Raw genomic sequence first — 125,371 nt, forward strand, 5'->3', positions numbered from 1 at the left:
TAGTCATTAATGACACTCGGTATCAAACTTTTAACATAAACTATTAACTAGAAATTCAATTATAAAACAGCAAGTGTATCATACAAATATTTAAAATCATTCAAATGTGTGTCATACATCATTATCATAATTCCAATATCAGTCATAATTCAAACTGCATTTGTACCCATAATATAATAAGTTATATATGAAACAGCAATTACATCACTGTCATTATTCCAATGTTATGCCATACCAACATAGTATCTTGGCATAATTTGTTGGTTACAATCTTAATATAACCAAAAGGCATACAAATAAAAGTAAAATTGGTCATTTCCATAATAAATGTGAATGTTGTGCAAGAAACTGCAAAACACATACAACACATACAAAAATACACAAAAAATATAGGTATATGTTGATACTAAATACAAACATTAAACTATTTACAAGTTGTCTATCTTAATTAGCAATATAAATGTAGGATTTTGATTGTTATAACAATCATAAAACACAGCAATTGACTTTACATTTACCAGAGTCATATTTTTCTTGCTGGTGGAAACAAATTAATTTAACCATTTTAAAAGAGTTTATAATCAATTATCGAACTTATGTGACACTTTTTACTCTCATGCATAAATATTCATTATCTATATACTAATAGCCAATGTGTTATTTTGTACAGGTTAATTGGTCTGGTTAATTTTCACATACCATACTTATTAAAGAACTAAGATCTCAGCTTGACCCTCTTGGTAATGTCTTGGCAATTGGTCATACTAAACGGCTTTCCTAGAACTAACCAAGAATCAAGGAATAAGTCATTGCTTTATATTGCAGAAGATATTAAAATCAGGCAGAATTAACAATATATGTCAGTATAAAAGACAATTGCTAGAAATGATTTTTTTACAAATTGCTGTGTCAATCAAAAATATATACAGGAACATTCAAACTGCAATCAAAACGGAAATACAAGAAGCACGAGTCATCTTTTGAAAATACAATTATACAAAAATAATTTTAATTAAGATATCAAATATTTACAAATGACTTCTCTCTATCTCATGTGTGTTCATCAATTACTTGTATATACATTTTCCCTTTGAATTGCATTCAAACAATCAAATCAATCCCTAAAAACTTAGAATTGCTATGGGAAATATTCAGATAAAAATTCTAAGACAAAATAGCTTATACACAACATCTCTGAACTGTATGTTATGTCACGCACTTGGCATCATTACAAAAACTTATTCCATACAGGCACATGTTTATGTGTTATAATAATAATTATGTCAAATATAAACATATGAAAGATATCCGAAATCTAGATGAAGCTCATTATACCAATTATGTGAAGTAAAACCACACTGTGTCAATCTAATGAAGCAAAAAATACACCATACCAACCATGAGAAAACACACTATACAGAACAAATGGAATCAAGAATAAAAGCGCACTACATCAATCATACAAGGAAACACATTTATATGGATAATACTAATTATTTGGAGGTAAAGGCTTAAAGATTAGTTAATCATATGTTGAAAAAGCAGGATTTGTAAAAAACAAAATAAAACATAATTTATAATAGGTTTGTTCAATGTACAATGTATATACAAATGTAAAATATCAAGCATAAGATCAAATAACATTAACTGATGAATAACTTCCTTTTTACAGAGACATTAACACATAGTAAGTGTAATAAAATGAGACAATCAAATCCTGCGATAAATATGTAGCAATATTCTAACATATTCTTGTCAAACTTACAGCAATAGAAAAAAACGTGATATCAATGGATCATATAAACAAATTATGTACAAGGAAAAACACAAATTATGTACAAGTAAAAACACAAATGATGTACAAAGAAAAACACGGACAGATTAACCGGAGTTTAATTAAAACAAATCACAATGCATTATAATACACTGAAATAGGTGAATTCATCAATTTTTCAAAGATGTTTTTGTAATGACCAAATTAGAACAATTGTCAATTGTAATACACATGATGAATTAAAACTGACATAAATCCTTAATAGTTTTTTCTGCTTATCAATCATTTTCGCTCTCAGGGTGTTTTTTTTTTCAAAACAGAATTATTTTTTCAAAACTTTCAAATCAGAAGGTAAGAAAATATTCAAGTAATTGTTGGTCCCGATATTGACCCTGAATTGAGACCCGTTTAAGCAAACTAAACTAGGAAAATGATGATTAATTATTGGACAAATGAATTATTTACACAATGTTAACTAAATGTATCACTTGCTAGGAATAATAATACATTCATGCAATGACATAAGTTAAATAAATGAAAGATACCCAATTTTTGGGTACAGCTGACACTATTCGAATCACATGGATCAAAAATCCTATATAAATCATACAGGGAAAGAATGCAATCTACAAATCATTTAAAAATTAAGTGCTAATCATGAGATGAGGAAAAAAGGCAGATATTTGGTAAAAACAAAACAGAAACATATTTTATAAAAAGATTGTACAAAGAATATATACAGTACTAGATAAAATACTAATGAGGAGGGTATGACTTGATGAACAGTTTCAGACCTATATTTACAGTTCTATTTAGGATAACAAAGACTGATAAATTGATAGGGTCAAATCTTGTTGGACATAAAATATGTACATCATAAAATATATGTACAAACAACATTTCTTGCTAATATTCATATGAATTCATATCCTACTAAACAGCACTAAAACAACTGAGTACATGTACAAATAACAGGTATATGCAAGAACAAACAGAAGGCTTGTCCAATCAATAAGTTGGTTAACTTGATAAGCTAATTACCATTCATTCATGTTTTAAAAATGATCTGATATGAACAATATGAACAAAAATATACATATGATACATTGTTCAAAAGAAAAGAAACATCATCTATAAAATCGAAATCTGATTTTGTTTTAACATGTTATTTCCCTAGTAATTCATTATTGTTAGCAATGCTTCTTAAATCATTGAAACGTAACAACTTCAACCGTAATTCAAACAAGTCTATGGAATAAAGTCAAAGAAAACTTTAACAGGATTACAAAACAATTGAACGAAAAATATGAATGATAAAATGAATTAGGATCACAATATATGGATTGATTTCTAAAACAAAATGTCAAATCTTTAAAAATGCTTATCAAATTAAATTTTGTTCCTAATATTGATCCTTAGCAATATCAGAATAAGGACAAATTAACACTGTACAAATGAAATATTTTCAAAATACATTCTTGGAATACATATTACATATTTAGTAATGCTAATGGTGAATCAAATAGCAAAAGTAGTTTAGCTAGATTTTTTTACAATACAAACAATAAAATCCAAAAATAATTCATAATTTTAGTTTTTCTCTTCAGCAAAAAAGATGGTTACAAAATATTTCTCTCAAGGCACAATTTATGCTTAAGAATAATTACAATATTAATGAACTGTCAACTCATCATTCATTATCCCTTACACTCTTCTATTTATGGTGGTATTGCAGTGCATATCAAATGTATGGCAACAATACCTTTTGAAATTTAAAACTCAAACATATCATCTTTTGTTAAAAATCACATTTGATTACAAAAATATTCCCAAACACATTACATATAAATATTCTATTACAAAGTATTTCCCAAACACATTACATATAGATATTTTATTTACAAAGTATTTCCCAAACACATTACATATAGATATTTTATTTACAAAGTATTTCCCAAACACATTACATATAGATATTTTATTTACAAAATGTTTCCAAAACACATTACATATAAATATTTTATCAACAAAGTATTTTCAAAACACATGTTACCAATCTGTTCTGGAAATGTTAACTATATTATGAAGATACTAAACACATGACACTATATTTAATGGCAGTTAAGTCTACAAAGTATTTATCAAGCACATGGCACAATTATGTATAAATGTTCCTGTTACAAAGTATTTTCAAAACACAACACATAAATATTTTATTTACAAAGCATTCCCAAACACACAGCATCAATCTGTATAAGTGTTTATTTTACAAAATATTTCATAAACATATGACACATTTGTCTAAACTGTTTCCATGGCACGCCTCTAGAAAGTTCAACTGCAATCTGATGGTGGAAAAGAAATAACCCAGTTTAACAGAAAGTGCATAATGTTTACATAGAAAAGACAGTAATTCTCGTAATTTTAGGGTCAATGCAATGGAATAGTTTTAACATTCCTAAATCTTAAAGATCATAGTGCTACCTAAGAGTTCCTCAGATCATAGAACTATACTCTTTAGTCAAAGGACCGACTTGAAAATTAATTTGTTTGTGCTAATGTTTTAACATTTTTTGGTAATATCTTTTCAGGTCCACAACACTGATTTTCCTGGAGAGTTTCCTGGATAACAAAACCAGTAATTATCAATGTCTCTGCAAGTGACCTACCATTAATGTTACATGATTTCTAAATATGCGATGAGAAACAACTGACCATTAGACACAATGTTTGACATCAATTGTCACAAAGATAGAATAAGCAAACCGTGAAACCCTGATCAATTACTTAATTAAATACTCTCCCTATTGAGCGAAACCTGGTATAGGTTAAAATCTCTCATTGCTTCAAAATCAAGTTTGAATAAATAAATAGTCATTTACACCAACAATTTTTATTCTTTCATGAATAAATGTGTCTTTTAAACACCTAAAGTTAACGAAAGTCATCCAAACCTTTAAATAAAACTAGAACTGCCACTGTCATAGTGTGAATACCCCCATACCACTTTGTCAGAATCAACAGTGGTCATTTAAAGCTCAAGGACAACCTCCCAGCCAAATCTGAGGGTAGAAAGCCAGTGCATTGCTAAATTATGCATTCTACATGTTTTTGTGGCAAAGATCAAAATCACCTTTACCTTTGACCTCAAAACTGACATTGCCACTACATGACTTGAATACCCCCATTCATGCAGCTTTGCCTGTTTTATGATGAATATATGAGAACATAATTATATGCTCTAAATGTGAAAATGTCAAAATCAATTACACTTTAGACAGGCATTCTTAAGCATTTGAGCAGACAAACTTATTGTAGTAAAAGCCCTGTGACATTGACCTTTGACACAGTCACCTAAAATCAATAAGGGTCATCTACTAGTCATAACCCACCACAATACTAAATTTCAACACTGCTAACCAAAGCATTCTTAAGCAATTGAGCGGACAAGCTTTTGAACTAAAGGCCCCTGTGACATTGACATTTGACCCAGCAAACTCAAGATAAATAGGGGTCATGATCAACCTTCATGCCAAATATGAAGACTGTGGGTCAAAGGAGTCTTAGGATATTTTTTAGTCAAGGCCCCTGTAACCATGACCTTTGATCCAGTGACCTCAAAATCAATATGGGAATATAAAGATTGTGGGTCAAAGGATCCTTAAGTTATTTGGCGGACCAGCTTTTTAGTCAAGGTCAGACCTAGTGACTTCAAAATCAAAGGGGTCATCTTCCAGTCATAACCAACCTCAATGACAAATATGAAGACTGCTGACCAAAACACTGTTACGCAATTCAGCAGACAAGTCTTTTGAGCTTAAGGCACTTGTGACCTTGACATTTGACCCAGTGATTTCAAAATCAATGGGGACCTTTACTAATTAGGACTAACCTCCGTGGCAAGTATGAAGACTGTGGGTCAAAGGAATCTTAAGTTATTGGGCGGACAAGCTTTATATAGTCAATCCTCTCTGACCTTGACCTTTAACCCAGTGAACTCAAAATCAATAGGTGTCATCTACTAATCATGACTAACAACTATGCCAAATATAAAGACTATGGGTCAAAGAAATCTTAAGTTATTGGGCAGGCAAGCTTTTTTCAGTCAAGACCCCGGTGACCTTAACCTTGAACCCAGTGACCATAAAGTCAATAGGAGTCATCTACTAATCATGACTAATTTTCATGCCAAATATGAAGACAGTTGGTCAAACGAATTTTAAGTTATTGGGCGGACAAGCTTTTTTTCAGTTAAGGCCCCTGCGACCTTGACCTTTGACCCAGTGACCTTAAAATCAGTAATGTCATCTACTCATCATGAGTAACCATCATGCGAAATATTAACACTGTGGGTCAAAGGAATCTTAAGTTATTGGGCGGGCAACCTTTTTTCAGTCGAGGCCCCTGTGACCTTGACCTTTTACCAAGTGACCTCAAAATCAATAGGGGTCGTCTACTTATCATGACTAACTTTCATGCCAAATATGAAGACTGTGGGTCAAAGTTATTTGGCGGACAAGGAAAAACTGACTGACGGCCGAACAAACAAGCTGATTCCAATATACCCCCTGATAAATTTGTTGTGCGGCGGAATAAATATAATAAAATATAGTACGCAACTTTTTAATCCTGTAAAGATTTTTATTGTTCGCTACATGTCTTTTCACACATTACTTCAGTCAGCTTTATCGACTCAGGAGTCCTATTAAATGGGGAAACAAATGTTCAATATAGTGACTTAATAATCGACTATTTTGATGTCTTTCTTAAACCTCAAAAAATGCTGCTTCGTTACAAATAACAGTAAGAATTGCTTAACTTTGGCATACCTTTAAGAAATTTGGCATTTATTTAAGATTTCCTCAATTTTTTCACAGCTTTCTTTTGACGAGTCACCTTGGCTACATTTTCTTTAGATTTTCCTTTCCACGAAGCGATAACACGGTCCATCCGCACCTCCCCTTGCTTTTGTGCCTACATAATTGTCATCAACAAAAATAAGATACATTTCAAAATTTTCTTTTTAACTACAGATGAGGCAGCAAAAGCTTGTACACTGAAATTTATTATAAGTTATAAAAACTTATAACAACAACTCATTATAGACATATATTGCTTCTTATTTATATGGTATAAGTAAATTTTATATGAAAATTTTCAAGGAGTAAGATGATAAAATTCCAAGTTCAAAAGTAAAATCTCTTTGTACTAGATTTAATCATCAATAATAATCTCATTAAATAACAACTGTTAGTCAAGCCAAGCACCAATGATTATCCACCATTACCCAGCTATACCCGGAAGTGAGTAGTCTTTGCCACCAGTATAGAGCCAGACCATTCTACAAAATTATGCAGTCTGGCCAAGGTCCATACTGTTGGTAAATTAAAAATTTTCAAGTCTTTAAAAAATTCAATGCACTGTTCCAAATTTAAAGCAAGGCAAGTCTATTACACAAATTCAGCAGGTTAAGGGTTAAATAAATTATGTATTGATCCCTAACAAATATATTTATCGTTTTATTACATCTCCAAAACAAGAGGTGTAAGCAGTAAAACCAAATCAATTTTTCAACTCACTTATAGTGCCGATCATAGTGTAACATTCAATATATTAAGTGCGTCGTTAGCCTATCTTTGTATAAACCAAATGAGTCAAATAAAAATGGACATACACATTATATTTTAGCCATTGTGGAAATGATTCATACTTGGACAAAACAATAAGTGTGACTAGACATACCTATTAAAATTAAAAAAGAAAATGAGAATTTAAGCAAATTCAATAATTTAATATTGACGGTCTTGATGGTCAAGGTCATTTTAACATCAGGGTCAGTTCAACCATTTAGAAATTATTGTCCAAATTAATATTTTGTCAAAGTATGAAGTCAATTTATCAATTACTAAGTTACAGTCAGATACTGCGGTGGCTAGAATGTTATAGCCACTTATAGCTACAAGAGCGACCAGTGATCACGTGTCGCCTCATGACGCCTATTGCATGTTGCAGCTACTGTGTAGCAGAAGACATAAAACTAAAGAACAGGTCAAAACGCGTCTTTTATCCAAGGACCATAACTCAGCCAAAATCATTCTATCGGAAACCCGTGTAATATGTGCAAATACTTGAGCTACCGGTCAGTCCTGTAAAGTTCTACTGAAATTGCTTTCGTAGTATAAGAGGAGTAATCCGGACAATTTTTAAGTTGAAATCATTCAAGGGCCATAACTCTGAGAAGAGGGTCATGATGGTCCTGAATCGCTCAGAACAAATGTTTTTCAGTGTTAAAAATTATTTTTCAAATGAATTAGTCTAAAGTCAGGCAAGTACAGCCTAACTTCAACTTTATCCTCCAGATATAAGTTTCCCGACAACGATTTTCAGGTTATTTTTCTTCATAATAAAAATGAAACCTTTTATAAATGACCCAACTGCATTTTTGCTGTTCATCTGGAAAGTAAAGCATGTCAATTTACGCTACTAGAGTTCTTTTAATTGTCTGCTCTCAGGGGCCAATCAAATTAATTTGAGCAAACTTGATCATCCATCCATCAATAAATACAGTGAATGTTTTAAGGTTTTATTATTTTGTTAGCTTAAACCAATCGATTATTTTGAGAAAGTTTGATAAAACACAACCTAAAAATATTACAAACAAAGATTGATGACCGTCCATCAATTAGTTATATAGAAGAAGGTTGTTTAAGGTTTTCTATTTGTTACTTTGACAGCCCTTCAAAGGGGCCAATCAAATAAATCTGATAAAAGACTACCTTAGAATGCCACAGACAGGGTTTGATGATCATCCATCAATTTCTTCAGTAGAAAAAGATGTTTTAAGTTTCTAATGCCACCGCAACTGCAATGCAGTGGCATATAGCGATTCACCTTTTTATGTGTGTGTGAGTGCGTGCGTGTGTGCGTGTGTGTGCGTGTGTGTGTGTGTGTGCATATGAGTGTAGAACCTAAGAGGAATGATAAGAAATTTTCTTTCTTGTAATGATTTGCAAGGCCTAGACCTCGTTCAAGGTAGTTCAAATTATAGCTCTGGGGTAAAAATTGGTCCTGTTCAAGGGGTAATATGTTTTTGTTACATGTATTAATGTACAGTCCGACCCCGGTTATTCGACAACCCTTTATTCGAATACCCGGCATTATCCGAAGTAGATCGCCGGTCCCGTTTTTATCTCTATATAAAACAATATAAATACGAGCGTATTATTCGAAATGCATTATCCGAATACCTCCTATTTTTCGAAGTAAAATTTCGGTCCCGATTATACAATTACGAAAGAATTTCACACCTATTATTCGAAGCCAGCCTAATTATTATTCGAAGCCAGACTAATTGACGCAGATCCACTCGCTGACCAGTCGACTTGTGAAAAATATCCACAGTCATGCGTGTAATTAGACAATCATGATATAAACTCTTCGTGTGTTCTTTAATCAACTTTAATTAACGAAAATGAAAAGCTATGCACCGGGTCCGATTTTGTTTAAGATGACAGCAATAATTTTTATACATTCTGTTTACATGCATGTGAATTTGTCAAAACATCCAAAAAATTTTTTTCAGTAATTGTAACGGTACATGAGAGCCTGAATTTATCCTAATCGAAAATACCAGTTTAGCTGTAAATACCGTAGTGACGAAACGGCCATTATAAAGGCTTTGCGCGAAACGAAACGATTCATAATCTAGAATAAAATGCAAGTATTTATGTCTTTAATGTCAATACAATAATCTATACGCATCTTTTCTTTAATATCTATTTTTCTCAATTGATTACAGGAAGCAAGTGTGTTGTAAACGGTAGTTTTGCGGTGATTGGTCAAAGTGGAGTAGTTTTCGTCTATCACAATATTCCGATTTCGATTATTCGAACCCATCGATTATTCGAAGTAAATATTCAGTCCCAGGCACTTCGAATAAACGGGGTTAGACTGTATATAGTAAAGATTTTAAAAATGTATTTCTTAAAAAAAACAAGAGCTAGAGCTTAGATATTTAGCATGAAACATTGTCTAGTGATTTTCTATTAAGAATATTCAAATCATAGCGTTGGGGTTAAACATGGCCCTTCCTGGCCCTTTGATTTTCTAAAAATCACAGTTAGATAGTGAAAGGTAAACACTTCATATTAGAATGTCTTTCAATCATATGTACAATCATGTTATGCATTTTTTCTAATTCAAAAGCTGATTCAAAAGCTCGAAATAGCTTTTCAGAAATACTTGTGTTAGGTTTTAGGTCATGACATTTCAGCAAATTCGATGACAAAGACTACCTAAAAATGCCGCAGACAAAGTTTTGTGATCATCCATCAATAAGTTCAGTAGAAGAAGATGATGTTTCAAGTTCTTCTTGTATTTTAGCTTAAGTGGTACCTATAAGGAGCCAAACAAAATAATATGTGCAAATAAACGACTCCTTGAGGAAGAATGATATAGACAAAGTTTGGTGATCATCCATCAATAAAGTTAGTAGAAAAAGTTGTTTAAAGGGTTCTACTTATTTAAGCTTTAGTGCCCCTGAAAGAGGCCAATCAAATTGATCTGAGCAAATTTGATAGAAAACTACCTAAAAATGCTACAAACAAAGTTTTGTGAACATCCATAAATAAGTGAAAGATTATGTTTCAAGTTTTTTCTCTATTTTTAGCTTTAGTGGCTCCTAAAAGTGGCCAATCAAATTTATATAAGCAAATTCGATAACAGACCACCTAAGTATGCTTCAAACAACGTTTGGTGATCATCCATCAATTAGTTCAGTAGAAGATAATGTTTAAAAGCTATTCTATTTTTTTCCTTTAGCGGCCTCTAAAAATGGCCAATCAGATTAATTTGAGCAAATTTGATTTAAGACAACCTCAAAATTCAAAATGTTTAAATGCTTTTCTATTTTTAGCTTTTGGGGCCAATCAAAGTTATGTGAGCAAATTTTATAAAAGTCTACCTAAGAATACTACAGACAAATGTAAGTGATCATCAATCAAAAAGTTTAATCGAAGATGTTTAAAGGTTTTTCTATTTTTAGCTTTAGCGGCCCCTAAAAGGACAAATCAAATTCAAATGAGCAAATTTGATAAAAGTCTACCTACAAAATTTGGTGGTCATGTATCAAGTAGTTCAGTAAAAGATGTTTAAAGGTTTTTTTTCTATATTAAGCTTTAGCAGCCCCTAAAAGGGGCCAATCAAATTATTATGAACAATTTGATTAAATGCCACCTACGAATGCTAGAGACAAAGTTTAGTGGTCATCTTTCAATTAGATCAGTAGAAGATGTTTTAAGGTTTCACTTTTTTTAGCCCAAGCAGCCCCAAAAAAGAGCAAATCAAATTTATATGAGCAAATGGATATACGATAACCTAAGAATTCAAAATGTTTAAATGTTCTTCTTTTTTTTAGCTTTAGGGGCCAATTATAAGTTATGTGAGCGAATTTGATAATAGTCTACCTAAGAATGCTACAGACAAAGTTTGGTGATCATCAGCCAATGAGTTCCGAAACAGTAGTTGTTTTAAGTTTCTTTTTTCTATTTTTAGCTTTAGCAGCCCCCGGAAGCGGCCAATCAAATTGATGTGAAAACATTTAATTAAAGACTACCTAAAAATGCCACAAAGTTCGGTGACCATCCATCAGTAAGTTCAGTAGAAGAAGACGTTTCAAGGTGTTTCTATTTTATTTTTAGGAGCCCCTTAAAGGAGCCAATCAAATAAATTTGAGCAACTTGATAAACGACTACATAAGAGGGCTACAGGCAAAGTGTAGTGATCATCCATCAATTAGTTCAGTAGAAGAAAATGTTTCAAGGTTTCCTTTTTATTTAATTGATATGAACAAATTTGATAAAAGACTATCTAATAGTTCTACGGACAAAGTTCGGTGATTATTCATCATAGAGTTCAGTAGAAGAAGACGTTTCAAGGGTTTTCTATTTTAAGCTTTAGGACCTCCTAAAAAGGGGCCAATCAGATAAATATGAGCAAATTTGATTAAAGACTACCTAAGAATGCTGCAGCCAAAGTTGGTGATCATCAATCAATAAGTTCAGTAGAAGAAAATGATGTTTCAAGTTCTTCTTGTATTTTAGCTTAAGTGGTACCTATAAGGAGCCAAACAAAATAATATGTGCAAATAAACGACTCCTTGAGGAAGAATGATATAGACAAAGTTTGGTGATCATCCATCAATAAAGTTAGTAGAAAAAGTTGTTTAAAGGGTTCTACTTATTTAAGCTTTAGTGCCCCTGAAAGAGGCCAATCAAATTGATCTGAATAAATTTGATAGAAATCTACCTAAAAATGCTACAGACAAAGTTTTGTGAACATCCATAAATAAGATCATGTTTCTAGTTTTTACTCTATTTTTAGCTTGAGTGGCCCCTAAAAGTGGCCAATCAAATTTATATGAGCAAATTCGATAAAAGACCACCTCCAAGTATGCTTCAAACAACGTTTGATGATCATCCATCAATAAGTTCAGTGGAAGATAATGTTTAAAAGCGTTTCTATTTTTTTTTTCTTTAGCGGCCTCTTAAAAATGGCCAATTAAATAAATTTGAGCAAATTTGATTTAAGACATCCTCACAATTCAAAATGTTTAAATGCTTTTCTATATTTTAAGTGATCATTAATTAATTAGTTCAGTAGAAGATGTTTAATTTTTTTTATATTTTTAGCTTTAGCAGCCCTTAAAAGGACAAATAAAATTCAAATGAGCAAATTTGATGAAAGTCTACCTAAGAATGCTACAAAATTTGGTGGTCATGTATCAATTAGTTCAGTAAAAGATGTTTAAAGGTTTTTTTCTATATAAAGCTTTAGCAGCCCCTAAAAGGGGCCAATCAAATTAATATGAGCAATTTTGATAAAATGCCACCCACAAATGCTAGAGACAAAGTTGAGTGATCATCTTTCAATTCGTTCAGCAGATGAGGTTTTAAGGTTTCACTATTTTTAGCTTAAGCAGCCCCAAAAAGGAGCAAATCAAACTTATATGGGCAAGTGGATATAATTAAGATTACCTAAGAATTCAAAATGTTTAAATGTTTTTCCTTCTTTTTAGCTTTAGGGCCAATCATAAGTTATGTGAGCAAATTTGATAATAGTCTACCTTAGAATGTTACAGACAAAGTTTGGTGATCATCAGCCAATGAGTTCCAAAGCAGTAGTTGTTTTAAGTTTCTTTTTTTCTATTTTTAGCATTAGCAGCCCCCTAAGCGGCAAAATCAAATTGATGTGAAAAAAATTAATTAAAGACTACCTAAAATTGCCACAACGTTCGGTGATCATCCAATCGAAGTTCAGTAGAAGAATACGTTTCAAGGTGTTTCTATTTTATTTTAGGAGCCCCTAAAAGGAGCCAATCAAATAAATTTGAGCAAACTTGATAAAAGACTATATAAGAGGGCTTCAGGCAAAGTGTAGTGGTCATTTATCAATTAGTTCAGTAAAAGAAAATATTTCAAGGTTTTCTTTTTATTTAGCATTAGTGGCTAATCAAATTAGCAATGAGCAAATTTGATAAAAGACTACCTCAGAGTTCTACAGACAAAATTCGGTGATAATTCATCATTAAGTTCAGTAGAAAAAGACGTTTCAAGGGTTTTCTATTTTTAGCTTTAGGACCCCCTAAAAGGTGCCAATCAAATAAATATGAGCAAATCTGATAAAAGACTACCTAAGAATGCTACAGCCAAAGTTGGTGATCATCAATCAATTAGTTCAGTAGAAGAAATTGTTTAAAAGTTGTTCTGGATTTTAGCTCTTTTGACGCCTAAAAGAGGCCAATTGAAATTATATGAGCATATTATAGTATGGCTGTCACAATAATACTACAGACCAAATGTGAAGTAAATCTGACCAGCAGTTTCAGAGAAGATAAATGTTGACGCATAACGACGGAAGACGAACGCTTGCTGCTACGGTTATGGTGAGCTAAAAAAACATTGAACCAGAAAATGCCTATGATATACACAAATAGATTTGGTTTTCATCATTCCTGTAAAGTGAAATTGCACCAAGAGGTTCTGAGGAGAAGTCCAGAAAAACTTCTGTATAGCTGGTTATACAAAAAACACCTTTTTTATTTATATCCTGGGCAAATATTATTCAGGCAAGACAACCATTGTAATGTGCGAAGATCTTCAGCTACTAATCAAACCTGTAAAGTTTCATTGAAATTGTATAAGTGATATAGAAGATGTAGTCCTAACAAACTTAAACAATTTTTTCATTCAAGGGTCATAATTCAGCCATATATTATTCAACCGGAAAACACGTGTAACATGCGCAATAACTTGAGCTACTGATGAGTCATTTTAAGTTTCATTGAGATTGCTTTATAGGTATAAGAGTAGTCCGGACAGAATCATTAAAGGGCCAAAACTCTGACAAAAATCATTGAACCGGAAAATGCCGACGATTCATATCTAAACTTAAGCTCGGATGAAATTGCAGCAGTGGTTTCTGAGGAGTAGTCCGGACAAGTTTTGTGACGAACAGACGGACGGGTTAATGTGCTTTTTCTTTGATCTTTATGTGGCACTTTTCCACATAAACCAGTAAAATTACTACATAAACCAGTCCGTTTTTTTGGATTTTCTTCTTTTTTAACTAAGATTATAAACGAAATAAAGATTATAGATCATTTGATGTTTGCCCAGACAGACAGACTGACTGACGGCGGATAAGTGATCCCTATATCTACAATGTACAAAGTAGTGGCGACACAAAATCAGCAGAAAAAAAAAAAATAAGCAAAATTTAGACATTTGAACTTGAAGGTCAAGGGCATTTATGACTGAAAGTCAAGGTAAGTCTGGTCTCAAGTATGAAGACGGTACATCAAGAATTTCAAAAGTTATGATAAATGTTAATGGTTGTGGACGGAATCGACAACAACATGACTGTTACAATGCCTCTATTTTTTATCTATTTTAAAAAGAATATTTACAGGCCAGATATGTCTGAACCATCTAAGTGGAATCCCTTTATGCATTTAACTTATCTTATAAATATTTATCAATCTTTTATGGTGATACCTCCATATATATATATCGAATAAATGTATTAACGACAAGTATAATGTTATAGTTACAAAGGGGGTTAACTAAAAAAACTATCTTTAAAAAGTTCAAAGAAATCTTAATCCCGCCTTACCTTAAAAATTCTATTTTAACTATAAAGTGTCATGTAAGTAGCTCCTTTACCTAACATTCCCAATGACCGAACATATCCGGTATGCCTTCTTGTAGTGTCAAGAAATGAAACAGCTTGTTCCATCAAGAATATAAAGCAGCAAACAATTAAGTTTCTTGTAAATCAAAAGAACGTTCAGGAAATGTTTTACCAGATTATCAACAGATGATACCTGTTTAATAATATTGTTTTATTAAGGCGAGAAAAGAAATGATAACTAAACCAGAACTTACCTCAATGCTTTCACTTAATGTGGACACCGCTGCTACAATGTGACATACAAGCAAAGTAGGCGGTATGACGTCCTTCACATCTTCCTCGTTGCCATCTATTATCAGTTTCTCATTTTGGAATATATGTGAGGGCCAAAATGATTTCTGACTTAGGTACTGTAAAACCTGTTGTTCAGAGTCTATTTCCCCCATGAAAACGCATCTGTAAACAAATCTTTTCAGTACTTTAAGTACTATCTCCGATTTTCGGATGCTTGTCTCTGGCATTTTACTGAAATGTTCATTCATGTCGGCATCCAATTCAGTCTCGACTAAACTCCCAATGATGCGATTTACACTTAACTCTTCAAGTAATTCATGCAAAGAAATAATATGACATAGTTTCACTCCACTATCTGGAGTTGGTAGGTATTGTGTTGGAAACTGCTGACCTACAATATTGGCTCTCTCGTGTGCAAAGTCTATCAAAGATTTCTTAGGATCATATTTTGACTGTTTTAGTAAAGTCAAAACCATATCCAAGTAATTGATAAGCTCAACAGACATATTTGCCATATCGTGATTAGATTTCACAAATGCTTCCTCTAAATCAACTGGAAGTGCTTCCTGTGGAATAGAGTGACATACCTCTTCAAGAAGAGCAACAAAATTTTTATATAGTTCATCTGTGAACACAATTCTAGGGAGCTCTTCAAGAGTGACATATGCCTTTCCAGAAAGCAAGTCAACACATAATTCCTTTTCAATATTTTCAAAATCGTAAAAGATTTGTTTTCCTAATCCATATGCTAATCCACTGTTTGATTCTTGAGCTAAACTTTCATCCAAATCAAAGGTTTTTTCTATCAAGTGCACGCTTTTTAATTCTGTAACTGGGACGGCTTTACAACAAGCAGTATCATCATCTCGAAGTAAAAACTGAAGGTTGTTACAAGCAAATGAATGTGTCAGTGCCATATCAATAAGACCATTTTGAATGTTAACAAGGTAGGACAAAACTTTATAAATATCACAGGTGGTATCCAGTACTAAGCACTCAGCCATCCTTGTTTTAATAGAAACTGACATTGTCGTTTGAAATCCTTCAGTGTCTTTTAATAGATCTTTTAAAGCGTTCCATGAGTTTTTAAATTTTTCAAATATTTGCTTACTCATTTTCTGCTTCTTAAGGTCAGAAATTTTTGAGTGAAATTCTCCCACAGTCAGTTTCAAACATTCTGTACGTTTGAATACGTAACTGATATTTACAACAGTTACCACATGCCACTGAACTATATTGTATATATGTTTGGGCAGATTAAACTCATCTTCTTTTCTAAGAAACATTATCAAGAAGGGAAACTTATCTCTAGTAAAACAAAGCTGAGTTTGAAAATCTTCTCTAGAAGGTTTTACTGGCTTTCTAAACAGTGTTGAAAACTCTTCGTACCTTTCTGTTTGTTCTGTATTTTCAAAATCGTTAGCCTCTCGCATAGCACTTTCTACACACTGTTTTGGCAAATTATAAAGGTTGTTACATTGATAAAGAGTATGCTGTATAGTTACTGCACGCTTATCAAGAATTTCTGATACTAAATCATCAAATTTGCTCTCCCATTTTATTTTCTGCGATTCTGATAATGTTGAATATTTTTCTTCAAAAATGAGTTGCTTTCCTTTATGCAAGAGTGAATGCATTAAAATTCCAACATCATGGTCATCCATATTCAAAAATATTTTCAGCTCTTCCCAGTTGTTAAGTATATTGCTTTCTAGTTGGTGACAGACATCAATTTCTGGGCACTGGTTCCCCAACACACCTTCTATTTCTGAATGTTTTGATATTTCCAGAGCAATCGAGCCTAACAAACATCCATTTACAAGAAACTGCAAAGTACATAGGGCGACATCTGATAATGTCCTCATTTGAAAACTGAAAGTTGAACACATGGCTGTTTGATGAATAGGATTTAATGTCAACTGTTTACTTGAAATCTGTACATTGTCTATCACAGGTTCATTGCCACAAACTGGGCAAGCATAAGAAGTACCCGAAGAACTCTTGAAAAATAAACGCCTGTTACACTTACAAAGTGCAAATTTTCCATTATCTTGAAAATAAATGTTTTTTCGTTGGCCGATTAATTGAACACTCTCCGAGAACATGTAACCTTTTACTTCTTTAGGATTAAGTAGACATAAGCCTAATAATGAAGAACCGTCATTAGAATCATTGCAAAAAGCAAGCAAGCGTGCAAAAGTAGACACTAGTATAGAGTTGATCATGCATTGCTGAAATTTAGACTCTTCTCCATGCATGAAAAATTTACATACAAAATCTCGTTTGCCAACTAAACATTCCACCAAATTATATTGTTCTGGGGGTAATTTAAGAAGCTTGGTTTCTTCCATCAGAAGTGCTGCATGCATCCTGTCTTTGTCATCAAGAGATTTTCTTTGTCTAGACATGTACCACTTTTTCATTGTAAGTGTATAAAGAAGCAATAAACCAGACACTGGTTGTTTTAAAGCAATTTGAATGAGCTTTGACATACTCTTTTTAAAAGCTTCAGTTGATTGTTCTTTTGCCACGAACCCTTCACCTTCATGTAACAATTTATCGTCAATTTCTATTGCTAGCGGATTGTTTTCTAACGAATTTGACAAATAGTCATCTGACCAATTTATTTTTTCAAGAAATGACCAATTATCTGATAGGCTTCTACAATAGTTCCTTACATTGTAAATTGAGGAATCTTTGCCAATCACTGTCAAAAAATACTCTAGCATTGGCTTGTCTATATTACTGTCGTTTAAGCCACATAGTACTGCATTAAAGGCAGTAAGCAAATTCTTTATTATTTCTGGTTGATCTGAGCTAGAAATTTCCGCCTCTGTTATAAGTGAAATTGCTGCCTTTGAGTATGCAACTGCAGAAATAAAAGCTAAACCAATATTGTTCTCTTGCAATATTTGCCCAGCAAGTATTAATTTATCTTCTGTATTTGAAATACTTTCGTCCTGCTCATATGTATCTTGTATGAGATCAATAATTAGGAGGACAAATGGGCTTGCTATTCGATCTTGTTCGTTCAAAACATGTAAACATCTGTCAAGTGTATTCAAGAAAAGACTAGATTCTAAAAGAGCATCCCTGTTTTCAGCACTTGTAGCGAGATCCATGAATATATTTTCATTTTCATTTTCATCTAATTCATTTTGAATTAAATATTTTACAGGTGTCTTTAGTAGATGCATATCACCTTCTGGTAAAACACCCTCTTCTATAGCTGTAAACAGATATATGAATGCCTTAGTTTCTGTGTTATTTGACAAGCATCTCATCAAAAACTGACAGATGACCCTCTGAATCGGTGCTGCCGATTCAGTTTCTTTTAAATATTTAAAAAGATTCAGCAAATTGCTAAATACCGATTCTGAGTCAACACTTCCGCAAACCAAGCTCTCACCAATACCATGTAATGGTTCAAGTCCCAAATTGTAAGGCAGGACAATATCAGTGACAATATCATTACATAGCCTCAACGAATGTAGAGCTTCTGAATCAGTTGACACTTCAGCGGTCACAATCAAAATATTTTTAACAGTCAATTGCCAATTCTTTATTCCAGAAAACTCACTCATACATTCTTTTGTTGGAAGAAGCCTTGTACACACAAATGAAACAAAGCCCTGGATGTTGTCAGTCGACAAACAGTTCGCTTGTGCTTGGTCGCTATCCAGATTGGACTGCTCTGTTTCATAAGATGTATTAGAGTCATCTTGAAATAATTCATCATTTTCATTTTCCTTCATATCATCTACTTTGGTTACAGCTACATTTGTGTATTCTTTCGGGTTCTCTTCAGGATGTTCCAAATCAAGTGATGGCTTAAATAGTTTATCTTGACCAATTCTTCCATACAGAACATGATCCTCAGCACATATATTGCTTCCATCTAAGTCAATATTGACACATTCATCAGAAATTTCACCTTTCGCTATTGTATGATGATCAGTATCAAATTGAACATTTGAATCTTCGACAGTTTTTTCATGTGTATGTAATTCATTTATTAAAGCTGTGTTTATTTCTTCTGTCTCAAAATTTTCGAACAAAAATTCAGACTTTTCAGATGAATCATGTTTATTATCTTTACTTAAAAGATGATTCTGAAACTGGACAAAGATATTTGAGCCACCTTTAAAGACGTTTGAACATAATTCAAACAGTTGTATTATTGAATCAAACAAATTTACATGAGACCAACCTAAACAATGAATATTTGTTAGCAGGTGTACATTGTCAAGAACATTTATGTCACCTCTCTGTTCTAAAGTCCATCTCATATATTCAATTCTGCTTTCTTTTTCAAGGACATTTGAAAATGTATATGAATATAAATTACAGAAATCTGTAATATAATCTTTCATTAAAGGTGCTGTTATTCGTTCAGCTTCAAATATGTCCGATATCTTTTTCAAAATGAAACTTTCCTGCTGCAAACAAATTTCATGTAAGATTTCATCTGGAAGATGATCTTCGACTTCTAGTTCACACTTCAACTTTGAACGTTTAACCTCATCTGCAAACAAACTTTTGGTTTCCTCAATACTCTCGAAAATAATACGACTGAACGGCAATCTCAATTCAAGATCTGGTGTTTCACATTGGTAACATTCAGGTCCGCTTGCATCTTTAATTTGTTTGTCTTCAATAGAGTACGAAAATAGTTTTTCATTATCTTTACTTGCGCACCATAAGTTTCTTCTTTCTGTTGTTAGTGAATCTTCAATGAAAAAGCTATCAATAGCTCCTACTTGTTCCAATTTGAAAATAATCTTTGCCAAAGGATTTTTGATAATTCTTCTAATGTGTCGCTCCAGTGCATCTACAAAGAAAGAAGACGTGTTCAACGATTTCGTATCACAAGCCACTGTTACATACCAGTCTTCGTTTAACTGGCCCTTATACCAGTTTTGAACATATGACCAGATTAATTCACTGATAATTTCAAGGAAAGTCGGACACGAATTCATTTTCTCAATTATATGATTGATACTTTTCGCATTTCGACCGTGATTTCCATACTTTATCCTTGTAAATGCCCAAAATAGTTCTTCTTGTATCACATCTGTCATTGGAAGCATGACTGCTATCGTCTCAAGTAATGTCCTTGAGCATAAGGCCGGGAGCGTAATTCGTGGGCACTCCAAGCTTTCTAGAAGAAGCAATTTCCAACCTGACAAGTAATTTATCTGTGATACTAAGCAGGATGATTCTCCATTGAAATACGATACATCCCTACTTCCTAAATGAATAATGAGATAAACAAATTTCATTGCTGGTCCTTTCGACGATTCAATATACTCTGACCTATATTTCTCTATCAGGGACTTTGTCAACATAACGTGTTTGTCATCTTCCTGAGCACTGCAATGGATTAATAATAGTTGCTTGTCACTCTGCCAAAATTGTTGCAGCTTGATAGAAAGTTGCTTTTCTGATTTAAATGCTCCTAATTTCTCTCTTTGAAAGTTCCAATTTGCCAGTTCATCCGTAATATTCGTATGTATATTACTGTTGGTAAATACTACAGTCATATTGCTGTTACTGTCTGTGTTTTTCTGAAAATGTATTAAATTCCCGATACCTTTATGCAAAGGCAGATGAAAATAATCGGATCGAATTTGTAAACTCGACTTTTGTATATGAAAATCATCAACTACTGGCAATCGCACAATAACTTCTGGTCTTATTATCCATAGTAATTCTTCCTTGCATTTTTCTATAAAAGTGAGATTGAACTCTTCGTCCCTTCGTTTCATATACAAAACGAGAGAAGAAATAAGTTCTTCACTGTAAAATGGCATTGCACTGTATTTTGTGAATGGTGTCCCTTCTATTTGTGAAATTTGTTCCATCCAGCGATCTAACTCTTCAACAACTTTTATTTCCTGAGAATGCATTACATCTGCAAAAGAAAGAACTTGTTTTTCAAATCTATTCAAGAATGGTGGATCTGAATAATTCACTTTATTTTCATCAATTAACACAATGCAGCCGAACGATTCAGCAACATGACAAAACGGATTGCTGTAGGGACCAAGAGCAACTCTACAATTGTTTTTCTTCCCGATCCTAGTGTAGTTTTGATTAAGCATGTCATACAGACTTCCATAAATGTTTTCAAGATCTTTTAGTACTAACACAATCCCTTGCTCCATACAAAGAATAATCCTGCTTAGAATTCTATAACTGTATTCATCTGTAAGATCCTCTTCAAACTGGCTTCCAAAGATAATTTCTCTTCCTTCTCTCCCCGATTGCTTAAGGTTATGTTCCAAGATACCTAGGACAGAATCACCTTTAGTCACTATCATTAGGTGTCTAGCCATTGTATCAACAATGTTACTGTTTATCAATTCAACAGAAAGGAAGCTTACTGGACCAGAATTCTGAATACACTCTTTGAAATGGTCTAACAAAGCATTGCGACCAGACTTGAGACCACCAAAATTTCTTAAAAGGCCCTCCATAATAACTTCAGATTTATTATGTAGGGGTTTACCTTTAGATGTGTTTGCTAACTTTCTTGCAATGAACTTAACAAGTGAGTAAAAATCCCGTAATCCATGGAAATTACTGAATTGAAGTTTATTTGTATAGTTAATGTATGCCTTGGCAACAAGCAACAATTCATCTTTTATATCAAGTTGTGAAAATGAGGTTTTCGTCGATGTTAAAGACAGGCCTTCATGAACTTGCGTACTTTCTACAAATGAAGTACTTATTGACATTGATGTTTCAAATAATTCTTCCGCATCCATATCAGGTCGGGACAAATGCACAGCTCTGTTCATTTTAGAAGCATCTAATGCCCAATTGGAAATACCAACAACCGCAATGTCTGGTCTACTTCTTCCTTCTGGCTCGAGTAGATTGTGCAATACTTTCAAAGGATTAAATCTTGAAACTTCTGCAAGACCGATTTCATCTAAGATCACAACTGACAGGACAGAGTCTTTGCTATTTGACTTTTGATAGTTTTGAGCTTTCTCGAATACTTTGATGATTCCATCTGAAGTTGAGGATTCTGACCCCTGGAACGATACACAATACAGCTGAGGCAATGTTTTGAAAAACTTGTCTTTTGAATCTTTTCCTCTCAGGTTACTTCTTATTATTTGCATTGCTAATGACTTGCTACATCCTGGTTTACCTACAACAAATACCGGTATCTTATTAAGAATACAAACGAGGATCACAAAAATATTCTCCTGCAAAGCAGTATTTTTCGCAGTTCCAGGTGGAATAACCATTCGGTCAATAATGTTTCTTTGCTCCGTTTTGATAACATCATGTATATCTTTCTCTTTTAAAATAAGGCTAAAACTACTCCTTTTAAAACCTTCAAGCAGCTTTTCTCGATATTTTTTTCTGTCAGCTTTTTGTAAGAATCTACTATGGTAGCAGTGCGCCAGAGCCAAAATTATAGCGTTAATTTCTAAGTCGGTTTGTCGAGTGGTTGTGTTTTCCTTCTGTTTTAAGATATTGATAAACCAAGGAACAAGAGTCTTACATCTTTCAACATCTCGCAAACTTACAACGCATGTTGATTTTTCTTTATCACGAACAAATGTTTGTGAAATTGACAATAAATCACTTAATAAGCTATGTTCCGGTGATTCAGTTTTAAATACACCGTCAACCATTCTTTTTATGTATTTCATTTCATCTTGTTCACTTAGGCTCCCAAAGTCCCAAACATAGTCAACTGTCATTTCTGGTAAAGGAAGAACCCTATACACAAGTTTTGACAAATCATCAGTTTTAACCTTCCCTGCTAGGCCAGCTGTTTGTATTGCGTCTACTGACCTTAGTCTATACGGATTACAAGCACCCATTATCACCAAATTTGGAGCTAAACTCTGTCCACTACATTTATGATGACATATGATGTCACATATTAAGCCAATGTTTTCCGATGTATTTATTTCATCTAAAAACAACCATCTTTGCTGGTCCAGTGATTCTAGACATTCTGCATTCTCTTGTCTTACAATGTGTAATATTTCTGATGAGAACACACCAGCATGAATATTCATAACTTTAAAAGGTACATCACAGATATTAGCTAAGTACCTAATAAGTGATGTTTTCCCACAGCCTGTTTCTCCCATAATAACAACAGGTACATGTGATTGAATTCTCATCATTATCAATACCATCTTTAAAAGATTGTCTGGAGTCAGTGCATAATCTTTCGAGAAATGTTGCAACTGATTTTTATCGAGTGGTAAAGGTTTTTTTCGCGCAACTTTCTGAAGCATACTTTGAAGCTCAGTCTGGCCCATAGAGCTAAAATCTGGAAGACTCTTTTTCATTTGACTTTCGAATAGTTTTTGTACATGTGCCGGAACATTTTCTTTTTTTCGATACATTGGAGATAATGTATGTATGTTTTGAGAGTGAAAAACATAGATAAGATGATTACTTTCCTCCCATCGAATCATACTGTCGACCCGATGCAGTACTTTACTGACTAGATCACTACTCTTTGGTTCTTTACAATACGAATCACCGGTTGATAATGTTGAACTTTGGGTTGATCTACAGGCGTTAACTGATCTTGCTGCGAATTCAAGAGAAACATCTATCATTGCTTTCACCAAATTACTTCTGATCATTGGAACAGTAAGTTTTCCAACCATTTCGGAAAGATGTGCTACTTTAAAAAATGCACTACATGACATTTTTTTCAACTGGTCAGATAACACATTGAGGAAAGTGTGAACAATAGAGAACGACAAGTCTGAGGAGACATTGATATGTTTTCCAAGCAAGCATCTACATGTGAAGTCAGATAATGGTTGTAAATGGTTTTTTTTAGAAAAACACAACTCTTCACTGTCAAGTACACCTTTGTCTAGAGCCTGAAGGTAATGACAAACTACTTGTACAGGACTGTTCATTTCTTTACTACAAACAAAGTCTGAAAAATTATTCCAAAGCAAATGTTCCCTTTTGAAAGCTGTTACAGTTGTCAGGTTTGTTCTTAATGAATCATTTATTGTATTTCCAATTTCTACACAGATATGGTTAGTTGGCATATAAAAAGCAAGCTTTCCGTAAGCAACATAATTCAAAATGATAAGTTCAAACAAAAATGTGTCCAACTCAGATGGATCATCAACCACTCCAATATCAAAATGCAGAGTATGGAAGCTATGAACCTTAACTTCTAACAAATTTGCTACAAGCAGGCTTTTCTTTGCTTGACCACTAACTTGAACAGTAACAGTACTTCGAGAATGTGAAACTGATCTATTTAATATTCTGGAAGTTTTACCAAGGCCTGGAACTTCGGATGTATATGTCAAGACGTTTGAGTGGCTAGTGTGAAAAATATTTTCTATTTCCTGGTTAGAAACAGGCTGTATTGTGGCTACCCTGTTGTTCAATTTATCAACAAATGGGTGGTTTTTTGAACCGCGGCAAACGATTGTTAAAAGAAATTCTGTGCACGTATCTTGTAAATTTTGGAGTTCGTCTACGAGAGTAAATTGGACTTTATTTTGCAACAGTTCAACGTTTGCTATGCAATATAGCGGCAATAAACCATAAAACTTGTATGCCCACTTACATCTTTGTAACAAGAGATCTATTTCATTCCATGTTGTTTCTCTTGTACAAAATAAAAGCTGGCTTGGTTCAGGCATACAATGTGTTGTATTCCTATATAGAGCTAGTACAGTCCTGATGACAAAGTCACTATTTTCTCCAAGCTGAGCAACAAGTATCTTCCCTTTACATACACATTCTGTTAATTTAGCTGTAGTTTGCTTATTGCCAAAGCTCTCCATATTTCTCGAGTAGATTTCCATGCCTTCGTAAATTTCATGAAGAGAGCGACCCAATTCGTCAAGTACTAATGTTTCGTTTTTCAAGCACAGCTCTGACCTATATGTATCAATCAGCAATTTTGCAGACAAACATGGATGAATAAACTTCATAATTGCCTCCACTACATTTTGTCGGGCACCACTTTCTAGAAATTCAGATATAACCCGAACCTGACATCCTTGTATGAAATTCATCAAATAATATTTGTTTCTTGTTTCATATATGCAGCTCATCCAATCTTGCAATTCTTTTTTCAGTCTATCTTTCGTTTCTGTAAGCTCATTTGGCTGCAACACAAGTTTTAACACTGTATATTTGATATGGCCAGAAGAATATAGATCAAATAAGATATCTCGTATCTCTAAGCATATATTTACATACTCTATGAAAAGTTTGAACTCTTCTTGATTTACGTTGCTTTCTAAACTTTCTCGTTCAGAGTTGAGTAACAGGAGTGCTCGACTACGGATATCTGACAATGTATTTTCATTCTTTGTAAAACTGTTTTTATTGTCTTTATATGACACCTCAAAGCTCACGTGATCACCGTCTTGCCTCAGTTTGAAAACAAATCTGCCTTTAGTTACAATACTTTTGATTATTTCTTTTGTCTGTTGCCCTCTATTTGCTACATTATTGTAAAGTGATTTCAAATTGTGAATATTTAGACTACAATCAATTATTTTATCAGGAATACTTCTTGCATTTTTCCCAAATTGCTTTGTCTGTTTCTTTAAAGTTTTGAATATCCAACGGCTACCATTTTCATGTAGCTGTTTTTCTTGTATAAGTAAAGGTAAAAGGAATCTTTTTACTTCAATCAGTGCAGAGACGGTTGACTCTTGAACGTGTGATTCAGATATATCTTCTACAGCATCAATCAAATTTCTGACGTCTTCAACAGCAATCTCTTTCAAAAATTCTAACAGAACTGATGACTTTCCTATTTCAGCCATTATGCACACTGTTTCATCATCTAAAGTATCTGCCAATGAAAATATTGTATCTAATGCAATTTGAACGTCTTGCAAGGTAAAATCGGAAATCTCTTGATGAATAAGGTCATTGAATGACTTCAAAGCTATATTTAGCTCATTGTCATTAGAAATATCACACTCAAATGCCTTCAGTACTGCCATCATTGTTTTTGCTTTCTCAATCACTTCATTTTTTCTCCAAATCTGTGTTAGAGTTGTCTTCACTGTGCGTTTGATACTGCGATTAATGTACGTTTCCACTGTTTTAATTTCGTCGGGAACATTTGCATTTTCAAACATTTCTTGTACAGACTGCATTGATACGGAAATGTTTGTTTCAAGATTTTCCCAGCTGTTGATATATAGTTGGATTCCATCTTTTTCTATAATTTTTAAGAAATCAGCTGTCTGTTGTATCGTTGTTAAGTTCTCAACATCATCTTCCTCAGATAAATTGTCAAACAGAAACCGAATAGAAAGAAGTCCATGCAATTTGGATCCGCATTGTAGAGATTCTTCAAACTTTTCAAAAATAACCCGTCTGCTTACATTCCATAGTACATCAGACTTAATTATTGGCTGCACTTTCAAACATATGTCTGGCAGTTTACGAAGTTCACCCCACAACCACTTCATCGACTGACATTCCCTCAAGGATAAAGTACCCCTTTCTATCCTTTCTTTCACAACATCTACTTCTTTCTTTACTAATGTCAGATCTACTTTCTCTTCGTCATTCATTCTAATGTTAACTTCTTGAAGAACTTCTTGTACAATATTAACAGTATCGTGTACATTTTTAACAACAGCTTTGAATTCATTTTCAATATCGTCTATCTTACTCTTCTCAATTCTTCCCATTCCCAGCTGTAGTATTCTTTTTGTTTTTCTGTCCGAAATATTCATTTTTTTCAAGAAACAAATATTAACCTCTTTACTTTGAAGCAACTGAGCTACTGTTTTAAAACAGGATATAACAGAAATGAAAGTGGTATTTTTCTTAACATCCTGTATACGGGAACCTTCTCCTCCTGCAATAAGCTCCCAAAATGAGGCATGGGGTATTTGAGCTAAAAACCTTTCAAATATATCTTCCTGCACAAATTTCTTGAAAAACAAGTCCACAATAGTGCAAACAATATCACATGTTGTCCTGTACAATGAAATGAAGAAAAAAACACACACGCATTAAAAAAATGTGTCTGATAGCAATTGTTGTTTCAACATTTTTTAGTGTAAATTAATCGTGTTTATAACTACTGAATGTTAATAAACTTAAGTAATTGGCTGTTATTTTTATTTAATTAAATGAATATACTATAAATCCACAGCAACTGCAAGGTGCATAAGTACACATGCTGACCAAATCTTGCAAACTTTCAGGCCTACAGGTCAAATAACTTTTGAGCTATGCTTCAGAAAGTTGTAAATTGCAAATAAATACTAAGTCAATGGCAATAACTCTTACAAAAACTGGAAACAAATCGCAATGCAAAGCCCTCGGTGCACAAAAATACTGGATAAATCCACAAGTGAAACCCCAGTTGCACAACTACACATGCTGACCAACATTTCTTAAAGTTTCATGACTCTGGGTTAAATATTTTCTTTTAGCTAAGCATGACACGAATAGAAAATTGTAATTTTTTTAGTAAGTCAAGAGAAATAACTCTGACAACACAGAATACATTCACAAGCATAACATCAAATGCTGATCAACATTCCTGAAAAGTTTCATGACCCTAGGGTCAAATACTTTTGGGGCTATAAGTGACAAAAGTTGAAAATTGCAAATTTTCACTTAATCAAGGGCAATCACTCTGACAAAACAGAGTAAATCCAAAAGCGACACAACATTTGCATACTTTCACATTCATGTAAATTTAATTAGTCTTGGTGAAATATTTTTGAGTTATGTGCAACACAAGTTGAAAATTGCAATATTAACTAAGTCAAGGGCATTTACGCTTACAAAACAAAATACACACAAGCCATTCAAAAGAGAAACCCCAGATGCACAACTTCACATGCTGAGCGACATTCCTGTTTCAGGACTTTAGGTCAATTACTTTGTTAGGTACGTGCCACACAAGTTAAAAATTGCCAATTTCCAAAGGCAATAACTCTACAAACACTGAATAAATCCACACGCATATACCTAAGTGCACAACTACACATGCTGACTAACATTTCCGTAAAGTTTAAATACTCTAGATCAAATACTTTTTGAGCTACTTGCGATACAACATGAGAACAGACAGACGGAATGCGACAATGTTAATTTAAATGCGCCCTATAAATGGTGAACAAAAAATAAAGTATCAAAACAAGAAATAAACAATCAAATCTTACTTTGTATTCACTCGCAAAGTGCCATGTGTACAGAAGTGATACAAAACTTCACTTGGGTCAAATCCTCTTTTCTTCAACTGATCTTGAACATGCTCTTTGTATAAATTTGAGGCAGTTGGTTCACCTTCACATAACTTTGTTATTTTGTCTACATGTTGCAGCATTCCTCTCAAGTCATACCGCCCAAGGATATCAGTTGTAACAGACATAAGAGCCTTTTTTACATCTTCTCTTTCAGATACAACTCTTAACTTCAACATGTTGCACAATTTTTGGAATGCCATTGGTATCTCACCCTCGTCCGTTAATTTCGTCATTTTGATTTCATTCACCAGACACCTTTTATAAGCATCAAATTCTAAGTAAATGTATGCATCATTCAGATATTTATTTTGACTGAATGAGACAAACAATTTTCGGACATCTGTCAATTTTGCGTCTGACCACGATTTCAAAAGAAGCAGCTGAGTATCTAAGTCCTGAAAGCATCCAGAATACTGAAGAAAGTCTTCAACATCTTTCTGAAGAAAACTTATATTCAAAAAATGTGATGAGAAACAAGTGATGACACTGTCTTCTAGAGTCCTTCGAATGTGGGACTCACTTGTAGTGAGTCCGTATTTACCTAATACAGTTGCTTTTTTCAGCAGGGTTGTTATGTCCTTTTCTCTCACACTTTTGTTGGAAAATGCTAAAATCTGTGATTTTAAACAAGCAGTTACTGCAGTAAAGATGTATTCCTTAACTTCAGCATATGCTTCATAATCAGATAAATGTAACTGATAAACATGGTCAAAGATGTCCAAGGCAATATCTAGAGGGAGATGTTGAAATAAACATTGAACAATTCCCAATGCAGATTCACTTCGTGTTTCAATATACTTCCTGTAAAATGATATACAGATATCAAATGCATCGGTCTTGCAGTGCTTTTCGTCAATGAAAATATTTTCCTTTTTAGATATACAATCCTGCAAAGCTGATAGCATTGATTTTTCTGGAAGAAATATTGATGCACGTCTTAAAAACATGACAGCAGAGAAGTTGGCTTTGTAGCCTATTTTGAAAAGATGTTTGCTCAGCGATGGCATGTACTCAACACATGATACAGGATAGTCACTCAGTCTCTTCTGTAACAAGGCACCAAGAATTTCGTGTGCTAATGTAGAATCAAGCACATTATACAGGACATCAAAGATGTTCCTACATAAAAACCCAGCAACAAATGCAAATCGAACAAGAAACTTTGGTGAACAATCTCTTCTGCTTTTCAATAAATTCTTTAAGACGTCTTTTATTGTTTGATTACTCAAGTAATTGATTTTCCTGCATATTTCTTCTATTTGCATGATTAAGTCACTTTCACTGTCCCTATCACCAACGTAAGTAGTAATATCCAGTAAATGTGCTTGGAGACTTTTTTCTCCCCGCAGCATATCTCTGTGCATAGAACTTTCTCCAAGAAGAAAACATTCAGATTTTACTTCTCTTGTTTGTTTAAAGAAATACAAAGTGTAGTCCTTAAACATGATCTCATACCAGTACAAAGATGACGGTTTAGTAAGTAAAGGCATATTTATAGTTACCTCATACATGCAATTTCCTCGATAAAACAGTTCTGTATTTAACTCCATCAAGGATTGGCTTCTTATTTGAACGTATAAGACATTCGACTCTGCAGGTACATCCACAATAAATGTCATTCTAACATGTGAGTCCTGAAATACACAATCAAACATTGTTATCTATATCAGATACATACATTGTCCTTTTGCTATGAATGATGTCAACATTCTATAAGGTTACTTTGACGTACGCAAATATTAAAAAGTATTTTAGGAGGTCTGCCTGCCTACCTTATTAGGGAGATAATTGTAATCCAGGAGATGCTCTGGTGAGGCAAAACTTCTCCCTGACAAATGATCTGGAACACTGAGGCATTTGTCTCTCACCAGTGATCAAGAAATCAAATGTGATTGGTAGTCAGAGAATGAGGTAATTAACGGTTAGTTATAAAGGACAGCAAGTTATGTGGACACACTACTGAGATATTACAACAAGAGCCCCGACCTAGCAGGAGTAACGCTCGACTTTACCTTATTTCGAAAGTCAAACACATCAGAGGAAGAATATCATTTAGAGTAATCCTGCAAAACATGTTTTTTGCAAAAAAAATATTCAAATTTCATGTTTGATTTTAACGGTCAAGATCAAAGTTATTGAATAAATCGTCATGTCAGTTTTGTCATTCATGCTGCTTTGTCAAAGAATGAATAAAGACCATGAATGAATAAGATATGACAATTTAACCCATTTCCGCATAAGCTTTTTGTAAAAAAAATGGCAAGTCTCCTGTTACAAGTTCAAATTGCTATGAAACTATAAAAAATGCTTAAAAAGTAATTAAACTTGGCATATATGTTTGGCCCATAGCCTGTGCAACGGCATGCTCAATCTTTAAATTTCATGTTACCATAACGATAAGGGGACATCTCAAAATTGCCGAAAATTTTTAATCAAAACTGCTGCAACAACTTCTCAATGGATTGAGATATAGTCAAAGGGTTTTCAATGTTGGTAACAGGTTACCGTAAGATTGATCTAAGGCCATTTTATCCTCTCACAAGTCCAAAATTCCCTTGGCGATCAGGGGGCGGCAGCCCAAACCCCTTCAAATCCCTAAATAGAAGAAAAAGAGGGCATATCCCCCCTCTCACACACCCATGATATATATTTTTAAGAAACAACAATTTTCAAACAAAAACAAGTGTTTGTGGCCTAAAAAGGACAGTCTTTACTACTTGATGCCTCGCTCGAACTCGGATGGCCGGTACAAATTTGTTCCAGAGATTGGTAGTAAGAGTTTGGACAATTTAAGTTAATTTCAGTGAGGTTTAGAGGAAAAGTCAATAAAAGGTCAAGGACATGTCGGAATAATTTCAACAAGTCAGTTTTGTCATATGTGTTCTTTTGTAAAGTATGAACCAAATCTATAAATAACAACAGACAATTTAATCAAATTTAAATAATTGGACCGTCACGGTCAATGTCTAATAAATGTTAAGGTCATAACAGAATAATTCAACACCTTGCTTTTGCAATATACTAATATGTTCTTTTGTCCAAACACGAATAAAATCTGTAAATAAATTACAAGTTACAATTTAAGCTATTTTAAATAATTTGATCTTGACGGACAATGTCATACGTGAATGATTCAACATACAGATTTTGTCATACAGGCTCTTTTGTCCTATCATAAATCAATTCCATAAATATAAAAGTTGAGGTCAAATGTAGTGTCAAGGTCAAATTAAAATCAAGGTGAAATTCTATTAAATATTCTTTTATGTCTTGCCCAACGGATTTTTTGGCACAAGAATAAAGACAATACATTCATCTATAATTACAAAGTTACAGCCATTTCATCCTATATATTATCGCATTAATAAGAAGACCCAGCTATCAGCAGCCAGTGGTCATAACGTGACATTAGCAGCTATGGTCAAGACGTATAACTGAAGTTCTTAAAATAAAGTAAAGCCTGTCGTATTTTTCATAAGTTTTTATTGTAATTTTAGTGTAATTATTTAGGATTTATAAGTGTTTCATCTGCGGATATTTTAATTAAGCAGTTAAGAAAAGTGTTTGCTTTATTCGTATTTTTCTTTAAGTTAATATTTATAGTATATTGGTCTATAATTGAAGTTCTGTTAAACAATTAGTAAATATTTTGATAGTGTTAAGTAGCAGAAACAAGAGGGCCATGATGGCACTGAAATCGCTCACCTGAATATAGGCCCCCGGGGCGGGGCCAATTTTTACCCAGGGGCTTTTATTTGAACAAACTTGGTAGACACCCATTTGAGGATATTTCATGATAAATATCTAAGCTCTAGCTGTAAGAAGACTTTTTAAGTTTTTACTATACACATATAGGGAAAAACAATGATCCCTCTCCATCAGGGCGAGGACAATTTTATCCCGAGGTCTTTTAAAATTTATTTGAATAAACTTGGTAGTCACTCACTAAAAGATAGTTCATGATTAAAATCTAAACTCTAGCTCTTTGGGTTTTTATAAGAAGATTTTTTTAAGTTTTAACTATATACATATAGCGTAAACAATGACAATTTTATTTTTCACTTTGTGACAGGTGAGCTAAAAACAACAAACCATTGAATGTTGCAGGAAAGTGTGAGATACAAAATAATATATTACATTATTATATTCATATATTAAATATAAATTGTTCTAGAACAGAATATTATTATTCATCATATTAAAATGTTCATACTGAAGCATTCAGAACTTTTTAAATTTTATTTCAAGCACTATATTATAAGATTATCCATGTGGTACATTTCTATTGTTTACATCAATATTTGAGATATTGTTTGTGCCCATTGTAGACATATTCGCTTTAAAATGGTTTATCTTTTCTTTCAAATACAAAAACTTGTATATGTCTGAACATAAAAGACAATATTTACATTTGTAGTTATACATGATATAACAACAAAATTTATCAGCCAATTTACCTGAACACCAAGGCCAAAATACGACATTTGTTCATGATATGCATGACAACACAGACAAGACAAGAAACAAGTGTTCGTAATTACGCTTATCCAGTCCATTAAAGCAAATGAAATGTATTAATTTTACCTCTAAAACAAGCTATATAGGTTTCGGTCAAATTGAGATTGATCTTTTTGAAGACACTGTCCTTAAGGTTTGTCAGAATAATCAGTAGATAGTTTTTGTATTTACTGATCGCAAGATCAGTGAATACATAGCTAACATCCACGGTCTAACACAAAATTTCCTAACAGACCTAACAACGCAAAGTAGTTCTCACTCAAAACTGCTTAAAAACCAGCAATTTAAAAGACAGAATAATTTTTAATGTAGGCAATTTAGGAATTTCAATGCATTGAAAGTTCAGATTAGTCAATAGAAATATGAGGTTACAATCACAAATTTCGCGGATGAATATCATTTTAATCAATGAAAATGCTATTTTTAGCTATGTCGATTACTGAATACTCCAGGGCGTAGTACACAAATAAATCTGACTGTCGAGTAGTGGAATATATACATGTCGGACTGTTTTGGCGAGAAGATTTTCGCTAAGTTATTTGTATCAGTGTTAAACAGGTTTATCGTGAACAAAATACCTCGAAATTGATAAGGATTACAAACACGAAATGGAAATTCTCAATTTAGAATTACAATGTATTTGTTTTTATTCAGGCTACATATTACGTATTACTTCACCGTTTTGCAGGGGTATCGCGCTCGTATCGCGCTCGTTTAGGGTGTGAGAGGCCCTTGATTCAAAACCTAGTCGAGGCAACTTTTTTTTAAGTGTCTTTTTTAAGGAAATAGCCACGATATGCAAGGATAAAGTGTGGCTGTCATAAAAAAATGATTTTTGATGCAACTCTAGTCATGCAAAATTCCATATGTACCAATCTCAAACTGTTATAGAAAAAAAATCTTAACGCAGTCGCTGCGTAAGATGAATTATAGTATATAAAAATAAACTTATATAGGAAAATACATACAGATAGTCAGTATGATTTAGATTCCAAAGATCAGAAAATACCACAGAGCTTGCAGCCCTTTGATTTTTACAACGAGTCAGCGATACACTGACGTGTATCAGATTTCAATGTACAGTTTCATTTATAAATCTGTTGCTGGGAGTATAAAATATATTTACATGTAAAGGTCAAATCGTTAAGCTAGCAAATATGCGAGGTTTTGAGACATTTTACTTCAGTTTAGGAGAGACACGCTGATAGTGTGTAGCGTTTATTTTTTTATTTTATTTTTTTTTTTTTGTTGAGAAGAGAATTTGTTGTTTTGAAGGGAGTTTTGTTGATTTGTTGAAGTTGGTTGAATGTTATTGTGGTGATCTTAATTGATCAGGGTTTATTGGTTGTAATTAGTTGTTTTGGTTGTTGAGTTATATCTGTTGTGAAGATATAATTGGTTGATATTGGTTGAATGTTTGTCTGGTCAAGATTATATCAGTTGATGCTTTGTTTTGAGAATATATGTAAATATTGGGTGCTTTAGTTTAAATAGTTTTCTGGTTCTGGTTCTCAAACTGTTATAGAAAAAAATCTTAACGCAGTCGCTGCGTAAGATGAATTATAGTATATAAAAATAAACTTATATAGGAAAATACATACAGATAGTCAGTATGATTTAGATTCCAAAGATCAGAAAATACCACAGAGCTTGCAGCCCTTTGATTTTTACAACGAGTCAGCGATACACTGACGTGTATCAGATTTCAATGTACAGTTTCATTTATAAATCTGTTGCTGGGAGTATAAAATATATTTACATGTAAAGGTCAAATCGTTTAAGCTAGCAAATATGCGAGGTTTTGAGAGATTTTACATCGGTTTAGGAGAGACACGCTGATAGTGTATAGCGTTTATTATGTTTTGTTGAGAAGAGAATTTGTTGTTTTGAAGCGAGTTTTGTTGATTTGTTGAAGTTGGTTGAATGTTATTTTGGTGATCTTAATTGATCAGGGTTTATTGGTTGTAATTAGTTGTTTTGGTTGTTGAGTTATATCTGTTTGTGAAGATATAATTGGTTGATATTGATTGAATGTTTGTCTGGTCAAGATTATATCAGTTGATGCTTTGTTTTGAGAATATATGTAAATATTGGGTGCTTTAGTTTAAATAGTTTTCTGGTGCTGATTCGATTGTGTGAAGCTAATATTGTTGGATGAATGTTTGTGGTTTATACTGTATCTGATAGAGTTGTAAAAATATTCATTTTTGTGTTCTTCATTTTGTGGTGATTTTATTGTTTTGTTTGGTCATAAGTTGTTTAGAGCTTGGGCTCGCCAGGTGTCTAGTTTTGTTTCGTTTAATAGACATATACGTGAGAAGATATTTCGTATAAGTGGTTGATAAATGACGTGTGTTTGTTTTGGGTGTAAATAATGATCAGAGCTCTTTGTTTTGGGTGTAAATAATAATCAGGGTTTATTGTTTGAATATATATAAGGATTTGGGATAAAAAAATAAAATACCTAAAAAAAAATAGTGTTAACTAAACAATAACATGCTAGTTTTTTCCAACTGAGAATATTTCAATTTTATGTCAGGCGGTGCCGCCCAGCCCCCATATCCTGGAAATAAGTTCCAGTATTTATAACTTAATCTTTCCGTAGATTAAATAACATCAAGGAAGACATTTCTCCTAACAAGGTAGATGAGCTTATGTATGAAGACTATCCATTCAAAAATAAAAGGTAGTAAGAAAACGCCAAATATAATAAAAACCAGAAGGGTTTTTGTCACAAAAACATGTCTCCGTAACAATGTATGGTCAGTCATGTGAAGTTTCATTGAATACCCCCAGTAGCTCCACCTGTGAAAGACAGACAGTATTTTCTGTTTATAGCTCTGACGGCCATTTTGTGCAGCAAGGCCGAACTTGCTGGTAATGGGCACAACAAGGGATAGTACTGATCAATCCTGTATAGTTTGGTTGAAATCCCACCAGTAGTTTGATCTGTGATTGCCAGACAAGATCTTTCTAATTTTAACTCTGGTGGAAATATTATGCAGCAAAACGGTACAAGCCGGTGATGTGCACAGCTAAAGATGGTACTGATCACTCCTGTAAAGTTTTGTTGAATTCCCACTAGCAGTTTGACCTGTGCAGACCGGCAAATTTTTCTTTATTTTTAGCTCTGGTGGCCATTTTTGCAGCCAAACAGAACGTGTGGGTATTGTTAACAACTGCAGATGGTACTTATCAATCCTATAAAGTTTGGTTGAAATTCCATCAGTAATTTTACAGGAGAAGGCCGGACAAGATTTTATATTTTTAGCTCTAGTAGCCATTTTGTGCAGCAGGGAGCGGAACGTGCTGGTGATGTGCACAACTCATGATGATACTGATCCCTCCTGTAAAGTTTGGTTGAAATCCCACCAGTAGTTTAACCTAAGAATGCCGGAAAAGATTTTTCTATTTTTAGCTCTGGCGGCCATTTTGTGCAGCGAAGCGGAACATGCCGGCAATGTGCACAACTTATGATCACTCCTGTGGAGTTTAGTTAAAATCCCACCAGTTGATTGACCAGTGAAGGTCAGACAAAATTTTCTATTTTAAGCTCTGGTGGCCATTTTGTGCAGCGAAGTGGAACATGCTGGCGATCTGCACAACTAGGGATGGTACTGATCACTCCTGTAAAGTTTATTTGAAATCCCATCAGTAGTTTGACCTTTGAAGGTTGGACTAGAATATTCTTTTTTGAGCTTTAGCGTCCATTTTCTTCAGCGAAGCGGAACGTGCCGGTGATGTGCACAACTAAAGATGGTAATGATCACTCCTGTAAAGTTTGGTAGAAATCCCACCAGTAGTTTGACCTGTGAAGGCCGGACAAGATTTTTTCTTTATTTAGCTCTGGTGGCCATTTGTGCAGCGAAGCGGAACGTGCCGGTGATGTGCACAACTGTTCCTGTAAAGTTTGGTTGAAATCTTACCTGTAGTTTGGCCTGTGAAAGGCGGACAAGCTTAATGCTGACGGATAGACAACTGGACGGACAGACGACAGACGGCGAAGGCAAAAACAATATGTCTCCAATAGCTTTATATTAAAAATTAAACGTATTGATAAATTTGACCTAGAAGGTCATAGTCATTGATGAGTAACGATCAAAATCTTTTTTTTTTTCAACTTAAGGGTCTTGCCCAGACGATTGTTGTGCCCGAGTAAAAAGATAATTCAAACAAAGTTATTATCAACTAGAAGGGATGTTTGTGACAAAAACGTATGTCTCCAAAAACAAATTATGGTACTAATCACTCCTGTGAATTTAGGTGAAAATCCAGCCAGCATTATGACATTTGAATGCCGGACAAGATTTTTATATTGATTGCTCTGACAGCCAATTTGTTCAGCAAAGTAAAACATGCAAAACTAGAGAATGTACAGTTTGAACAGTTAAAAGACCCACAAGATTTTTCTAATTTTAGCTCGGGTCGCCATTTTGTGAAGCGAACAGGAACGTGCCAGCCATATGCACAACTAGGAATGGTACTGATCACTCCTATGAAGTTTCATTGAAATCTCACCAGCATTTTGGGCTGTGAAAGACGGACAAGGTTTTTGCCATTTATAGCTCTGGTGGCTCTTTTGTGCTGCAACGCAGAACTTGTTGGCAATTGCACAACTAAGGTACAATGTTTATCGATTTATAGCACTTGGGTCCACTTTGCTGCTAAGCAGAATGCACATATAGGAATGGTAGCTGGACATGATTTATCGAATTATAGCTCTGATGGCTATTTTGTGCAGCAAAGTACGGATGGTACTGATCACTTGTGTGAAGTTTCATTGAAATCCTACCAGAACATTTTTAGAGAGAGAGAGAGAGAGAGAGAGATTTGTCGGACAAGGTTTTTCGCTTTATAGCTCTGGCTGCCAATTTGTGCAGCAAAGCCTAACTTGTGGGCGATATCAACAACTAAGGATGGTACTGATCACTCCTGTGAAGTTTCATTGAAATCCCGCCAGCAGCAGAACCCGTGAAAGCCGCACAAGATTTTTCTATTTGTATCTCTGGTGGTCATTTTGTGCAGTGATTGTTTAATTGTTTGTTTGTTTGTTTCATTTTACGCCTTTTCCCAACAGTATTTGAGTCATATAGGCGGGTAGTTTCCTAACCATCGTTCCTGGAGAGTTACAACAGTACTAGATTACCTTCCTCCGCGCTAAACTACCAAAGCATCTCCCGGGGATCAAACCCACGCCAGAGAGGTAACTGGATTAGAAGTCATCGACTCTAGCCCCTCGACCACGGAGGCGGTTTTGTGCAGTGAAGCAGAACGTGCCAGACATATGCACACATAGGAATGGTACTGGTCAATCCTGTGTAGTTTCATGAAATCCCATTTGAAAATCAACCTCTGAACGCCGGACAAGATTTTTCTACTATATCTCTTGTGGCCATATTGTGTGGTGAACCGGAACGTGCCGGCGATATGTACAACTAGAGATGGCACTGATACCTTCTGTCAAGTTTCAATGAAATCCCGCCAGCAATTGAACCTGAGAAAGCCGGGTATTTGTTTCTATTTATAGCTCTGGAGCCTATTTTGTGCAGCGGATTTTAACGTGCCGAGGATATACGGGATAGTACTGATTATTTCTGAGCAATTTTGCCATTTTCTGCAGTGCAGCAGATCATGCCGTTGTCGCGTAATAATCAAACAGTCGTAATACATGTATTACCTCGGTTTAAACATGTTTTTTTAACTTGCCTGTAAGTTTGTTTACAAACAAAGCGTTTTGAAAATTGGTATAAATCTTCAGCATAGAACAATTATTTCAATGCATTTATTTGAATATTCTGACACTATTTATTTTCTTCAGAATATTAGCGTAAAAATGAGCTAAATCGCCAAATTTTGTATCTTTGTAGGGCATTCTGAAAAAACCTGCCAGGTTATAAAAGTTATAAATTCATGAAAATAAATGCTTTTAAAACTTGTCAGGGGTGTAAAAACTTTGTTTCTTGTCTATTGTTTTATTTCTAAATGGGCTAGAATTTATCTTCAGCTGTAGTTGAAAACTAGGTCAAATTACCCAAAAGGGTACTACAAATTTAAAACTTGTCATTAATAACCATACCTATATATTCTTAAGAATAAAGGTCTAGTAAATTGTCCTATATCAAAATATTCACAATTCAATGATTGTTTTTAATCGACAAACGCCAAAAATATAAATAACACGATTTAAAGCGAATTGTATCCTTCGGCCGGTTTTCAAAATGGTGGACAAATCCTGTAAAAATGTGTTCTATGTACTTTCTTTTAACTGATTATAAGTACATATGCGTCATTAGATTGCATTTACTTTGATATCAAAATGTTTCAAAACCTATTCTCAACTCATCAAATCATTTAGACAACTAGAAATGTGTCATCATGCCACGGATGCCCCCGCATGCAGCCAAAATTTCAGATGGTGCATTAATTATTTTTTTCATTTTAAGTTCAAAGCCCTTAAAACTTTAAAATGTTAACACAAACCATTTTCATACAATGTTCAAGACACTGAAATTATTCAGTCTTAACCTTTTTAAAATAACATATTTCATATTTGTAGCCAAAATAATGGCTAAAAGTATGAGTGCTGAAACTGAAAGTTCAAAATTTTTCAAACATTCAGGAAAGATAAGTTTGTCTAAAATCATTGAACCACAACCAAATTCATACTTAAACTGCTTATTCCTAAGATGTATCTATATTACTTTCAAAGTGAAAGGGACATAACTCTGCAAAAAAAATCATCAAACCCTGACCAAATTTCAACTTGACCTGCCCATTCCTTTGACATATCCATATGTCAAATTTAAGTTGAATATGTAACACTGTTGGGTAGATAATGAACAGAAACTGTAAATTTCATATTATTTTCCAAGTGAAAGGGGCATAACTCTGCCAAAAATCATTGAACCATGACCAAATTCCAACTTGGCCTGGGCATTCCAAAAACATATCCATATGTCAAATTTGAGTTGAATGTGTTGTACTGTTGGGGAGATAATAAACGGAAACTGAAAATTTCATATTATTTTCAAAGTAAAAGGGGCATAACTCTGCCAAAAATCATCGAACCATGACCAAATTCGAACTTGACCTGTATTTTGTCATGACATATCCATATGTCAAGTTTGAGTTGAATGTGTTGTACCGTTGGGGAGATAATGAACGTAAACTGAAAATTCACATTATTTTCAAAGTAAAAGGGGCATAACTCTGCCAAAAATCATCGAACCATGACCAAATTCGAACTTGGCCTGTATTTTCTAATGACATATCCATATGTCAAGTTTGAGTTGAATGTGTTGTACCGTTGGGGAGATAATGAACGGAAACTGAAAATTTCATATTATTTTCAAAGTAAAAGGGGCATAACTCTGCCAAAAATCATCGAACCATGACCAAATTCGAACTTGACATGTATTTTGTCATGGCATATCCATATGTCAAGTTTGAGTTGAATGTGTTGTACCGTTGGGGAGATAATGAACGGAAACTGAAATTTCATATTATTTTCAAAGTAAAAGGGGCATAACTCTGTCAAAAATCATCGAACCATGACCAAATTCGAACTTGACCTGTAGTTTGACATGACATATTCAGATGATAAATTTAAGTTGAATGTGTGCAACCGTTCTTAAGATAATGAACGGAAACTGATGATGACGGAATGACAGAATGACGGAAGGACGGAAGGATGGAAGGACGGAAGGACGGAATGACGGAACAGGGTAACACTATATGCCCCGGCCATTACATGGCGGGGGCATAAAAATTACCATTCAAATGAACAATAGAACTCTACAGCTTTACTGCATTTAAGTGAGCTGCCATTTGCCAATTGAGGATCACAAAATAATGGTGTCTAATTTGTGCCATTTCGTTATTTTGTTTGGTTGTGGTTGTTACAAGTAGCAAAACCCCGACAACACAAAAAGATGAAATGAGGGAGGGGGAGACAATTTTTCCATGTGTCAAAGGTGAGAAAAATGTGCAGCCTGACCGGAACTCGAACCAGGGACCCTCGGAATACCGTACCGCAGCTCTACCGCCTGAGCTATCCGGCCGCTTACACATCAACTCCACTAAATAATGAACAGTTCTGAACCGTGACAATGAAACAATATTTTTGTTGCCCCATATTTAGCGTACAAACGCGTAAAATATGGCGTATAATCATACTGTCACATGTGCGTGACCCACCAATGCCACTCTCTATTTTTTCATTCATTTTGTTTTGTTGTAGGCAAGGGGATATACATGAAATAACGGCAGAAAGGATTGACATTAAAGTGAAGAAAGCAAATAAACAAAAACAAAAATTTTGCAGCCTGATCGAGACTTGAACCTAGGACCCTAAAATACCATACTGTGGCTTTACCGCCTGAGCTATGCGGCCTCTTACACATAGCGCGAGATACTTTCCTGCAATATTTAAATTCATCCTCAAATCTCTCAGGTTACAAAGCATAATGAATTTAACTCTGAGCTATATTCAGTTACAGTCCCAAGTTGGGCGCCAAATGTCACAGGGTGAGAAGAATGTGCAGCCTGACCAGGACTCGAAGCTAGGACCCTCGGAATACCATACCAAAGCTCTCAACGACTGGGTTATCCAGGGGCTTACACATCTTCTCCCCTGACCCGTGACACAATAAATATAATATTACATCAAGGACTTACCTTTTTTGAAAACAAGTTAAATACCAAATAAACGGTAAAGGGAAAAGATCTTGTATATTATAGTGTCACCACTACTGAAAGGGCCAGTCATTTCTGACTTATGAGACACCTTTTGCTTGCATACCAATTGTACCTTCCAACTCCTACCACTATGCACCATGGCGTATAGATATCGGTAACCATTCGTTTTAACTACCTAGCAGCTCAAGAAGCAGCTATTTTGGAACGAGTCCAACGATAAGCATTCATACTTTACTTATGCTCCCCGTGGGACTCGAACCTTCAACCTCACGAACTAAAGGCAGACACCTTAACCACTAAGCTGATGGTACCAAATACATGTACACACTAAAATATGTACTATACCCTTTGTTAAAATTTAACAGACCCCTCTGATGAAAATCCTTGATCTACATCATTCTGTAAACATTTAATTTCAATAATTCAATTGTTGTTTTCTATATATACAGGAACATATGGTGTTATCATTGTCACTCCACTTATATCTCTCATACAAGTTAATCAAAGTGTATGATTATATGCAAAAAAAAATAAAAATGTTTAATGTATATAAAAACTTTATAATATATTATACTAGTATTTATAATTATCACAAGATTATCTTAAGTCCTACCAACTGGTAATTTTGTGATCCAAGGATCATGAGATAGCTAAGATCCCATCTTCACAATGATAAAGTTGGTCAACAATCTTACAGATGGGACCAAAGCCCCATGTGTTCAGGACTGCTAGGATCAGGGTTGCATCTGAAACTAGGCAAACTAGGCAACTACTGTATATTAAAGTTCCCATTCATGCTTTATCTCACTCTTACACTTTATCTAGGTCATTTTGTTTTAAAATAATGATATAAGTGCCAAATAATGTGTTCATATACCAAAATATTTTTCCAGGAAGTTGTGACTGTTATAAATGAAATATATTAAACGAAACTCAAATGTTTGAAAAATCAAAGTCATTAAAATAAATAATGTCTTATGAAAAAACTCTAGAATTAAAAAAACATTCTAAACAGTTGTCTCTTAACATATTTTTTGCTGATGTTTTGAAATTTACAAAGTTATGTTTAAATCTGAAATGATAAATTTAAATTTAAATAAATAAATTTATTCATACATCTGTCGGTTTTATTTTCTGACTTTAAGTCCCATGAATGGACCAGTTTATATTTTGAATCATTTAGCCATGGGCAAGCATAATGTCTCTGAGTGATGAATCGTTGTACTCAAGATTTGTACTCAACCTTTTTTTTTATCAACAAACCAAGTTAGATATTAATACACTGTCAATGGATTAAAATTAAATATGACTCTCATCACCTACAGGTACATTTGATTTAATTTCAACTTAATATTTAGATTGGTGTTGAACATCATCAGCTAAATTTTTATGCATCATGGCTTTGATTTGGCATGAATAGTTTTTTATTTTCCCCTAAAACAACAAACATTAATTCATTGAGTCCTGAAGATGTTTATAATGAAATCTTAACTGATAACCCAGGTTTAAATGAATAAATATAAAATTCAAAGCCGCAACAACTGGAAAAAACAAATTTAACAGGTAAATAAAGCCAGTCTAAAAATAATATTTCTATGCATATTCATAATTCCTGGACCTCCATTTATTTGATGAACTTCTTAAACTGGTAAATTGTCCATCTAAGTGAGAATTTTCAATTTATAAATATAAAAGATATATTTTTATGCCCCCGCCATGTAATGGCAACCATTCCGTCCTTCCGTCATTCCATCCTTCCGTCATTCTGTCATTCCGTCATCATTAGTTTCCGTTCATTATCTTAGTAATGGTTGCACAAATTCAACTCAAATTTGACATATGGATATGTCATGATCAAATACAGGTCAAGTTCGAATTTGGTCATGGTTCGATGATTTTTGGCAGAGTTATGCCCCTTTCACTTTGAAAATAATATGAAATTTTCAGTTTCCGTTCATTATCTCCCCAAGGGTACAACACATTCAACTCAAACTTGACATATGGACATGTCAAAGGAATGCGCAGGTCAAGTTTAAATTTGGTCATGGTTCAATGATTTTTAGCAGAGTTATGCACCTTTCACTTTGAAAATAATATGAAATTTTCAGTTTCTGTTTATTATCTCCCCACCGGTACAACACATTTAACTCAAATTTGACATATGGATATGTTTTTGTAATGTCCAGGCCAAGTTCGAATTTGGTCATGTTCAATGATTTTTGGCAGAGTAAAGCCCCTTTCACTTTGAAAATAATATGAAATTTACAGTTTCTGTTCATTATCTACCCAACAGTGTTACATATTCAACTCAAATTTGACATATGGATATGTCAAAGGAATGGGCAGGTCAAGTTGGAATTTGGTCATGGATCGATGACTTTTTGGCAGAATTATGTCCCTTTCACTTTGAAAATAATATAGATACGTCTTAAGAATAAGCAGTTTAAGTTTGAATTTGGTCGTGGTTCAATGATTTTGGACAAACTTATCTTTCTTGAATGTTGGCAAAATTTTGAACTTTCAGTTTCAGCACTCATACATTTGTGGAAAAGTATGTAGCCATTATTTTGGCTACAAATATGAAATATGCTATTTTCAAAGATTTAGACTGAATAATTTCAGTGCCTTGAACATTGTATGGAAATGGTTTGTGTTAACATTGAAAAGTTTTAAGGGCTTTGAACTTAAAATGAAACTAGAAATGTGTCATCATGCCACGGATGCCCCCGCATGCAGCCAAAATTTCAGATGTTGCATTAATTATTTTTTTCATTTTAAGTTCAAAGCCCTTAAAACTTTAAAATGTTAACACAAACCATTTTCATACAATGTTCAAGACACTGAAATTATTCAGTCTTAACCTTTTTAAAATAACATATTTCATATTTGTAGCCAAAATAATGGCTAAAAGTATGAGTGCTGAAACTGAAAGTACAAAATTTTTCCAACATTCAGGAAAGATAAGTTTGTCTAAAATCATTGAACCACAACCAAATTCATACTTAAACTGCTTATTCCTAAGATGTATCTATATTATTTTCAAAGTGAAAGGGACACAACTCTGCAAAAAAAATCATCAAACCCTGACCAAATTTCAACTTGACCTGCCCATTCCTTTGACATATCCATATGTCAAATTTAAGTTGAATATGTTACACTGTTGGGTAGATAATGAACAGAAACTGTAAATTTCATATTATTTTCAAAGTGAAAGGGGCATAACTCTGCCAAAAATCATTGAACCATGACCAAATTCCAACTTGGCCTGGGCATTCCAAAAACATATCCATATGTCAAATTTGAGTTGAATGTGTTATACTGTTGGGGAGATAATGAACGGAAACTGAAAATTTCACATTATTTTCAAAGTAAAAGGGGCATAACTCTGCCAAAAATCATCGAACCATGACCAAATTCGAACTTGGCCTGTATTTTCTAATGACATATCCATATGTCAAGTTTGAGTTGAATGTGTTGTACCGTTGGGGAGATAATAAACGGAAACTGAAAATTTCATATTATTTTCAAAGTGAAAGGGGCATAACTCTGCCAAAAATCATCGAACCATGACCAAATTCGAACTTGACCTGTATTTTGTCATGACATATCCATATGTCAAGTTTGAGTTGAATGTGTTGTACCGTTGGGGAGATAATGAACGGAAACTGAAAATTCACATTATTTTCAATGTAAAAGGGGCATAACTCTGCCAAAAATCATCGAACCATGACCAAATTCGAACTTGGCCTGTATTTTCTAATGACATATCCATATGTCAAGTTTGAGTTGAATGTGTTGTACCGTTGGGGAGATAATGAACGGAAACTGAAAATTTCATATTATTTTCAAAGTAAAAGGGGCATAACTCTGCCAAAAAATCATCGAACCATGACCAAATTCGAACTTGACCTGTATTTTGTCATGACATATCCATATGTCAAGTTTGAGTTGAATGTGTTGTACCGTTGGGGAGATAATGAACGGAAACTGAAATTTCATATTATTTTCAAAGTAAAAGGGGCATAACTCTGTCAAAAATCATCGAACCATGACCAAATTCGAACTTGACCTGTATTTTGTCATGACATATTCATATGTCAAATTTGAGTTGAATGTGTGCATCCGTTCTTAAGATAATGAACGGAAACTGATGATGACGGAATGACGGAAGGACGGAAGGACGGAAGGATGGAAGGACGGAAGGACGGAAGGACGGAATGACGGAACAGGGTAACACTATATGCCCCGGCCATTACATGGCGGGGGCATAAAAATAATTTGTGCAAACAAATTTGGAAATAAATATTATAACATCTGAAATTTTGGCTGCATGCGGGGTCATCCGTGGCATGATGACACATTTCTAGTTATGTTTATATACATAATCACTGAGACAGACAGATAAGAACAAACAAATTAGTAAACATTAGTTACATCCCTTAAAATGAAGAAAAAACTGAAACCCAAAAGAAATTGCCATGAACAGCAAACTTAAGATCATTTGACTTATTTTGGCAGTGATTTAGAAGTAAGTCATGAAAAATACAATTTCTCCATGAGTTGAACTTCCTTTAATTTTCTAGCTTCCATTTTCTCTATTATTTGGCTATGTATCATATTTTCGTTTAATATAATTATCTATAAAATTGTGTCATGTTGACAAGTTATATTGTATCGTAGTATATTGTTGTGTTGTGTAGCATTAAGCCCCATTTACACTGTCCCGGTAATGGCCACGGTATCGATACGGTGTCTGCAGCCGGTGAACTGGGTTGTGCCGTGGTGTTTTTCTGAAAACTCAAATTGCGTTCCCGACAGAGCCCATGTGTTTTCCCGGTTCAGTACCCAATAAAGCACAGGATGTTTATATAAACAGTTAGTGCCGATACTAACCCGGTGTATTTCCGGTTGATCCCGGTGGTGACCCGACTGGACATGGTTTTAACAAGGTCCATGTGGACCATAACCGATTTAACCACAGTAACACTACATGTAGTACCGGTACTGTCCGAGTTTCGCCTAGGTAATGTGCCAATGATTACCGGTTCAACTTTATGAGAACTGCTTGACCTACAATGCTTACAATGCATACAGAGGTTGAGGTACCTTTTGAAATGGCACATATCTTTTGAAATGCCACCCACATATAGCATATATAATGGTCGAACCAGCCGAACAGTGAGAAAAGCTCACCTCCGTAGAAAAAGCAGAGACTGGTCCCTCCTCTTCTCCTCTTCTCACAGATGAGCTGTAAGAGGCCATAACTGACTGAATTAAATCCAACGAATTTTTAACAAAATGATTCAAAGTAGCACTTCAAGTGTATATATACCTGTTCTTTATATTGCCTGTAATCGGTATTGGGTCGTGATGCCACCGTCTATCACCGTTGCATAACCGGGACTTGCCTTCAATACCAGGGTCTAACCGAAGCATTGCTGCCAATAACCGCAATGTACCCTGACTCTACCGTAGCTCTGCCTGTTTTTTCTGTGCTGACAACGTCTCATCACCGCGGCTTTGGATTAACCCGCAACCCCGTTTACTACAGTTTGTCATGGTATGAATGTGGTGTAAATACGGGGTTCCCCGGCAATTCCCTGTGCCAAGCCAATAGAACACGGTTCTTAGCTTCCCTCCTGGGTGAGTGCCTGTGGGCCCCGATTGTATTTAACATTTTAATACAACTGTGGTGTCCCGGTTCACCACGGGTTGTCCCAGTAGTTCACGGGATCGCTACAGCCCTATGCCGGTAAACCACGGTTGGTCCCTGTGGACTTAACCATGGCGAACAAGGACACCAAACCAAGACTGTGTAAATAGGGCTTTAGAAACGTCATGTTTGTTACCAAATTAAATATTTTGAATCCTGAATCTATAAACAGTAATGTTGAAATATCTGAAATCTGAATAAAAGGTTTTGTTTGTTATTATAAAATTCTCAAGTACTTATTGAATTCCAGCCAGAAGTTGCAGAGAAGTAGCGAAGAAACAATTATTGCTTTATATGCATACTGCATCACTAGTCAAGTGCCATAACTCTGACTGACTTAAAGTGTCTGGCCAGAACAAGGCGATGATATGTGCATCTCCTCTTGGTATTGAAGGTTCCATAAAGTTTGCTCTTTATGCATACTGTATAATTAATCCAGGGCCATAACTCTGAGTTAAAGTTTCTGACCGAAACAAGGCGACAATATGCGCATCTCCCTATTGATATTGATGATTCCCATAAAGATTTGTTGAATTCCAGTCAGTAGTTGCAGAGAAGTACCGCACGAACGATTATTGTTCTATATGCATACTTCATTAACTAATCAAGGGCCATAACTCTAACTTAAAGTTTCTGATCAGAAAAAGGATGACGATATGCGTATCTTCTCTTGGTATTGAAGGTTCCTATAAAGTTTTGTTGAATTCCAGCCAGAAGTTGCAGAGAAGTAGCGCACAAACGATTTTTATTCTATATGCATACTGCATAATTAATCAAGGGCCATAAATTTGAGTTTAAGTGTCTGACCGGAACAAGGGCGACGATATGCGCATCTCCTCTTGGGATTGCAGGGACCCATACAGTTTCGTTGAATTCCAGCCAGTAGTTGCATAGGAGTAGCGCAGAAAAGATTTTTGCTCTATATGCATACTGCATAACTAATCAAGGGCCATTACTCTGAGTTATAGGGTCTTACCGAAACAAGGCGACGATATGCGCATCTCCTCTTGGGATTGCAGGTCCCTATACAGTTTCGTTGAATTCCAGCCAGTAGTTGCAGAGAAGTAGCGCAGAAAAGGTTTTTGCTCTATATGCATATTGCATAACTAATCAATGGCCATAACTCTGAGTTTAAGTGTCTGACCGGGACGAGGCAACGATATGCGCATCTCCTCTTGGTATTGAAGGTTCCCATAAAGTTTTTTTGAATTCAAGCCAGTAGTTGCTATTTATGTATATTGCATGACTAACCAAGGGCCATTACTCTGTTTTAAAGGGTCTGACTTGAACAAGCTGAAGATATGCGCATCTCTTCTTGATATTGATGATTCCTATAAAGTTTCGTTGAATTCCAACAAGTAGTTGCAGAGAACTTGTCCGGAAACAAAATTCGGACGGACGGATGGACGGACGGACGGACAACGCCAAAACAATATCACCCTCCAGATTCATCGGCGGGGGAATATTAATTCATATTTTTATTTGCAGTAGAGGTGCCAAAAAGAACTTGAAATTTTCTTCTCTGAATCGACAAAGGCTAGATTTTAGATATTTGTCATGAAACATTGTGTAGCGAAACTATACCAAGACTGTTCAATTTATAGCCCTAGAGTCAAAATTGAACTCATCCCTGGGGTCATATACATATATATATATAAATATATATATATATGTTTTTGTTATATATATATAGTAAATTTAAAAAAATTCTTGTCTGAAGGTCTAAGGCTTAGATACTTGGTATATAATATCATCAGTAGATCCTCTGCCATAGTTGTTCAAATGTTGGCACTAGTGAAGTGGCCCCTGAGGGTGTCATAGGTTTTCCTCATATGTATATATAGTGAAATCTTGAAAAATCTTTTCCTCCGAATATGCAACGGCTAGACGTTAGATATCTGGCATGAAACCTACACTTGCGTAGTAGACCTCGACCAAGATTCTTCAAATTATAGCCCTTGGGTCATTATTGGCTCTGCCAGGAGGTCTTATGTTTTCCTTATGTATATAGTACAAACAACTTTAAATGAAATCATAAAATTCTATAAGATATACAAGTGTAATCATCTTGTGTTACTTTGACATCAAATGACATAAAAAAAATACATTATGTTATTTAAACTCCTTCATTTGCAATACGGTTCTTAATACATTATGAAAATCATTTATTAAAGGACCCCTGACATAATATTAAATTAAATCTTAAAGTCAAGTTTCTCTAGGTCTTACCCTTGATTTTCAATCATTTTAATTATATTGCAATATATTGTAATATGTCTGTAACTATTGCAATATATAGCAATATTTAGCAATATAATTTTTATTTGCAATACCCGCTAACTGGATACTTCTTAAATCAACTTTTTTTCCCATTTTTCTTTTTTTTACAAAATAGCAAAGAAGACGGCAAATTTTTCTTAACCCTTTCCCTCCTGAGCATATTGTGAAAAATGGCCATTTTTACTGAAAAGCCTCCTGTTACAAGTTCAAACTGCTATGAAACTATGAAAAATGCTTCAATACTAATCAAACTTGACACAAATGTTGAGTGGACCATTGCCTTTGTAACGACATGCTCAGTCTTAAATTTCCTGTTACCATGGCAACAAGGGGACATCTCAAAATTGCCAAAAATCACTATTTTGCCTCGATTTTTTCCATCAAAATTTATTCCAAAGTGCTGCAACTTCTCAAGGGATTTTGATAGAGTCAAAGGCTTTTGAGCGGTGGTTACACGTTACCTTATGATCGACCTGGGGTCATTTTTAGCCTGTCACAAGTCCAAAATTTTTTGGCGATGAGGGGGACTCAGCCCCCCCCCCCTCAAACAGAAGGGGGCACAACCCCCTTCTGGCAACCCCCTGATGTATCTTTTGGATGGCGGGCGGCGCCAAAAAAATGCTCACTTTTTTAACAACATTTCTCAAACGAAAACATGTGTTTGGGGCCCAAATAGGACATTTTTTTCGTTATTTCAGGCCTTAAAAAATTGGGGGATCGAAAGTGCGTTGTTTCGCGTATATATGAATTAAAGAGTTAAAAAAAATGTTGATACACCTTGCAATCACCCAAATTATAGTTCTTCCATGTTAACATGTAGTCTTTCACCTAATTTTGGTGAAAAATTGTTGTTTTGTTACATTTATAATTTTTTTAGTTAACAAAAAATGATGAAAAACTTTAGAATCACACAAATTCTAGTTTTTCCATGTTAACATGTGGTCTTTCACCTAATTTTGGTGAAAAATTGTTGTTTTGTAATATTTTTTTTTTTTACTTTACACTTTCCCTCATGAGCATATTGTGAAAAATGGCCGTTTTTACTGAAAAGCCTCCTATTACAAGTTCAAACTGCTATGAAACTATGAAAAATGCTTCAATACTAATCAAACTTGGCACAAATGTTGACTGGACCATTGCCTTTGTAACGACATGCTCCGTCTTAAATTACCTGTTACCATGCCAACAAGGGGACATCTCAATATTGCCAAAATCACAATTTTGCCTCGATTTTTAGCTCGACTATTCGATAAGAATAAGTACGGCTATTGAAGTCACCCTAGCGTCGGCGTCGACGTCAGTGTCGGCGTCTGCGTCGGCGTAACCACTTATGTTAAAGTTTTTGTAATAGTTCAAATATTTTCTAAGTCCATTGACATATGGCTTTGAAACTTTGCACACTTGTTCACCATCATGACCCCAACCTGTAAACAGGAGGTTACTCTATCAAGCATTTTGACAGAATTATGCCCCTTTTTCGACTTAGAATTTATGTTAAAGTTTTTGTAATACCTTAAATATTTTCATTGACATATGGCTTTGAAACTTTGCACACTTGTTCACCATCATTACCCCAACTGTAAACAGGAGGAGGTAACTGTATCAAGCATTTTTTTTACTATCAACCACTAAGAATAGTCGAGCGTTGCTGTCCTACCGACAGCTCTTGTTTCCATCAAAATTTATTCCAAAGTGCTGCAACTTCTCAAGGGATTGAGATAGAGTCAAAGGCTTTTGAGCGTTGGTTACACGTTACCTTACGATCGACCTGGGGTCATTTTTAGCCTGTCACAAGTCCAAAATTTTCTTGGCGATGAGGGGAACTCAGCCCCCCTTCAAACCCCTCAAACAGAAGAGGGAACATCCCCCTTCTGGCAACTCGCTGATGTATCTTCTGGATGGGGGCGGCGCCGAAAAAATGCTCACTTTTTCAACAACATTTCTCAAACGAAAACATGTGTTTGGGGCCCAAATAGGACATTTTTTCACTATTTCAGGCCTAAAAAAAGGGAGGTGTCGAAAGTGCGTTGTTTCGCGTATATATGAGGTAAAGGGTTAAACAGCATCTTCAGTCTGCAAATAAGCAAGTTTTTATTTCAATTATCTGGCAATACAATTTAACAACAAAAAAAGTTTTTAAAGAATTTATTTTTACCCAAAAAATATGTAATTTGCTTTTGGTCATATATTGAACCGCAGAGGTGGTATCACAGATGAATTGGTTAGCAATTACAAAGTAAGTATTTGTTATATATCATTATACAAAAGAAAGAAAAAATAATGAAATAGAACTGTCATGGATGAGAAATATCAAAAAAGATTTGACATAGAGTCATGAAACTTTACAGGAATGTTTATCTGCATGTGTAGTTGTGCACCTGGGTATTTTCGTCTGGAATTTAATAGTATTTATAGAGTTAATGCCCTTGACTGAGTAAAATTTTGCAATTTTCAACTTCTGTCGCATGTAACTCAAAAAAGATTTGACATAGAGTCCCGAAACTTTACAGGAATGTTGATCAGCATGTGTTGTTGTGCACCTGGGTATTTCCGTTTGGATTTATTTAATATTTTTAGAGTTATTGCTCTTGACTTAGAATTTTTTTGCAATTTTCAACTTGTGTCGCATGTAACTCAAAAAAGATTTGACAAAGAGCCATTAAACCTTAAACGGGAAGGTTGCTCAGCATAATTATGTAGTTGTGCACCTGGGGTTTCGCTTGTGGATTTATCCAGTATTTGTAGAGTTATTTCCCTTGACTTAGTAATGTTATTATGTTGTTATTTGTTCCTTGTGCTTGAGTTAGAATCAACCATTTTTACAGGAATAATGATCAACATCACTAAATTACAGGAATAATGATTCACATCACTGTGAAGCTATGCACCTGGGACTTTGCATGTGGATTTTTTAAGTTTTGTTAGAGTTATTGACCTTGACTTACAGTAGTACAAATTTGCAATTTTCAACTTGATCATGCATAGCTCAAACAGTAATTCACTTGTAGGCCTGAAATTTTACAAGAATGTTTGTCAACATGTGTATTTATGCACCTTGGAGTTTGCTTGTGGATTTATTCAGTATTTGTAAAGTTCTTGCCCTTAACTTAGTAAAAAATTTTTAGTTTTCAAAAAATATTTGACCTAGAGTCATAAGATTGACAGAACAGACAGAGTTCTTGAATTTAAAACCGTTTTTGCAATACAATTAATTCGGCAGGTATTTGTTTAGAATGTGCGGTGATTGTAATTGTTCCATTCAGTTGTTAATTATACCTTTATTATTTATATAATTGTTTGAAATATACATTGTGAGTTTGATAAAGGGCCCGATCACGCTTTGTCATATGTTGATACATTTTTGTCAGATGAATAACCTTATTGTGTTTTTAACACATATATTATTTCATTAAAACATTTGCGATTTCTTACTTAACTTAAACAAAACAGAAATGAGAAAAATTAATCTCAGTGCTGAACAGTCCAACTTATTCATGTAAGATGCTGTATGAAAACGTGTTTCAATTGATAGAAGAAAGTTTGCCTAAAAGGAACTAATTTTCTCGCAATTTAATATTTGGGAATACTTTCAATTCACAAATATCGCAAATAATTCCCGTTGCAAAATTTATCTTTTATACAATATATATTTTAAAGTATACTATATACAATGTTAACTTCAAAGCTGTACATAAAAAACAAGAAAGTAAGTCAGTAGTCATTATCTAAGTCATTTGATATCAACTTGTGCACATGGTCAAAATGTCATAGCAGTATATAAAAAAACAAAAGATGGTCACTTCACCATAGTAAAGGTAAGCTAAATTCAACTTTGCACATGGCCTTAATTTCATGGCAGTTTATCAAAGGACAAGATAGTTTGTCACTTTGTCAAAATCTAGCTCAGCGGATATCAAAGTTCAATTTTACATATAAAACTGTGACATGCTCTAAATATAATAGCTGTATATCAAAGGATAAAAAGTAGGTCACTTGTCAAAATCAAGGTCAGCCAATATAAAAATTCAATTTTACATCTTAAACTGTGCACATGGTCCGTTTGGTTACAATGGCAACCAGACTTTTGCATGGAATCAAATTCGTTTAACAACGTTGAAAGCCCTTCACCCAAAGAACAATCCTGTCAAGCTTGATTGAAATTGGACAAGTGGTTTTTCACAAGAAGATTTTTTAAGTTCACAATATAATCTATAACATGCACACTCACACACACGCGCACTCACGCATACACCGCGCACACGCACACGCACACACACACACAAAGATAAGTAAATCGCTATATTCTATCGCATTGCAGATTGCAGTGGCATAAACATCACAAAGTTATAGCTGACAGCAAAATTATCAAAATTCAACAAAATGTAAACATTTGACCTTAAATGTCTTGGTCATTTATCAATTATGGTCAAGTTAAGAATGATCTACTTGGGCTGTTGTGGTGAAGTATGAAGACAAAAACCCCTAAAACCTAAAAGGTTCTGGTCAACGCTTACTTTTGTGGGAAGACGACGGGATCACCGTCATGACAGTCACGATAACTCAATCTTTTTCTTCGAAAAAAGATTGAGCTTAAAATGGAAATTTCTTCAAATACATGTTTAAAAACCATATCAACAAAAAAGGAATGATTGTTTTCAAGTTTGGTTGCAAAGTGTGTTCAAATCTAAAATCTAACTTTTAGAGTATTACCTGTTCACTTTTTCCTTGCAAATTATTTCAAAAAAAATTGAAACTTTGTGGTAATGCAGTAAAATTTACTGAATTTGTAAGTAGGACACTAGGTAAAAATATACGTCAACTATTATAGCAATTTATTCTTTATCTTGAACTGTACAAATGGTTTAAACACAGCTGAATCTGAAGGAACAGTAAAGTAGGTCTTTAGGTCAATATTAAGGTCATCGAACACATGGTCCAAATTTCAAAGCTAACCATCATAGGACAAGACTGTACATACCTGTGTGCCTTTGGACACCAAAGAATTTAATTTAAATAAATTTGATACAGGACCACCAAACAACGTTTCATGCCGACTATCTAAGCTCTAACTTTCTCCTTTCCAGAGCTTATATTGTTCATAATGTCATACATTTGAACATCTTTGTAGAGGTTCACAATGTTTCAACCCACATTAATATCAAAGCTCTTTGTTTTTGAAGCTTGAGATAAGATTTTTCTCTAATTATATTTGTTACGAAAATCTAAAATTTCAAGCTTAAAAAGGAAAACATCTTTCAATCAATGTTTAAAGACCAAATCAACAACAAGGAACTGATTGTTTTCAAGTTTGTTTGCAAGGTATGTTCAAATCTAAAATCTATGCTTTTTAGATTATTACCTTTACACCTTTTCCTTGTACCATGCCTTGGTAATCAGTATTTCTTTGTTCAAAATCAACTTTCACTGCCTTTATGGAATTATGTGCAACTTTCACATCACTGACCTGAATGACAAGAAAGGTTATGTTAAAGATATTCTAGTAAGTTAGCATGAAAATTCACTTACATCAAATGCCTATAATGCATTTATTAAATAAAAAATAATGTTAAAGAATCTGTAATAAGGTTGATCCCTCAAAAGTATAAATCATAACAAAATTACATGAAAATTGCAGACCAGCTTTGATTGTACATGAGGGATAAATCTTAAACAACAAAAACTCAGGTCCTGAGGTCATTATTTAAGTCATCGAAAGCAAGATAGTAGGTCACTGGGTCAATATTCAGGTTATTTGTTTTACAATTCAGTTCTTCATCTTAAAATGTGCACATGGTCCAAATTTCATAGATATATATCAAAAGACAAGACAGGTCACTTGCCAAAAAAACTGGGTCAGTTGAATCATTTCAATTTAACATCTCAAACTCTGCACATGGTTCAAGTTTCATAGCTATCAGTCAAAGTATAAGAATGTACGTCACTGCGTGCATTTGTGCACCAATGACTTTAATTTAAAGCAATTTCGATACAGGACCACGAAACAACCAAAATGATTTAAGACTAAATCAACAAAAGGAACTGATTGTTTTCAAGTTTGGTTGCAAAGTATGTTCAAATCTATGCTTTTTAGAGTATTACCTGTTCACATTTTCCTTGCGCCATGCCTGGGTAATCAGTCTTTCTTTGTTCAAAATTACCTTTCACTGCCTTTATTGAATTTTGTGCAACTTTCACATCACTGACCTGAATAGTGAAAAAAGATAAGTGAAAAGATGTTCTAATTTATACCCATAGGAAGTAAGCATTAACATTCACTTACATCAAATGTCCATAATGCATGTATATGATAGAAATAATGTAATAAAAAAATCTGAAATAAGGGCTAGGCTGATACCTTAAAAGTATAAATCATAACAAAATTACATGAAAATTGCAGACTCGCTTTGATTGAACATGAGGAATAAATCTAAAACAACAAAAACTCAGGTCCTTAAGTCAATATTTAGGTCATCAAACAAGATTGCATTTGAGAAAAATGCTATGCCACCGCATGGTTCAAATTTCATAGCTGTGTATCAAAGAACAAGAAAGTAGGTCACATCATCAAAATCTAGGTCAAAGTTCAATTTAACAACTAAAACTGTGCACATGGTCAAAATTTCATTGCTGTACATCAAAGGACAAGAAAGAAGGTCACTGTCTCCTTAAGCAAGGCATAATTTTGACCCAAGGGTTTAATAACAATCTTGATACAGGTCCACCAAACAACATTTCAAGTCAAATATCTAAGCTATAGCTTTCTCCCATTCAGAAAACATTTGTTTTATTTTCTGTTTTTAATTTGTGTACATAATGAGAATCACTGCCCCCGAACAGTGCCAATTTTTGACATTTGAACAACTTTGGTAGAGGACCTATAGATGATATTATATATCAAATATCAAAGCTCTATGCCTTGAACCTTCAGACAAAATTTTTTTTTTTCACTATATGTACATAATGAAAATCAATGACCCCCGGTGCGGAACCAATTTTGACCCCAGGGCTATAATTTGAATAATCTTGCTAGAGGTTCACTACACAATGTTTTATGCAAAATATCTTAACTCTATCCTTTGTAAATTTAGAGAAGATGATTTTTTAAGTTTTAACTATATACATATAAGATAAACCTATGGCTCCCAGGGGCGGGGCTAATTTTGACACAAGAGGCAAAATTTGAACAACTTTGGTAGAGTACCTTTAGATGATATTATTTAACAAATATTAAAGCTCTAAGCCTTGTACATTCAGACAATAAGATTTTTTTATTTTTTACTATATGTATATATTGAAATCAATGACCCCCAGGGCGGGGGCAATTTTGACCCCAGGGCTATAATTTAAACAATCTTGCTAGAGGTTTACAACACAATGTTTCATGCAAGATATCTAACCTCTAGCATTTGTCAATTGCTAGAATAATTTTTTTAAGTTTTTACTATATACATAAAAGGAAAACCAATGACCCCTGGGGCGGGGCCAATTTTGACCCCAGGGCTATAATTTGAACAATCTGGGTAGAGGTCTACCAGACAATGCCTTATGCAAAATATCTAAGCTCTTAACCTTTTGGGTCTTTACAAGAAGGTGTTTTAAGTTTTTACTATATGTACATATAGCGAAAATCAATGTCCCCGGGGCCGGGCCGATTTTGACCCCAGGGCTATAATTTGAACAATCTTGTTAGAGGTCTACCAGAAAATGCCTTATGCAAAATATCTAAGCTATAGACCTTTTGGGTCCTTACAAGAAGGTATTTAAAGTTTTTACTATATGTACATAGTGAAAATCAATGACCCCCAGGGCGAGGCTAATTTTGACCCCAGGGCTATAATTTGAACAATCTTGTTAGAGGTCTACCAGACAATGCCTTATGCAAAATATCTAAGCTCTAGGCCTTTTGGGTCTTTACAAGAAGATTTTTCAAATTTATTCTTATAATTCCTTTTGGTTGCCATGGCAACCAGATTTTTGCATGGAATGAATTTCTTTGAACAACTTTGGAAGCCCTTTGCCCAAGGAACAATCCTGCCAAGTTTCGTTGAAATTGGACTAGTAGTTTTTCACAAGAAGATTTTTTAAGTTCACTATATAATCTATATAACACACACACACACACACACACACACACACACACACAAACACACACACACACACACACACACACACAGGTTAATCGCTATATGCCACCGCATCGCAGATTGCGGTGGCATAAAAACAAGAAGGTAGGTCACTTGGTCAATATTTCGGTCATTTGGTTTAAATTTCATTTCTACACCTGAAAATGTGCACATGGTTCAAATTCCATAGCTACATATCAACAGACGAGACAAAAGGTCACTAGCCAAAAACAAGGTCAGTTGAATCATTTCAATCTCAAACTGTGCAAATGGTTCAAAATTCATAGCTGTCCATCAAAGGATGTGCACCAAGGACTTTAATTTAAACAAATTTAATACCACCCAACAACGTACTATTTCGAATATCTTTAGCTTCCTCCTTTCCAGAAAACATTTTGTAAGCTCCGGTTCCTTGTATATAAATAATACTCCAAATTAATATCGAAGCTCTTTAACTTTGAGGCTTAAGAGGATATTTTCCCTTAAGATTTTCCTTTGATTATGTTTGTTATAAACATCTATGCCCCTGCGCAGTGCTTATTTTGACACCAGCATACTAATTTGAACAAACTTGGTAGAGGTCTGGTACACAATGTTTCAAGCCAAATATCTAAGCTCTAGCCTTTTATCAATTTAGAGAAGTAGAATTTAACTAGAACTCCGCGAGTCGGATGTGTCGCCTTGTGAACAATATAGTTAACGAGAAATGGCAAAGACAAAAATGAAATTTGAAAATCAACAAAGGGCAATAACTCAACAAATAAGAATGCAGATCAGCAGTTTCTGTGCACTGCATTTCTTACCAATAAAATCTATCATCCTGTTAAGTTTCAAGTCTAAAGTTTTTATAATTTATGAGAAATGGCCTGGACAAAAATAAAGTATGAAATTAACAAAGGGCAATAACTCAAAAAATAATAAATGCAGAGTACCAGTTCTTGTGCACTGCACTTCTTCTTAATGAGATCTATCATCCTATGAAGTTTCAAGTCCATAGATTTTATACTTAAGGAAAAATGGGCCGGACAAAAATAAAGTATGAAAATAAACAAAGGGCAATAACTCAAAAAATAAGAAGTACAGAGTACCGGTTCTTGTGCACTGCACTTCGGGTCATTATGAGAAGCATGCATACCAAGTTTGAAGTCAATCCGACTTATAATGACTGACTTATGCTCCGGACAAGCTTTAGGGGGGGCCGACAACGACGCCGACACCGCCGACAAAAGTAACCCCTATATGTCGCCTTTTTCAAGGCGACACAAAAAGTCTGTGACAAAAATTGGCATGTTTATTTTGTTTTAAATAGAAATCCATACGTAGATTACAATAAACACAATAATAATGTTTTGAAAGCTGTCCTTTAATGAAAACAATATGATTAAGAAAATCGTTTTTAATGTAACACGATTGGTAATTTTCCGCTGTTCTTTTCGCCGATGACGTAGGAATATCTCTACCTAATTGTCTTGACCTTTCTATCAGTTTGACTCAAGTGTAAATATTTCTGGCTAATAAATCAAACTATCTATGTTTGTGTTTTACAAGTTTTTGTTATAAATAAAGATAAATTTATGTAAAAACAAAACTCAAGATTTTCTTTGAAATGTAAATGCTATAACTGAAGTGACCAATTACGCCGCGGATTTGTAAATAACCATTCAATTATTCAACTGAATTGTAAACAAATGAAGAAAGACAGGAAGAAAAAACAGACAAAAACATGATATAGACCATTATTTCTGTTACAAATTATGCAATTTACGGCAAATATATAATTTGTTTACTCAAAACATTATATTTGAACTATTCAATTTCAAACAATGTTCTTGAAAAACATCGTCAACCAGACGATTTCCTTCAACATGCTCAACATGCATAAATATCTTCTCAAAAACTAGAAATGTCCATAGGACACAGATGTCCCCCACACTACACTTTTTTGTCAATCTACTGACTCTAGGTCAAATACTTTTTAAGCTACGCACAAACAAGTTAAAAATTGCAAAATTATCAAGTCAATGGCAACTCCATGCTGCTCAAGCACCTTTAGAGCTTTCCGTGACACGAGAACGCACAAGTGGATGGACCGAGGACCCATAGTGCAGGCATAAAAATAAGCAAATATTAAGCAAAATCTAGACAAATGACTTAAAGTTCAATGTAATTTATGAAGGTCAAGGGTTGTTGGTGCGAAGTATGAAGCAAATGATCAATAAAAAAAGTTTGAGGACGACAATCGGAACGCCGGCATAACTGTAACAATATCTCTATTTTTAAGCGATAAAGACGAGCTAAGACAATTATTCATACCGATTTCAAATCTTTTTGCACTTAAAATGTTACCTGTGGAGTGCTTACAAGGTTTCTCAATAATTGGGCTGTGTGACCTAGTTTTACCACGTTCAAAATTGTTAAAGCAATTACTAGGACAAACAATCTTACCTAGTTTGGTAACATCTGAGACAAAAATATGACCACGAGACTGTAATTGAACAAGCAAATTCGTTGAATTTATATCCCCCGTCGAGTACTGGTTATTACTAACACAACAAATGAAGATATATATATATCTATATTATATATATTATATATTTATCATGATGTAATATGAGTTATATTCCTTGTACATAATAAATATTCAGGGCACTTACAGTCTTAATTAACGCGGTGTTGAATAGTAATATCTGGACATGGCAATGAGATATTAAAATTGCCTTTTTGTATCTATGGTTCCCATAAAGTTTTGTTGAAATCAATACAGCAGTTGCAAAGAAAAAGCAATATTGCTGTATATGTATACTACATAACTAATCAAGGGCCACAACTCTGTAATGAAGGGTCTGGTCTGAACAAGGCAACACATGATGCACATCTCATCTTGGTATTAATGCTTCCCATAAAGTTTAACAAGAGCCTGGGTTGAGCCGGGTAATGCTCCCCGAATGGGTTTTGGACACAGGAAAGTACACCTCTTGTAGTTTCAGAGTTATGTCCCTGGAAAAAGTTCAAAGTGCAATAACTCCAAAATTAGGAAAGGCAGAGTTACTGTTCTTTGCACTGCACTTCTAATCAATGTTATCTTTCAACTTACAAAGTTTCTTGTTGATATCTCTTATGGTTTCCGAGTTATATTCCGGACAACTTCAAAAAGTAAAAATTAACAAATGGCAATAACTCCAGAATTAGGCAAGGCAGAGTTATGATTTTCGTGCACTGCACATCTACCCATTGAAATACATCTACCTACAAAGTTTCATGTTGATATCTCTTATAGTTTTATAGCTATGTCCAGTACAAGATTTTTCTAAAAGGGGAGATAATTCAAAAATGAGGCTTAACAGAGTTATGGTTTTTTTTGCACTGCACTTCTACTCAATGAGATCTATCTACCTACAATGTTTCATCTTGATATCTCTTATAATTTTACAGTTATGTTCCGGACAAAGTTCATTGTTTAAATTAACAAAGGGCAAAAACTCCAAAATTAGGACAAAAAGAGTTATTGTTCTTATGAACTGCACATCTACCCATTGAGTTCTATTCACCTTCAAAGTTTCATGTTTATATCTCTTATAGTTTTAGAGTTATGCCCCGGACAAGATTTTTCTATAAGGGGAGATAATTCAAAAATGAGGCTTAACAGAGTTATGGTTCTTTTGCACTGCATTTCTACTCAATGAGATCTATCTACCTACAATGTTTCATCTTGATATCTCTTATAGTTTTAGAGTTATGTTCCGGACAAAGTTCAAAGTATTGAAATTAACAAAGGGCAATAACTCCAAAATTAGGACAAAAAGAGTTATTGTTCTTATGCACTGCACATCTACCCACTGAGATCTATTCACCTACAAAGTTTCATGTTGATATCTCTTATAGTTTTAGAGTTATGCCCCGGACAAGATTTTTCTATAAGGGGAGATAATTCAAAAATGAGGCTTAACAGAGTTATGGTTCTTTTGCACTGCACGTCTACTCAATGAGATCTATCTACCTACATTGTTTCATCTTGATATCTCTTATAGTTTTAGAGTTATGTTCCGGACAAAGTTCAAAGTGTTGAAATTAACAAAGGGCAATAACTCCAAAATTAGGACAAAAAGAGTTATTGTTCTTATGCACTGCACATCTACCCATTGAGATCTATTCACCTACAAAGTTTCATGTTTATATCTCTTATAGTTTTAGAGTTATGCCCCGGACAAGATTTTTTTATAAGGGGAGATAATTCAAAAACCGGGCAAAATAGAGTTGCGGTTCTTTGACACTGCACTCCCCCTCAATGCCCTCTACCACTGTATGAAGTTAAAACAAATTATCTCCAAAGGTTTTCAAGTTATGCTCCGGACAAGAAAACGGACGGACAGACGGACGGACGGACAGACGGACGGACGAACAAGGCGCCGACTATATGCTCCCCCGAAATTTTTCGGGGAGCATAATAAAATAAAGTAACGTTGACACAATTATTGTTCTATATGCATACTGCATAACTAACCAATGGCCATAACTCTAAGTTAGTGTCTTACCGGAACAAGGCGATATGTGCATCACCTCTTGGTATTGAAGGTTCAATAAAGTTTGCCCTATATGCATACTGCATAACTAATCAAGGGCAATTACTTTGAGTTAAAGTGTTTGACTGGAACACGGCAACGATATGCGCATCTCTTATTGGTATTGAAAGTTCTCATAAAGTTCCGTTGAATTCCAGCCAGTAGTTGCTGAGAAGTAGCACGGAAACGATTATTGCGCTATATGCATACTGCAGAACTGATCAAGGACCATAACTCTGAGTTAAAGTGTCTGACAGGAACAAGGCGACGATATGCGCATCTCCTCTTAGTATTGAAAGTTCCAATAATGTTTCGTTGAATTACAGCCAGTAGTTGCAAAGAAGTAGCATGAAAACGATTATTGCTCTATATGCATACTGTTTAACTTATCAAGGACCATAACTCTGAGTTAAGTGTCTGACCGGAACAAGGCGACGATATGCACATCTCCTCTTGGTATTGAAGGTTCCCGTAAAGTTTTGTTGAATTTGCAGAGAAGTAGCGCAGAAACAATTTTTGCACTATAATGGAAACTGCATAACTTATCAAGGGCCATAACTCTAAGTTAAAGTGTCTGACCGAGACAAGCATACGATATGCGCATCTCTTCTTAGTATTGAAGGTTCCCATAAAGATTCGTTGAATTCCAGCCAGTAGTTGCAAAGAAGTAGCACGAAAACGATTTCTACTCTATATGCATACTGCATAACTAATCAAGGGTCATAACTCTGAGTGAAAGTGTCTGACCAGAACTAACCGACGATTTGCGCATCCCCTCTTGTTATTAAAGCTTCCCATAAAGTTTCGTTGAATTCCAGCCAGTATTTGCAGAGAAGTAGCGCGGAAACAATTTTTGCTCTATATGCATACTGCATAACTAATCAAGGGCGATAACTCTGAGTTAAAAAGTTTTAGTAAAACAAACCGACGATATGCGCCTCGCATCTTGATATTGATGATTCCTATAAAGTTTCATTGAATTCCATTCAGTAGTTGCAAAGAACTAGCGCGGAAACGAAATTCGGAAGGACGGATGTACGGACGGAAGGACGGACGAATGACGCTCATAGAACATTTGATGTCCGCCCGGACGAATGGACGGGCGGAAAACGCAAAACAATATCCCCCTCAAGATTTTATCGGCGGGGGATAACTAAATGTGGGGAACAATGAACAACAGAGGACGGACATTTAATGGTCCTAAACGCTCTACCTGAGCCAGCTTATGTGAGGTAAGAAGTCAATGTAACAAAAGTGACCCTTCGTTATGCCATTTTAAAAACTCAGCAGTGATGTGATTATATATAAATTTTGTGAACATATGTAATGTTGTCAGTGTTGTTTGTATAACAGACCCTCAACGGGATGGTTTAATATAGCTTTATTTCATTTACACAGATACGCTCATAATCATGGATTCAACTACAACATCACCTAATCAGTGCTTGTCCTGCCAAAAAGATCAAGCTCTATAATGCGTAGTTTCAAAGAAGAAGATTTAAAAACATGTTCCTGTGGAAGTCTATGTAAACTCTGACCCCCAAAGCAGGACGATTTCTGACCAAGAGGCATGATTTGAATAATCTATTTGGATATTACTATTAAACATCACAAAGTTAACATCTAAGATAAAAGATATGTAGTTTCACAAAAAATTTAAATCCATTCTATGTTAAATTAGTGACTTCAAGACAGGGTCATTTTTTGACTCCGTGAGCATGGTACAGTTCCACTGGAAAATGCTACATACCAAATATCTTAGCTTCAGAATATCCTATTCCATCAACAAGTCGCCTCATGATAGCCATAGTCGGCTAAAAATCATTCAATCTAAAAACCTGTGTAATATGCACAAGAACATGAGCTGCCGACCAATCCTTTAAAGTTTCAATGAAATTGCATTAGTGGTATAACAGTAGTAGTCCGGACAAATTTTAAAATTTAAATCATTCAAGGGCCAAAACTCTGACAAAAATCAATGAACCGAAATATGTTACAAGACATGGTATTGAACATTTCCCTTAATTATTGATGAAATTGCGCCAGTAGTTTTCTGAGTAGACAGGACTAACTTCTGTGTAGCATCACAAAAAACACCATTTTTAATCAAGGGCAATAACTCAGCCACAAATCATTGAAGCGAAATACTTGTGAATTATGCAGAAGTACTGGATCAGCCAATCAATCCTGTAAAGATGTTTTAATGGTTGTCCGAAAAAAGTAGTCCGAACAAACTTTATAAACACCCTTTTCATTCAAGGGCCATAACTCAGCCAAAATTCGTTCATGCAAAAAAATGCGTGTTATATGTGCAAGTGCATGACCTAATCCTTTAAAGTTTCATTAAAATTGTTTGAGTGGTATAAGTGGAATCTGGACAAACATTAAAAACAAAAAAATAATTAAAGTGTCAGAACTCTGACAAAAATCATTGAACCATAAAATGTGATGATATGCAGAAATAGGCTTGGTACTGATCATTTCTGTAAAGTTAGGATTAAATTGCACCAGTAGTGGCAAGCTTAAGTGTATCGTATCTGGCAACACATAAAACACATTTTTATTCAAGGGCCATAACTCGTCCAAAATCATTCCATCAAAAATCAAAAATCATTTAACCGGAAAATAATGATGGATTTGGTACTGACCATTCATGTAAAGTTTGGATGAAATTTCCCCAGTAGTTTCTGAGCAGCAGTCTGGACAAGTTTTGTGACGGACAGACGACTGTTACTAAATAAATGTGGCTATGCTTTTGTTCTCTCCAAAAATATGCTTCGCCAGCCAGACAGACAGACTGGCAGACAGACGACAGAGAAGTGATCCCTATATGTCGCCACTATTCCGTAGAGGCGACACAAAAATGATTTAAATGCAATTTCCTATACAGGTTTAATTTGTTTATTAAGTAACTATCAGGGCAGATCCATTATTTACCCTATATCTTTTGTATTGGGTCAAAATCTTTCATTTTAAGTCTATTTTAAGAGCATGTGATCTACTTATGTATCAGAATAGGACCAGTTAAGAAGCTTTATAGTCAGTGATCAAAGGTTAATTCCTGTTAAGTGCTTAAACATAAAAAATATGGTTTAAGAGACGGTGTAAATCAATTGTGAATAATGACACAATGATAAAGCTCCACACCTGGAATCCTTTTTAAAAGTTACTCTGAGCTTAATAAAAAATAATATTTGGAAACGTTATAATGTAAAAATAATTTTTCTACTTACATTAGATAATACACTTGTCCCTGCATTTCCACCACGCCTATCTTCTTCTCGACATACTTTTGCAGAAACACTGGGAATCCTAAATTTAAATAACAAGAACCGGTTGAACCGGGTGATGCTCCCCGAGAAGGTTCTGGACACAGGAAGGTATAAAAAATTTAACAAAGGGCAAAAACTCCAAAATAAGGCAAGGCGGAGTTATGTTTTTTTCGCACTGCACTTCTATTCAATGAGATCTATCTATCTATAAAGTTTCCTGATGATATCAGAGTTATGTCCCGGGTAAAATTCAAAGTGCAAAAATGAACAAAGGGCAATAACTCCAAAATTAGACCAGGCTTTGTTTAGGTTCTTTAAGCATTTAAGCATTGACAAAAGTCAAAAAGGAAAAATAAACTAAAAGGCAATAACTTCAAAATAAGGCAAGGTAGAGTAATAATTCTTAAGCACTGCACTTTCACCCAATGAGATCTATCTATCTACAAAGTTTTATGTTGATATCTCTTATAATTTTAGAGTAATGTCCCGCATAAAGTTCAAAGTGTCAAAATGAACAAAGGGCAATAACTCCAAAAGTAGGAAAGACAGTGTAACAGTTCTTGTGCACTGCAAACCTACTTAATGAGATCTATCTACCTACAAAGTTTCATGTTGATACCTCTTATACTTTAATAGTTGTGTCCTGGACAAAGTTCAAAGTGTGAAAAAAACAAAGGGGGATAATTAAAACAAGAGCGATCAGTAATCACATGTGTCGCCTCATGATGGCCAATTTCATGTTGGGACAAATTTTGTGACAGAAGGACAGACAGATGGACAGTGCACAACTAGACTTGGTACTGATCATTCCTGTAAAGTTTGGATAAAATTGTACCAGTAGTTTATGAGGAGTAGTCCGGACAAGCTTTTGCGTATCTGGCAACACACAGAAAAAAAACACCTTTTAATCAAAGGGCCATAACTCAGCCAAAAATTATTCAACCGGAAAACCCGTGCAATATGTGCAAGAACTTGAGCTACAGATCAATCCTGTAAAGTTTCATTGAAATTGCATGAGTGGTATAAGAGAAGTAGTCCGGACAAATTTAAAAATAAAAATTATTAAAGGGCCATAACTCAAACAAAAAACATTGAACCAGAAAATGCTGACAATATGCACAACTAGACTTGGTACTGATCATTCCTGTAAAGTTTGGATGAAATTGCACCTGTAGTTTAATGAGGAGTAGTCCTGACAAGCTTTTTGTGTATCTGGCAACACACAGAAAAAAGAATCTTTTTATCAAAGGGCCCATAACTCGGCCAAAAATCATTCACCGGAAAACCCTTGCAATATGCGCAAAGGACTTGAGCTACCAGATCAATCCTGTAAAAGTTTCATAGAAATTGCGTTAGTGGTATAAGAGAAGTAGTCCGGACAAACTTTAAAATTGAAATTATTAAAGGGCCATAACTCTGCCAAAAATCATTGAACCGGAAAATGTTGACAATATGCACAACTAGATTTGGTACTGATCATTCCTGTAAAGTTTGGATGAAATTGCACCAGTAGTTTATGAGAAGTAGTCCGGACAAGTTTTGTGACGGACGGACAGACAGACAGACGGACAGACAGACGACGGAGAAGTGATCCCTATCCCTACAAAAATTAGGCAAGGCACAGTTACAGTTCTTGTGCACTGCACACCTACTCAATGAGATCTATCTTCCTACAAAGTTTCATGTTGATACCACTTATAGTTTAAGAGTTATGTCCCGGACAAAGTTCAAAGTGTAACAAGAGGGCAGGGCCAAGATGAGGTCGCTCACCTGTATATAGCCCCCACCCCTCCCCCAGGGCCAATTTTAACCCACGGGCTTTTATTTGTTTATTTAAACAGACTTGTAGACACCTATAAAAAGATGTTTCATGCTAAACATCTAAGTTCTAGCTCATTGGGTTTTTTAAAAGAAGATTTTTTTAAGTTTTCACTATACACATATATATAAAAACAATGACACCCCTGGGGCAGGGCCAGTTTTGACCCCTGGGCTTTTATTTGAACAAACTTTGTAGATATTTACTAAAAGATGTTTCATGCTAAATATCTAAACTCTAGCTATGTGGGTTTTTTCAAAGAAGATTTTAAGTTTTTGCTATACACATATAAGGAAATTCAATGACCCCCGGGGCGGGGCCAATTTTTACCCCGAGGCTTTTATTTGAACAAACTTTGTAGACACTGATTAAAACATGTTTCATGCCAAATATCTTAGCTCTAGCTCTTTGGGTTCTTTAAAAGAAGATTTTTTAAAGTTTTTACTATATGCATATAGGGAAAATCAATGACACCCTGGGGCGGGGCCAATTTTGACCCCAGGCTTTTTTCTTAACAAACTTGGTAGACACTCACTAGAAGATGTTTCATGCCAAATATCTTAGCTCTAGCTCTTTGGGTTCTTTAAAAGAAGATTTTTTAATTTTTTAGTAAAAACTTAAAAAATTACAATATGCATATAGGGAAAAACAATGGCCCCTCTTGGGCGGGGCCAATTTCGACCCCAGGGCTTTATTTGAACAATTTTGGTAGACACTCAATAGAAGATGTTTCATGTCAATTATCTAAGCCCTAGCTCTTAGGGTTGTTTAAAAGAAGATATTTAAAGATTTTTCTTTCGGTTGCCATGGCAACCAGAGTTCTGCATGGAATTAAATTTTTTGAACAATTTTTAAAGGTGACCACCAAAGGAACATTCCTGTGAAGTTTGGATGAAATTGGCTTAGTGGTTTATGAGGAGATGTCATCTAAAGCAAAAGTTTACGGTCGGACGGACGACGGACAGACGACAGACGGACGCCGGACGAAAAGCGATCACAAAAGCTCACCCTGTCACTTTGTGACATTTGAAATAAAAATAAACAAAGGGGAATAATTCAAAAATAAGGCAAGGCAGAGTTATGGTTTTTGTGCACTGCACACCTACTCAATGAGATCTATCTACCTACAAAGTTTCATGTTGATACCTCTTATACATTTAGAGTTATGTCCCGGACAAGTTCAAAGTGTAAAAATAAACAAAGGGGGATAATTCAAAAATAAGGCAAGGCAGAGTTCCGGTTCTTGTTCACTGCACATCTACTCAATGAGATCTATCTACCTACAAAGTTTCATGTTGATATCTATTATAGTTTTAGAGTTATGTCCTGGACAAAGTTCAAAGTGTAAAATAAACAAAGGGGAATAATTCAAAAATTAGGCAAGGCAGAGTTACGGTTCTTGTGCACTGCACACTTACTTAATGAGATTTATCTAGCTACAAAGTTTCATGTTGATACCTCTTATACTTTTAGAGTTATGTCCCGGACAAAGTTCAAAGTGTAAAATAAACAAAGGGGAATAATTCAAAATAAGGCAAGGCAGAGTTACGATTCTTGTGCACTGCACACTAACTCAATGAGATCTATCTACTTACAAAGTTTCATGTTGATACCTCTTATACTTTAAGACTTATGTCCCGGACAAAGTTCAAAGTGTACAAATTAACAAAGGGGAATAATTCAAAAATAAGGCAAGGCAGAGTTACGGTTCTTGTGCACTGCACACCTACTCAATGAGATCTATCTACCTAAAAAGTTTCATGTTGATACCTCTTGTTGTTTCAAAGTTATGTCCCGGACAAGAAAAGGGGACGGACGGACGGACGGAAAGACGGACGGACGGACAAGGCGGCGACTATTTGCTCCCCCGAAATTTTTTCAGGGAGCGTAAAAATATGCTAATTAAACCCAGACTGAATTAAATGGCCCTTAACACAGACAATTATGCAGAGCTGGCCCGGCTTTCACGAACGTTCTCAAACTGAGATAAATCTCAACTTAACATTGTCTCCAATCTGACTGAGACTCTTACTCACCTGAGAAAAAATCTCAAGTTGGCTTTCGCTAAACTTTTTCTCAAAATTTGAGAATTTTCTCAACTGAGACTGCTTTTTCTCAAGACATAAGCGGCTATCTTAAAACTTCAATCTTAGTGTGCATTGTTGACGGGCTTCTAAAACTTATCTATGGAGGTTTTTTTGTTACAAAGTATACAGTTGCTATTTAATGTAAAATGTTACACAGATATATCTTTCTTGTTTTATTAACAAAAAAAAAACAACAACAACAAAAAACACTATGAATCAAATGTGTGAATATTTGTATGCTAATGAACAAGAATGAATGTAGATCTTCATATTTTTTGCAAACAGTATTTTAAATGAAAACGAAAAAAAATTCAATAAATTATATTAGAGCCGCGTCATGACAAAACCAACATAGTGCGTTTGCGACCAGCATGGATCCAGACCAGCCTGCGCATCCGCGCAGTCTGATCAGGATCCATGCTGTTCGCTGTCAGTTTCTCCACTTGAAATAGAGTTGATAAGCAAACAGCATGGATCATGATCAGACTGCACGGATGCGCAGGCTGGTCTGGATCCATGCTGGTCACAAACCCATTATGTTGGTTTTGTCGTGACACGGCTCATTTAGTATGTTTAGTGAGACGCCATAATTTCATGACGTCATTAATTAGCGAGCATGATGTCACCCACAATAATCAGTTAACACATTACTTAATATATGAAATAAATAGGAACTTTATTTGCCAAAAAGGTCAAATTATGTTTATTTATAAAATAACCATGCAGAAAGTAAAAATACCCATGATAATAGATTTAATAATTTAGCTTCACTGAGACATAATCTGAGACAGCCAAACATTGTCTCAATATATCTGAGAAAAATCTCAAATTTTTAGTTGACATTTTTCTTAATTTCCGAGTTGAGAAAAATCCCAGATTTGAGCTGAGATTTTGACTTTGAGAACGTTAGTGAAAGTCGGGCCAGTACAGGTTTAATGTTGTTTGATTCCCAACCATAATGAATGAAAGAATTTGTCTCAGATTTTTGACATCGCTTGAAAGACAGCACACACATGTAGCTCTTAGAAGGAATCTATTTGTAAAATTTTAAGATGACATAATTTTCAAATAAAGGGAACAAATATTTACGTTTTGAGTTGTCACATGATTGCATTAATGTATTTATTTTTTATTTCCGTTTACATATTTCTACATACATAGTAACTATGACCATGGCCAAAATTCTAGTAAGTAAAAAAACTATCCAAAATGTACCAGTACTATTCACTCAGTTACGGAAGAAACAATTGCAAGAATAAATAAAAACATATACAGTACATAACATCACAGTGCCATGACCTTTCTATAAAAAAATATAGGTCGGCATGTCTTTGCTTTTTAATGAAATTGAAAAGTATTTAACTTGCTACTAAAAGTAAAGTTAATACATTAATAAAAAGTTTTAAAAAAGTAATATTTATTTGCAAGACCTTGAACTACGTGACCTAAAATTCAATCCAAAGTTAAAGTTACACCCAGGGTATGGTATGTTAAATATAAACAAGAAGGCCATGATGGCCCTATAAAAACGCTCACCTAAAAATTGAGACGCTTAATGGAACAAGTTATGTTGTTTACTTTGAGTAAAAAGCAGATATAATCTTAAACTGAATAATATTGTTCATATCAGCACCTGCAGTACTGCTTTACTAGTTTTTGCTTAAAGAAAACCTATAATCAAACTTGAGCTAGAAATCATTTAAACAACCTTGCTGACATTTCCAAAACATTTGGGCTGAAAATATAACATTGATAGTACTTGCAATTTTTACCATTTTCGGGCTTTGTAGTCTAGTTTTTGACCAAAGATTACCGACGAAAAAGGACGAAAGGACGAGCGGACAATGCGGCCACTAAATATTCTTCTTTCGGGGAGCATAAAAATTAAATAAGCCCTTGGGCGGGACCAATTCTGACCCCAGTCTATAATTTGAACATTTTTGTAGATTTTCTTTACGTGATGATACACACAAAATGCACTATGTCTAAGCTCTAGAAAAAGTTGACAATGGATGGAAACCGCTATTGTTAAGCGGTATTTTAACAAGAGCCACCGCCGGGCGGGGGCAACGCTCGACTTTTTACTTTCTCTAAAAGCAAACAAAAAATGTTTGAACAAAGTCTTAACGTTTCCTTTTTATAAATTTAATCGGTCCGTCTTGTCACGGTAGTTTTGTCTATATATTTTGTATATATAAATATACCTATTTATATATAATTATATATCAATAGAAACACGCAATTCTATAAATAGAAAATTCTATAAAAAGAAACAGGCAATTCTATAAATAGAAACACGCAATTCTATCAATAGAAAATTCTATAAATATAGATATATACTGGTGGTGGTGACACGTGGTGGTAGTGACACGTGGTGACAGGTGGTGGTGAACATTTCTATAAAGTTTCGTTAAATTTGCTCAACACGTAAAGGCGATATGCTCCGGACAAAACATTTGTCACACCCATAGTCATGATAATGACCTTTTGTTTTTCAATCCCTCAATAAATGATGTATATATGGTACATGTACATAATTTCATATTTTTATCAAAACTTTGATACCTATGTGTGACCTTGACCTTGCGGGCAGGAACCTAAATTTTGCACTTTACACTCCGCCTTACAACGGTTAACATTTCTGCCAAGTTATATTGAAATTCCTCTTTGCATGTATAAGTTTTGATCAGGACAAGCGTTTTTTACATGACCTCAAAGTTTGACCTTGACCTTTGACCTAGAGACCTGATTCATGTGCGCAACACAGCTTGTCATAATGGTGAACATTTCTATAAAGTTTCATTAAACGTTCCTCTATGCGTGTAGCACATACGCCCTAGACAAAATTTCTATATTTTTATCTTTAGTAACCTCCACTTGCATATATAAATCCAAAATACATGTTTCACACCCGTAGTCATGATTATCCCGTGATAAATAATGACTAAATGGTCCGAATACACATTTTCATATTTTTATTTGAACTTTGACCGCTATGTATGGCATTGACCTTTGTCACAGGGACCAAAATTTGCACGCACACTCTATCTCACAATGGTCAATTTGCGCAACTTATATTGAAATCCCTATATATGCATGTAGAAGCTTTACTCCGGACAAGCGTTTTTCAATGACCTCTAATTGTGAGTTAAACCATTTACCTGTAGATCTGGTTCATGAGTGCGATACAGCTTCTCGTAGTGTTTAACATTTTTAGGAATTTTTACAAAAATCTTCCATGCGTTTTTATATCAATATGTGCAAGTGCAAGGCCACTAAAGATAAAAACGTTTTTCAAACGGGCGTATAAAAGGTAAACATTTATTCTAGAACTTAAATTAAATACATAATTACATTCTTGACTTTAAGTTTAGTGCAAATCTGAACTATCTTTAATTAAAATACTTTTGCACAGGTTTTATGGATAAAAAGGACAAATTTCATGTTATTAAAGTATAATAATGTTATTCGTGATAGTTTAGTTTTGTAAAATAAAGAGCCATGTTAATATAGCCATCCCCGCCGAATGTGTTTTTGCTCATTGGAAGAATACATATGTAGAAAGGAAGAATAATTCAATTTTATGAGGTCTTTTGGTATTGAAAACTGATGGCTGAAGTGATTACAGATTTGAAACCTATATGAATACTGATGGCTTAAAATAACAAAGGACAATAAAAGAAAAATAATGCAGGGTAGGTTATCATTCTTGTGTGCTGCACTCCTCCTCAATGAGATCTATCCACCTATGAAGTTTCAAATTGATACCTCTAACACTTTTGAAAAATAACAAAAGCAAAAACTCAAAAATTATAAAGAGTAGAGTTATCATTACCCTATTGCGCACAGCATTCCTCCTACATAAAATAAATTCACCTATGAAGTTCCATGTTGACATATTAAATATTTTTTTACTCAGGTGAAAAATAAAGTATGAAAAATAACAAAGGGCAGGAGTTATCACTCTTGAGCCCTGCACACAATGTGAATGGGATATATCCACCTATGAAATTTCATGTTGATATCGCAAAGGCTTTTTGAGTTATGCTCTAGACAAAAATTGTGTTTTTGAAAAATAACCTAGGGCTATAACTGAAAAATTTTGCAGGGTGGAGTTATCATTATTGTGCACTGCACTCCTCCTAAATATGATCTATCCATCTATGAAGTTTCAAGTTGTTAAATCTAATACTTTTTGATATAAGCTCCGGACAAAAAGTATGAAAAATAACAAAGGGCAATAACTCAAAAATTATAAAGGGTAGGGTTATCATTCTCCACAGCATTCCTCTTCAATTAAATCTACCTACCTATGAAGTTTCATGTTGACATCTCATAGACTTTTTGAGTAATGCTCCACTTAGGTAAAAAAATAATTATGAAAAATTACAAAGGGCAATATCTCAAAAATTATGAAATAAAGAGTTATCATTTTTGTGCATTGCACACATCCTGAGTGAGATCTATCCACCTATGAAGTTTTGTGATGATATCTCAAAGGCTTTTTGAGTTATGATGTGGACAAATATTAAGTGTGAAAAATAACAAGGGCAAAAAATGAAAAAATATGCAAGGAAGAGGTATCATTCTTGTGCAGTGTACTCCTTCTTAATATGATCTATAAACCGATGAAGTTTCAAGTTGATACCACAAATACTTTTTGAAATATGCTCCGTACAAAAAATGTGGGACGGATAGAAGGACTGACGGACGGAGACTATTTCTATATCCCCCGCCGAAAGGCGCGGCGGGGGATAATAAACGGGAAAAGGTGACTTTTAATGCAGTACTAAGCTGTATAATTGTTAACATATAAGTTTAACACTGAACTCAATTATTTTTGAAGCAGATTTGTGGAGATTTTTTTTTTTAAAAAGTAAACTCCAAATATAATATTATTTATTTTCAAAACGTCTTAAAGTATAAGTTAAATGTTGATCCCGTTTATTTGGCCCCGGGACATACTTGCAATTAGCAGCAGCCAGTATAACAACTTTTATTGGGGACTTGTGATCATTCCTATTTAGTTTCAGAGGAGACGATGACTCACAATAGCTCAGCACGAGCACATTCTGCTCAGATGAGCCAAAAGTAGAATTATAAAGCTATAAAAACAATACAGTAATGCAATGAAATGTAGACAGTTAAATGGTATTCTTACGAAGGCAGTGCTTGAGGCATGGAAAGTTACTGGCATTATACTACTGCTATTTACAATCTTATTCAAATGAAGCTTGTATCTTAAGAAATTTACCACTGCCCGTTTGGGTATTGCTCAAATTCTTTTTCTTTTATTTTTCTTTTTTTTTTGTTGTTGTTTTTTTCTAAGGTTCCCCAGCATTTTAGGGAAGATTCTTTTCTCAGTACCGGTCTTTTCCAGTATTCGGTCTCACCCAGTCTATTGTGACCGGGATTTACTAAAGAGAAGAGTATCATATTTACCGACCCTGTCAATGCCGGTCTTTTAATTTTTTTTATTTTTTTTTTTGTAAAAATGGGTTGATCTTTGTAGATGAAAAAGGGTGTTGATATAAGATATATTTATTTTCGTATATAATGTATTTGTTTTCAATTAAGGTATGACCATCCTAACGAGCAATATCAGGAACTGAAAAATTGACAACATAGGTAAGATATATACCTCAAATGACACATGTATGTAAAATTTAAACAAACTTTACCGTACGAAAATCGAGTTATTGCAACTTTTCTGAATTTAATCTTGGCTGTTAGAAGGACCCTTTTTCAGAAATAAGGAACCTTTAAATAATCTACATTATCATCCTTATAAAATATGTTTTCTCATCAATCTTTGGTAAGAAACACAATGTAACATTCATCTATTAATCCACAAAAGCAAAATGATTGTTTCTACTCAAAATATATGAAATATGTGTAAAAATGTTACCCTACCCACCCATTTTAGCATCTGTTTGATCAATTTCCTGCTTAGAGAGCCTAATTAAAAAATCCCTAAAATTTGCTAAAATGAGTGCCAGTTTTTAAAGTTTCCCTAAATTTTTCAAAAGTAAATTGGTTGATCTTGTAAAATATCAAATACTTTTACCGTCTTATTTTGATTTTATTGCACTTTGAAAATGACAGGTACCATATTTGTCATTAAATTTGGCATTAATCAGCCAATAAATACCTATGTCAATTAAATAATCAAACACTTTTTTGTTCCCAAAAGGGACATAAGAGATACATGAATTATGTTCAAAGAAAGAATGAAAAGGAAAAAAAGTTGACCCTTCTGGAACTTGAACCCACGGCCCTAAGTTTTAATGTATTTTACTCTTCAAAGTGGAGGTAATGCATTAGGATGGTCAAGCCTTAATTGTTGTATACTAAGTATTTTTGTAGTTTTTATTTATTTGTTTTAATCAAAGATTATAAATCATGTAAATGTAAAAGCATATTAATTAAAACTTACATGATATAAAAATGTATTATATAACAAGATATGTTTGTAAAACATGTATGCCCCCTATCAGCAGCCAATAAGTCATGTGATAAGGTTATTATGCATGACTTCTGACCCAGTGATCAAACAATTAATAAGGGTTATAAAGTACCTACAAGGTCAATGTGACCTTGACCTTTGACCCCTTGACCCAAAACTCAATAGGGGTCATCTGCTGGTCATGACCAATCACCATGCCAAGTTTGAAGTTCTTTAGGCCTAAGGGTTCTCTTATTATTGATCGGAAACCGTTTTTAACATACAAGGTCAATGTGACCTTGACCTTTGACCCCAAAATCAATAGGGGTCATCTGCTGGTCATTGACCAATCATCACACAAAGTTTTGAAGTTCCTAGGCCTAAGCGTTTTTTAAGTTAATTTGATCGGAAACCGTTTTTACCTACAAGGTCAATGTGACCTTGACCTTTTGACCCCTTGACCCCAAAATCAATAGGTCATCTGCTGGTCATGACCAATCACCATAACCAAGTTTGAAGTTCCTAGGCATAAGGGTTCTTAAGTTATGTGATCGGAAAGCATTTTTACCGTACAAGGTCAATGTGACCTTGCCCTTTAACCCCTTAACCCCAAAATCAATAGGGGTCATCTGCTGGTCATGACCAATCACCATACCAAGTTTGAAGTTCCTAGGCCTAAGGGTTCTTTTAGTTATTTGATCGGGAAACCGTTTTTACCTAAAGAGGTCAATGTGGACTTTGACCTTTGACCCCTAGACCCCAAAATCAATAGGGGTCATCCTACTGATCATGGACCAATCACCATCTCAAGTTTTGAAGTCCCTAGGCCTAAGGGTTCTTTCCATTATTGATCGGGAAACCGTTTTTAACCTACAAGGTCAATGTGACCTTGACCTTTGACCCCTTTAACGCCAAAATCAATAGGGGTCATCTGATTGGTCATTGAACCAATCACCATAACCAAGTTTGAAGTTCCTAGGCCTAAGGTTCTTTTGTTATTGATCAGAAACCGTTTTTAATTAAAAAGGTCAATGTGACCTTGACCTTTGACCCCTTGACCCCAAAATCTATACAGATCATCTACTAATCATGACCAATCACCATACCAAGTTTGAAGTTCCTAGGCCTTAAGGTTCTTTAGTTATTGATCGGAAACCGTTTTTACCTACAAGGTCAATGTGACCTTGACCTTTGACCCCTTGACCCCAAAATCAATAGGGGTCATCTACTGATCATGACCAATCACCATACCAAGTTTGAAGTTCCTAGGCCTAAGGGTTCTTTTGTTTTTGATCAGAAACCGTTTTTAATTAAAAGGTCAATGTGACCTTGACCTTTGACCCTTGACCCCAAAATCTATACGGGTCATCTACTGATCATGACCAATCACCATACCAAGTTTGAAGTTCCTAGGCCTTAAGGTTCTTTAAATATTGATCGGAAACCGTTTTTACCTACAAGGTCAATGTGACCTTGACCTTTGACCCCTTGACCCCAAAATCAATAGGGGTCATCTACTGATCATGACCCAATCACCATACCAAGTTTGATGTTCCTAAGCCTTAAGGTTCTTTAGGTATTGATCGGAAACCGTTTTACCTACAAGGTCAATGTGACCTTGACCTTTGACCCCTTGACCCCAAATCAATAGGGGTCATCTACTGATCATGACCAATCACCATACCAAGTTTGAAGTTCCTAGGCCTGAAGGTTCTTTAGTTATTGATCAGAAACCGTTTTTGCTTACAAGGTCAATGTGACCTTGACCTTTGACCCCTTGACCCCAAAATCAATAGGGGTCATCTACTGGTCATGACCAATCACCATACCAAGTTTGAAAATCCTAGGCCTTAAGGTTCTTAAGTTATTGATCGGAAACCGTTTTTGCATTCAAAGGTCAATGTGACCTTTGACCTTTGACCCCTTGACCCCAAAAATCAATAGGGGTCATCAACTGGTCATGACTAATCACCATATCAAGTTTGAAGTTCCTAGGCCTTAAGGTTCTTTAGTTATTGATCAAAACCGTTTTTTTGCTTTTCAAGGTCAATGTGACCTTGACCTTTGACCCCTTGACTCCAAAATCAATAGGGGTCATCTACTGGTCATGACCAATCACCATACCAAGTTTGAAGTTCCTAGGCCTTAAGGTTCTTTAGTTATTGATCGGAAACCGTTTTTGCTTTCAAGGTCAATGTGACCTTGACCTTTGACCCCTTGACCCCAAAATCAATAGGGGTCATCTACTGGTCATGACCCAATCACCATACCAAGTTTGAAGTTCCTAGGCCTTAAGGTTCTTTAGTTATTGATCGGAAACCGTTTTGCTTTCAAGGTCAATGTGACCTTGACCTTTGACCCCTTGACCCCAAAATCAATAAGGGTCATCTACTGGTCATGACCAATCACCATACCAAGTTTGAATTTCCTATGCCTAAGGGTTCTTTAGTTATCACTCGGAAACCATTTGGTCTACGGACCGACGGACCGACGGACCGACAAGTGCAAAGCAATATACCCCCTTTTTTTTCAAAATGGGGGCATAATAATGTTACTTAACCACCCTTCCTTTTTCAATTATCATGACTTTTTGTCTTTTTTAAGGTAAATAAAGAATTTGAAATGTGTATGATTTTGATGTTGTGTTGTTATAATTGTCAATGAAATTGTTGTAAAATGATTGACGATATATCATGCCGATTTTACTAAAAATATGCAACAGTCATCTTTGTCAAATTATAAATATAATTGCTAGTTTTTTTATAATTTCATAAATGTTACATGTGATTATTAATGCCAACTGATATAAACAATCATTTATAATATGTTTATGTAACGTATGATCAACACCACACTTGTTTATTGTCCCTTATTATGTATTCGCTAGTGGCGAAGTCCCTATCATTAAATATCTTAAGATATCAGTTCACACTTAGTAAAAATATGACACTGATTATATGACTATGTTGATCATGTTAACATAACTGTTTAAATATACAATAATTGTAATATCTATTCTAATATGTTTTTCCTACATCTTTTATGAATAATGTTTTCTTTCTCTTTTTGTGTTTCAGGGCTATTTTAATACTGATTACGTTTACTTCTATTTTTTTATCAAAATTGTAAAATAAATTTTAAAAACGCATTGTAATATTGACCGACGATTTCTATTCTAAAATTAATTGGAAAAAGTCAGTAAATTATTGTAAATCTTTCAATAAATTATATTGATTTTTCTTAAACCATTTATTTTACTTTATTATTGTTTCCAAATTTTCACTGTTGAATAATTCAGAACATCTAATTTGTAACTTAGAATTAGTCCTCAGAGCCTTTACTAGTAGTGCATATTATATTAAGACCTTTTTATTTAATTATCTATAATTATATTTATCTTATATAAATAAAATGAAACATGTTATTGTTATTTATAGAATTGTATGTTTATATATAATAATAAATAAATTTGAGAGTTGATCAGTGTGTTAATTAATTGTGGTAACCAAACTAAGTGACAAACATTCATTTTTTTTGCGGAAAATCTCATTAATTTGTTACGATATCAAATAAAATGATACTATTCGCAGGTCTATAGTAAATTCCGGTTAAAACAGATCGGGACAGACAGGGAATTTCCGGAAGGAGACCGGCGAATAGTAAACCCCGCATTTTTAGTGTATACTAATACGTTTGTACGTTCTTACCCTCCAGAATCAGAAGAATTCTCTGAAGTTAACCCTTGTTTGCCAAGCTCTTTTTTCCACTTCTTTCTTTCCGTATCAGACATAACAACAGAAATGTTTATTTCCAGTTTCGAATAAAACCCACATTTCGACAGTATATCTTGCTCTTGAAAGAATGTACTTATTGCATATGATAATCCATTCTTTGAATCTTGTTGAACTGGTTTAGTATATTCAGCCAATTTGTCAAAATCATCTAAACTTGATACTGAAAGTTCTAGTTTTATGTCATGATTTTTGTCTTTTGTTATGCTTACAACTTTACAAAATTTAATATTTTCAACAATATCTAGACGTTTTGCAAACAAGGGAAGGACCGTCTTAATACACTCATAAATCTTCTCACGTTGCCAAGGCTTAATTTTTACTTTTGGCGTTGTTGACAGTCCAACAAGCAGAGAAAACTCTGAAAAGAAAAATGGAAAAAAAATATATACACTTTTTAACAAGACAGACATGATGGCCCGTACAATATACTGCTCACGGTAAAAACCATATATAACTCATGACAAAATTCAATGAACCAAGAAATGTCGATTAGAAGTACAACAAGACATGGTATTGATCATTCCTGTAAAGTTTTGATGAAATTGCACCCGTAGTTTTCGAGGTGTAGTCCAGACTACCGTCTTTTAAGCTGGCAACACAAATAATCACCTCCAGTACGAAAACTTCCGCCCTGACTGTAGGTGGAATCCGCATGTAGTAAAGCGGATTCCGCCTTAAACTGAATACAGTTGAATATTGCTTCTTAGGTGGACCTTAAGCAGAATATGGTACGAAATATTTAAATGAGCTAAGGTGGAATCCGCCTATCTAGACGGATTCCGCCTTAGCTCATTTAAATATTCCGCTTAAGGTCTGGCTATGTCGCCGGATTTCGCCTACCTTAGGCGGACTCCGCCGACTCTAGGCAGAAAAAAATCATAGGCGGAAAAATTTCCGCCTTGACACAAATAAAAAATTATGCCTTATTTTTCTTAAGCGGAAAAAATTCCTGCTTACTGGATTTTAGTTTTAAAAAATCCGCCTAGCAATTTTGGAACAAATTTTTTAGAAAGTTTTTGAAATCATAAGAATTAACTTTATGCCAAGAATCATTTAATAACAAGCAATTATCATAGTATTGCAAGCAATCCATAAGTCCCCTACCGGTTAGAACCCCAGCAACATTCTGATGGGCCATTGGCCATTCAATTTTACCAGTGAATGAATGACATGAATGAACTTAAATCATTTGAGTTCTAAATTTGTCTATATCACAGTAATGTGTTAAGTTTCCCTGCCTAGTAAGGAAATTATATTTATACAACCTTGTCATATTATTTTAAAGTAAATCCTTTAAGGAATGAAGAAGTTCCAGTAAATATTACCATTTTATCGAAAAAAATCTAATTTAAAGGGGGGCATAATTCTGGAAATAGTCTTGCTAGAGTGTTTAACCTTCTCAAAAATGTTGAGTGATAATAAGAAACATATATATGAAGTTTGAAGTAAATACATTAGGAAATAAAGAAGTTATTTAAAAAATACAACATCTTTTTATAAAAAATCTAAGTTCAAGGGAGGAAATACTGATAATTTTTGTGCTAGAGTTGTAAACCTTGTCACATATGATGTGGTTGATGACCAAAAACTTACATGTAAAGTTTGAAGTAAACACCTTAAGAAAAAAAAAGAACTTATAGTGAAAAAGCTGAAAAATTTAATTAAGAAATCTTGAAATTCAGGCTTTTGTTGCCATAGCAACCAGAATTTTCAACATAGGAAGAAAAAAAAGACGTGCATAATCTCCATACTGCCATCTATCCATATATCAAGTTTCATAAAAATATTTTCGGTACTTTTGTAGTTATCACTGGATCCAATTTATGTGTTTAATTTGCCCTAATTTAAGACTATTTGTTGCCATAGCAACTAGAATTTTCATCATAGGAATAAAAGAAAAAGACATGCATAATCTCCATACTGGAGATCCAGTTTTGTGGACGGACGGACTGACAGACAGACGGACGGACAGACAGTCTATCCTGTCACAAACTCTTTCTCCTATATTGCAATTAATTGTCGTGTAGTAAGGTATAACATTTTAATAAACTATTATATACTAGAATTAATTTATTCATTCATTTCAACTTATTTCTAGATTTACATTCATCTTAACAAACATTATTCTATTACACAAATACAAATAATAATAAATGTCTACCAAGTTGAGAAAATATAAAACAAAACATTTATTTAAGATAACTGTTTTTTTCTTTTCTTTCAAATAAGTATCCATATTGAAATATGATAAATCATGTCCTTCACAGATGCAGTCTTTCAGAATGGCTTCACTGTGGCACACAACTATCCATATATTTTAAAGCCTGTTGTACACACTGAAAAAAATATTTGTATAATAATTAATTTTTTATGTTTTGTATGGATATGATTGGTATTATTAGCATGTTATAAACTAATTAAAAAGATTAATATTTGAAAGCACATGCATACTTAATTATTATTTTTTAGGCAATAGTAAAATTTTATTTTTTGGCAATCTTGCCAGTTTAATAATTATTTATAAACATTAAAATTGTTCTTGCTGCAATAGTTTTCAATTTTGTTAAATATTGCTATAAATAATGTCAACAATAAAGATCTATATCTAGCAAAGCAATTGTTTATAATTGTTTAAACAATACACTTGAAAATTATTTGCATTCCTACTGGTTTTGACTGCTGCATCAGATGATCATGAATATTTTTATCAGAACTTTTGCTTCAATTGTATGACAATTTAACTAGTGAAAGTATTACATGCATTTAAATATTTTACAAACCTTTAAGATAAAATTAATATTGTAATTTAAGTAAATCTTTAGTATACAAAAATTATATACTATACAATCATTTTGTTTAAATGGAAATATATAATTAATACATTAAAAGTTGTTTAATTATTTAATACATTAAAAGTTGTTTAATTAAGAGTCAAAATTGTTCAAATCAATGGTTATTATTTATCTAATTATTTTTATCAGTTTTGAGTTATATAACCTTATTGAATAACAAAACTAACCATCAATTATTTCTGTTATCAACTCATTTTTCTTCTTCTTCATCATCATCATGATAATATGAAACTTTCTATGGTACAGGTGTGGCATTGTAAGTTCCCCTGTAGATAAAAAAAATCCATTTTTAATACATATATTTATTATAAATTGAGTAAATTCAAAATGCTTATAAAAGTTTCAAGTACTGTTAATATAAACCCATAATTTACTGAAAGATCCCAAGAATGTAAATGTTTATTAATGAAAAATCATGACCAGGAATGTAATTTACTGGTACATAATGTAAAGAAACGGGCAGATTTGAAAATTCCCACTCAATAACACTAAGTGAAAAAGATTTACACAAGCACATATGTAAAATTTATGAAGAAAAATAAAAACTAAAATTAAAAGTGTTCATTGGCAAGGTGAATTTGAAAAGACCTTTGTATGAAAAGAGTGTAAATAACTTACCATTATTCCATTGAACAATAGTAAATTTCCATTTCCATCTGAATGAAGAACTCATTTAATGTCCTACTATAATTTTATTAAAGTTGACATTGATTAAGTTGTTTCATCTAAATGGCACTTTAGTCACATGTTTAACTCTACTTCTAAGCATCTTGATAAATTATAAGCACTGCGGTCCAAATGAACTTCCTGAGTAATATTTGAATTTTCTGAGATCAGATCCTGATGTCAGATTTGTTCACGATATTAGATTACAAGTTGTAAACCACACTTATCTCACACTTTCATTTATATTAGATAGGTGAGTTTGACACTGAGTATTCATGTAAACAGCAGAGAGAAAGTAATTAGTTGCACTTGACCAACCAATCACTCTGACCAATTACAAATGTTTATGGCATGTATAGTATGTTACCAACAGTCTACAATTAATACTCATGGGAGACCATGCTATCAATAACTTCTGCACAAGATAGTTAATGTTTAATTAAAAGGAGGGATATACTTGAGCAAATGAATTAAAAATTAGACATAAATAAACAAGAGGGCCATGATGGCCCTGAGTCGCTCACCAGAAACAACTGTTTTTCAGTGATTTTTAAATAGTCCAGGCCAACTCAAACTTGCCTTTCTAGTTGTAAGGTTTCCCGACACTGATTTTTTTTTTTTGTTTTTTTTTTTTTTTCTTTATAGTAAAAATGATAGGAACCAAGTTTGGGTCAATATTTATTTGAGATAACATAGGTATACTAGTCAACTTAACCAGAAAGTTAACATTTCAGGTTAATTATCTTACTCTCTAATAGAAATGGGAAAAATTGTAACTTTAACTACATAGAGGAAACCGGCAAAAGGTTGTTTTGATGAAATGTATTCAGTGAACATGAAAACAACTTTTCATACATTGTATGAAACAGTGCAAAGTTACTTTCAACAAGTGATAACCAAGTTTGCAAAATGTGATTCTGAATAGAAATAATTAAAACTGATGTTAAAATAGCACAAAAAATAAAAAATGACAAATTACAAAAAGACAAGCAAGAAATACTTCTAAAGTTGCCATGAGTTCACTTAAACTTAAGTTTTGTTCCTTAATGTAAAATGTAAGTTGCAAAAAGTTAAACATATTGATCAGGCTATTCTATACATTATTATTATATTCTGATATAATACAACTGATACTGTAAATGAGTCTCAGTAAAAAACAATCACCTATCTGTTACACAGTGACAATATCGTATGCACATGAAACATCAGGTTCAACAGTGTGTCACAATATTTATTGAAATGTGCTTTCTCCAAGTTAGTAAGGTACCAGAATCAAATGTAATAATTCTTTAAGCCTTATTTCATTTCCTGGGGAAAATTCTCTAGAGTGACCTACAAATGAACTTGCAATGATGCAATGCCCACAAAAGCAGGTGAATGACCTCAAGATCTCTGAAAAGCAAACAGGTCATGACATTAAGACATTCAATCTTTTTTATGCATAACATGTACATACATGTCAATTCAGGGGGGAGAATTTACTTCAAAAAGAGGGAGATTTTTTATTTGACAATATACATAGTAGGAAATTTTGAAATGAAAGAGAGGGAGATGTTTTTATTTTTTTAAACACCCCTTAATAAAGTTCTAAGAAAAATAGTTACAAATTTGATAGGAGAAAGAGGTTGTCTCCCGCTCAAATTGGGAGAGTTCACATGTATGCATGTACACATATATAGAAACATTCCAACATGAGTTATTTTCCTTTCATTATTAAACTATAGTTTGAAGAAATGCCATGGCCTGGGGCATAACAGCTATGGTTGCTCCTAATAGGGGCCAATCAAATTAATATGAGCAAACTTGATAAAATACTACATAAGAATGCTACAGACAAAGTTTGGTGATAATCCATCAATTATTTAAGTAGGAAATAATGTTCAAAGGTTTTTTCTATTTTTAGCTTTAGCTGCCCCTAATAGGGGCTAAAAATAAATATGAGCAAACTTGATAAAAGACTACGCAAGAATGCTACAAAGTTTGGTGATCATCCAACAATTAGTTCTGAAGTAGAAGATGTTTAAGGGTTATTCTGTTTTAAGCATAAGCGGCCCCTAAAAGGGCCATTTAAATTAATGTGAGCAAATTTATTTACCCAAAAAATGCTACAGACAAAGTTTGATGATCATCTATTAACTTGTTCTGTAGTAGAAGATGTTTTAAGGTTTTTCTATTTTTAGCTTAAGCGGACCCTAAAAGGGGCTAATCAAATTAATATGAGCAAACTTGATAAATACTACCCAAGAATGCTACAGACAAAGTTTAGTGGTAGTTCAATAGCAATAGACGTTTTAAACGTTTATCTATTTTTAATTTTAGCGGCCCCTAAAAGGGGCCAATTAAAGTAATATGAGCAAACTTAATCAAACACTACCCAACAATGCTACAGACAAAGTTTGGTGATCATCCATCAATTAGTTCTGTAGAAATAGACATTAAAAGGTATTTCTATTTTATAGCTTAAGCGGCCCCTAAAAGGGGCCAATCAAATTCATATGAGCAAACTTGATGAAAGACTACCTAAGAATGCTACAGACAAAGTTTGGTGATCATCCATCAATAAGTTCTGTAGAAAAAGATATCTTAAGGTTTTTTCTATTTTAGCTATAGAGACCCCTAAAATGGGCCAAACAAATTAATATCAGCAAACTTGATAAAAGACTAGCCAATAAAGCTACAGACAAAGTTTGGTGATCATCTATCAATTAGTTCTTTAGAAATAGACATTAAACGGTATTTCTATTTTTAGCTTTAGTGGCGCCTAAAAGGGGCCAATCAAATTAATATCAGCAAACTTGATAAAACACTACCCAAGAATGCTACAGACAAAGTTTGGTGATCATCCATCCATTAGTTCTGTAGGAGAAGATGTTTAAAGATGTTTCTATTTTTAGCCCTAGAGACCCCTAAAAGGGGCCAATCAAATTAATATGAGCAAACATGATAAAACACTACCCAAGAATGCTATAGACAAAGTTTGGTGATCATCCATCCATTAGTTCTGTAGGAGAAGATGTTTAAAGGTTTTTCTATTTTAGCCCTACAGACCCCTAAAAGGGGCCAATCAATACAATATTATCAAACTTGATAAACAACTACCTAAGAAAGTTTGGTGATCGTCCATCCATTAGTTCTGTAAAAATAGACGTTTAAAGGTTTTTCTATTTTTAGCTATAGCGACCCCTTAAAGGGGCCAATCAAATTCATATGAGCAAACTTGATAAAATACTACCCAAGAATGCTACAGACAAAGTTTGGTGATCATCCATCCAGTAGTTCTGTAGAAGAAGATGTTAAAAGGTTTTTCTATTTTTAGCCCTAGAGACCTCTAAAAGGGCCAATCACATTAATATGAGCAATCATGATGAAAGACTTCCCAAGAATGCTACAGACAATGTTTGGTGATCATCCATCCATTAGTTCTGTAGAAGAAGATGTTTAAAGGTTTTTCTATTTTTAGCTCTGCTGACCCTAAAATCGGCCAATTGGAATGACATGAGCAAATTCAAGTGTGACTGTCACAAGGATGCTTAGTAGTTTCAGAGGAGAAGACGATTGTTGACGCATGACGACGGACGACGGACGATGGACGCCGGAGCATCCCCCTTTGATACTAATAGCTCACCCTGAGCCTTCGGCTCTGGTGAGCTAAAAGAATTAACATCAAGTGATTGAAAGAAAAAAAACAATTAGCCATTAGACAATATATAATGTTCATTATATTTGCTTGTATGTTCACAGTTGTTAGGAAAAGTGAATTTTGTTAACTTTCATAATAATTTTATTTAAAATACTGACTTTATCTTAGTTAAATTGTGTTGAAAGCTTTAAGGTATGGCCCACCTAATGCATTACCTCCACTTTGAAGAGTACTCAAATAGGCTAGAACTACTGTCAACTGCATTGGAACTGAGGGGAGCGGGTTCAAGCCCCGGAAGAGGCAACTTTTTTTTCTTCCTTTTTTTTTCTTTAAACATTGTTTGTGTCTCTCAGATCACTCTTGATAAGAAAAAAGTGTTTCATTTTAATCATAGAATTATTATTGGTATTAATTGGCTAAATTGTACCAAATTTATTATCAAATATGGTACCTTATATTTTCAAAGTCTAATAAAAATAAAAAAACTAGACGGTAAAAGTATTTTATATTTGACAAGCGCAACCAATATACCTTTAAGAAAATGTATGCAAACTTTGAAAACAACCCCTGATATGAGTAAATTTTAGAGATATTTTGAATAAGGCCCTCCAAGTAGAAAAATGATCAAACAACTACTTAAAATGGGTGGGGTAGGGTAACATTTATATACATATTTCAAACATTTTGAGTAGAAACTATAATTTCGCTGAGTCATTTGTTAGCTGAATGCTATTTTTTGTTTCTTAAAAATTTTCTATAGAAAAACATTACTTCATAATGATTATATGATAGAATAATTAGAAGTTCCCATTTCTGAAAAAGAGCCCTTCTAATAGCCAAGTTTTACTTTAGAAAAATCTCCATAGCTCGAAAACCATACGGTAAACTTTGTTTAAATTTTGCATTCTTGTGTCTTTTAAGGTATATAACTGACCTATGTTGTCAATTTTATAGTTCCTTATAGTGCCTTAATTAAAAAGTTATAAGCTGAAACAAATTTGATTTCCTCTTTCATTTTGATTTTTGGTGATTTTCATTTTTTTTACTGAACATCATGCAGATGTCACAAGTGTTAAATAGCCAATGTAAGCTTGCATCAAGTTTACCGCAAGCTTTCCTTTTGGTTTGGGGAGGGTGGTCACAATCGACACAAAATGGTGACAAGTAAGCTAATACTAAAAGTAAAAGATCAGACCTGCCATAAAATAATGGTGTCAAATAAGCTAATACTAACAGTAAAAGATCAGACCTGCCATTAAACAATAATAAAAATACTTATTTAAAAATAATGTATCAATAAAATAATGTTATATATATATATAAATATACATATGTTATTTTTGTTTGACATTGTGTACTAATATTCAGAATATGATGAAGTTAGAAATTCCGCTTAAATTGAGTTGTTCGTGGTTTCCTTAAATGACTAAGTCGAAAGTTTCGCCTAAGAAATGTGACTTAGTTGAATTTTTTCCCTAAGACTTTACATTTATCATTTTCTGCCTAAGCTCTAGGCGGAATCTGTTTAAGAATTTAGGCGGAAATTTCAGAAACTTAGGCGGACTTTGCTAAAAATTCCATGTCCGCCTTAACCTAGCAGGAAAATGTAGATTTTCTAAATATTTTAGATGGCCTTATATAAGGAGGATTCCGTCTTATTTTTTCGTACGAGTATTTTATTAAAGGGTCATAACTTGCCCAGAATTCATTCAACCTGACAACTCGTGTAATATGCGCAAGTACTGGAGCTACAAATCAGTCCTGTTAACTTTCATTGAAATTTAATAAGTGGTATAAGAGGGATAGTTCGTACAAAAAAATAAAATCATTAAAGTGCCGAAACTCGTACAAAAAACATATAACCGGAAAAGTGCCGATGATATGCACAACTAGACTTGGTACTGATAATTCCTGTAAAATTTGGCTGAAATTGCAACAGAAAGTTTTGAGGAGTAGTCCGGACAAGTTTTGTAACGGACAGAGGGACAGATAGATAGACGACAGAGAAGTGAGCCCTTTATGTCGCCACTTCTCTATAGCGGCGACAGAGAAATCATTAAAGGGCCAAAACTCTTATAAAAATCCTTGAACCGAAAAATAGAAACATCGACGATATGCACATCTAGACTTTGGTACTGATCATTCCTGAAATTGCACCAGTCGTTTTTTAGGAGTACTTCGGACAAGTTTTGTGAATGACGGACAGAGAGACGAACAGATAGAAGATGAAGAAAAAATCCCTATATGCTCCACTATCTTAGAGATATTTTCTACAGTTTTATGAAAATTTAATCCTTTCAGGCAATTATCTAAATCTTTTGTATGATAAGTAAAATTTAATGGCGAATTCAAAAATAAAAAGATATGTTGACGTGTTGAATTTCTTGTACAACGTCAGTTTCAATGGTAACCGTATATCTCAAAACTGTCAAAATAGCCAACATGTGTTATAAAAAATAGAACATGTATAAGGTAGCTTAAGACACACAACAAGCATAATTTTATGCAAAGACAACCTTATCCAATGATTCTGTAGGAAAAATAAAATGATAACCTGGACATATTTCTTACCAAAATGAGTTTTTCATGCTTCTTAACTGAACAAATCAAAGGGCTGCAAGCTCTGTGGTATTTTCTGATCTTTGAAATCTAAATGGTACTGTATATTTGTATGTATTTTCCTGTATAAGTTTATTTTTATATACTATAATTCATCTTGCAGGGCACCGAGATGCAGCGACTGCGCTAAAAAAATTAATATAACAGTTTGAGTTTGATACATACGGAATTTTGCATGACTAGAGTTACATAAAAAATCATTTATGTTCATTTTTTATGACAGCAACACTTTATCCTTGTATATCGTGGCTAATTCCTTAAAAAAGACACTTAAAAAATAAAAAATAAAAATATATAAAAAAAATAGTTGCGTCGATCCTAGACCTCTCACACCCTGAATGAGTGCGTTATCCCTGCATCACGGGAAAGTTATGCGAAAACAGCCTGAATAAAATCATATTATTCTAAATTTTGAATTTCCATATAGGGTGTGTCATTCTTATTAATGTCAATGTATTTTCTTTAAATAAACATGTAGTTTAACACTGATATAAATAATTTAGCGAAAATCTTCTCGCCAAAACAGTCCGACAGGTATATAATCCAATACTCGACAGTCAGATTTATTTGTGCAAAACGCTCTGAAGTGTTCACTAATCGACATCGCTAAAATAGCATTTTGTTGATGTGGATTAAATTATCGGGTGTAGAAATTGATTATCGATCGACGACTGACCTAAATTCGTCCCTGTCCTAGAGTCAACATGACATCCTTACTTTATTTTTTGATCTAAATACCAAAGGTTCATTTAGGGGGCGTTTAATTCCAATCACAATAATCCGAAGCTTTACGGAAATAACCGAGCAATTTTCATTGATTAAAATGATATTCATCCGCGTAATTTGGCATTTTTCATTTACTGACAATTCTATAAGCCAACGCCACTTTTAAACTTTGAATGTGTTGTAATTTGTTGGATAATTGTAACAAAATAAAAAGAAAATTTTCTTTTACATCGCTAGTTTAAAGCTGTTTTGAGAACTACTTGTTGTTAGGTTTGTCGTGAAGCGCTGTGCCAGAGACTGAATGTCAGCATTGTATTTCCTGATCTGCGATCAGGAAATGCCAAAGTGAGAAAATAAAGCATGAATTCTGTAAATAATTAAAACTATCGAAAAATTTCTTTCATATGATTTTCTAAATTGTTTTTCTGTTGTGAAAAATTAAATTGTGACGAATTAAAAACGAAAAAGAACAAGATTGTTTTTGAGAAAAATGCTATGCCACCGCATTAATATAACACTAAATAGTAGTGTAGGAACAGATTTTTTTGTTTCTATACAATTGAAGATTGTCATAATGCATAGATCCCTGACCTATTTAATTCTTATTATCAGATTAGTGGTTAAATCTATTGTTAATCCAATAAAAGATCAGAGTAGGAATAAATCAATGCACTCGAGTCTAGTGAATTTGGTGGTGAAGGTCATATTTCACACAGACTAAATTTCATGATTACACCAAAAGACAACACAGTAAGACACTTTGTCAAAATCTAGGTCAGCTGATATCAAAGTTCACTTTACATCTTAATCTGTGCACATGGTTCAAATTCCATAGCTATATATCAAAGGACAAGTATGTCACATCATCAAAATCTAGGTCAACTGATATCAAAAGTTCAATTTTACAACTAAAACTGTGCACATGGTCAAAATTCCATAGCTGTACATCAAAGGACAAGAAAGTAGGTCACTGTCCCCTTGGGCAAGGCAAATTTTGACCCAAGGGTTTAATTCAAAACAATCTTGATACAGGTCCACCAAACAACATTTCAAGTCAAATATCTAAGCTGTAGCTTTTTCCCATTCAGAAAAATCACTGACCCCGGGCAGGGCCAATTTTGACACAAGGGGAAAAATTTGAACAACTTTGGTAGAGAACCTATAGGTGATATTATATAGCATACATCAAAGCTCTATGCCTTGTACCTTTAGACAAAAATAATATTTTTTAATATAAAATTATGTACATATTGAAAATCAATGACCCCCGGGGCGGAACCAATTTTTACCCAAGGGCTATAATTAGAACAATCTTGGTAGAGGTTCACTTCACAATGTTTCATGCAAAATATCTTAGCCTCTAGCCTTTGTAAATTTAGAGAAGATGATTTTTTAAGTTTTTACAATATACATATAAGGAAAACCTATAGCCCCCGGGGCGGGGCTAATTTGACACTAGAGGCAGAATTTGAACAACTTTGGTAGAGTACCTTTAGATGATATCATTTAACAAATATTAAAGCTCTTAGCCTTGTACCTTCAAACATTAAGATTTTTTTGATTTTTTACTATATGTATATAATATTGAAAATCAATGACCCCCGGGGCGGGGACAATTTTGGCTATGATTTGAATAATCTTGCTAGAGGATCACTACACAATGTTTCATGCAAAATATCTACACTCTAGCATTTCTCAATTCCTAGAAGAATTTTTTTTAAAGTTTTTACTATAAGTGTTTACTATATACATATAAGGAAAACCAATGACCCCCGGGGTGGGGCCGATTTTGATTCCAGGGCTATAATTTGAACAATCTGGGTAGAGCTCTACCACACAATGCCTTATGCAAAATATCTAAGCTCTAGGCCTCTTTGGTCTTTACAAGGGGGTATTTTAAGTTTTTACTATATGTACATAAAGTGAAAATCAATGACCCCCGAGGCGGGGCCGATTTTGACCCCAGGGCTATAATTTGAACAATCTTGGTAGAGGTCTACCAGACAATGCCTTATGCAAAATATCTAAGCTCTAGGCCTTTTAGGTCTTTACAAGAATTTTTTTTCTAATTTATTCTTATAACTCCTTTTGGTTGCCATGGCAACCAGATTTCCGCATAGAATGAAATTCTTTGAACACCTTTGAAAGCCCTTCACCCAAGGATCAATCCTGCCAAGTTTGGTTGAAATTGGACCAGTGGTTTTTCACAAGAAGATTTTTTAAATTCACAATATAATCTATATAACACACAAACACACATACACACAGGTGAATCGCTATATGCTACCGCATCGCAGATGCTGCGGTGGCATAAAAATGTATGAAGTGTTAAATTTCTTGTAAAATGGCAGTTTCCATGGTAACCTAATACATGTATCTCAAAACTGTCAAAATAGCCAAACTGTGGTATAAAAAATGTATAAGACAGCTTTATACAAGCACAATAAGCGTAATTTTATACAAAACTTGCTTTATCTAAGGGTTCTGTATGAACCAAACGATAATTTGAACATATTTCTTAAAAAAATGAGTTTTTCATGCTTCTTAACTGAACAAAAATGAGAAGAAAAAATTCTATAAATAATTAAAGATATCCAAAAATTTCTTTTAAAGAATTTTCTACATTTTTTATATATAAAGTTAAATTGTATGGTGAATTCAAAAATAGAAATAAAAATATATGTTGACGTGTTAGATTTTTTTAGAAACGGGCAGTTTCCATGGTTACCGCATATGCCAACTGTCAAAATAAACACGATTTCTTAAGAAATATCAGTGTTATACTAAATGCATTGTTATATATAGAACAAAAACATGTTGAAATATAAATTTCTTTTGTTGTTATATGAAGTAAATGATGCTGAATAAGTTTTTAAAACAAGTTATATAAGGCCATCTTAATTTTTCACTCGACTAGCATACCAGAACAGTAAGCAAGTATTCAGTAATTAAAAAAATGAAAATTGGAGCATTTCTTCGATATTATTTATTTTTTTATTCAACGTTATTTTTGAAGGTAGATTTGTATTAAACTTACTGCATTCTTAGTATAATAACTGAAACATTATAAGTTACATTATATACAGGAATATATATTTTCCTTATACATTACATTGTATTTGATTAATGTAGTCTGATTCGCCTACAACTAACTTCAAATGATATATAAACTGTATGGAATTCTATCAAACTTTTTGTTTTATTGTGTTGTTTTCATTTTATGACACGATCCCTACATGACCTTAATCTCTCTTCTATTTATCAGATTAGTAGGTATTTCACCACAACGTGTTTGTTAACAAAAGAACACATTATTTAAATCTATTGTTAATCAAATAGATCTACATGTAAAGGGTCAAAGTAGGGATCTATCAATTCATATTGTCAAAGTAAGTAAAAAATCATAGGATTTTTCTTTATTTATAGACTGACACTAATGTTTGACGACAATTAGCTGATAGGAATGTATATATTTATATAGTACACGAAAAACAGTCGACAGAACACAAAAGAATTATTAGGACATCAAAGGTAATATATGGATTTTGATTTTGTTGTCAAAATTAACTGTTAATATATAAAAAGTAAAATAATTACGGAAATGTCTTATTGAATTTGCACATTAAAATGTTACTTTTATGCAAATTACTTACATTGAAGTTATAGTTTTTTAGAGTTTTACATCATCAATCAACATTTCATTTATCAAATGCTAGAGTTATCTATGGGTAAAAAATATATTAATTATACATTGATATAAAACCATTTTGGTTATTATGTACACCTATTTATTTCTGTTTCTTTTTGCAGTTTCAAGATAGAACAAGAGGGTCATGATGGCCCAAAGTCGCTCACCTGTATATAGGCCCCTGGATCGGGGCCAGTTTAAACCCCAGGGCTTTTATTTGAACAAACTTGGTTGTATATGTATGCATGTATATATATACATTTTATGTATTATATGTATATATATATACATATATATATAGGGTTCGACCCCCGGGAGATGCTTTGGTAGTTTAGCGCGGAGGAAGGTAGTCTAGTACTGGTGTATCTATCCAGGAACAATGGTTAGGAAACTACCCGCCTATATGACTGAAATACTGTTGGGAATAGGCGTAAAATAATGAAACAAACAAACAAATATATATATATATATATATATATATATATATATATATATATATATATATATATATATATATATATATATATACATACATATATATATATATATCATAAATATATATAAAGGGAGATAATTAAATTCAATACAGTTATACTTTCCCCTGCGTGGGATCACTTAAGATACAAGTGTGCAGATAAATTGATCGAAATGAGAGAATATATACACACATACCACCACATCGATATGCCAGTCCAATTACGGCACAGCGCCTAGCAGAACAGTCATAGCAGTGGCTATGCTTTCATGACTGTTCTGCTAGGCGCTGTGCCGTAATTTGACTGGCATATCGATGTGGTGGTATGTGTGTATATATTCTCTCATTTCTATATCATATCACATTTGCCCTGATGATCATAAGAGAAACCGGTTGGCAAATAATTAAATAAGTTAACTCATGGACTGTGTTTTTTGTTTTATTTATATGTGACTTTTTTCCGGCACTTTTCATTTTTTGTATATATATATATATATATATATATATATATATATTAAATATATGTGTATATATATAATATGTATATATCTAAAAGAAAAAAGTCAAGCTAATGAATGACCCCCGAGGCGGGGCCAATTTTGACCCAGGGCTTTTTATTTGAACAAACTTGGTAGACACCCATGAGAACATGTTTCATGCTAAATATCTTAGCTCTAGCTCTTTGAGTTCTTTAAAAGAAGATTTTCTAAGTTTTTACTATATGCACATAGGGAAAATCAATGACCCCCGGGGGCGGGGCCAATTTTGACCCTAGGGCTTTTATTTGAACAAATCTTGTAGACACTCATTAGAAGATGTTTCATGCTAAATATCTTAGCTCTAGCTCTTTGGGTTCTTTAAAAGAAGGTTTTTTAAGTTTTAACTATATGCATATAGGCAAAATCAAAGACACCCTGGGGCGGGGCCAATTTTGACCCTAGGGCTTTTATTTGAACAAACTTGGTAGACACTCACTAGAAGATGTTTCATGCTAAATATCTAAACACTAGCTATCTGGGTTTTTTCAAAGAAGATGTTTAAGTTTTTGCTATACACAGTCATATAAGGAAAATCAATGACCCCCGGGGGCGGGGCCAATTTTGACCCTAGGGCTTTGATTTGAACAAACTTTGTAGACACTCACTAGAAGATGTTTCATGCTTAATAGCTAAACTCCAGCTATTTGGGTTTTTTTAAAGAAGATTTTTTAAGTTTTTGCTATACACATATAAGGAAAATCAATGACCCCCGGGGCAGAGCCAATTTTGACCCCAGGGCTTTTATTTGAACAAACTTGGTAGACACCCATTCCAACATGTTTCATGCTAAATATCTTAGCTCTAGCTCTTTGAGTTCTTTAAAAGAAGATTTTTTAAGTTTTTACTATATGCATATAGGGAAAATCAATGACCCCCTGGTGCGGGGCCAATTTTGACCCTAGGGCTTTGATTTGAAAAAAACTTGATAGACACTCATTAGAAGATGTTTCATGCCAAATATCTAAGCTCTAGCTCTTACGGTTTTTTAGAAGAAGATTTTTTAAGTTTTTCTTATTGGTTGCCATGGCAACCAGAGTTTTTAATGGAATTTAAATTTTTGAACAATTTTGAAAGGGGTCCACCTAAGGATCATTTCTGTAAAGTTTGGTTGCAATTGGCCATGTAGTTTAGGAGGAGATGTTGTTTGAAAAGTTTGACGCCATTTTTTGAAGGACGCACGACGCACGACGGACGCAGAGTGATGACAAAAGCTCACCTTTGAGCACTTCGTGCTCAGGTGAGCTAAAAAAAACAAGTGGAACCTCAAAACAAGTTTTGCATGTTAATTTGACAGTGTTTTCGTAGATGATATTTAATGATCAAGATCCAGTGGTGGACGTTTAGTATACCAGAATTATTCACATGGAGGAGAATATCTCCAAATTTAAGTTAGTTTTAGAAGAATGAAGATAAAAAAATACTTACTTTCTTTAAAAGTGAATATTTATTGCCTTGTATGTTACAATTAATTTTGACAAATTTAGAAAGGAATATTTCCCACACTTATCCCATTTTATTAGCGACGGAATCAACTGCAGAAGAAACGTTTATTTTCCATGATTTCCATTTTCCGTATGTTCTTTAAAAGAAAATCCGTTTTAAGCATGTTGTAAATATGAATATTTTGACACAATAGTTCATGAATACCTTTAAATAAAAATGATTTGTTGACTTCTGATTGTTAAAATTTTGGATTACACAATGTGCATTATTGTATTGACTGAAAGAGGTCTTATAAATGCTGAACTTAAATTTAAAAAGAGATGTAGCTCCTATTGTTTTTAATTTTGATAGGTTATATACAGTTTATAAATATCAAACTTTATTTATCTATCACTATAAATGATAAAAAGTGAGTCGTTTTTTATGTTATACAGATGTGTTGGCAATATATAGTAAGTTTTACATGAATGGACGAATCAAAAACTGTGTTATACATTTTGTTTAATCGTCTTTATGATTACTTTATTCAAATAATAAAATCACTTTTCCAGTATAGAAAGTTTTTTTTTCTCTTTATTTGGAATTATTTCATGAAAATGAGTAGGATTAATGGTAGGAATTGGTTGGAATTACGTTGGTATGTCAGTAACTGGTTGGAATCAAGTTGGAAACTGGTTGGATTCACGTTGGGAATAGGTTGGAAAGTAGTTGTATATACGTTACATAGAGGTTGGATTTATGTCATTTATGACGTTGGATTGACGTCAGATTCTGACTTCTCAAAAACTTTCAAATACAACTAAATTTCAACGTCCATCAAACGTCGGACTCTAACATCTGAGCAACGTTGATACAACATCATGTGTTTGCTGGGACGTGCCAACGATATGCACAACTAGGTAAAGTAATAGGTTCATTGAAATCTCGCCAACAGTTTGACCTGTGAAAGCTGGGCAAGATTTTTTTATTCCCAGCTCTGGCGGCCATTTTGTTCAGAGAAGCAGAACGCAAGTAGGGGTGGTACTGATCGATCCTGTTTGGTTGAAATCCTGCCAGCAGTTAAACCTGTGAAAGTCGAACAAGCTTCATGCGAACAGACGAACAATCAGACCTTCTAAGTTCAAGGCAAAACTGATAATTTTGGGGACACATAAATACTTAAAAGGCAGTCTGAAGGACAGCTAAAGTCCCTTCCTTGCATAAATGTTTACTTCTTGACCTTAAACCACCCATGGAATAAAAGTGTACTTCCTTACCTTTAACCAACCATAATCTTGATGTTGTGCCATGCATAGCATAAGCACATTCACTCATCACAAAAGTCTGTTCCAGTTATTAACCAATTATCTTCCATATTGAAAAGGCAAAAACCTTTGTAGATCGTTTTATTTTGTTTGAAGTTTAAGGTCGATGCCTTGGTAACCATGGGTAATTTTAGACAAGCTTCTTACATATTTGGATATTTGGTTGTATCATGCATTCGGTTAAAAAATGACTATTTATTATTTGGAATTAGTAATATGTCCTGTTTTCACTTAAAATACTATGATTATGCCTTTTGCAACATTTTCAATTGTGTCGTGTTGGGCTTTCTTTAGGGATTCTGTATTTATCTATTTTATGGTCACATCCGTGTTATTTGTGCCGTGTGGCGGCTGTAAAAAGTCTCCCCGTACATTTAATCAATGATGTTATATTTTCGATCCTTGAAGATCGTTCAGCACGACATTATTGTTGTGCTTGTGGTATTTTTAGTTTCAACTTTTCGGCATTTTGTAGTTTGGTGGTTCCAATATACCTACTTGAATAATGTTGAATCACCCTTAGGATATGTTGCCTGATTTTTAAATTTGTCTTTTGACGTCTTATCTGTGATATGCAGGCTTCATAACCTCTGATCCCCTTTCAAAATTCCATTTTAATTAGTTCCACCCATTGTTTTCTCGTTTAGGGCACACGCTTTTTATTACTTGGGGACCATACGCCGCTTTTCATGGAATGCCACGGAAGTGTCACATTGAAGGTTCCATGATAACCGCCGTATGAACACATCTGCGGATGTTTCTAAATTCAGAATTTTACTATTTCATGTTTAAATGTTGAATTCTGCTTAAGCCGGTGCTAGGGGGCGTGGACGGTAACTTGCACTTTCCAGTACCGTACATGAACAGGCTCAATTAAACCGAGCCTTCAACAATTTCAATTTTGTCATGTTGGGCTATCTTTAGGGATTCTGTATTTATCTATTTTATATATATTTTTTTATAGCTTCCCTGTTTTACAAATCATTCAGGTGAAAATAACAAGACAACTGGTTATGTGATAACCTTGACCTTTGGGGTAGCCACCTGGTTGTTGGCCTCTGTAAAGTTTATGGTGATCAGTTGTGCCAATATAATTAAACAAGAATTGATTGTAATAGGTGATGCTCCCCAAGTAGGTTTTGGACACAGTTAGTTATACCTCTTAAATTGTCAAAGTTATGTCTCTGACAAAGTTCAAAATGTAAACATGAACAAAGGGCAATAACTCCAAAATTATGCAAGGCAGAGTTATGGTTATTTTACGCTACACTTCTATTTAAAGACATCAATCTATCTACAAACCTCTTATGGTTTCAGAGCTATATCCCGGACAATGTTCAAAATGTAAAAATGAACAAAGGACAATAACTCCAAAATTAGGCAAGGCAGAGTTAAGCTTATTTTGCAGCGCATTTTTCTTCAATGAGCTCTATCTACCAACTCAGTTTCATGTTGATATACCGTATTGTTTAAGAGTAATGTCCCAGGCAAAGTTCAAAGTGTTAATATGTACAAAGATCAATAACTCCAAACTTATGCAGAGTTTAAATATGTTTTTTTTTGCACTGCACTTTCACCCAATGAGATTTATCTACCTACAAAGAATCATGTTTATATCTCTAATAAGTTTAGAGTTATGTTCGGGACAAAGTGTACAATCGCACTAAGAGAAATAACTCCAAAATTAGACAAGACAGAGTAATGGGTCTTTTTCATTGCACTTTCACCCAATCAGATCTATGTACCTTCAAAGTTTCATGTTTATATCTTTTATAGTTTTAGAGTTATGTCCCGGACAAAGTTCAAAGTGTAAAAAGAAATAAAGTGCAATAACTCCAAAATTACGCAAGATAAAGTAATAGTTTATTTGCAATGCACTTTTACCAAATAACATCTGTCTACCTACAAAGTTTCATGTTGACATCTATTATAATTCTTGAGTTTTGTCCCGGACAAATTTCAAAGTGTAAAAATGAACAAAGGGCAATAACTCTTACATTAGGCAAGTTAGAGTTACGTTTTTTGTACTGCACTTCCATCCAATGAGATCTATCTTCCTACAAAATTCAATGTTGATATCCTTTGTAGCTTTAGAATTATGTCCGGGACATAGTTCAAATTGAAAAAAAAAATGAAAAAAGGGAAATTACTCCAAAATTAGGCAAGACAGTGTTATGGTTCTTCAGCAATACAAGTTCACCAAATGAGATATATCTACCTACAAAGTTTCCTACAAAGTGTCCTGTTGATATCTCTTATAGTTTAAGAATTATGTCCTGGACAAAATTCAAAGTATAAAAATAAACAAAGGGCAATAACTCTAAAATTACGCAAGATAGAGTTATGGTTATTTTACAATTTACTTTTACCGAATGAGATCTATCTACCTACAAAATTCATGTTGATATCTTTTATAGTTTTAAAGTTATGTCCGGGACAAAGTTCGAAGTAAATGAAGAAAGGGTAATTACTCCAAAATTAGGCAAGACAGAGTTGTTTCTTTACCAATGCACTTGCAACTAATGAAATCTATCCACCTACAACGTTTCATGTTTATATCTTTTATAGTTTTAGAGTTATGTCCCGTACAAAGTCCAAAGTGTAAAAATAAGCAAGAGGGCCATGATGGCCCTTAATCGCTCACCAGAAACAACTGTTTTTAGTGTTAGAAAGGCAAGTCAAGCTCAACTTTAACTTGCCCATCTAGCTATATACTTTCTCAACATTGATTTTTTTCCTTCATAGTAAACCATAGGGCCAAGCTGACCCTAGATCACTCATATGGCCGAGATATGGCCCACAATTCATTGTCCACTTTATAAACTGAAATATTTTCTTATATGCAAAGGCTTTATTAAAAATATTTATGTTGCAAGTGTATTCCAATGAGACTATGTTGAATAAATAGAGAATAAATGACCAATAGAGCAGTGGTAATTTTGATAGGACATTTTTTTTCATAACTTATGTGAAAGAATACACAAAATGTCACATGCAAAACATGTAAGGTGTGGATGTTTGAAATAATAATGTTCTATACATTCTATATGTCAACATAACTGTACATAAAAAAGTGACAATAGGTAAAACAATGTAAAAAATATCCAAAGAAGGTCAGATGATATCAAAATTCAATTAAGCATCAGAAATTACACCCCTGGTCCAAATATGAAGTTTATACATAAAAAACAACAAAAGTAGGTTAAGTCATTTAAAAATATCGAAAGTAGGCCAGTTGATATTAAAATTCAATAACAGCTCAACTGATGTCACTTTTCAACTATGCACATGAAACATCAGGTTCAAAAATGTGTCCCAAAAAATTAATTGAAATGTGCTTTCTCCAAGTTTGAATCCAATTCAATAAAGATTGAGAAAAAAATACAACAAAGTTTGGTTATCATCCATCAATAAGTTCTGTAGAAATAGCTGTCTAAAGGTTTATATTATTTTTAGCTCACTTGATCCCTAAAAGGGGCCTATCAAATTAATATGAGCAAATTTGATAAAAGACTACCTAAGAATGCTACAGACAAAGTTTGGTGATCATCCATCAATTGGTTCTGTAGAATAAGATGTCTAAAGGATTTTCTATTTTTAGGTCTAGAGACCTCTAAGAGGGTCCAATCAAATTAATATGAGCAAATTTGATAAAAGACTACCTAAGAATGTTACAGACAAAGTTTGGTAATCATCCACCAATTGGTTCTTCTGTAGAAGAAGATGTCATCAGGTTTTTCTATTTTTAGCTCCTAAAAGGGGCAAATTGAAATCATATGAGCAAATTTAGGTGTGACTGTCACAAGGATGCTCCATACCAAAAATTTGAAGTAAATCTGTCCAGCGGATTCAGGGAAGAAGATGATTGTTGACGCATGACGACGGACGACGGAGTATCCCCCTTTAATACTAATAGCTCACCCTGAGCCTTTGGCTCTGGTGAGCTAACAAAAATCAATAACTCCAAAATTAGGCTAGAAAGCATGATGGTTCTTTTGCACTGTACTTCCACCTAATGAGATATATTCACCTACAAAGTTTCATGTTTATATCTTTAAAAGTTTTAGAGTTATGACCTAGATAAAGTACAAAGGGTAAAAATGAACAAAGGGCAATAACTCCAGGCTATTTAGGCTAGACAGAGTTATTGTTTATTAGCGCTGCACTTGTACACAATGAGGTCTATCAACCTACAAAGTTTGATGTTGATATCTCTTATAGTTTTGGAGTTATGTCCCGGACAAAGTTCAAAGTGTTAAAATAAACATACAAAGTTTGATGTTGATACCTCTATTTCTTTAAAAGTTATGTGCCGGACAATAATAGAGGAAAGACGGACAGACAGACAGACGGACGGACGTACAGACGAGTCCAGACAAGCGTCTTTATAGCTGGCAACACAAATAATCACATATTTAAGTTATGGGCCATACTCGCCCAGAATTCAATCAACCTGAAAACCCGTTTATATGCGCAAGTACTGGTGTTACAAATCAGCCCTGTAAAGTCTCATTGAAATTAAATTAGTGGTATAAGAGGGATAGTTCGTACAAAAATAAAAATCATCTAAGTGCCATAACTCGTACAAAAACATTAAACCGTAAACTGTCGATGATATGCACCACTAGACTTGGTACTAATTATTCATGTAAAGTTTGGATGAAATTGCAACAATAGTTTCTGAGTAGTCCGGACAAGTTTTATAAAGGACAGGCGGACAGACAGACGACAGAGAAGTGAGCCCTTTATGTCGCCACTTCTCTGTAGAGGCGACAGAGAAATCATTGAAGGGCTAAAACTCTTACAAATATCATTAAACCGGAAAATCAATTTTCGACGATATCCATATCAAGACTTGTTACTTATCATTTCTGAAATTGAACCAGACATTTTTAAGGAGTAGTCCGGACAAGTTTTGTTACCGACGGACGGACAGACAGACAAAATTCGAAGAAATTATCTCTATATGTCGCTACTCCTCTGTAGGGGCGACAAAAAATGATGGTATTTTGGCCTGGGATTTGGCCCCTGGTGATAGGTGATAACATTATTACTTATGGTTTACCTAAAATAATACTTACTAACGCCTCTCTGTGCTGAAGACGCCATTGTATCAACAGGTCTGAAAGGAAAATTTTTCATAATAATATTACAATACACATACATATATATTATAACCATTGGCAGGGCTTCAGAACCTAATAAGGCACCCAAACGATTAATGTGATTTTTTTCTCATTTATTTTCAATTCTTTTAGATATGAAGAGAAGGTAGCTAAAGCTGCTATTTACAATTTAACAAAATGAGTCCTGTCACAGCTAGAACTAAACAAGAAACACCAACGGGCGGGGGCAACGCTCGACTTTTTACTTTCGCTAAAAGCAAACAAAGAAATGTTTGAACAAAATTTTAATGTTTCCTTTTTATAAATCAATCGGTCTGTCTTTGTCTAAATATTTTAAATAGAAACACGCAATTCTATAAATAGAAACACGCAATTCTATAAATAAAAAATTCTATAAATAAATACATGTGGTGGAGTCACGTGGTGGTGTCACGTGGTTGAAACATGGTGTCACGTGGTGGAGTCACGTGGTAGAGTCACAGTCACGTGGTAGAGTCACGTGGTGGTGTCACGTGGTGAAGTCACGTGGTGGAGTTACGTGGTGATGCCACGTTGTGGAGTCACGTGGTGGAGTCACGTGGTAGAGTCACATGGTAAAGCCAGGTGGTGAAATCACGTGGCAGAGTCACGTGGTGAAGTCACGTGGTAGAGTCACGTAGTTAACTCACATGGTAGAGTCACGTGGTGAAGTCACGTGGTGGAGTCATGTGGTAAAGTTACGTGGAGTCACGTGGTAGAGTCACGTGGTGAAATCACGTGGTGGATTCACGTGGTGGATTAAAGGTGGCGACGCGTATTGTTGTTGTTGTTGATGATGATGATATATATACAGACAAACACACACTAATAAATATATATGGTCATCAATCTGAGAAAATTCAGTAATTTAACCTTCAAGGTCAAGGTCATTAAAGAGCCCAAGTGTTTGATAAACAACAAAGTCTTGTCCTTATGTATGTTATGTTATAATATGTAGTTGATCCCTTCAATAATATCAAAGCCACAGTCAGTTACAGCCAAAACAATGAACATTTCAATAATTTGACCTTCAAAGTCAATGCCATTAATGAGTGAAGGTCAAGGTCTGTCGGGTTATTTTTAAGAGTTATCCTTGAAGATTATTATGTTTAAGTTTCAATACAATCCATTCAAAAAAAACAAAGTTTAAGCCAATAATAGCCAAAAATTGAATATTTCAATAATTTGACCTTCAAAGTCAAGGTCATTTATTTGTGAAGGTCAAGGTCTGTCTGGTTATTTTAAGGGATATTCTTGAAGAGTATTATGCTCAAGTTTGAAGACAATCTATTCATAAATAACAAAGTTACAGCCAATAATAGCCAAAAAAATGAAAATTTCAATAATTTGACCTTCAAAGTCAAGGTCATTTATGAGTGAAGGTCAAGGCCTGTCTGGTTATTTTTAAGGGATATCCTTGAAAATTATTATGTTCAAGTTTGAAGACAATCCATTCAAAAATAACAAAGTTACAGCCAATAACAGCATAAACAAGCAAAATTTGGACTTTTAACCTTGAAGGTCAAGGTCATTTATGGATGAAGGTCAAAGTTGGTGTGGTCTACTGAAAGGTCTTGTCCCAAGGGTTGTTGTGGCCAAGTATAAAGACAATAAAAAAAATTTATGATCCAGGTACAAGTTTGCGGACGGCAACGGCAATGTCAATGGCAACGGTAACGCCGCCGCGACTATAACAATACCTCAAAAAAAAAAGTCGAGCTAAATAAGTTATGATCCAGGTACAAGTTTTCGGACGGCAACGGCAACGCCGCCGCGGCTATAGCAATACCTCTACTTTTTTTTCCAAAAAAAGGTCGAGCTAAAAAATGAACATTTAAAACATTTCGTAAGGAAATGTAGAGGTCAATACTAAATATAGACAAAAAGGAACACAATCAGTCTACACTTTCAAAAATATTCCAGTAGTATGTTAAAGTTACCGTACGAGGAATAGTATTTAAAGATCCGGTGGCTATTCCAAAATCGAGAACGTGTAGCGATTGGGGTTTTTAAAACTCACCTGGGTCTGCTGATACTTAAAATTGTAAGTGTGATTACAATTTCGCAGTATTGCCTTTGTAACATGCTCTTTTGTATTTGCTTTTTTACCAAACATCACGTTTTATAAAGCAAGGAATTATATTAAGATTAATTATTTATATAGGTTTTTAAGCCAGCAATGATATTTTCAGGGGGTGAAATGTAATAAATGTTAACGGTTAGTGAGTGCAATTGAATGACACAACAAATACATAAAAGGTACCTTTAATTTTTTATTCGGTAAAATATTACGAACATTTAGTTTAAAATTAGGTTAAAGTAAATGCTAAATAACCTGTAAAAAATGCATGGAAAAAAAACAATTGGAATAAATTACGATGAACTTGTTGTGTTTCGAGCTGAATGAAACTGATAGCTATTTAATTAGGAGTGCATATGGTAATGCGCTTATAGCCTCAATTATGTTGAATTTTTTTCTTTCTATGTGTCTTTAGATAGCATATTCATGTCTACATTGTTATCCCTGTATGGTATGTCATGTGTCTCTATAACAAACTGTTTGAAATATATAAATATATGAAAATCCATCCGTGAGTACAAACTATTTTGTGAAAACTGCAGTCAGCCTGATTTGATTTTTGTTTATTTGAGTCCATATCAAGTGCAAAATTAATAATTTTATCTTCATATAGAAAAACACGAGGGCCATGATGGTCCTCATATTGCTCACCTGAATATTAATACTCTCTATGCCAAGGAACAGTAGTAATATTGTAAACTATAAACGAAAGCAGATATAAAATCTAAATCTTGATATTTCAAAGTACATATTATATCTAAAATAGCGCATGAATAAAAACATTACTGGTTGCTATTGCTTTATAGCGGTGTCAAAGTTAGAAATGTTTGATGGGGCGTGACCTAATAACCCTGTTAAACGTTTAACCGACCGTACCAATAAAATCCTGTTTTTTAATATTTACTTTTTTCTTTATGAAAAAAAATTGATTTCTTGTTTGTATTTTGTTTGTACTCAAAATAGTCAAGGTCATTTCATAACATTTTAAATGGTTTTATCCAGAAAGTTGTTTCGTTCAAGTATGAGAATAAAATCCATTGATTAATTACAGATAGCAGAAATCGATGTCTTGTCTTATCCTAAAGAATGTTGTGCCTAAATATGAAGTCAATCCATTTCCAAGTCACCCACGTAAGTATGCAACAGATGGGACGGCAGCATGTAAATCCCACCAGCGGTTTGACCTATAAAAGCCTGACAAGATTCATTCTATCTTAAGCTCCGGTGGCCATTGTGTGCTGTGAAGCAGAATGTGCAGGAGATATGCACAACAAAGGTTGGCACTGATCACTCCTGCAAAGATCCCTCGAATTGACCTGTAAAAGGCAGACAAATTTTTTCTATGTTTAGTTCTGGGATCCTTTTTGTGCAGCGGAGCAGAACATGTCCGTGATATCCACAAATAGGGTTGGTTCTGATCGCTTCTGTGAAATTTATCCTGCCAGCAGTTTGACCTGTGAAAACTGGACAAAATCTTTCTTTAGATCTCGTGGCCAATTTGTGTAGTGCAGCGGAATGTGCCAACAAATAGCAAAACAAGGGTTGGTACTGATTACTCCTGTAAAGTTACAGAAAATTTCCCATAGCAGTTTGACTTGTGACAACAGGAAAAGAAGTTTTGGCGAAATCCAGCCAGCAGTTTGACATGTAAAAGGAAGACAGGGACTTTCTATTTGCAGCTATGGTGGTCATTCTGTGCAGCAAATAACGTGTCAGCGATATGCACACGTAGGTTAAGTAAAAGGTTCAATGAAATATCGCCAGCAGTTTGACCTGTGAAAGCCGGACAAGATTTTTCTATTTACTGCTCTGGGGCCATTTTGTGCAGCGAGGCAGAACGCAACTAGGGATGGTACTGATCGATCCTGTTTAGTTGAAGTCCCGCCAGCAGTTTAACATGTTAAAGTTGAACAAGCTTAATGCGGACACACAAACAAACAGACATTTAAGGCAAGAATCAAAACTTTGGGGAGACATAAATAATAAGAAGAACAGCTAAACTCAATTCCGCTGTCAAGTCGCATGTATGTTTACTTCTTGACCTTAACCACCAATAACATTCTAATGAAAGTGTACTCCCTTACCTTTAAACAACCATGAATTTGATGTTTTGCCATGCAAAGCATAAGCACATTTGTACATCACAAAAGTCTGTTTCAGTTATTGACCAATTATCTTCCATATTGAGAAGGTAGAAACCTTTGTAGATCCTCTTATTTTGTTTAAGGTCGAGGCCTTGGTTGATTTAAGACTAGATACTTACATATTTGGTTGTATCATGCTTTCGGTAAAATTGCTGTTCCATAGTCTTTAGTAAAATGTCCTGTTCTCACTTATAATACTTTAATTATGACTCTTATTTATTCTTAAAGCTTTCCTGTTTTACAAATCATTCAGGTGAAAATTACAAGACTGCTGATTTTGTTATATCTCTGACCAAGGTTGTTGCCTTCCGTAAAGTTGATGGTGATCAATTGTGCCAATATAATTAAAACAAGAATGTCGAACGACACATATACCCCCCCCCCCTTTCTAGCCATTGACTCGCATAGTTGATAATTTTATTACATAAACTTGCCAAAAATGGGTACATGGAAGTGTTCAATTATGGAAAGATCAACGGAAACCATTTTGACATTTAAGGCCCATGTGACATTGACCTTTGACCTAATGACCCCTAAATCAATAGAGATCATCTACTTCTTATGACCAATAACTAGGTGAAATATGAAGACTTTGTGATGAATACTTTTCAAGACAATCAGAGGAAACCATTTTGACATTTAAGGCCCCTGTGACCTTGACCTTTGACCTAGTGACCCCAAAATCAATAGGGGTCATCTACTAGTTATGACCAATCACTATGTGAAATATGAAGACTTTGTGATGAATACTTTTCAAGATAATCAGCGGATACCATTTTGACATTTTAAGGTCCCTGTGACCTTGACCTTTGACCTAGTGACCCCAAAATCAATAGGGGTCATCTACTAGTGATGACCAATCACTATGTGAAATATGAAGACTTTGTGATACATACTTTTCAAGATAATCAGCGGAAACCATTTTGACATTTAAGGCCCTTGTGACCTTGACCTTTGACCTAGTGACCCCAAAATCAATAGGGGTCATCTACTAGTGATGACCAATCACTATGTGAAATATGAAGACTTTGTGATACATACTTTTCAAGATAATCAGCGGAAACCATTTTGACATTTAAGGCCCCTGTGACCTTGACCTTTGACCTAGTGACCCCAAAATCAATAGGGGTCATCTACTAGTGATGACCAATCACTATGTGAAATATGAAGACTTTGTGATAAATACTTTTCAAGATAATCAGCGGAAACCATGTGGTCTACCGACGGACAGACCGACAGACCGACGGACGGACCGACAGACCGACATTAGCAAAACAATATACCCCCTCTTCTTCGAAGGGGGGCATAATAATTAGTAGTTAACAATTTTATGAAAATGACACAAAATTGTTGACTTTAAACCTCGATGTGAGACCTAGATCTTGGGTTGGCGACCTGATTATTTCGCTTCACACATCATGTCATTATGGCGACCATTTGTGCCTAGTCATTTTAAAAACATTTTAATAGTTTAAAAGTTTAGGAGCGGACAGAAAAATGAAGACCTGGAAGTGTGACATTGACTTTAAGTTTATGGATAGTGACTTGATTGTTGTACTCTGCACATAGTTCCATTATGGTGATAAGTTCTGCAAAGTTATTTTTTTTAGAAATATTACAGCGATTTAAATATTATGGAGCGGACACGAAATATAGACTTTTTAACACTTGGCCTTTCAGTGTAGCCTTGACTTAGGGGTAGCAACCTTATTATTGCTACCAAAGGAGCTAACATAATGAAGAGAAATTGTGGTTTTTATAATCAGTTTGAAAGAAAGTTTTGGTTTGTGACAGACAACATAATAGTTGAAATCAAGGTGATCAAAATTACGTGCCTAGATTCCGGGCCCAGATTACTTGCCTAGATACGCCAGAATCTGTGCTAGTTTTCCGCACGTAAAATATTCCTGCTCGATTACATATTTCGGGCCAAATCCCATCCCGATTTTGCCCCAATATCGCCCGGAATATGCTCTTTTATACTTGTTCAAATTACTTTTATTCCGGGCGAAGTTCGTGGGCTAATTCCGTTTCATTTCCGGGCTGAACATTTCGTTCAGGGACAATCCAAGAAAAAAATAATTAAATAATTGCTTCTAGCATGAATCAGCAAAACTTAAGCTAAAATTCATAGATTTGACATTGAAGGTCAATGTCATTTATGACTGAAGGTCAGGGTTAGTCTGGTATACTAAATGGTTGTTGTGGCCAAGTAAGAAGACAATACACCCAGAAATAAAAAAAGTTGTGATCAATATTCAAGTTTGCCCAAACTTAAAGTAAGTACAATTTTTACTAAATAAAACAAACTTAAATTGTAAAATTAATACTAAATAAAGGGCTTTTACGCTACAAATTACTCTACTATATAAATTCACGAGCAAACTCCGGGGTGTACAATGCTAACTAACCATCCTGTAAAGTTGACTCTAGCTCAAACATTTTTACAGCCACACGTGTCATAACATTTTGAAACAGTCAAGAGCAATTAACCTACAATTACTGAATAAATAAACAAGAGCGCCATGATGGCCCTGAAGTCGCTCATCTGTATATAGGTCCCCCTCCCCCCACCCGGCAGGGCAAATTTTAACCCGAAGGCTTTTATTTGAACAAACTTGGTAGACACCTATAAGAAGATGTTTCATGCTAACCATCTAAGCTCTAACTCATTGGATTTTTTAAAAGAACATTTTTTAGGTTTTTACTATACACATATAATTAAAAACAATTTTGCTGATTCATGCTAGAAGCAATGATTTAATTATTTTTTTCTTGGATTGTCCCTGGGGCGGGGCCAGTTTTGACCCCAGAGCTTTTATTTGAACAAACTTTGTAGACACTTACTAGAAGATGTTTAATGCTTAATATCTAAACTCTAGCTATTTGGGTTTTTTAAAAGAAGATTTTTAAGTTTTTGCTCTACACATATAAGGCAAAACAATGACCCCCCGGGGCGGGGCCAATTTTGAACCCAGGGCTTTTATTTCAACAAACTTGGTAGACACCCGTTAAAACATGTTTCATGCTAAATATCTTAGGCGACTTAGCTTTAGCTCTTTGAGTTCTTTAAAAGAAGATTTTTTAAGGTTTTACTATATGCATATAGGGAAAATCAATGAACCCCTGAGGCGGGGCCAATTTTGACCCCGGGGCTTTTATTTGAACAAACTTGGTAGACACTCATAAGAAGGTGTTTCATGCTAAATATCTTAAATCTAGCTATTTGGGTTCTTTAAAAGAAGATTTTTTTTAAGTTTTTACTATATACATATAGAGAAAATCAATGACCCCCTGGGGTGGCGCAAATTTTGACCCCAAGGTTTTTATTTGAACAAACTTGGTAGACACTTACTAGAAGATGTTTCATGCCAAATATCTAAGCTCTAGCTCTTAGGGCTTTTTAAAAGAAGATATTGAAAGTTTTTTCTTTCATTTGCCATGTCAACCAGAGTTCTGCATGGAATAAAATTCTTTGAACAATGTTAAAGGTGACTACCAAAGGAACATTCCTGTGAAGTTTGGATGAAATTGGCTTAGTGGTTTATGAGGAGATGTCATTTAAAGTAAAAGTTTACGGACGGACGGATGGACGGACGGGCGGACGCCGGACGAAAAGCAATCACAAAAGCTCACCCTGTCGCTTTGTTACAGGTGAGCTAAAAAGCTAAAGCCTAGGTGCACAACTTCACAAGCTGATCTAACTTTCATGACTCCAGGTCAGATATTTTCTAGCTACATGTAGCACCGCACAAATTGCAAATTATTACTATGTCAGGGGCAAAAACTCTTATAAAACTGAATTAATCCATTTTCAAAACCCCACATGCAGTGACATGCATGCTTCATAATATCATTTGTCTTCATATATACCTTTTAATATATATATATATATGAAAGAAAGAAAGTCATGAGCGTGAAAGTATACATAGAAAAATCGCACGAAAAATCGGCACGCCGCAGCCGGGACTCGAACCACGGTAAGAAGCTATAAATAGCTCGCCGCTATGGTAATAAAAGTGATGACGTCACAATAAAGTTAAAAATAACTTAAATATATAAGGCCAATTAGCACGAAGAAAAAGCAACGGCCGCTGTGGTGTAGTGGTTAGCATACTGGACCGGCAATCCAGAGACCCGTGGTTCGAGTCCCGGCTGCGGCGTGCCGATTTTTCGTGCGATTTTTCTATATATATATATATATATATATATATATATATATATATATATATATATATACTTTAGTATATTATGCTTAAAAATGTTACATTAATATAAATCCATTTGGGTTTCTATGTCATAATTATTTTCGGAAGTTTTTGAATATGCCCATTCATTATCTATAGCTAGATTAACATGTGTTCTGTGTAAGGTTATGGAACACATAGTTTCTTCTTCCATTGTTAAACATTTCACCAACCATCCTCCAACATCGTTTCAGGGAAAAAAGGTTATGTGTTACGCAACTTGTTATGATGGTAAATGACCTGGTCACTTCAGTATATGAGAAAAAAAGAAGTAGATCTGATTCTTTTAGATTTTAGTAAGGCTTTCGACAAGGTCAGCCATGAGAAAGTACTGCTGACAATACATGACTATGGAATCAGAGGCCAAACTTTAAAATGGGTCAAAAGTTTTCTAGATAACAGGCTTCAGTCTGTTGTGCTCAATGACAGCTTCTCTAGCCCCATCCTAGTATCCTCAGGTCTCCCCAAAAGGCTCTGTTCTAGGACCCCTCCTGTTTCTCGCCTACATAATTGACCTCCAAAAAAACACAAATTCCCATGTCCGCTTGTTTGCAGACGATACTGCAATATAAATTGCTCTGATGTCTGCAAACCAATTAGTCACCCTCCAAAATGACCTAAATTGTTTCGAAAAGTGGAATTTGGAGTGGGGTGTGGAATTCAACCCCTCCAAGTGTCAAGTTATCAACGTTGCAAAAAGAAAACATCCTATCCAAACACAATACTACCTTCATGGAGTCCATTTAGAATCGACAAACTCACCTAAGTACTTAGGCGTAGGTATATCAGAAAACGTCACGTGGGATGCCCATATAGACAGGACATCCAAGAAAGCAAACCAAACCTTAAGATTCCTGCGCAGAAACATAAAGGTTAAATCCCAAAACATTAAGTCCATAGCTTACCAGACGTTAGTCAGACCACAGCTTGAATATGGTTCCGAAGTATGGTGTCCCCACACCAAAACTCAAATAGATCAAATCCAAAATGTCCAAAGAACAGCAGCCCGGTGGATTAAGTTAGATTATGGGTCAGACGTCTAGCGTCACGACGGACACTCCCTTCACCTTTGAAAACTGGAACTCAGACGTATAGATGCTAGGTTATCCCTTCTCTATAAGATTCGCCATGGCCTGTTTGCTATCCCCATAGAAGAATATTTGCCACCCATCTCAAGAAAATCACGCCATAGCCATCCCATTTGTTATGGGTTATTCACAGCAACTTCTGACTATTATGAATTCTCATTCTTTCATAGGACGGTAAACCACTTGAGCCAACTACCCCCTTCACTTGCCTTACTCTCTACACCAGAGCATTTCTGTGCAGTTATAGTTTTCCAGCCCCTGTTTTAAACATTTTTAAACATTCTTTTATCTTCTTTTAAACAACTCTTTTGAACTTAAAATGTTTTTACCTACAAGGTCAATGTGACCTTGACCTTTGACCCCTTGACCCCAAAATCAATAGGTCATCTGCTGGTCATGACCAATCACCATACCAAGTTTGAAGTTCCTAGGCCTAAGGATTCTTAAGTTATTGATTGGAAAGCATTTTTACCTACAAGGTCAATGTGACCTTGTCCTTTGACCCCTTAACCCCAAAATCAATAGAGGTCATCTGCTGGTCATGACCAATCACCATACCAAGTTTGAAGTTCCTAGGCCTAAGGGTTCTTTAGTTATTGATCGGAAACTGTTTTTATCTAAGAGGTCAATGTGACCTTGACTTTTGACGCCTTGACCCCAAAATCAATAGGGGTCATCTACTGATCATGACCAATCACCATATCAAGTTTTAAGTTCCTAGGCCTAAGGGTTCTTTCGTTATTGATCGGAAACCGTTTTTCCCTACAAGGTCAATGTGGCCTTGACCTTTGACCCCTTAACCCCAAAATCAATAGGGGTCATCTGCTGGTCATAACCAATCACCATACCAAGTTTGAAGTTCCTAGGCCTAAGGGTTCTTTTGTTATTGATCAGAAACCGTTTTTACGCAAGAGGTCAATGTGACCTTGAACTTTGACCCCTTGACCCCAAAATCAATAGGGGTCATCTACTGATCATGACCAATCACCACACCAAGTTTGAAGTTCCTAGGCCTTAAAAATCTTAAGTTATTGATCGGAAACCGTTTTTGCTTACAAGGTCAATGTGACCCTGACCTTTGACCCCTTGACCCCAAAATCAATAGGGGTCATCTACTGATCATGACCAATCACCATACCAAGTTTGAAGTTCCTAGGCCTTAAGGTTCTTCAGTTATTGATCGGAAACCGTTTTTGCTTACAAGGTCAATGTGACCTTGACCTTTGACCCCTTGACCCCAAAATCACTAGGGGTCATCTACTGATCATGACCAATCACCATACCAAGTTTGAAGTTCCTAGGCCTTAAGGTTCTTCAGTTATTGATCGGAAACCGTTTTTGCTTACAAGGTCAATGTGACCTTGACCTTTGACCCCTTGACCCCAAAATCACTAGGGGTCATCTACTGATCTTGACCAATCACCATACCAAGTTTGCAGTTCCTAGGCTTTAAGGTTCTTCAGTTATTGATCGGAAACCGTTTTTGCTTACAAGGTCAATGTGACCTTGACCTTTGACCCCTTGACCCCAAAATCACTAGGGGTCATCTACTGATCATGACCAATCAGCATACCAAGTTTGAAGTTCCTAGGCCTTAAGGTTCTTCAGTTATTGATCGGAAACCGTTTTTGCTTACAAGGTCAATTTGACCTTGACCTTTGACCCCTTGACCCCAAAATCAATAGGGGTCATCTACTGATCATGACCAATCAGCATACCAAGTTTGAAGTTCCTAGGCCTTAAGGTTCTTTAGTTATTGATCGGAAACCGTTTTTGCTTACAAGGTCAATGTGACCTTGACCTTTGACCCCTTGACCCCAAAATCAAAAGGGGTCATCTACTGATCATGACCAATCACCATACCAAGTTTGAAGTTCCTAGGCCTTAAGGTTCTTTAGTTATTGACCGGAAACCGTTTTTGCTTACAAGGTCAATTTGACCTTGACCTTTGACCCCTTGACCCCAAAATCACTAGGGGTCATCTACTGATCATGACCAATCACCATACCAAGTTTGAAGTTCCTAGGCCTTAAGGTTCTTTAGTTATTGATCTGAAACCGTTTTTGCTTACAAGGTCAATGTGACCTTAACCTTTGACCCCTTGACCCCAAAATCGATAGGGGTCATCTACTGGTCATGAACAATCACCATACCAAGTTTGAAGTTCCTAGGCCTAAGGGTTCTTTAGTTATCACTCGGAAACCATTTGGTCTACGGACCGACGGACTGACGGACCGACGGTCCGACGGACCGACAAGTGCAAAGCAATATACCCCGTTTTCTTCGAAATGGGGGCATAATTATAAATAAACTCTGTATTCCTTTTATGTTTTATGTAATGAAATGATAAAATAACACTGTATTTCTTTTTATTTTGTAAAACTATCTGGTCTTGATATAAAAGTTACAAACTCATGCAAAGTCAAGCGAAATAAGCTATTATTGACGATAAAGAAATGTATTATTTTTTGTGCGAAAAAAACCGTTAAAGACAATGAAATAATGCCAGGGTTAACGAATTTTGTATAGTGCAAGTTTATTTATGCGTTTATGATTTAAACATTTTCAATATCTGATATTGATCGCTCGCATTTTCATATGTCTATAGATACTTATCTTCCGCGGTTATCACAATTGACATATTGCCAGCGAACATATTTCCGCTACTGCACAAAAAGAAAGTTTTAATAATTTGTTCCATACATTCATTTTCCTTATTTGTATGTTCAAAACATTTATCATAATACCACAGACTTAAATAAAACGTAAAATAAGTTCAATGAAATTCAGTCATAAGTTACATTTACTGCAGTTCCTGTACAAAAATCATAGTTACTTAAACATTATTTTTATTACGCTCACTCACCAAAATTTGAATTTTACACATCAATATTCTGCTCGTCACACAAATCATGGAAATTCCATCATGTTCTAAACACAGAATAACCCTTACTTATGAGGCCTCATATGGGGTACCGAAATTATCCATCATTTTGTATGAAGAGAAGTAGTTCCCGTACATAAAATCTAACCCATTATAATTATACAATTTTATTATATCGGACCTATTTTTCATTTACAATTGTTGTACAGACCATTATCTAAGAGATAAATAGATGTAATTCAGGAAATAGAGCGTAGACTAAACGCGGGTATCTAATACCCGGTTCCGTTACCCCAACGCATTCACATGCAATAGCATGCACGCATCAAAGCCATAAAATTATTTTATATAGTAATATTGGTCAAAATTCTGATAATTAAACAAGTTTTCATCACATTGCCTACTTATCTGTAAACAGGTGATATTAGTGGAAAACCCTTTAACAAGCCTCACGTGTAAGTATTTTTGCGCATGCGCACAAGGACGGAATCCCCAGAGAAAACAAGGTCACGTTTTGACGACGCACAGGTGAAAGTGATTTAAAATGAGACTTTTTATACGTACTGCTGAACTGACACTTAGATTTGGTCTCCTTTATGTATCTGCTTGATTTGAAATGATTTTTCGAAGAATGCAAGTAAAAATCAAGCGTTGAAATGAAAAATACGGGTACTGCTTCTGTACGGGAACTGCTCGCATGCCAGCTATTTAATTATCAATAATTTAAATATTAATCTATCAAAGTCAATCATACACCATTTTTATAAACTTGCTCCATTCACGCTTAATAATCAACAGATTACAGTATAATTATATATATCCACTTTTTTCCTCTTTATCTATATTGTCCGCTTTTAAAGTCGTCCTAGTTTAAGACAATTCGGTAGCCATTTTGTATAATCTTCAATCATTTCAACCGATTAAACAAACTGTAAAACAACTTCACGTCCTGTCCTACCACTATCAGACACAAGGATATGTTTCATTGACGAAATATTAAATAAATAAATTACCTTTTGAAACTATGATTCCAGTCCTACGCTATACCCGACGTTATTGTAAGCCCTAATGTCGCATAACAGCTTGTAGATCTAGTCCTTGTAGGGGTTTTTTTTATTTTCAGAAAATCGCACTGACTTTCGTATTCAGTTTCACGAATAAGGGTTGTTCAACAAGTGTGACGTAACAAATGCAAATTGATTTGCTTTCACTAAAGTATGATTTAATAAACCTTACATGCTTATATAAATTTTGGTTTTTGATCTACATTTTTACACTGAATATATTTGTTTGTTATTTTGTTCGTGCCATGGTATTATTATAAGATCTAGGTCACTTAAATTGTAAACAAATACCGATATGTAAAGTCTCATTTTTCAAAAATGTACAGTTAACCTTGACTGGGTATCAAATTTAAGATTATTCATATCTCTGCTGCACTTGTACAATAGCTATTTGATTATTTAAATTGTATAAGATTATTTTTTCGATTGTACAGTCTATAGTGACGGTATGGGTTTCTATTTTTATTTCCCTCAATACATGCCACATATAAAATATGTTCAAATATATACCAAAGTTGAGATTTGATGGCTTTTGTTTTGTTTTGGGGTTGTTGTTGTTGTTGTTTTTGTGTTGGTGTTTTTGTTGTTGGTGGTGGTGCTGGTGGTGGTGGTGGGTTTTTTTGTTTGTTGGTTCTTTTTTGTGTGTTTTTTTGTTTTGTTTTGGGGTTTTTTTTGTAAAAAAATCAATCTTCATGTTAATTTTTTTTCTACCAGTTGTAATTGACCATCAGACAAATATTCAATCTTATTATCCTTTGGTTGTTAAAAATATATATTCGTTATACAATATAAAATATAGCATTGTCTTTTTTTCTTTTTCTTTTATTTAAACATTTTTTTGTAAACTTCTAAGTAGAATTACTTTTATATTCAATCCGTATAAATAATGGGGATATTATGAAACAAGAAGGCCATGGTGGCACTGAAGTCGCTCACCTGTATATAGGCCCCCGGAGCGGGGCCAGTTTAAACCCCAGGGCTTTTATTTGAACAAACTTGGTAGACACTTATTACAAGATGTTTCATGCTAAACATCTAAGGTCTAGCTCATTGGGTTTTTTAAAAGAAAATTTTTTCAAGTTATTTCTTTACACATATAGTTAAAAATAATGACACACCGGGGGCAGGGCCAGTTTTGACCCTAGGGCTTTTATTTGAACAATATTTGTAGACACTTACTAGCAAATGTTTCATGCTTAATATCTAAACTCTAGCTATTCAGGGTTTTCCAAAGAAGATGTTTAAGTTTTTGCTATACACATATAAGGAAAATCAATGACCAACAGGGCGGGGCCAATTTTGACCCCAGGGCTTTTATTTGAACAAACTTGGTAGACACTCACTAGAAGATGTTTCCTGCTTAGTATCTAAACCTTAGCTATTTGTTTTGTTTTGTTTTTTCAAAAAAGATTTTTTAAGTTTTTGCTGTACACATATAAGGAAATTCAATGACCCCCGGGTCGGGGCCAATTTTGACCCCAGAGCTCTTATTTGAACAAACTTGGTAGACATCCATGAGAACATGTTTCATGCTAAATATCTTAGCTCTAGCTCTTTGGGTTCTTTAAAAGAAGTTTTTTTTAGTTTTTACTATATGCATATAGGGAAAATCAATGACCCCCTGGGGCGGGGCAAATTTTGACCCAAGGGCTTTTTTTTTAACAAACTTGGTAGACACTCACTAGAAGATGTTTCATGCCAAATATTTTAGCTCTAGCTCTTTTGGATTTTTAGGAGATTTTTAAAGTTTTTTCTTTAGGTTGCCATGGCAAACAGAGTTCTGCATGGAATTAAATTCTTTGACCACCAGAGGAACATTCCTGTGAAGTTTGGATGAAATTGGCTTAGTGGTTTATGAGGACATGTCATTTAAAGTAAAAGTTTACGGACGACGGACGTACGACGGACGGACGGACGACGGATGGACGCAGGACGAAAAGCGATCACAAAAGCTCACCATGTCACTTTGTGAACAGAACACTTCGTATGAACATGCAGAGTCTAGCGAAATAAGGTATTTCTGATGTTGTTATTGTTAAGATGAAGAAATGTATTATATTTGTGGAAAAAAAAACGTTTAAGACAATAAATGGTTAACGAATTTTGGTGTAGTGCAAGTTTATTTATGCCTTTATGATTGACACATTTTCAATATCTGGTTCTGATTCTTAACATTGTTTGATAGATTGCTTGCATCTCACATGTCTATACTTTATCTTCCGCGTTTATCATAAATGACATATTGCCAGCGAACATATTTCCGCCTACTGCACATAAAGTTTTAATAATTTGTTTCATAAATTCACTTTCCTTATTTGTATGTCCAAAACATTTATCATAATACCACAGACTTAAATAAAACGTAAAATAAGTTCAATGAAATTCAGTCATAAGTTACATTCATATTTTTTCTAACTTGCTATTTAATTATCAATATTTTAAATATTAATCTATAAAAGTCAATCATACACCATTTTTATAAACTTGCTCAATTCACGCTTACTCATTCATCAGTCTACAGTATAATTATATATCTCCGCTTTTTCCTCTTTATCTATATTGTCAGTGTTTTTATATGCTTATATTGTCCGCTTAAGTCGTCCGAGTTTAAGACAATTCGGTCGCCATTTTGTATTGTCTACAACCATTTCGCCCGATTAAACAAACTGTAAAACAACTTCACGTCCTGTCCTACCACCAACAGACACAAGGATATGTTTCATTGACAAAATATTAAATAAATGAATTACCTTTTGAAACTATGATTCCAGTCCTACGCTATACCCGACATTATTGTAAGCTAAATATTTCAATCCCTGATGTCGCATCACACCTTGTAGATCTGGTCTGTCGTTTTGTCACCCGTTTTAAATCGCACTGACTTTCGTTATCAGTTTCAAGAATAAGGGTCGTTCAACAAGTTTGACAAGCGCAATTGATTTGCTTTAACTAAAATATTATATAATTCACCTTATATGCTTAAGTTTTGTTCATTTTGATTTACATTTTGACACTGAATATATTTGTTTGCTATATTTTTGGTGCCATGGTAGTATTATAAGATCTAGGTCACTATTTTTTTTTAAAAATACCCATACGCAAAGTCTCATTTTTAAAAAAAATGTACAGTTAACCTTGACTGGGTATCAAATTTAAGATGATTCATATATCTGCATGTCCGCTGCATTTGTACGCTAGATATTTGATGAAGTTTATTATTTCGATTGTATAGTTTATAATGACAATATGCATGGAACCTGGGTTTATATTTTTAGTTCCCTTAATATATGCAAGATATGAAAAATGTTCAAATATATACAAAAGTTAAGATTTGACGTGGTTTTTTTCAGACGGAGTTTGACTTCCTGTAAAATTAACAGGAAAGGATTGAATATCAGAAGATCCTTTTAAAATTACACTCTGAAATCTGTACATTTTATTGGTCATTCTAAAATAAAAAGTAAAGGATAATAACAGAATGTTGCATGTTAACCAGTTTATACTTCGGCCGAGTATCTTTTTTTTAAATTAAATCAATCTTTCTCACGAAATAATTAACTGTTTCAAAAGTACAAAAGAAATCCAGTTCTTCAATAGTCTCGTCCAAAAAAAATCTGAATCGGCAGTTTTCTTTACCCTCCCCAAGTTATCACACATAATTTTTTAGTAAGATAGACTTCTACACCAATAAAAAATTAACACACCCAGTGTACTGTGTACAGTATTGTATATAACAAGAAAAAAACATTTTAGTCGGTTTCTGAAACTTTTTGGCATACTATTATTTAATTTAATGGTAAATTTTCAAATTAAAGACCATGTGCACAGTTTTAGATGAAAAAAAATGAACTTTTGTATAACATTTTGACTATGTGCACAATTTAGTGTGTAGACCAAGTATAGTATAATTAGGAATATATTTTGCATTAAGTATCGCCTTGTAACAACATCGTCCGAATTCTTGTAATAAACACTAGCTTTCAGTACTTTTACACAAATAACAAACAAACTTTGTAACCAAGCCTTGGCACATGTGAACTACCTCGTAGGGAAAGTTTAAGACAATGATTTCCAACGTATGGGTCTTTGTGATCGTAGTCCGACATGCCCATCGAGACTTCCACAGAGGAAGCGCATCCCTTGTAACTAAGTATTTTGTCCCATGATAATGTTCGTTATTACCAACTAGTATACTCATGTGTTGAAATTCATTACAATATCTATATCTGCACATGGTTTTAAGAAATATTCTGCTAACATTATGTTCAGAACGACTTCTGTATGAATTAATTGATCGATCCCTATTAATGAATTAACCTTCCCGGGCATTCAAACCGATAGTTTTACATTACCGCAATATAGACCTAAGGTATTCTTTAGGTAATAAAAGTTGTGCGCTTTAAATTAGAAAAACTTGTTTTCTTATCCTCCTCAATATTTCTATTTAACCTTAAATGCATGTATAAAGTAAACAGTTTTTTGTATACATTACTTGCAATGTATACAGAGTTATAAGCTATATCTCAGAAATCGTTACAGGTTAAGTCGTTACCGAACAACATCCACTCCCGCATAAAAACCGCTATAGAAACTAGTTCTTCATTCTGCAGTAGCGTTACATTCCGACTACACATCATTAAAATAGTGTTTGCAAAGGTGTTTAAATGCTTTGAAAGTTCCTAATCGTTCATTTTAATGAAATAATAGACTCAATATTCCTTTAAAGAAAACAAAAAATAACAGTTCATTGATTAAATCGTAGTTTATACCTACGCGTTAAACTTCGCATATACGAATGCGCTTGCAAGCATGAATGAATACATCGTAGATATAGTAAAGTCGTCAGAATTTTATAAATGGGACGAAACATCTCAGATAGATATTTAATCAAATAAAATTCCTGATTTACATTTATGCAATAAAATTGGCCTAAAATGTTTTACAAAATGAGTATGGAGCTCCGTAACAAAATTTACCAGCCTATATCGGAAAATGTGTTGTTTTTTTTTTTTTGTTTTTTTTTTTAAAAACATCGCAATTATCGCGGATTCGAAAAATAGAAATTTCGTAAACTATTCTTTTGAATACCTTTTTTACACATGCCTTTTCTTTCACTTTTGTATGCCTTAGTTTTTTGAAAAGAATTATGTTTCGAAATTCAGCGAAGATTACCTGATTCAGTACGGGTAAAAATAAAGAGTGGCCGCTCGACCGTTCGACCCATAACAATTCGATATTGACGATTAAGCCAGAGAATGGAGCTAAATACAGGCATATGTGGCCAGATTCGACGATAAGAAATAATCATTTGAAACTGTAAATCAGTGTAAGCATTAAGAAATAAATACATTAGATTTATGTTCAGAAAATAGGAATTATTTTAATCTGCTTATACTAATGGGTGCATGGAATTGCCGAAAAACACTGAAAAACCGAAAAACACCAAAAAATACCGAAAAACACTTAAAATACAAAGAAATATTAAGGCTGAGCTTCAATTCAGCAATATAAACAATTTTTGATGTTTATTTGATGAAATGGGTTCAATAATATCAGTTTTAAATCGATAATATATCATAAAATACGCAAATGAATGTATTCGCTGAGTCTGCGTCGCACATAGAAAAGCCGAAAAACACATGTCACAGGCAAAAAAATATATGCTAACTTCCATTTTAATCACTAGAGAAATTGTTTTTCACAATTACAATCAATAAATTTATCAATTGTCAGCATTATATCAAAAAGAACACACTATAAAAATGTTTTTTGAAACTAAACAGGTAAGCTTAAAAATATTGATAAGACCAAAAACACTTTTACAGCGATACAATTGGTATAATTCCAACAAAATCAGTTTTATCTACTTTTTTCTATCCTTTAAATGATTAAAATTACTTTCTTTTTGCAACCAGTGTAAATTAGAGAATGATTCTATACTGTATTTAATGCGATATGAAAGTGTTTTTCGGCAAAGTAACAGTCTAGCGTCAAAAACATGGAAAAGCCGAAAAACACATTTTTACGGGCGACTTTTTCTATTTTTTGGCTACTGTGACCTACTTCTGATTTTCAACAAAGGTGATCCATGTTCAAACTCGAGCAAAACCTGTCACACACATTCTTACGATGTTGTGTGACAATTGGGGCAAAAGTGTGACCAGTACAAACTAAATGGCCAGCAGATTGTTAACAACTGTAATGTCAGTCGGATTATGGTTAAATAACATTTAACATGACTGATAAATGGAAATGGTTAGGCGGGTATCCGACGATGCTAAATGTGGACAGATCACAGTTGGATGACCGGAGTGTAGGACAAAAGCCCCCCCCCCGGACGAAAGCCCTCCCCCCCCCCCGTCTTAAAATGACAAGGTGGACAAAAGCCCCCCCCCCCCGCTTTTCTCTATATTTACCCATTGATGCTATTAGAGAAAATGACGCTAAACAGACTAAAACAAACACCGTGGGTAAGCAACTTTTGTCACGTGACCACAAAAGTCAACGTACACGGCCAAAATAGCTGGGCTTAGGTAAGTTTTTTAGTGATTATTTTTCTATGAAGCCAATTCAAATTATGCTACATAGCCTACCGACCTACAACTTCGGAGTAGGTGACTTTTTCTAACAAAAAACTAGTTGGTTTTCTATTTAGATTGCACTCTCAAACTGTATATTAGTACAGGTTGTATACAATGGAAAACGTTGCAAGTACATTCATATCATCACAAATAAGCTTAAACAACCTTTAAATTTTATAATGTTATTTATTTGTTCTTTTGTGGTTTTCTTTTAGAGGAAAAAAATCCAGTTACTCAGACTCTTAATGATTTGCTGAAACAGCAATTTTATACTGTATTAATTTAGATGCTTTTACAGTTATTTAATACGTAAACAGTCAGGATAAGCGTCTCTTGCTCTTCAACCTAGTGCCTTATGTAGCAACAAAATTTGCCAATGGTTGACAATGACGCCGAGTGACTATTTTATAGGTATTACCGGAATTTCAGCAGTTATGTCACTTTAAACCGATGATTACACCGCGAAACGTTCTATTAGCATTATATTTTCAATAATATATCTCCTTGCATTAGTTATGTTATTGCAACATGTTCTATACATAGGCTAGCTTAATAGACGTGATACGTATTTTTACGTTCACAGTTTTCTCTGCCCTTGTTGTTTCACTGCAAGTTTTGCCATGTCTGCTATTTTACAAGTCTATGATATGTATTCAACAAAAATGTTCAAGTGTCGTACATTTTAATAATTTGCACTGCAATCAAAATTTTAAATTCAAGCAAACCATTTTATTTGAGCAAAATGTCGATAAAATTTTTGCATTGTAACAATCATTTCAACTTTTTAAATGTTTAAACAAGGTCATTGATTCATATCTATAGGCTAATAGCTCATACATTGCGCACAAAGTAAGATAGGTAAATTTATTACTAGAAACCATTTTCCGGTAAATTTATTACTAGTAACCATTTTCCAGTAACTGACATGGTTTCTTGAGCAGTAAAAGCATTTTACTAGAATCTTGGTACTTGTAACTAACCATTTAACAAAGGGTTATTGTTGCCTTAACCAACCTATAAAATGGTAAATTGTTTAGAAAATATGTTTTACATAACAAGTGCAAGAAGATATATTCTTGAAAATATAATGTAAAAAGAAAACTAGTGATGTAATCATAGGGATAAACTATATTTCCTTTGTAAAAAAAATAGTAATTATATACAGTTTGAGAGGAAAATCTAAATTGAAAGCCAACTTTTTGTTGTAAAAAGCCACCTATTTCGAAGTTCAACCAACTATCAAACTAAATTGGGAGTGTGTACGTTGACACTTGCTAGACAGTATGTGTACGTTGACATTTCTGTAAGTTGGTCAATTCTAAAATAAATACAAAAAATGACAGCAGAAAACCAGTTCTTTTTCATTAAAAAAATATCTTATATATTTTAAGACCTGAAATTTTACTTAGAACAGACATGCGTATCTTTTATTAAGTTATTATCAACACTTTTACACAATAGTGTGTACGTTGTCATCGACAATTTGCAAATATTGTTTGAATGTTCACATAAAATACAAAACGTTAGACTAAATACATTTTTAGAAAGCATCGGAACTGCCGCGGTTGGTAGGCTATGTAGCATAATTGAAATCGGTCGACAGAAAAATAATCACTAAAAACTTACCCCAGACGAGCTATTTTGGCCGTGTACGTTGACTTTTGTGGTCACATGACCAAAGTTGCTTACCCACGGTGACAAAATGGTGCAAAGAAGAGATGTTTACTTATAATTTGATTTGCGGGGTTTTTTTTTGTTTTTATTTTTAAACATTATATAAGGCATGTGCTATCTTTCAATGAGAAGGTATTTTTTTCAAAAGAAAGGGAACGATTAGAAAGACTACAAACGTATGATGATTTGCTAGTTTTTTCAGCAAAGTCTTTAAATATTATGATATTATCTAACGATATCTGGCCCAGACGCAAAGAAAAATTTTAGTGTTAAATTACTTCATCTGCAATGATAAGAATGCGACGTAACTTAGAATCGTCAAGATAAGTTTCAATGTGTGGAAAGTCTTTGTTGTTACAATTTACCTCAATTTGAGATTAAAAACAGTTATTTAGAAAGCTAGTTTTTTCATTATCTGATTAAAACAGAAGTTCCATGGTCAATAAGTACGTTTTATCCGCTGTTTGATATAACCGGTGTTTGTTTGGTTGGTTTGTTTTACGGCGCATCATCAAATATAGGTTGGAAAGATGGTTTTGGCAAAACCTCTGGTGTTACAAACTTCAAAGCAACACCGGGTTCAAAACAACCTCACCTACTTCGTGTTTAAATATTTAATACTTTTGATAAAGTGTTTACAGGGGCGTATCACGTTGGGACAGGACTTGACCCCAAAGCGTCTGTGGGTTTA

At 34.2% G+C, this 125,371-nt stretch overlaps 1 protein-coding gene and 1 non-coding gene across 3 annotated transcripts; one reads left to right on the forward strand and one right to left on the reverse strand.

Moving 5' to 3' along the window:
* Positions 1-2,074: 2,074 nt before the first annotated feature.
* Positions 2,075-119,285, reverse strand: LOC132748683 (uncharacterized). 2 transcript variants are annotated; one of them, XM_060738298.1, is made up of 9 exons: positions 119,176-119,285; positions 102,856-102,896; positions 79,736-80,180; positions 65,639-65,717; positions 55,823-55,927; positions 55,083-55,187; positions 28,432-30,149; positions 15,217-27,232; positions 2,075-6,748 (listed from the first exon to the last, which is right to left on the reverse strand). In XM_060738298.1, exons 2-9 carry the CDS (start codon positions 102,881-102,883, stop codon positions 6,626-6,628), a joined length of 14,619 nt encoding a protein of 4,872 aa, XP_060594281.1. In that variant the 5' UTR covers positions 102,884-102,896; positions 119,176-119,285; the 3' UTR covers positions 2,075-6,625. The 2 variants fall into 2 exon arrangements, with proteins under 2 accessions (XP_060594281.1, XP_060594289.1); XM_060738306.1 differs by lacking the exon at positions 119,176-119,285 and adding an exon at positions 116,375-116,481.
* On the forward strand, positions 111,233-111,305 carry Trnaa-ggc (transfer RNA alanine (anticodon GGC)). Its single transcript has one exon. It is a non-coding gene; the product is annotated as a tRNA-Ala (tRNA).
* Positions 119,286-125,371: the final 6,086 nt, after the last annotated feature.

Source organism: Ruditapes philippinarum, unplaced genomic scaffold, assembly GCF_026571515.1.
Source record: "Ruditapes philippinarum isolate M1 unplaced genomic scaffold, ASM2657151v2 ctg130_1_1_1_1, whole genome shotgun sequence".
Lineage (NCBI taxonomy): Eukaryota > Metazoa > Mollusca > Bivalvia > Venerida > Veneridae > Ruditapes > Ruditapes philippinarum.

Bases quoted from the DNA above. Each gene is read 5' to 3' on its own strand.
- LOC132748683 (XM_060738298.1), bottom strand. From the start codon at position 102,883: ATGGCGTCTTCAGCACAGAGAGGCGTTA. The intron at 80,181-102,855 runs GTAAGTATTATT...TTTTCTTTTCAG, and splicing joins TTCAGCACAGAGAGGCGTTA to AGTTTTCTCTGCTTGTTGGA. The intron at 65,718-79,735 runs GTAAGAACGTAC...ATTTAAATTTAG, and splicing joins AATTCTTCTGATTCTGGAGG to GATTCCCAGTGTTTCTGCAA.